We start from the raw sequence: 118,921 nt of genomic DNA on the forward strand, positions 1-118,921 counted from the left end.
TGCTTTAAATAAACACATGCACGGCACTTTTACACATTTTATATAGAAGATAGAAGGGGGAAAGACGAAATAATTGCATTATAAATCGTGGCGTGGGTCAATCAAAATAAAAGATAAAATTTATTTTAAATCTAGCTCCTGATAGATCAAAAGTTGAACATGTATAAACTTTTTGCACCTACGGATTCCTTTTTATTAGTGGTTTTGTTTTTGTGTAATATGTGTACATGCCCGTCTTATTTCTGTATAGAAAATCTGACCACAATCGATTATCGGCTGGAGGAATATGCTTTGTTATAAAAATTGATTATCATTATAGAACGAACGGGTGCAGGTTGAACCTAGTTAGAGGTAACGTCAAAGTTCATTTACATAAGAACAAAATGTAACTAAACCTAAGCTTAAGGTTGTAGGCTGATCACTACCAAATAGAATGTAAGCCTCCGCAGGTCTATCACAAGTAGTCCAAATATAAATAGTACTAATCTTTTTTCCTTTCCTAGTGCATTTTCTCGGCAGCAATGTGCTTACTTTTACCCTACCGCGTTTCAGTATGTATCACTTTGCATTCTAATGAAATCAGCATGTTCCTATCGCATGCTAGATAAAAATGGCGACGTAAGAATTTAATGTCACGAAAAGAGAAATTGAAAGAAGCGAAAAGTAGTAAATTCAGCGGGTTGTATTTAACGAACTGTAGTTTTCTTATATAAAAGTTAACAGCCCCTTTTCTTTTTGTTTTTCTAAAGTAGCGATCTAGTTCTTTATGAGAATATAAGTCTCTGAAAATCTGATATGCTAGAAAATGTCGAAACACCGTTATGAAGTGAGTGGATTTTATATGAAATAAAGAACAGCTGGATTTAGTGGTGTTCAGCCTGTAGACCCGTAATTACAATCAGTAGGTTCGTATGTTAATTCGGCATTTATCGGTACTTTACGTAGCTCATACGAGAAAATGGTGTTCCGTACCATCACAGATTTGCACAGAAATTGCCAATTATCATTAAAGGCCCATTACCTTAATATACGGCAAAATAAATCCTACTAAAATATATACTATTTGTAAGTATCTTGATATATACCATAATACGTATTTATCATCAACTACTTGATATTACAAAATATTTATGAACTATCTCTTTAGTGTGTACATTCACAAATGATGTTTTGTCCTACTGTTGAGGAAACAATTGCCTCTACTGTCTTAATATGTCTAGGTACCTATTCAAGCTGTCCTCTTTTCCACGTCTACGTTTAAAAGCTTAAATCACTTCGCTGTCTCGACTTTGCGCTGATCCTTTTCTAGACACAACTCTTAAATATCGACAGTCATTTAATTCTTTGTAGGGATCAGGTTCCGGTTCAGGGGTAAGTTTGGCTATTTCTTCCTTTTCCATTTCATGTGCAAGTCTCGCGATATAACGCAGCTTAGCAGCACCGTGGTGAGAGTCAACTAATAATTTTAATGTTGCTGTAGCCAAACTATTGCGGCGTCCACCGCGTCTTCTCGAAGAAGATTCACTGTCAGTAGTTAGTTTCGAACATAAACTGTCTGACCGATTTCTCATCTGATCTTCTTCATCTATAAAAGAAACGTGTTTGATACTGTTACTTCCATTGTCCCCAAGTTCACCCGATTTGGTTACCTCTATCCTTGGCAAGAAGCTGGATTGTTGCTTTTGTTCTGAATCGGCGGGATCTGTGTTTTCTGTATCTTTCTTTACCTTGGTGTCAAAAATTGAATTTTTATTGTCATTTGATTCTTCCTGTACAAATATTGTTGCATTTGCAACTGGTCTTGGAGTATTTCTCTGTTGCAAAGTCGTGTCCTCTGGAATGACATGTGCTCCATCTGAATCATTTATTTTGATGCATGGGACTGGTTTGGTTATTTCTTTGCGGTCGTTTGCCAAAGATAACTTAGGTACACTTTCATGGGCTATTTTCGATCCGTCAGAAACACTTTTTTTCTCATTTTTATCAATTTCCGGTACCGGTGAGGGCATATCTAGCTCTGTACGGGCATCGGCTAGTGATAGTTTTCTGCCACCCTTTCTGAGTTTTCTTTCTGAAAAAGAAAGGTTCTCGTCTGTTGGGTGTATTTTTAATATTCCAGACTCAGCTTTGATGTCTGGGTCCGACAACGAATTGTTCTTCTTTGAAAATGACCCTTTACTCTCATTTATACTGGGCAGTTTCAGTCCGATGTCCCTATTTAGTTGCCCGCCATAAAGAGCACCAAGGGCAACCGAATGCCGTCTGCCGCGCTTTTTCTGTTTCAGCTGAATTTCCACAATTTCTTCATCGATCGCATCTTCATTGAAACTGTCTTTGGTTGTTTCTATTGGTTTAAGCGTCTGTCTTCTCTGCAAGCGTCTCCCACTCTCTAGTAGACTAATATTTGTCCTGAACATTTCGTCTAAAAGCATATCCGTATCTTTATCAGAATCGTTTTCATTTTTCAAACCTTTATCATCACCAAACAATATTTCCTGTTTGTTTTCGTCTATGATGCTGTTTTCACAGTCTACCAGTCTATTCCATGTTTCTAAAGAATACGGAATGTCGTCTGTTATAGAATCTTTCGCAAATGATGTATTCGCAGTTTGACTCTGAGGACGGCTGCGCGAGCTGTATTTCGTTTCGATTTCACGCGCTAATTCAGGATCTATTGAAGCGCTTCGTCTTCTGCTATTTCCAGGAACCACATATTTTTCATATTTACGTAAAAATAAATGTTCATTATTGTTTAATTCCTTTAACCGTTTTTTTCTCTCGTGGTCTAAACCCGTCTTCTGCCTATTTAAAGAATTGTTCTCAAGCACATGAGAACTGAACAACTTTTGAAGATTTGAGACCGATTTACCCTTATCCTGATTAGCGCTATTCATTATTTAATTGTATAAAAGTTGTTTTTCTCCTGGTCTTTTGGCAATACTATTCATTTTAGCCAGGGCAAAAAGTTGATTACAAAACTCAAGTGGATAATCTTGTTTTCCGTCCTTTCAGTCGGTTTAAATACTGATCAAGTTAAAGCTAAAGGTTAAGCAAATGAGACAGGTTCTGTTTCATTGGCCGTTCGTTGTTATACGCCATCAAGGGCGGTTCCTGCAGAACAATTGAACCATTGAACTATTATTTTTTTCGATTATTTGAATCACTATCCGGCATTCTAGGCATTGATCTTCAGTAAAATTAATCTGGAGCCAATCTGGAACCAATGTCAGTTGGGTTTTAAAATGTGTCATTTAACTGGTCGTTTGTGGTTTGTTATAGAATCAACTTGGGGTTCATAGAATTTCGGAAAAATATGAAAATGACAGATCTATCCTCATTCATGGCATCAAACGCTTTTTGATACATCAAATGTCAGTGGTAAAAGATCCAGTAGCCTCGTTGTATTCCGTACTGGCTGGCAAAATTGTGATCTGAATAAACATACGATATTTCCGCTTGGGCAAACTAAAAGGACATACGTCTTTTATTGAAGACAAGGCCCCAATTTCACTAAAAAACTAAAGTATTTACTTAGTTAGGTCTGTTATTTTAAAATCGCGCTATTGCTTAAGTTATTGTTATTTAATGTTGATTTTTGTCTGGAAGAATGTATTTATGGCTTAATTATTCTATGATTAGTAGTACTTTTCTGCAGTACTTACTTCAGTCACGCAAATATGATATTTCTTTTTAAGCACAATATAACGACATTGTAACAGAAAAAAATCAATAATAAATAACAATAACTTGAGCAATAGCACGATTTTGAAATAACAGACTTAACTAAGTAACTACTTAAGTTTTTTCGTGAATTTGTGGCCAGATTCTTAATATACTAGGAAGACTGTTTTCTATGTTTTAAACTAGCACTCATGACGACCTAAAGTTAAACAATCTATCCGTACTGTGAACCACTGTGCATTTCTATGTAGAGACTACTGTATGTCCTTTTTATTACCATTAAGGTGTGATCAACCTGCATGACAGCACGAGAGCACAACAAACAATACAATACAATGTGTTAGCGCCCTATTTTGTCATATCTTCGTGCCGGATGGATATCACGCGACAACAAAAAGACTCAACAAAATAGCATTCTATCGTGTTTTCGTTCTATCGTAATAGCGGGCCGACAAAAATGGTTTATCGTGCTGTCGTGTTGTCTTTTTGATGGTTGCGCCAACACGACAGCACCGTACGTGGCGAAAGCGAGCCACCATACATACAAATTTATGTTTTCACATATATATGTCGGTACAAAATACTCATCCGTCTTAAACACATATCGCCCAATTTGAGTTGCACATAACATCATATTAAGATGTATGTACTATTATATTATGCGGAAGCAAAAGCAAGTTCAAAGGACTTTTTTTTTATATAAAACAGCAAGTAGGAACTGCCCTTTGGCGTGATGGATAATTATGTATAAATAGCTCTAGTATAATTGAGCATCTAGTATAATTGAGCATCCGCGCAGTCTGGTCAGGATCCATGTTGTTCGCTTTTAAAGCCTTCTGCAATTAAAGAAACCGTTAGCGAACAGCATGGATCCTGACCAGACTGCGCGGATGCGCAGGCTGGTCTGGATCCATGCTGGTCGCATAGCCACTATGTTGGTTTTCCCATGGCACGGCTCATATGATTAATAATTACAGTCAAACTTCGTTCGCTCGAACACGGATAACTCAAACACCACTCTTTACTCGAATTCAGGTCCCGGAAAAAATTCCTGTGTAAATATAAATTGTTCGATAACTCGAACTACCGATAACTTGAACAAATTTGGTCGGTCCCGACGGGTTCGGGTTAAAGAAGTTCGACTGTATATTCAATACATTTATATAACATTCCCCGGCATTATTCGGTTTTACATAAGTGTTTGCAACTTCATGAAACTTTATACCCTTGTTTTAGTACTTAAGGCTATTAAAATGGTAACCGCTGAAAGATCAAGTGGACTTAACTGAAAATCTGTCAATTTAAAGATCAAAAGATTAAAGGATAATTGTTAATTTGTCAGAGTTAAAGTTAACAACCTAAAGAATAATCGTTCCAAATTTGAGAGAATATAACCATTCATTAACTTAGAATTAAATTTAATATTCTTCAGCATGTCATAAAACAGTTTTCTAACAAAGAAATTACAACCGTTCGCACAATATACTGAATTAAAGGGAGAAAGTATGCAACAAAACCGCGGCAAAAACTAAATTCTTCTTCAGGGTTTAAAAGGCATTCTTTAAAATTTGATTTATTATTATATATAATAAATTGATTTTGTTTGCGGAAGGGTACACGTTCGTATCATTTCTTTTCGTACTTTCAAAATTGTTAAAATAGTTAGATCAATGCGTTGATACATTGAAAAAGCACTACTCAAAATTCACTTTATAAGGTATAATAGTACTAAATATGTAATCAAGCAGCACTTCCGGGCTAGTCGGATAATGGCGGAAAGAAAAAACTCCCCATTTTTTTCCAGTTTAAGTGGCATTTTCATGTTTTATGTAAACAAGTTCCTGTTTTTATTTCATTGTGGATCTATAGTTGACAGTTTGGTAGCATTTCATTTTCTAGGAGATTTTTAGCATTAATGTAAACAAACCTTATTGCTCATGTGTTCATACCCACATTTTAGCTGTCAGTTTGGAAGCAAAAAACTGAGATTGTAATAAGACAAATTAAAACAAATTAATTGTTGAACTCAGAAACTCCGAAACCTAGATCTGCTGTCGTTTAAAATAACGCTATGGAGGATTAAGTGTTCAATTCGCATCTATAAAATATACAAATGCTTTTAATTTTCATCGCAAAAAAGATACTTAAAGCAACTAATTCTCATGTGTTTCCGTAAAATATAGTCTGTCAGTAATTGAGTTTCAAAGCATTCTTAAGAAATATAGCGATAATTAATTTCCAGATACCTATATTACCTATATTATTTTTTGCCGCTGGTGACTTTTTTATTGCCGCGGCGGTCAGGGTCCGATCTCCAACGCGGTCAACTTTTTTTCTTCATATGGGATTTTTTTAATAATTTTGAAACAAAAAAATCATTTTCTATTATTCATAATATGACCAAACTTTAATTTGAAAGATAGCCTTGATGAACTGATAATTCTGCTTCTTTCCTAATCTACTTTGTATATATTATTCTGTATTCTTAAATTAATGCATGTTGTTGGTACATTCTTAAATCATTCGTTTAAAAATTGCGATATCTATTATTTGTTTTAGTCCCAAGATTGCACACAATCACATCAAGCATAAAATAATTTAATTGTAACAAATATCTTAAAATTACCCTTTGACTTTTATTGTGTATAACAATATTGCCTAGGGGTAAACAGTATCCGTTCATTGTTGTTTCAAGTCGGGTAATAAAAAATATGTTACCCCACTTACTACAAGTGATAGGTATTTTTATGGTTTTATGGTTTTTGCGTTTTAATATATTTATTTCACTTTCTTCTGTCTTTATATAGTCTTTTCCCTTTCTTTCAGGAACTTTGTTTTTACGATTTGTACACTTATTTCATGAATCGTATGACAGTACAAATTTAGAATTCACGTCGTTAATAGAGTTGTTCCGTAAATATTTACTGAGTAAAGATCTTGGCCCAAATTTCACGAAAAAAAAACTTATTTATTCTAAAATTATAATTTAGTAAGTCTGCTGTTCTAAAATTGAGATATTGATTAAGTTATTGTTATTTAATGTTGATTTTTTCCTGTAACGATATATTTATAGTTAAATTATACTATGGTAGTAGTATTTGTCCGCAGTACCTATTCAAGTCACGCAAATATGATATTTCTATTTAGGCACGATATAAGAAGCTTAATCCTTACCATGCTAAATTACAATAATAAACTTGTCAATCTTTCAATTTGGACAGTACTATGAAAAGGGTGCATACAAAAAAGTTACTGGCTGAATGGCAGACAGTGTAGATGATGATCAGTCTGCACATCCGTGCAGACTGATCATGATCTGCACCGATCGCAAAGGAAGAACAAATCGTGTCTAGCATGGTAAGGGTTAAGTATTTCCTTTTAAAAGTATAAGTCTTATTTCTATACTTCTTTTTCTTTAAAGCGACTGGTCCCCAAATCGTTCGACAACAAAAATACTTTTTAGATATCTTGAAAAAAAGCTATATTTCTTATGAAGGCTTCAAAACTTAATTACTGACAAACTTTATGTTACGGAAATACATGAGAACTTGTTGTTTATTTCTACCCTTTACGATAAAAATCGAAAAGCGTTAGTGATTTAGAATTTTGAAAATATTTTAGAAACAAAAGCTCATACTCCAATGTTCATAATATGTGAAAGAAAGCGCGTATAGAGGAAGTATATACGCTTTCTAAATATTTTAGATAACATATTCATATTCATGAATATTTATTTTATTTACAGACAGTTTCTTGTGCATAAATATTTCTTTTCTGTAAATAGATATATGTTAGCATGATGTTTCATGTATTAAAAAGAAAGTAAATCTATGTGTTCGATGTATAAAATGTAACGATTTCTAAATATTTCAGATAACATATTCATATTCTTAAATATTACTTTTATTTGACAATTAATAAAGTATTAAATAATGATTTTCACTTTAATAATTATTAAAACTTCATTCAGGTATATCATATAGAAAACCGCCCGCCTGTAAATGCATCAGATAATGACCAAAGCTGTTAATAATCGATTTTTGCCCCCGTGTTACTACAACAACAACAATTAGTACGGAAATCAACGAATCCGTCCGGTAGCGATGATATTGGATTATTGGTTTTATTGATTTTTATGACAGGTAGATCTGCCCCGCTTTATCGGTTTAGAGATGTTACTAAAAGTTGGTAATGATATTCCATAGAGTTGACCCGTCAGACAAGAGATACATGACCCCTACTGTTCTTTGTATTTTTGGTGGTTTAAAGGTCATTTAAGAACATAAGGGTAGTAATTCTTTTTTTAGTGGGCCTGGCTATGTGTTACAGCTCTCAGAAGATTGTTAATTTTATATAGAACATATAGCAAATTTATTTACTACTGTATAGCCTATAAAACTCATTAAAAACCCTTGAAGCTTAAGCTGTTTTGATAACTGACAAATGCAATAATCCTGGATCTGTAACGTGATCGAATAACCTTGGCCTTCGATCAATATGCTCGAAGGCTTAAGACAGCTTGTCTGCAAATAAAGGGAATGTTTTTACCCGGCTGTAACACCAAGTATAGTATAAGCAAAAAGTAGTTTCGTGATTTAGTTTTTGAAATAATACGCTTTAAAGTATTAATACGTGTTTACTAAATAATAGATAATATATATCTACATTTCTAGTGATGAGAGCGAATCTATTCTATCTTGTTCTTTATTTAGAACTCAGCCCATGTATAAATAATATATTTCTATATTTCTAGTGATGAGAACGAAACTATTTTATCTTGTTCTTTATTTAGAACAGGTTGACAGGATGACAGGTCGACAGTTCGACAGGTTGACAGGTCGACAGGTTGACAGGTCGACAGGATGACAGGATGACAGGTCGACAGGATGACAGGTTGACAGGTCGACGGGTTGACAGGTTGACAGGTCGATAGGTTTACACGTTGACAAGTTGATCATGATTAAGTCAATTGTAGATATTGAAAAATAAATGTATCAAAACGTTTATTTATAGATAATGTTTTTGGTCTGTCAACCTGTCGACCTGTCAACCTGTCATCGCAGTTATATTTATACAATAATGACCTGTCAGCCTGTCGACCTGTCAACTTGTCGACCTGTTTGAACGCCATTATATTCATAGATCAATGTCTATAGATTTTATTAATTCCTTCCGAATTACTTTTTTACTTGAAACAATAACTATTAGGAATTAGGGATACAAGATTTATTTGTATTCTGATGTATATAGCCTTATAATAAAGTTCAGTAATGTTATTTGGTTTGTCATCCTATCAACCTGTCGACCTGTCAACATGTCGACCTGTCAACCTGTCAACCAGTTGACCTGTCGACTTGTCAATCTTTGAACGCCATTATATTCACAGATTAATGTCTTTAGATTTTATTCACTACTGCCGAATTACTTTTTTACTTGAAACAATACAATAAGTATTAGGAATTAGAGCTATAAGATTTATTTGTATTCTGACGTATATAGCCTATAGCCTTATAATACAATTCAGTAACCAAATTACTCATTTATTACACCAGAATTATTTTTTGCTTATACTATACTTGATCCAAAGATCCAAACTAAGTATCTCACAAACATTATCTACCTCATTATGAGTATTGGGATGGCTCGCATTTTATATTTGCCATCCCTCTAAACCGGGGGCATTGTAAAAGTTTTACGATGTGTGATTTGAATTAAACACGATCATACATTAGGGGACAGCAGGAGCAACAGTTTGAGGACAGCTTGCAAATATCAGTTTTTACTTATTTCATGCAAGTTCTGATCAGATATTTTGACATATATCTCTTAGCCGTTGATATTCGCGAGCGTTGCAGCACTCGCGTACAATTAGGATGCCTAACATGATTAAGAAAGTTACTTCAATCGTAAGGACTCTGTTGCAGTAACAAGATGACCAACCCACGTGACAAATCGGTATCGTACAAACGGTAAAATCGCTGGACTCAGGTTACATTTCCGCTTATAATTTCCTCATTACTTTACTGATTTCAATAATGTAAAAAGCGTCGAAGACAGAAAAACGAATGTTTTTTCCTTTATAAGGTAATCAGCAACAGAAATTGGAACATATATTATTTTTTTCCTTTATAAGGTAATCAGCAACAGAAACGGGAACATATACAGGTGGTGTTTTCTGGTAATTGTTTCTTCATAACTAGAGAGAAATGTAACATTTACTAATACATCGTTAGACTCATACCATAAACATACAAGTCCTGATAATGGTGTATGGAAACTGGAAAGGGAATTCAAGTACTATATGTGTTGGAAAGAAAGAAGAAGAAAAAGAAAGAAAATTTCAAGGGAAGATTAAGATAGGTTTTCACATTATGTAGCCGTCATCTATGTGCATGTACAGCTTTTCACGTCTTCCTTCACTTCTGGAGAATGTATTATGAGAATGTTTTTATACTTTACTAGAATAAGAATCCAATCAGCAACTAGAGATTTTCATTTTTTCTTTATTTTATGCCAGCTTACGCTGTCGATTAATTCTGTTAATAAATAAAACTATACTGAACAAAACAGCTTACCCGCCATTAGTGCTTGTGCCAGCAATTTAAAAATTGCTGAACGTACAGTTTTGAAATTGAGTCTACGGTTAGAACAAATATGTTGTTGATAGGTTCCAACAGTTTCAACAAAATCAAATTTTGCTATCATGTAAATTCGCTCACTTTACGACTTTAGTCCATCTTTGAAAAGTCACAAAAAATAAACTAAACATCTAGAATTCACAAACTAATGAAAAACGTTATCAGGGAAGAAAATGACAACACAAAAGGCATGCCCTATTGTAAAAGAGCATTTAAAGTGTGTGAAATTTAAAGATTTCTTAGTAAAAAATCAAAATCTACACTTCCTTATTTCTATAAATTGCATATACTATATATTCATTTTCTAAAAACGCATCTTTCATGTGTATTTTTGTGACCTTTTTAAAAACGGGCTTTGGTAGTAAAATAAATAAAATTTATTATAGGAAGATGGAGCAAGCAGTAATTAAGTGAAAGACGGATTTGGTTTATGAACCATTGTTTCGGAATCTGGCAGCCTTTAATTGATCTTTAAGAGATTTATATAAGAAAATAGTATATAAGTAGTAAAAGCAAATTTTTACAAAATTTATATAAGCAATGCAAGCCCTAGCAAAGCAAATGAGACACGTTAACCCATATTACGCTGGACACGATCGATTCTGCCTTTGCGACCAGTGTAGATAATGATCAGCATGCAGCCTGATCATAATCTGCACTGTTCGCCATCCAGTCAAAATCTTTCTGGTAAGCACCCCTTTAAACAGTTAATGGTACTGTCCAAATTGAAATGATGGACAAGTTCATTATAGTAATTTAGCAGGGTAAGGGTTAAATCTTGTAACTGCATCTTTTTCAATTGGTTTGAGCAAAATGTATGACCCTACCGTAATATGTCATTATTACAAGTCGAATACCTTGTAACAATTAATATACAAACGAATATTTGTATATACAAACGTTACAAACGAAGATTATTTCACAAAAAAAATGTAAATGTGCAGTTCATTTTGTTTGTTGTTCGGTTTTTAAAAGCCACACCGAAAGTATATGTAATATGGCAACTTTTCCAGTTTCTGATGGTGGAGGAAGACCCCCTGTGCCCCTCCGGGCATTATTTCATAACGGGCTATCGCCTAGGTTGAACCACAGACCTTCCGTAAGTCAACTTGATGACTTCTTTAGAGGAAGAATTCTACACCCTCGGCGAAGTTTCGGACCCACATTGGTGAGGGGCAAGGGATTTAAAGACAGCGACCTTAACCACTCGGCCACTGAGCAATTCTGTCTCCAGTATCGCAGTTGGAGTAGCATGTCTATTTTGATTTGTTTCATTTATATATTTGCTTTCAGTGTAAAGAAAGTGTGGTCTAAATAAAATTATGTTATCTATGAATTTTTGTTTGTAATGGGTAAGTAAGCAGAAAAGAAAATTCATTCACAGCATTGCGATTCCATTTGGCGATGTTTGGTTAGACCTTGCGTCTGACCAAGTGTGATAAACATCCGTGAAGCAGTTCATTAAAAGTTATTCAAACGGTTTATCTTTTTACCATTGCATCTCCTAAAAAACAGCGATGCTGATGCCACATACCAAGTGTGGTGAAGACTCATTAGGTGGTTCATGAGAACATATCATTCAATATATTTTTTATTTTTACCTCTAACGACCCCTAAAAGGGTTCAAACAGAACTATTTGTGCAAAACCACAAAAAAATGCATCAAGCCTTGTTTTGTCTTGATCTGAGAAGCAGTTTATAGTTTTTTTCTCTATATTAGGGGTGGGTGGGGTGGGGGGGGGGGGGGGGGCTAAAAATGGGACCAAGCGGAACCAGTCCAACGAATTCGAGAAAGGACTATAAATATAATTCATATGGAATATCCAAGGCAAAATCTACAAAGTGTTTTTTATGGTGGCATATTTCTGCCGTAAGATAACCTGTTAACAGTTTAAAACCTAATCGAACTTGCCAATAATTTTTGAATGACCAACTGGCAACTAGAATGTATATTCGAATGTTCCACTGTCAGCTACCAACTGCCTACCAACTTTATTGTCATCAGTTTTTTAGGGTGCTAGCATCAAATCAAAGCACTCTTCGAGGTATTTGCAAACCCTGGGTACAATGATGCTACAGACCAAGTTAGGTAAAGATCTATCAATTAGGTCATGAAATGAAGTTGTTTAAGTGTGTTTTGTTCTTCTATTTTTCCTCTCGAGGCCCCTTATATAGTGGCCAAGTGGAAGCATATGAGCAAATTCGAGAGAGGCCCATACAACATGCTACAGACCAAGTTTGGTGAAGATCTATTAAGTTGCTTCAAGTTTTTTTTTAGCTCTCATGGCCCTTAAAATGGACTAAGTTGAATCATTTGGACAAACTTGAGACAGGGTCATATGTTGTTGGTGCAAACCAGGTTTTGTGAAGATCCAAGAAGTGTTTCATGGCGTTTAACGGTTTTCTTCCTATTTTTATGTCTGGCGACCCCTTCATGTACCTTAATGAACCATTGGAACAAATAAAAGAATTTTATACAGAATTTATTTTAGGTCGATTGTGAAGGAAGTTCTACAACTTATATTAATCACTCTCGACACCTCATTCCTGACGGAATCCATCACCACGAGGGTACGAGAGAAGAGGCCAGTTTCCCTTTTAATGCTGAGCACCAAGCAAGGGAGCTACTGGTACCATTTTTCACGTCTTTGGTATGACGCGGTCGAGGATCGAACCCACGACCTCCCGCACTCGAAGCGGACGCTCTACCACTAGGCTATCGAGGTTAAAAGAAAGTACCAGACAAGTATGTCACAGACCGTGTGTGGTAAAGAGCCACAAATTGGTTCATGAGAAGAAGTTGTTTAAAGTTTTTTGTTTTTTCTATTTTAGTTCCGGCAACACCTAAAATGGGCCAAGCGGAACCAACTGAACTAAACTCTTAGAGAACCATACAATGAATCTACAGACCAAGTTTTGTGAAGATCCATCAAGTGATCTATGCATATTGCTTTTTACAGTTTTTAATCAGAGTTAGGACACTTTAATTAAACATGAAAAAGAAAGCGTGTTTTAAACAAACAGTATTGACAATAAATTATGAAACTTATTCTATCTTGTGCAAAAACTATAACGTGATAAACCTTCCTTTTTTACGCAGACAGTTTATGTTCTTTTATCCATCAAAAACAGAAAAAAGAAGAATTATTCAAGTTCAGTTTTGACAAAGAGAATGCATGTTTTACAAATAAGAAAATGTGGTTGGTACATGTAGATAACTTATTTTAATCAAGCATTAAGAAGAAATTTTAATATCTAGTTATTATATTTTAGTTATAGCAAAAAAAACAAGAACACCGCCTACGAGTGCCATCGCTCGTCTGCAAGTGCTGGACAGTATGTAAGGAAAGAGTTACAGTTCAGAATTTCCAAGTACAAAAAGGCCATAATTCTTACAAAATGCATATCAGATATATGGTTCTTGGCCTAAATAGCCTCCTAATAATGATAAACAAGTGTGCAAAGTTTCAAAGCTGTAGCTCTTATAGTTTTTGAGAAAATGTGGACATAAACAAAAATTTAACAAAGAAACCCAAATTTTCTTAGTATAAAAAGGGCCATAATTCTAACAAAATGCATGTCAGAGTTATGGTTCTTTGCCTACATAGTCATCTAATGATGATTAAGAAGTGTGCAAAGTTTCAAAGCTGTAGCTTTTATAGGTTTTGAGAAAAGGTGGACCTAAACAAAAAGTTTAACCAAGAAACTCAAATTTTACAAAAGGGCCATAATTTTGACAAAATGCACATCAGCCGACACTGACGATCAAGTGACGAAAATACCTTGTAGATTTTTTTTCAAAAATCAGTTAAGCTAAAAATTAACGTTTGAGTGGACACCATAATTATTTTTTCGAAAGTAAACATATAAAAATAATGAATAAAAGTGCTTTGGCACCGAGTGCTTTGGCACCGACTTAATTAAAAACAAAAATGCTCATCGCAAATTTATATTCAACAAATATTACATAATTATAGCTCTTTTTGTCTAGATATTTACTGACGTTTTTCCCACTAGCATTTCATAGTACAAACAAGATTATCCACTGAGCCATTAATTGACACAGTTTAACGCAATTTAAATATTAGTACAGAAAGTTCGATATGAGAAGAAGTTATTTACAGCTTTTCTTACTATTTCAAGCTCTGGTTACCCCTAGGTTGAACTTTGTTCCTTATACAAAATTTCAACTTATAAACGCACACCTCCAGCTGAAGAGAAAACGTATGCCTTTCTACAGGGTATTTGCTCTTTGATACTGTTCTTCAAGTAATTCTTCATGTTATGTAATCTGGTTAAAGGACACTATGCCATTATGACTGTCAGATTATCAGATGTGGTGAACAACCTTAACACTTCAGCTTGCTGGGGGCAAGTGATTTTGCTTTTGCGACTAGTGCAGGCCCAAGATTTGTGCAGGCTGATCATGGTCTGCACTGTTCACTATTCAGTGAAGTAAATTTTCAGTGAACACCCCTTTGAACCATAACTTAAACTGGTGCTGCCCAAACTGAATGATGGAGCAGGCTATTTTAGAAATTTAGTAGAGTAAAGGTTAATGTAGAATTTCTCAAGCTGTTGCATTTTTGCAAGGGAGGTAATAAGGGAGTTTGTGCAAAACAAGGTAAAAGCACATAGATAGAAATCCATTTAATAAGAAAAAAGACAAAATAACAAAACAAAAAATACAAATCGTCAAAATGTCAACAAGAAAACATTTATTCATTATTTTCCAAATATATATAATAAAGTAGACAAAATCTCATCAAAGCATAATTACAACAGTAACAAAGATAAGGAAAAGTAACAATAATATCATTATATCGGAAAAAAGATCAGAAATTAACTTTATAACAAACATAAACTTTAATAATCTCTCATACAAATTAAATGAGCCGCGCCATGAGAAAACCAACATAGTGGCTTTGCGACAAGCATGGATCCAGACCAGCCTGCACATCTGCACAGTCTGGTCAGGATCCATGCTGTTCGCTAACAGTTTCTCTAATTGCAATAGGCTTTGAAAGTGAACAGCATGGATCCTGACCAGACTGCATGGATGCGCAGGCTGGTCTGGATCCATGCTGGTCGCAAATGCACTATGTTGGTTTTCTCATGGCGCGGCTCAAATAATAACAAAATTATCGCAGAATGTGTATTTTTCCCCAAGACTATTTACCAGCAATAACCTTGATAAATTAATGAACATACCATATCAATTATACACATACTGAATGGCTTGCCAGTTAATAGTCAAAACTATTGCCCTAGGTCTGACAGACTAAGGTCAGTTAGAATTGCCTACTGACATGCTTTTAAAAAGAATCAATATTCAACATGGGTTACTGGTTATATTTTCATTTCCTGTGTTATGTTTCGATATAAGACATCCATTTTATATCAAACTCTGAAGATTCTAAAAATTTTCACCCAATTTTATATATTAAAGCAAAATATTCACAGATTTTCAGATAAAAGAAATAGAAAGCAATCTCCAAAACAATAATATCTCAAGACATCTAATAAACTAGCATTATGCTGATATAGCCTTTGGTAAAAACTTTTCATTAAACACACAAATTGTGTCTAATAATACCTGTACTTTACAGAGAAAAATCGAGGATCTTATGATTTGTTTGCTTTGGTGTATGATCAAAATATATTTCACTCAGTAAAACACCACGCAATATTTTCACAAGTGGCACAACAAAGAGTGAAAGTGTAAAATAACATGTCCATGACTGATAGATATTTTGATCTTGCATGCAAATCATGCACATTTCCTGTAAGTTAATTTCATCCATTTTTTAGTTTCTTTCAAATATCTTTTATATTTTTCACTGAGATAACCAGATATATTGCCCTCTAAATTTCTAGTAATTCACTAAAAACATGAAATAAAAGGTCTTGTTAAGCATTTCAAAGCTTTTAAATTTTCTAAAACAATATTATCAACTAAGATTTTTAGGTAATTTTCAATCTATTACAACTTTTTTCATAATCGATTTATACCACTCAATTTTAACTCTATTGTCTGTTGCACTAGATGGTACATTAGGGTAAAGTTTCATTATATTATGCTCAAATTTAACACTGACAGATCAAAAAATAAATGTAGAATTTTAATGAATCCTGACCAAAATTAAGACAGCCTACAATATTTGGCACTATAAAATAGCTTAAATGCAACCTTAAAAGCACAAAATTTACCAGGTTTTTCATATCCAAAAATATGGCCACCCCATACAATTTGATTCACTTTTTCGTAAGATTCATACTAAAATGTGCTCTTGTATATATTATTTACATAAAATGCCAAAGAGAAAAGAAGACCGATTGTACTGATTAATTCATTTAAATCAAAGTTTCAAAACATTCCATTCACACATCATTTACAGATTAATTATCTATAAAATGTAAAGATAATTGACTGAAAGACATGTTTTAAGTGTAAGGCAAAATACATCTATATGTACCATTCATTTCAATTCGACACACATAGATTTAGCGATGGGGTTGTCATGTAATTTATTAAAGCCAGCAAACCCATAATGACACTCTCACTTTCCGTATTCTTATTAAACAACTCGGCATTCTCATAAATATAGCAGAATGTGCACATGTCATTCCGGAAGACTGCATAATGCCAATATTTTGCAAATGCAATTATTTAATTGAAGACATGCACTGTGATGTACATGTATATATAGCGTACAAGCATCACTAACATGTCATAATGCCCACTCAGTGAAGATGCATTTCTGTACCATGCTCTGTTTTTTTCCACCAAATTTGTAACAAATTTTTTTTGTGAATTGTGGCTTTATTAAGCAATATTCAGACATATATATAATTTGATGAGTCTCAAGAGATTGTATTATGATCTTTTTGAATTTTTGAGACATCAATGAAAATGTCAATTTTAAGCCCAAAAAAAAGATATTTTCCCTTGTGCCTATTCAGGCACATGAGAAATTTTCAAAAAAATATTTTTTTCAGTTTTTATTTTTTTATCTGAAATGTCGCTTTAATGCTAGCTAAGATATCCTGAAAACTTACAACAATCTGTCACAAAACCCCCCCACCTCAAAATTGAAATATCCAGACCTCATCTACACAGCTTCAAGCCTGTTTTAAAGTTTAAACTGCTGAATGCCCCTTAACTGCTACAGACCTCTTGTAAACTGCCATAACCCCCTTTAAACTGCTACAAGCCCCCTTCAAACTACTGCAAGCCTTCCCTAAACTGCCATAACCCCCTTTAAACTGCTACAAGCCCCCTTCAAACTACTGCAAGCCTTCCCTAAACTGCCATAACCCCCTTTAAACTGCTACAAGCCCCCTTCAAACTACTGCAAGCCTTACCTAAACTGCTACAAGCCCCTTTAAACTGCTAGATACCCATTTAAACTGCTGAATGCCCCTTTAAACTGCTGCAAACCTCCTCTTAACAGCTACAAGCCCCTTTAAAGGGAATTCCGATAGTTTTTTATGCGCATCTTTCTGTGCAGCCGACACTTTCTATGGAAAACTGAACTGAAGTCAACATTTGTTGAAACATGTTTCAGACAATCTTAAATATGAGGAATCTTGAATGAAATAACATTTTTGATAAGTTTTATCAGTAATCCAATGTTGATACTGGTTTATGTTGTATTGACAAGTATCATGCCTGACAGGTATCTTGCTATATTTGTGGTTGTGTTTTCACATCGCATTTTGGTACAAAGACAGTGTTGTTCATATAATGTAAGATAATTGACATAGTACTGATAAGACAATATCACCTTTCAAATTATTTAGTATTCAATTATAGAAAGAATTAAGAATTTTTAAAACTTTTTTTTAACTTCTAGCAGACATACATGTAATCAATTTGGCCAGGTTCGCTCCATTTTCCGTCCGAACAGGTGTTGTATTCTTGCGATCTTAACATAAAATGTAGCCTGGTGACCCATACATTTTTAGCCATTTTTATGCTCACAATACAATTATCTATACACAAGAAAAACAGGAAAAAATTCTATGAAAGAATTTCTTCAAAACTTAAAAAAATATTCTTCACTATGGGTATTTTTCACTGAAAAAAGTTCACAAAAGTAAATATGAAACAACATTTTTTTTTCGTTTGTACCCATTATTGTAAGGATAGAGTATTACAAATATGACTATGATATCGAATAAGTACATAATAAAATCTGTAAAAAGAAAAAAAACCTTATTGTGCTGTCTTGATGTATATTTTGGTTGGTATTTATAAAAAAGCAGAAAATTATGAAAATGTTGAAAAATCGCTAGCAGTTTTAGCAACAGTGGGTGTGTTCAAAACAATTTTTCACAAAAACAAGCCTGGTGACCTATTGTTTTTATTTGTTCATTGTTTTCAGTACAAATTTTCCTATCATATATGTGAATTTAAAAAAATTCTATGAAAGGAAAAAAACTATAGGAATTCTCTTTAAACTGCTAGAAGCCTATGTAAACTGCTGAGTGCCCCTTTGAACTGCTAGCAGGCCCTTTAAACTGCTACAAACCCCTTTAAACTGTTACATGCTAAAAATTTCTGGCGATAACATAATTCTCCATATGTGATTTCAGCATTCTTTGTCCGATTCCTTATACAAGCTAAACAGCATTAGAAATGTCATTATTGGTCCATAACCTTAATATAATGCTCCATTTGTGGAGAAAATAACATTGTCACAGCAAGTAAGATTTTCTTTGGACAATAATGTTTCAACAGTGTGAAAAAGTGAGCAAATGTTTGTAAAACAATTACATTAAGTTATTCAAATTGCACATTATAAACCATTCCTCATACAGTAAGTACATAATATCACAGAAATGGCACAAATATCAGAAAAGAAATATAAAAAAAGGTATTTGGGCCAGATTGAAAAATATTTGGATTACATATACATATGTAAGTTTGGAATTATCATTCAAACAATAAAAAAATCTTTTCGGCTTAAAACTGGCAGACTTTAATTTCAAATTTACCATGTCAGATATCTTTGTCAACTTAAAATTCAGTTTCACTGATGAACAAAATCTTTTTTTCACTATAAAACAGACTAAAAGTTTCAGAGATTTTTTAAAACGTTTCATAATATTATAAAAGATAGAATAGTGTTTGAAGATGTCTGGCAAATAAAAATCTTGTGTGGCCTCAATATACTTAATAACTGTTAATCTGAAAAAAAGTGTCTTAAACTGTCAGAAGCTACAAGTCACACTTGTCAATAGTTTCAAAAATCGGAAATCAGTAATAAAACTGGCCATTTTGTGTCTTTAACATATTTCACATGTAAAAGAATCCCACTGGTACAAGTAATACTTTTAAATCAGAAATTCTAGAAAGAAGAATATCATATGATATGTAATTTTTTTTCATTACAAAGAGAAAACAATATTTTATAACATGATACCATGATTTTCTTTATCTGTGACAACAAAAATGAGTCAAATATTTAACATCTACATATATAAACAAAACAATCAATAAATATGTATGGTACATTATACACTTAAGTAATAAACCGTATGATGTACCTCGTAACAAAATTAATAAGCGCAACAAATATGAGATTCCTACCTGGAATAAATTCTTTGTCATAATGCATATAAGTTTACACAATTAGTATTCCTTTCTGGAATACACATTTTATCATACAAAATTCACATTAACACACGAGTATTCATTCTTCCTCATAAATATGTCAGACTTAAACACAACAGTCTGCAAATTTCTGAATGCATTTCATCAGACAATGGATCACAGAATACCTAAACTTCTGGATTTGGAATCGTGTTTGATGGATCATCATCAAATCTGGTGATAGGTCGACCTCGTCTTTGCAATGATGCTACAGAAACTTCACTCTGAGAGTCGTAGTCCTTGCTACTTTCTTGACCTTTAACCTGAAATACGGAACGGAACTTTATACATATATATATACTCAACAGAGATGATTCCTAAGGCTACATATTCAACAACAACAAAAACAATCAAAAGCAAAACTGAAGCACCTGTGTAGAACCACCAATCTTCCAAAAGCCAGCTTGATGGCTTCCTTACATGAAGAATTCAACGCCCCGGTTGAGACTCGAACCAGTAGAAGCACGATAAATAATGCCTTTTAGAATGAAAAATGAAGTACTAAAATCAAATCATTATAGAACCGATATACTCTGCTATCCAATTTTCAACAGCAATAAAAGGTCAGATTAAATTTGAATTTTGAGGTACAATCTTTACATTCAAAACATCACCACTTGCATATGAAGTCTAAAAAAAATGCTCTGAGAGCTAATCAAGTGCAGAAAGTGCATCAAGTCAAAGTGCAATTCTCTCACATCTCTTAACCCTTATCATGCTAAACACGATTGATTAGATGCCTTTGTGACCAGTGTAGATCATGATCAGCCTGCACGCATGATCTGCACTGTTTGCCATTCAGTCAGTATTGTTGGTAAGAAGACCTATATCTCTGTCAAATTTCAGAAATCAACAATATGTGCAAATTGTACCAATCTTAACTTATCTTTCAAATATAAAAGCCAGTGCAATGCAACAATTCAAGCAAAGTAATAAATGAGCCGTGCCATGAGAAAACCAACATAGTGGCTTTGCGACCAGCATGGATCCAGACCAGCCTGCGCATCTGCGCAGTCTGGTCAGGATCCATGCTGTTCGCTTTTGAAGCCTATTGGAATTGGAGAAACTGTTAGCGAACAGCATAAATCCTGACCAGATTGCGCGGATGCGCAGACTGGTCTGGATCCATGCTGGTCGCAAAGCCACTATGTTGGTTTTCTCATGGCACGGCTCAAATGGTTTGTGGCTTTGCTCAGTTGGAGTGTTCCAGGGCATATGTTCTCCGTGACTATTTGATAAACGACATTGTGTCTGAAATCATTAGTCCTCCACCTCTGATAATTCATGTGGGGAAGAAATCTGAGCGTTTTTTTGGTAATTCAAGCGCCATAATTCCAAAGTGCCTGGGCCAATTTGGCTAGTTATCGAACTTGGCTGAGCATTTATTGGCAAACACATCAGTTTACCTAACTTGTGTTCCTGAATTCTCTACCAGATTAAATAATTTTTTAACAAATTAGAGCTGCTTTTGAGAAAAGCGCATGTCTCCCACAACTGCCTATTCATCTAAATAGTAAGTCAGTCTTTATATACTGTTTACTTAGAGCACATGCGCATGTGCATTTTTGACACCAAAAGTAGTAGTATAGGGGTCCTTTTGAGGTCAAAAATGCGCAAGAAATCTGAGCGTTTTTTTGGTTATTCAAGGGCCATAATTCCAAAGTGCCTGGGCCAATTTGGCTAGTTATCGAACTTGGCTGAGCATTTATTGGCAAACACATTTTGTTCAAGTTTGGTGAATATCAGATGAGAAATGTTTGACTTAAAGAGTGCGGACAAAGTTTGTGACAGACACACACACAGACTGACAGACAGACAGGAGTAAATCAATATGTCTCCCACACCATTGTATGGTGGGAGACATAATAACTGACGCCTTTCTCACATGAAGCATGCACTGAGGATGAATGAACTTTGACACCTTGCCTTCAGACTTCACTCACAGAGCTCATGTTTCACCTAGAATTTGACTAACATTTGCTACTGACTAAAACTATTTAGCTCAACCAAGAGGCTATTGACAGAGCATTCTGATTAGGGGCCTGTCTCCCTTACTTTCTGTCCAATCCAAGTACTGGTCTACCTTACAAATAATTCAGATATTTAGATCCATAGTTTGGTTCCCTAACTGGCCAATCCAAGTACCAGTCTATCAAACAAATAATTAGGACATTCAGATCCAAATCTTGGTTCCCCAACTTTCTGTCCAATCCAAGTACCAGTCGATCAAACAAATAATTAGGACATCTAGATCTAAATCTTGGTTCCCCAACTTTCTGTCCAATCCAAGTACCAATCTACCTTAAAAATAATCAGGACATTTAGAGCCAAATCTTGGTTTCCTAACTTTCTGTCCAATCCAAGTACCATTCTATATTACAAAGAAACAGGTCATTTTGATCCAACTCTTGATTCCCTATATTAATCCAATTCAAGTATCATTCCAACTTACCTGGTAAGGCAAACTAATAATTGGAGCATTTTGACTGTGATCCTGTGATCTGATTGGTCGGGACTGGAATGGTTCCCGAATATTGGTCAGATGTAAGCTCTCATCATCACCTGCACCAGGGGGACGGTAACTGTGGTTGCTATGGCGATATTCATTTCTTATAAGCCCTGCAGTGCTTCCTGCCAAACTCTGTCCCTCTGCTTCACTTGGTAAAGTTCTTGCTGTACCTACAAAAAATTATCAACAGATATTTTTGGATTTCTATTTGGAAATACTAAAACTTCAGTGTATAATTTACTAGCAGTAAGAAGTGTCAAAATTTTGAAGAACCATTTGATCACGTTACTGCTAACTACCAGCGAAACTTGCACCCGCCCGCTTAGCTCAGTAGGTAAGAGCATTGGTCTATGGATCGCGGGGTCACGAGTTCGATCCTCGGGCACGGCGTATGTTCTCCGTGACTATTTGATAAACGACATTGTGTCTGAAATCATTAGTCCTCCACCTCTGATAATTCATGTGGGGAAGTTGGCAGTTACTTGCGGAGAACAGGTTTGTACTGGTACAGAATCCAGGAACACTGGTTAGGTTAACTGCCCGCCATTACATGACTGAAATACTGTTGAAAAATGGCGTTAAACCCAAAACAAAACAAACAAACCAGCGAAACTTTCTCCAGTTAACTCATGTTGAATTTTAAGTCTTGGTGACATTATTTTGGTCATGTGGTAACTTTCCAGCTTTAATGATGGAGGAAAACCCCGGAGTCCCCCTTCCGATGTGATTTCAGGCACCTACAGACACCTGGATAGAGCCACTGCATGGGTGACTGACCTGCAACCCAACCTTTAGTCAATCACTGACCATGAATGTTATACAAACATACTTACCGATCAAGCCAAGATCTTCTGGCATTTCATCAATCTCATCATCCGCTAAATCAGACTGCAGCTTGGCAAAGTTGATAAACACCTGGAAATACAATCTGAGAGATGAAAACTAACATAGTTTGAATGTATCAAAAAATGTGTCAAAAAATATCTTTAACAAATGTACATAATTTGGATTATATATATACATTTCTTGTTTCAGGAGAAAAAAAAAGAGAAAAATTTTATTTGACCAACTACATTTCGTCCAAAAATATAAAAAAAAAATTAACTATAAAAATGTAAACAGAATTTAGATCACGTTTAAAAAAAAGAAGTCATTTCTTGCAAAGTTACTTGCGTAACTGTGTTATTATACTACAAATTTAAACATTGTTATAGCACTAATAGCAACTTGCATTCAAAACTTCAGCCAAATTTTCTAAGTAAAACAAGGGCATTAATTTGAATTAATTTCAAACAAGAGTTCACTAACTTGGGTATGTACGATTACTAACCTGGTCCAAAGTTGTCTGTGACACAGAATAATCTTCTATATTCAGTTTGTCTCTCACAGCCTCGATCTGGCCGAAAAGTACGGACAGCTGAATGTCTGACCCAAGCTGGTACTGCAACATGTTATGGTGTTTCTCTTTCAACACAGACTTTGGAAATTCCGAGTTGAAGAAATCCATGACAGGATCCATTTCTGGTTCCTCGCCTGATACACGAATAATCACCGTATATCCATCACCAAATCTGCAACAGATGATTTATGTTGATATAACGGCATTTTCAATAGTATTTTGCTAAAGAAACCTTTACTTTAACCTTTTCATCAAATCAGTGTGTGTAAGAAATATCAATCTGGAAAGGCATCTATTTCAGTATTACACAAATGAGCCACACCATGAGAAAACCAACATAGTGCATTTGCACATCCACGCAGTCTGGTCAGGATCCATGCTGTTTGGTTTCAAAGCCTACTGCAATTTGAGAAACCGTAAGAGAACAGCATGGATCCTAACCAGACTGCGCAGATGTGCAGGCTGGTCTGGATCCATGCTGGTCGCAAACGCACTATGTTGGTTTTCTCATGGCGCGGCTCAATTGCCTATTTTCTTCCTAAGAAATTGATTGTAAGATAATTTACAAAACTTTTTTTTTTTGTATTTACATTAATTGCTACATTAAACTGTTCCTATTTAAACCTACCTAGACCTAAATCATAATTAATCTATCTATAGATATAAAAAGATATATAATTCACCTGTTTTTAAGATGCTGTATACTGCCCAGACATCTAAATCTACCATTTACCATTATAGCCAGGCGACCACATAATGCCTCACACTCTTCCATACTGAAAACAAAAATTCAACAAATATTTAAATAAAATTTTTGCCAAGGCAGGATCACAGATGGTTTATTTAACTACACTGTAATATGTAAAAGGATGAACTCTTAACTGTTGGATAAACAAATATTTTAACATCACGACCCAACAAATACAACTGTTCTACAGAATGCATCTCGCAAGCAAATATGATTTATGCAAAATAAATTTGGCTTTGGCCTATATTCATCCAAGTTTAAAGTCTCAAACATACTTTAAAATGATTTTGCCTTTGCGACCAGTGCAGACCAAGATCAGCCTGCACATCTGTGCAGCTTATCTTAGTCTGCACTGGTCGCAATTCAGTCAGTAAATTTTCAGTGAACACCCTTTCAGATAATAAATGGTACTGCCCAAATTGAATGACAGACCAGTCCATTTTAGAAATTTAACAGTGTAAAGGTTAATATACTGTAAGCACAAAATTTCATGGTTTTGTCCAAAAAGGCTGTCTCATAGGAGTAAAAATCCATAGCCTTCTTATTTTATCAATGAAACAAAAGTTTTTGTGTTTACTGGAATTGGTTTGTAACTCAATCCAACCAAGAAATGCATGAACATTAGTCCCCTTTGGATATTAATGATTTAACAATACATCAAAAAAACTGTTTATTCAGAACACCACGATTACTTCAAGCAAGGGCTGGGGACTTAGCTGTTTATTTCTCACCACACTTCCATTTGGAACCAGTCACACATAGTACTACCAGCAATTCAAAAGTGTAGGCTCTGTTCTAAAGTTCCTTATACTAAATTCTATAGCAAATTTTATGTGTCTCAGAATGATCTGTACAGTACATTTACCTGTGAGAAGTTAATATAACAGATCTCCCATCCTTGACAATGTTGTTGATACAATCCCACAGAAACCTCCTGGCCCCAGGGTCCATACCAGTTGTTGGTTCATCCTATATATAGAACATCATTTATTACATGGAACTTTGATAAAAACATTATAATACAATGCCTTTATTGGTAAACAACAAGCAAAGCTAAAAGTCTTAAACCTTTTTTTTTTTCTTTCCAAAAATATATAATTGTAAGGAAGACAACGAGTGCCCTCTATACACATTTCAGCCCTAGAGATGCACCTGGACAGAAGCACCAACTTTCGACAGTTGGATGGCTTTCTTACAACATGGAATTTTTATACACCAAACTGTTGGCTTGCCAACAAACATGAGCAGCAGTGTGGTTTTGAACTCGTGTGTTCTAAGTAACACCAGCACAAATCTAGTCGGTATGGCACCTTCCCAGCTTAAATGGTGAAGGAAGACACAAGATGCCCAATTTGCACCTGGGCAGCAAGAACTTTCCATAGCTGGACGTTTTCCTCTACATCCTAGGTAGGGTTTGAACCCAAAGAAGCGAGGGAGGTGATTCAAGGCTGCTCATTCAATACCAAAGATCATAACCACTCGGCCAAGGAAGTTCCTAAATTTGAGAGTGGTGATTTAAAACCAGTGTCGAAGGTATAAAATAGACCACTGTTTATCAACGAAATAAAAAAAAAACTTACCAAGAAAATGACAGAAGGATTTCCTATAAGTGATATGGCAGTGGATAGCTTCCTCTTGTTGCCACCAGAATAGTTTGTGGAGATTTTGTTTGCATGAGGCAGAAGTCCAAGTCTTCTTATAGCCCAGTCAGCAACCTACAAGAATAATGAATACACCATACATGTACACACAGACAAAATCATATTCATATATTAGAGGCTTAATTTTGGGCAAGGACTCACCATCCTCTACATATCAGTCATGAAAACAAGAAACTACTTTTGAGAAAGTGCATTCCCCCATACTAATTTTCGTGAATTGGATTTTGCAGATGGATTAATCCACGAAATAAAATCCTTAACCATCCAGAAAAATTTCCATTCATTTTATGTTCAAGGGTTAAAATGTGTAAAAATTAGATCGATCCCAATACAATAGCCATTTTGATCAAAACTACGAAATTAATTGATTTCACTACCACAAATGAGTATTTTCATTTAACCTTTACCCTGCTAAATTTCTAAAATAGACTGGTCTATCTTTCAATTTTATTATTCGAAGGGGTGTTCACTGAAAACACTGACTGAATAGCCAACAGTGCAGACTAAGATCAGCCTGAACGGATTGGGCTGCACTGGTCGTAAAGATAGAATTACTTGCAGCCAGCTGGCTAAATGTTAAACAAAAAAGGTCACTGAAGTGCCACGGTATTACTTACCTCTCTCACATCTGATTCTGGGATACCTCTCAGTCTGGCATAGAACCTCAGATGTTCTACTCCTGTTAGCAGAGGATCAAGGGCATCAAACTGTGGGCAATAACCGATGTTCTGTCGAACCTGTACCATCTCATTCAGTATGCTAGTAAAGCAAATATCAGAATTCATAAATGTAAGAACTTCACTTTTATGATAGAATATATCATCTATATTTTGACAGTAAACTCTTTCTTTACTTAAACTACACCTATTTCAGTTTTGGAACAGAAGAGTCAATCTAAAAGTAGTCCACAATTTTTAACAGTATTCACACTAGTGCTCCACATATCAACCCTTACCGGCAGGTATCAAATCTCTACGAGTGGAGACAAAACACCTACTGATGGTGATGAAACATCTATGAGTGGATTGAGTCAAAAGATCTCGCATTCAAACTTGTCGAGTGGGGTTCCTTTTTAACTACGAAAGGAAAATCAAGAAAACTTTTTTCAAAATGCGAAAGGGATTTTGGTCCATACCTGTAGTTATTCACATAGGCATTTCCTCTTGACAATCTCTCATCCCCTGTTAACATCTTAAATGTTGTTGTTTTGCCTGCACCATTAACTCCTAGTAAACCAAAACACTGCCCCTTGGGAACTCCTACACACAGCCTGTCCACAGCAGTGAGTCGACCCCGCTGCCCTCGTGAACTGTACACCTGTAAAGAATTCATTCATGTTTTCATGTTTGTTAGAATTACCCAAAACATTCTAAGGAGTCTAAAATGGACACATGAAAATAATGTACAGCAAATTTTCATACAATGACTCTTTGTCCTTACTGATGGATCCCAGATGGATGTGCTCGCACCTGGTTAGGACCAATGGCTTCCTACAAGTAGACTGTATGACTTCCCAATATGAGAAAATCTGAGAATAGTAAAAAGCTAAAAAAATCAAAAGTAAGGGTCAACTTCAGTTATCAATGTACATTTCATATCTGAAAAAATAAAATCTTTTTGTTTTTGCTGGGTTAAACATCACAGTGGCACAATTATAGGTCATATGGTGACTTTTGAGCTTTTGATGGCGAAGGAAGACCCCAAGTGCCCCTCTATGCATTATTTCATCACAGGCGGGCACCAGGGTAGAACCACCGACCTTCTGTAAGCTAGCTGGATGACTTCATTACTTGAAGATCTCAACACCCAAAGTGAGGCTCAAACCCCTATCAGTGTGGGGCAAATGATCTGAAGTCAACAACCTTAACCATTAAGCCAAGGAGGCCCTTTCAAAACTGAAAAAAATATCTAATCTTCCTTCTTAACATTTTTAAAGTGGCAAATAGAGCTCTATGAAATTTTATTCGCTAAAATCTTCGTAAAGGGATTCCCTAGTTCGAAGGACATTTGCGAGCTTGTATAGACTATACATTGTACTGATCACCAAAGTCTGTTGAAATAGCATTATTATGAAAATACATAATCATGCTGAAATTGCTGCTTGTCACGGATGGGTCCACCACTTTAAAAACAATAGCAAAGCCATAACTAACCTTTGATAATTCTTCCAATCTGAGAACATCATCTTTAGCATTACCAGAAATGACCCGCTTCCTCTCTCTAGCTACATCATCATCCTCATCATCTACAGTCTCCTTCGATGGCTTCAATACCCTGAAATACGAATCATTTTATCATAAAAAGTGCAAAAAAATCATAAAACATAATATAATCTATTATGATCTAATTTCAAATGAAACGAAGAAAGAGTAAATGTGATGCAAACTCAACTTACCTAGATCTGATGAAGAACTTGTACTCTATCAAAAGATTAATGATAAAGAACAGGATTCCAAGCATGAACATGCTGAACAAGTTACGACCAACAATCTTCCACTCAAACGGGCTTGGCAGCATGTTTTCCCCAAACCTTGCGTAAACATCAGCAAACAGCTGGTTCTTGGCCATATCAAACAGCCCTCGTCCCAGACAGTATTGCGGTAACAGCAGGAACACTTGCTTCAAAATATTGTTGATGTCTTTCAAGCCCTTTGAAAGCAAATGGTAAAGTAGTCAGATTACTTTTAGCATCAAATTCTTTAAAAGGAAATGGTAGAGAAGTCCAGATATTTCAGCATCAAATCTTTATAAAATGAAATGTAAAGAAATTGGGCTAATTTTAGCATCAAAGCCTTTAAAAGCAAAAGGTAAAGAAGAGCATCAAGTCCTTTAAAAGTAAATGGTAAATTAGTCGGGCTATTTTTAGCATAATCTTATGCATGATTTGATAGACAAAAGCCTTCTTCATGTTCTTCAGATTTTATTTTTTCATGGCTGGATGTGTTTTTGGAGATAATGATAAGCTGATATTACGAATTATCTTAAATTTGCTAGTCACAATTTTCAAGAATAATAGCAAAAATGAACCATTGTAAATCTACAAATCGACTATATTTGAGCTGTGCCATGAGAAAACCAACATAGTGGGTTTGCGACCAGCATGGATCCAGACCAGCCTGCGCATCCGCGCAGTCTGGTCAGGATCCATGCTGTTCGCTAACAGTTTCTCCAATTCCAATAGGCTTTAAAAGCGAACAGCATGGAGCCTGACCAGACTGCGCGGATGCGCAGGCTGGTCTGGATCCATGCTGGTCGCAAACCCACTATGTTGGTTTTCTCATGGCACGGCTCATTTATCAAGTCATTTCTTACAAATCAGATTCATAAAAGAAAGCCAACTTGGGTTCCATTTCAATACATGTACTTACCTCATCATCTTCCTCTAGGAATTCTATAATGAAGGTTGCCAGTGTGGACACTGTTCCTAGGAATATGTTCACAGATTTGAGGGAAACGAGGGCTGTACTGGGTACACTAAACACTCGAGAGAAGGGGTACATCAGGGGAATCATCGCCCAACTGTAAACAAAGAAAATACTGTGTGCTGGCATTTCTTGTGCTGTTTGTTTTGTTGAACTCACACTGATACAACGCAGGTCATATGGTGACATATACAGGCAGTCATTTGTGTAGACCTAGCAACTTCACACAAGCCAGGTACATGGCTTCCTTACATGAGTGCAGGGCTCAAACGAAATAATACATAAGTGACCACAAAAAATGATTATACTAAACAATGTAACAAGAGCTTCTTAAAGACATCATGCTTGACTTTTTAAAATCCATCTTTGTAATACAATTTTACCAAAATTTACTACTGGTATGTGTTATTTGTCCTGTGAGGTCATCTCATGATGCCAAAAACATGTGTGGAGTTTGAAAGCAATGTGTCTAATAGTTTCTCTGTAACATACATGTATAATGTTTGTGACACATAAAAACAAGAGGGCCATGATGGCCCTATATGGCTCACCTGTTATCATTGCACTTGAGGACAAGAAGGTCCTCAGAAAAAATATCTAAGTCCAAAGGACAGGAACAACAAAGGGAAAAAATTAAACCAAAAAGAAAAAAAAAAGTTCTTACAAGGTACAGATATGTCAAAATACACCTAAAAATTGGAGGTACCATCCATGTTGTACCACAGAAAAGTGGTCTCGATTTTTCCCTACGGCCAATAATAAAAAAGTTACTAAAAACAAGCTATTTATAGTAACATAAAAGGGAAGTAATTAAACAAGAGCGCCGCCAAGCGGGGCAATATAGGCCCGAAGGATTACATCATAGGAAGGGAGCAAAATTTTAAGAACTTGACTGTTGTAGCCCAAAGGACCGGAACAACAAAAGGAAAACTTCAAAAAACAAATCTAAGTCCACAAAAAAAATATTCAAAGTCTACAAAAAAATCCTTATCAGGTCCGGTATGTAAAAATAGACCTAAAAATTGGAAGTACCATCCATGTTGTACCACAGAAAAGTGGTCTCGGTTTTTCCCTACGGCCAATAATAAAAAAGTTTCAAAATAAGCTATTTATAGTAACATAAAAGGGAAGTAATTAAAAAAAAATAAATATTGTAAGTACAAAAAAGAGATCTGCCAAATAAAAACAAGAGCACTGCAATGCAGAGCAATATACACTAAGCAAAGTCATATATGACCTTTGACCCTTAAGTGTGACCTTGACCTTGAAGCGAGTCATCCGGAACATGCGCTTTGCACATCGCCTCAGTGTGGTAAACATTTCTGCCAAGTTTCTTTGAAATCCTTCAAGCAGTTCAAGAGTTACAGAGCGAACACAAAACAAACTGATAAGACTTTTGACCCCTAAGTGTGACCTTGACCTTGAAGCAAGTCGTCTGGAACATGCGCTCTGCACGTTGTCTCGGTGTGGTGAACATTTGTGTCAAGTTTCTTTGAAATCCTTCAAGGGGTTCAAGAGTTACAGAGCGGACACAAAACAAACTGATATGACCTTTGACTCCTAAGTGTGACCTTGATCTTGAAGCGTGACATCCGGAACATGTGTTCTGCACATCGTCTCGGTGTGGTGAACATTTGTGTCAAGTTTCCTTGAAATTCTTTAAGGGGTTCAAGAGTTACAGAGCGGACACGAAATTGCTAACGGACAGACGGACACCAGCGTCGTAACATAATACGTCCCTTTGGGCGTATAAAAAAAAATGATTGTAAGTTAACAAAAGAAGGATCTGCCAAATAAATCTGTTGACATAAATGAAATTTCAGATCAGTATCTTCATTAGTTACGGAGATATACCCATTTTAATTTGAAATAAAGGGAGGTAATTTGACATAAAATCAGTCCATAGTTATCTACCCTGATTGGCTCAGTCCAACTAATGACAATAATGAAATTTCAAATAAGTCCTATAAGTACTTACTGATATAAATCCATTTTGATTACAATCAGGGGAGGTAATCAGATATAAAATAACTCTGGAACCTAAGAACGGATCTGATTTGTCATGGAATCCAAGATTTATTGTTGTTGAAGTTATTTTAAAAGTTTGTATCAAATAAAACCATAAATGAAGTCTCTATATGGCTGCAAAAGCCAAAATAGCCAATTTTGGACCTTTAAGGGGCCATAACTCTGGAACCCATGAAGGAATCTGGCCAGTTCAAGAAAGGAACCAAGATCTTGTGGTGATACAAGTTTTGTGCAAGTTTGGTTAAAATCAAATCATAAATGAAGCTGCTATTGTGCAGACAAGGTCAAAATAGCTAATTTTGGCCCTTTCAGGGGCCATAACTCTGGAATCCATTATGGGATCTGGCCGGTTCAAGAAAGGAACGGAGATCTTATGGTGACACAAGTTTTGTGCAAGTTTGATTTAATTCAAATCATAAATGAAGCTGCTATTGTGCAGACAAGGTCACAATAGCTAATTCTGGCCCTTTCAGGGGCCATAACTCTGGAACCCATATTGGAATCTGGCCAGTTCAAGAAAGGAACCAAGATCATATGGTGATACAAGTTGCGTGCAAGTTTGGTTTAAATAAAATCATAAATGAAGCTGCTATTGTGCAGACAAGGTCAAAATAGCTAATTTTGGCCCTTTCAGGGGCCATAACTCTGGAACCCATAATGGAATCTGACCAGTTCAAGAAAGGAACCAAGATCTTATGGTGATACAAGTTGTGTGCAAGTTTGGTAAAAATCAAATTATAAATAAAGCTGCTATTGTGCAGACAAGGTCAAAATAGCTAATTTTGGCCCTTTCAGGGGCCATAACTCCGGAACCTGTAATGGGATCTGGCCAGTTCAAGAAAGGAACTGAGATCTTATGGTGATACAAGTTGTGTGCAAGTTTGGTTAAAATAAAATCATAAATGAAACCACTATCGTGCAGACAAGAAATTGTTGACGCACGGACGCACGAGACGGACGGACGCACGCACGCACGGACTGACTACGGACGACGGACGAAGGGTGATCACAAAAGCTCACCTTGTCACTATGTGATGGGTGAGCTAAAAATCAATAAATGGTGCTAACGTTAGCCACAACTTACCCATATAAGCAGAGTAAGGCAACTAGACAGGGGGCATTTGTTGCAGATACATAGGCCTTTGTGTTGAATGCCAGAAATATAAATATACACAGCACTGTTGGTATCAGGTAATTTATCTGAAATACAAAGCAATGTAATAAAATCAAAATGATTACAACACGGAACATACCATATTTTTATATAATAATATTTGCCATCTCAAAATGACAACACACTTCTAGACATACACTATTAGGTAATAAATCTTAGTTGGGTGGATTTTTTCTTTCTAATATTGTTTTTTAATCTCTTTTTTTGTAGCACTTTTCTGTTACAAATGTAACACTTCAATGCAACTAAAGTAACACTTTACAGTGACAAAGGTTCCAAAACCCTAAGTTTTTTCCAGTCATATTTCAAGCATAGGGAGGCACTTGGTTTTAAACAAATTTTACTGAAAGGCAGGTGGGTATTTTCTAACACCTAAGAAATCCTACATCAAAAGTGAAGATTACAGACCACATTTGTAGGATACAAGTAATCTAAAGTCAGTTACATTGACCTCTCAGCAAAGGAGGCACCGAAAAAATATGCTAAAAGAAAGCTGTAATATTTCATGATGTATCTAAATTTAAAAAAAACATCTATACAGTTGACCCTGCCTTAGCAGCCACCTGTATTTAACAACTACTTGCATTAAGTAGCCAGTCAGCTTATTCCCCAAACTGACTCTGTTCTAATTTAAACTTTTCTAAAGCAGCCACCTATCTTAACCGTTATCTTGCTGGACACAATTGATTCTGCATTTGCGGCATTTGTAGATCATGATCAGCCTGCACATCCTTGCAATCTGATTATGATCTACACTGTTCGCCATTGTCTGTATCTTTTTGGTAGGAACCCCTTTTAACAGGTAATGGTACTGTCCAAAATGAAAGATGGACAAGTTCATTATAGAAATTTAGCAAGGTGAGGGTTGAGCAGCCAATCTATGTCACTCGCCTGAGTGGCTGCTTAATACATGTATGACTGTAAATCTAAAACAAACATACCATATCCCAGCAGAAATTTGACACCCAGTAGATAATGGGGTTAACTCCGCTGACAAACTGTAGATGTTTAGAGTTGGAGGTCCGTTCTTCAATCAGGTACATGGTAAAACTAGCCGGGATGAACGACATTGCAAATATCACACAGATAGCAATTACCACATCCTTAAAACTGCTGTACCTGTGAAAAAGAAATCAGCAAATATTTAACGATAATATATTGATTTTGTATCACATTTGCTTTAGTTAATTTGTCCCAATTTGCAGGTATGCAGTATAATGGAAGCTTTTCATACAAAAGCTACTCATGTTTGTAATGAAGAAATTGTTGAGTTGGAGAGGTTATTTATAATTTTATTAAAAGAAAAAGAAAATATTGGCCTTTTTGGAGAAGTATTCGCTTATCCAGTGTTGTTTTGTTTTGTTTCTGACAAGTTTGTGGCCATTATGATACAATTAAAGGTCATGTGGCAACTAACTGGCATTTGCTGGTTAAGGAAAACCACAGGACTGGTGCTCTTCCAAGCATTATTTCAAGTGTGGCCATGTGCTGGGGCTGAGGCACCCAAGTACTCATTGCCCTTCCATAAACCTGCTAGAAGATTTCATAAAATGAAAGAAATCTACGCCCTATGTGAGTTTCAAACCAACAGCAGAGAGGGGCGTGTCAGAAGTGGTGTAAAAGAGTAATAACATTGTATTGAATATTTGAATTACATTCCTTCAACAATCAGATTACAAAGAAACAAATGGGTTAAAATTACGTCAACAGTACTTCAAAAACCTAACAAAGACACTGATCTATGAATATCACAACTGCCATAAGAAAGACTGGTACTTACAAGGCTTCATCATTAAGCTGTTCTTTTGTCATCTCCATGGGATGGTTTATTGCTACTATACTGTAGTCAGCGGGGTTTGTTCCCGAGGGTAGATTACTTCTCAGTATCAAGTTGTTCATTACGTTGATGTATGAGACAGATGCAGCCCAGCCCCGATTGTTGAACCAGACCTTAAACGTTAGTTACTTATCATCAATAGATGTGTTTACAGTTTCAAGACTAAAGTTTTAGAAGCATACTGTATCATACTGTTTATATTTGCACAAGTGCAACAAAACAAGAGGGCCAAGATGGCCCTAGGTCGCTCACCTAAGAAACACACCATAACAGTGTAAAACATGTTTGACCTAGTGATTTCATGGAAAGAAATATTCTGACTAATTTTCATTAAGATTGGACCAAAAAATTGGTCTCTTGCGATAAAACAAGCATTTTCTTAGATATGACCTAGTTTTTGATCCTAGATGACCCATGTTCAAACTCGACCTAGATTTTATCAAGGCAATCATTCTGACCAAAATTCATGAAGATCAATTGAAAAATACAGCCTCTATCACATACACAAGTTTTTTTTTGATTTGACCAAGTGACCTAGTTTTTGACCTCAGATGACCCATATTCAAATTCGACCTAGATTTCATCAAGGCAATCATCCTGACCAAATTTCATAAAAATCAATTGAAAAAAACAGTCTCTATCGCATACACAAGATTTTTCTTTAATGTGACCTAGTTTTTGACCTCAGATAACCCATATTCAAACTCGACCTAGATTTCATCAAGGCAATCACTCTGACCAAATTTCATGAAGATCAATTGAAAAATACAGCCTCTATTGTATATACAATGTTTTTCTTCGATTTGACCTAGTGACCTAGTTTTTGACCCCAGATGACCCATTTTCGAACTCAGCCTAGATTTTATCAAGGTAATCATTCTGGCTAAATTTCATGAAGATCAGTTGAAAAATACAGCCTCTATTGCATACACAAGGTTTTTCTTTGATTTGACCTAGTGACCTAGTTTTTGACCCCAGATGACCCATTTTCGAATTTGGTCTAAATTTCATCAAGGTAATCATTCTGACCAAAATTCATGAAGATCAATTGAAAAATACAGCCTCTATCGCATACACAAGGTTTTTCCTTGATTTAACCTAGTGACCTAGTTTTTGACCCCAGATGACCCATTATCGAACTCGGCCTAGATTTCATCAAGGTAATCATTCTGACCAAAATTCATGAAGATCAATTGAAAAATACCGCCTCTATCACATACACAAGGTTTTTCTTTGATTTGGCCTAGTGACCTAGTTTTTGACCCGAAATGACCCATTTTCGAACTCGGCCTAGATTTCACCAAGGCAATCATTCTGACCAATATTCATGAAGATCAATTGAAAAATACTGCCTCTATCGCATACACAAGGTTTTTCCTTGATTTGACCTAGTGACCTAGTTTTTGATCCCAGATGACTCATTTTCGAACTCGGCCTAGATTTCATCAAGGTAATCATTCTGACAAAATTTCATGAAGATCAGTTGAAAAATACAGCCTCTATCGCATACACAAGCTAAATGTTGACGGACGACAGACAGACGAACATCGAGCGATCAGAAAAACTCACCTGAGCATTGCTCAGGTGAGCTAAAAACACCAAAATGATCTTTTCCATAGCTAAATTTCACAAAGAGTAGTTTCAAGCTCATTAGTTTAACTTATACAAGCTCAACACATGTATATTTAAGGTTTCGATGGAGGCCTTGAGAAACAAAAATCAAACAACACCAAATCATAGAAAGAAAGAGTTGTTTGACATGAAAATTGAACAGCATGTAAAACATGTATATTACTTTACGAAACAAGTGTCAATATACTGATATAAACATTGAATTCCGGAAAAGGGCTGCCTAAAGGGGCTCCACTTCCGGACAGTTAAACGCCTTTAAAAACTCACCATTTTCAAAGAACAGTTACACATGTTCGTTTCGATGCATATGCAATAGCGTGCGAGTGGTGAAATTTCGCATAACAAGGTGGAACACAGTTTTCAGCAATTGTTTATCTTTATTTCTTTACAAATGGCATTCATTTTCAAAGGGAGACAACTGTTCCCGATTATTTTAAGTACAAATGGCATTCATTTTCAAAGGGAAACAACTTTTTCCGATTATTTTAAGTAATCTTTGAGAAAAAGTTGTCTCCCTTTGAAAATGAATGCCATTTGTAAAGAAAAAAAGATAAACAATTGCTGAAAACTATGTTTCACATTGTTACGTCAAATTTCACCACTCGCACGCTGTTGCAAATGCATCAAAACAAACATGTGTAACAGTTCTTTGAAAATGGTGAGGTTTTAAAGGCGTTTAACTGTCCGGAAGTGGAGCCCCTTTAGGCAGCCCTTTTCCGGAATTCAATGTTTACATCAGTATACTGACACTTGTTTCGTAAAGTAATATACATCTTTTACATGCTGTTCAATTTTCATGTCAAACAACTCTTTCTTTCTATGATTTGGTGTTGTTTGATTTTTGTTTCTCAAGGCCTCCATCGAAACCTTAAAACTGCTTTTTTCCTTGGAGAGTATTGGTACATAAAAGCTACTTATTGCATTAAAGCTTTCTGTATCTATAAAACTGATACTCAGCTGGGCTTTTCAGCCAAACCAACAAAATTTGGGTCAAATACCAAATAAGCATGTGCAGACACCAGGGTAACATAACCAGTCTTCCACAAGAAACAAGAAAATTTTACCACCAATGTAGGGTTTAATACTCATAAAATATCAGTACCAACCTTTGCTACGTCTTTCACTGCCAGAGATGGAAGAACTTCTGTCAGGTCATACCAGAATTCTCGGTCCCCTAGTGACACTGTAGTACCATTGTTTGCAGCCTTCAATATTCTCTCCAGATAATCCTGGACCTGTGAAATATTGGCAGTAAAGGCGGCATAGTCTCTCTCTCCAAACGAAAGACCACCATACCTGAAAATAATCAACTTGATCCATATCCAACACGTTCTACAAACAAAATTGGTTCTTAATATTTTTCTTTGTCATTTATAACATACATCCCTGCTCTTTTTTTTCAAATATGAACAAAAGCGAGGGTTCAAATTTAAGCCAGCAAACACACAAAATGTAGGTGATAACTGAAAATTGCTAATCGAGATTTTGCATTCAAATTTTTGTGCAAAACATTTTTGGCCCAAATGATCTGCATTTTTATTAAGCCATCTCTACAACTGTTATTTCTTTGAAAAATTGCTGTCATAGTAGGTTCTTTTCATTTTTAGAATTCTAGGACCCATTAAAAGGAAGTTCACATTTAATGCATGCCTTGTGTGTATGCCTGTAAAAAGAAATGACAAGTACCTGCAGCAAAAGTGATGATGTATACCGTATGTAATTGGAAACTATGTCAGTGCAAACACAAGTTGCTAGAATCTTGGGTTCTCTAGACTATTAAAGCAATGCACTGTAGATAAAAAAAAATGCTAGCTGTTTTTATCACTTAGCAAGTAAAAAAAATAATTTTAACCAGCAAAAAATTATTGCTACATTCAAACCTTGGAATTTGATTTCACCTTAACTGCATCTCTAATACCCCAGTCACACATACGGCGCGGATGACTACGTCTAGCCACGGATAGAAATGTAGCAATCCGTATCGATCCGTATCTTAAAGTAGTAATCCGTATCAATTCGTATCAGTTCGTACCAATCCGTACGGCTCAGGTACGGATCGATACGGATTACTACATTGCTATCCGTAGCTAGACGTAGCTATCCGCGCCGTATGTGTGACTGGGGTATAATACACAATTGAACATTAAAACATTTTAATTATTTTACCTTCTCTTTGCAAACTCTTTCTGTGTTTTTATCAGATAGTCACTGATTTGCCTTCCTGTCATATTATATAGGTAGTCTGTTGTTGGGAGAAGCACCTTCGGAGGAGTCGGTCCGGCAGCATTATCCGGACACACCTGCCAACCGGTACTACAGTCACAGTTTCTGGTCTGGTTCCAAGGTGCTTGCTGCGGGAAAATCTGCTGACCTACTGGTTCACATGGATGACCCCTGCAATAATTATATTTAAAAGATCATAAATAGTTTTCTATAACCATGCGCTAAGTTTTATTGTCCTATGCTAAACCTACTTACACTCGAAGAGTATCGAGGTCAACTTCAGACCAAAGCAAGCCATTTGAGCCGCGCCATGAGAAAACCAACATAGTGCAGTTGCAACCGCGCAGTCTGCAAAGTACTCTAAGCAACATCATTATTTTATGACCACAGTTACTTATTTCTACCATAAGACATTCACACAATGTTATAAACCTTTAAACGCAAATAATATTGCTTTCTTTTCAAGAAGAAAAATGCAAAATGCTTTAAATACTACACCAACATAAATTAAAAATTTCAAAAAGAATTCAAGCTTTAGATCAATCCAGATAACATGAAAAAAAATAATCGAGGTATGAAAATAGACAGAAAACATAGCTTACGCAATAGAATGTTTATTGACACATCTGTTTCCTACACCAGGTTTGGTCTGTATAATATCTTCCATCTTCTCAGAAACAGGGTTGTTATAGGCATCATTACTATAAGAAAAGTAAACTTCGCTTTTTAAGCTTTTTAAGGGAAATCGGGACTTAACAAAGTCCATCAATGATGTTCTATAAATGACTCTCCAAACTGGCCTTTTATGCGCAATTTAAATGGGATAAACATGTAAAGGGGTTTCAAAACTTTAACAAACTTTAACAAATTTTTTTAACAACTTAAAATCACATTATTTACAGTGGTAAACATAAAATATCTTCTAAATAACACTATTTCAAACGTCTGAAAAATGTGCACAGTTATAAATTGTATAGACTCCTACTTCAAAGAAATTTCAGCTGAAACTGCATTAACCCTTATCATGCTGGACATGATTGATTCTGCCTTTGCGACCAGTGTAGATCATGATCAGCCTGCACATCTGAGCAGTCTGATCATGATCTACACTGTTTGCTATTCAGTCAGTATCTTTTTGGTATGCACCCCTTTTAACAGTTAATGGTACTGTCCAAACTGAAAGATGGACAAGTTCATTATAGAAATTTAGCAGGGTAAGGGTTAAGACTCAACAATATCACATGTATTGCTTCAACTTGTGTCAGAGTAACTTGTCTACTTTCATAATATTTTTAAAAACAAACACAAAATATATAATATACCTATAGAACATGTGGAGATGAGAGTCTCCTCTCACTGGTTCATAATGCCAGGGGTGTAGCTCCAATGGGGGCTCCTCAGAAAATGGGGGTGCTATCAGGGAGAAAGTCATCGCAAGCAGGATAAATATAACAGGTAACACAATCTGAAAATAATATTTATAAAGAAGTTTTGTAATTCTACATCAATTTATGTAAACTCTTGACAGCCTAATGGACAAAGCAGATCTACATCCCCCACCCACTCCATTATCACTACCCGCAGAAAATACGTAAAGTCGAACTTTCTTCCCTTGTATTCGGACCATTCGAACACCACCCTTTGCTCCAACTCGTCATCAGGTTCCAGAAAAAATCCTAATAGTATATAATGTATATTGTTCCAACGCTCTGATAACTATTGACAATTCAAACTAGCTTTACCTACCCTGTTGTGTTCGAGCAAATGAAGTTTGATTGTATCTGTGACACTGCGTAACTTAGTGATTAAAAAGGGAGAAACTCATATGAGCCGTGCCATGAGAAAACCAACATAGTGGGTGTGCGACCAGCATGGATCCAGACCAGCCTGCGCATCCGCGCAGTCTGGTCAGGCTCCATGCTGTTCGCTTTTAAAGCCTATTGGAATTGGAGAAACTGTTAGCGAACAGCATGGATCCTGACCAGACTGCGCGGATGCGCAGGCTGGTCTGGATCCATGCTGGTCGCAAAGCCACTATGTTGGTTTTCTCATGGCACGGCTCATATACATGTAACATGAAAGCAAATAATAGCTGTCATGGAGAAAAATCACAGCAGAGAGAATGAAAAGCAATTAAATGCCTGCTGAAAGGACAGTTCACATCTTATAATTAATTTGCTACCTGGATCAGAATTCATCCACAGTTAAAAAAAAACTGATACAGGAAATTATTTATAACTACACAGAAACAAAACAGCTGAATATCAACATGAAATCACACTGTACAAAAGGCATTTATCATCTTTACCTCAGTCAGAAATCCTTTCTTGCTTCTTCTGACATGATGGAACCGCTTGAAAAATATAGCGATAAACTGGCGCATGGTGAGTCTCCAACCCGTGACCTTCTCATGCAGGTTGTGGCTAAATCCATTCTCTCCATAGTCACTGACTGGGCCAGAAATCACAGAATCTGAAATAAATAGAGAATATTCAATTTTGTACAAGTTATAATGAAAGACCTTTCATTGAGTGAACATTTTACAAATAGCAACATAGGAAAATTTCAAACCTGGTCTCTATTTATTCATTTTTATCACTCTTTGAACACAATGTTGAATAAGGTATAATCTATTGCTATATTTCAGTAAACTCACTTCACTAAAAAGCTTGTAGTAAACATTTAGAAATTGCATAAAATATGTAAAGCAGAAGAATTTTGACGTCAGATAATGCAATTTTAATAAGGCTGTTAGTGAATATTACATCCATACTTTCCAACAAGATCGAAAGAAACATAAAAAAAAAATCTTAATAATAACCACAGCCCTCTCATAGGTATTTCCATCCAGTTTATCTCCCAGTTCAAAACTATACAATGTTACACAAATTACTTTCATATATTTTTTTCATTTATAAAAAATATTACTTGCAGTTCAAGCCATTTAGACACTATTACAAGAGGGCCACCAAGTACATGTATAATGCGAAATCATGGCCAAAATTATTTTCATAATACATAAAACTTTCTAATCTTTATTTGAGAATTTTAATTAAAGGCGTACGCTAGAATTCCCTGTGTATGATGGGCAAAATTTTTCCCAATAATAGAATTTTTTCAAACTTTGGATATTGAAGGACAATCATGTAAGAAACAAAAAAAATGCAATAAAAATCATAGGTCACCAGTACTGAAAAAGAGTTATCTTCCCTTGAAAACGACATTTTACGGAAGAATGCAAATTTCAATTTTCAATACCAGTGACCTATGATTTTTATTGCATATTTTTGTTTTTTAGATGACTGTCCTTCAATATCCAAAGTTTGAAGAAATTCTATTATTGGGAAAAATTTTGCCTCAAATTCTAGCGTACGTCCTTAAAGAAGATTTCCCTATATATTTTAAGATTAACACAATACTTCTGCACATTACACACAAAGAGACAAAGTTCATTTTTTAAATTTCTTGTCTCTGGCAAGCTGTATGCTGTTTCAAGGACTTGGCAGACCAAAAAATAAAATAAACTGACTTGAAACCTTGAACAATTAAAGTAGGCAGAATGCATTACTAACTTTTTAAAGGTTAAATATCGGGTATTAGAATTATCGAAAACCAAAGATAATGCAGTAAATGTTCCAAGGTGAGGTTAAAGATTAAAACTGCAGAAATTTAATTCGACAAAATTAACAGAATAACTTCAGATTTTCAAACAGATATAATATAATGACAGTCTGTTAAACAAATGTATTCAAGGTACAAAATGCCATGCACTTTAGAAACAAAGACAATTAAGTATGAGAAAGACATGTTTTTCTTTTTCTTTACCAACTGCAACTTGAAAATCTTTATCTCCCTGAAAAACTCACCCCGACTTTATGGAACAACAACAAACTTTTTTCATGTTCTCAAACAAAAAAGTCTTACATGTTTAGTTTAGAGTAGATACTATTCAATATAATGGCCACCTGTAATAAACAGCAGCTTGCCTTATGCAGTCAGTCACCTGACATCCAAAATTTGACTTTTCATTCTTATTTCAACTTGTCTTAACCCATATCATGCTGAACACGATTGATTCTGCCTTTGCAACCAGTGTAGATCATGATCAGCCTGCACATCTGCGCAGCCTGATCATGATCTGAACTATTCGCTACTCTGTCATTATCTTTTTGGTAAGCACCCCTTTTAACAGTTAATGGTACTATACAAATTGAAAGATGGACAAGTTCATCATAGAAATTTAGCAGTGTAAGGGTTACGCAGCCACCTGCCTTTATAAGCCAAACTGTGTTGCTGCCTTTGCTGGCTGCTAAGAACAGCTTTGACTGTACATGCTTTATCAGCTAACCTAACAAGTGTTCTAACATGCAACAGTGGGTAAATTAAACTAAAGAAATACATGTAGTACACTATGGCAAATTCATCGTCTCTAGAGCAAAGAAAAAAGTATAAATGCTTATGTAACTGAAAAAAAGAAAAAGGTATTCATGCGCAACAATCTCTTAACATAACTCAGCATCGTACACAAGGCAAAATGCATTTTACTGTTGCAATATATATACAGATCAAAATACCTCCTGCTAATAAACGCTTCAGCACTGACATATCAGAAATTTAAAACATAGTGTAAATACTTTCTATCAAACTTAAAAAGTATAATTTTCTGGTTACCACACCAAGCTGAAAAGTCAGTACAAAACAAGAAGCTGCATTCAATAAACGCTTGATGCCCCCGGTGGCATCCTTGTCGATACAAAGCAACCTAAGTCCAAAACGAGGTCAAGTTCAAGGTCAAGGTCAAACTGAGGTCAGGTGATGTCTGAAGATGAGGAATGGTCACAGGTTACACCTGCATTAGTACCAAGTCATTCTAGTAAGGGGTATTGATGCTAGACGAAACTACGGTCCCATTTGGTTAACCAAGAGATGGCCCATATAAAGCAACCTAAGTCCAAAATGAGGTCATGGTCAAGGTCAAACTGAGGTCAGGTGATGTCTGAAGATGAGAAATGGTCAAAGGTTACATCTGCATTAGTATCAAGTCATTCTAGTAAGGGGTATTGATGCTAGTCGAAAAACGGTCCCATTTGGTTAACCTCGTACAGACAGACAGACACACGAACGAACGGCTGGACAGGACAATCACTATGTGCCTCCCGCATCAGTAGATGCCAGGGCATAAAAATTAACTTGATTGATATTGATACTGATCAAAATCAGACTCCTCTGTTATAGCCAATATTGGTCAAAAGAACTTATATTTTGCATTTTGATAATTCTTTCATTCTAAACAAAATTCCCATTGCTGCTAAATTTTTCACTATTCTAACAACTCTAAAATCATTTTTCACATTAATAAATAAGTAAGAATGGCTGTTCTGTTGGCAAAATAGTTACATAACACAAGACTTGGCTTTTCTTGCAGCAGGAAGTCAGAATTTATCATATAATCTAGAATTTAAAATTTCATTAACCTTTAGCCTGCTGGCAGCAAGTGATTCTGTCATTGCAACCAATTGTGGGCTGATCATGGTCTGCACCGTTTGCTTTTCAGTCAGAAAATTTTGCAATGAACACCCCTTTGAATAATAAAATGCTACTGCCCAAATTCAATGATAAACCAGTTCATTTCAGATAAACAGCATGGTAAAGGTTAATAGTCACACCATGAGTTGTTTGTTTATGATTTGTTAACTTAGTTAATCCTTAGCCTGCTGGTGGTAAGTGATTTTGCCTTTGCAACCAGTGCAGAGCACATCTGTGCACGCTGATCATGGTCTGCACTGTTCACCATTCTGTCAGTATCTTTTTGGTAAGCTCCCCTTACAGTTAACGGTAATGTCCAAATTGAATGATGGACAAGTTCATTATAGAAATTTCACAAGCTAAGGGTTAATCAATCAGCATTTGAATTACCTGTATCTTCTTCAGCCATAAGGTCTGTTTTGCTATCAACTCTGTTTGCGGAACGTCTGCCCAACAGTGACAACTTCTTCTTACGTTTAAAACTCAGTCTTGACACACCGCGGGGAATTCTACCACCTTTTCGATATAATAATTACACTTAAGAAAGGGTTATATGTCACATCAACACATTTATAGGTCATATGATGACTTTTCAGCTTTGCATGAAGGAAGACCCCAGGTGCCCCGTTGAGCATTATTTCAAGTATGGGTGGGTACCTGGGTAGAACCACCAACCTTCCGTAAGCCAGCTTGATGGCTTCCTCACATGGAAGAATTCTACATACCAAGCAAGGTATCAAACCAACAGTAATACTGGGCATGTGATTCAAAGCCAGCAACCTTAACCACTCAGCCACCGAGGCCCCTTCATATTGTTACGAAAGTAAGGAATCCAAGAGGGACTAACATTCTGTAGAACATAATATGCTGGATAATCAGTATTAACTTCCAGAGGAAAATCATTATCCTTATCTAACAAAGTAACAAATGACATTTTGAAAGCCAAGAAATTGATATCCCCTATAAAATAGCTTTTTACGAAAAAAAAACAACGAAATTTTAAGTTGATATATGTGATTTCGATAAGTCTGTGACAGCTTTTAGATTTCAGACCCCAATCATAAGTAGTGGTTTATACCCTAATGCTAAACAGTATTTTCATTCTTAATTAAAAGTCCAAGTATGAGAATATGAACAGTATTGTAAATCACATCCTTACCATCAGCCATTTCATCAAGCTTATTTCTCTTCAGTTCTTCTTCAACTTCTACAGTGTTTTCTTCAGCAACTTTCAGGAAAACCTGTCAGAGAACAAAATCAGTTTCGATGTAATATAACAAGCCATAACAGACTGCAAAACAGTATGTATCAAAGTTTGTTATCAACTAGAGCTATCACTGGATGTGGTTAATACATCCATAATACAGTTTTGTTAGAGAAAATAAGGGCCCTGACCTCAGTAATGCCTGGAATAGCAGTGAAAAAAACTGAGTCACAAGCATCTACCTTTCATGATGATCATGTGTATTAAGTTTATTTGGAATCTTTAAAAATGCAGAAGAAGTTCTTGCAACAAATGCTGAGCCGACAGCAAGACGCACAACACAATGTAAGATGACTGCTATATACAGTCCTAAACTTAGATTACCCATCTAAACTCTATAGTGCTACCACACTCCAATATCAAGCTGCAAGACACGTGACATGAATACCTCACCCAGTTACATTATACTGACACGAAATTGACAAGTCCTAAAACTATCCTCTTATCTATAGTGCCAAGCAAGAAAGCTACTAGACTAGTGAGTACCATTTTTCACGTCTTTGGTATGACTCTGCCAGGGAGCGTACCTATAAACTTCAGCACTTAAAGTGGGCATTATCTTGCCTGAAACTGAACTGGTGGTAGAAAATACATTTTTGTGCCATTAACACAGAATTCATATAAGTACTGTTTAAAAATGCAAACAATTTTTACCTCTTCCAAACTTGTATCTGAGATTCCAAAACTGGAGACACCAAGCTCTGAGTGAGAAAACTCTAGTTGTTGGAAAAGACGTTCGAAGTCACCCCTGTGTGCGGCTTCTGTGGGCATCTGGTAACACAATTCTGTCATGTTGTCCTCCACTAGACAAGCTTCTGGTACATACTTCTTGATGAATGATGTCACTTTCTTCACTGAGAAGCCTGCAGATTTAAAACTATGTTGTCTTTTTTTGGGGTTTATCATCACAACGACATGATAAGTCATATGGCAACTTTCACTGGTGAAAGAAGACCTCAGTGGCCCTCCGGGCATAGTTCCAGACACAAGCAAGCACCTGAGTAAAACCATCAACATTCCATAGCCCAATTTGATGGTTTCCTTACATGAAAAAACTCTACACCAAAAGCAAGGTTTCGCACTTACAGACTTGTAAGCAAATGATTCTGTCAGCGATTTTCACTACTCAGCCACAAAGGCCCTAGATTTATAATGAAAAACAGTGCTAGTTACAAAGCTGATAAGTTTCCAAGATCAGACATACCTACATGACTAAACCAGAACTTTTCTAGAAATGTTTTCAATCATTCCAAATTACTACTGTCAGACACTTTAATGTTTAACTTCCACTAAATTACCTTTTTCTGACTTTTCCAGATCTCAGGATCAAATACATGACTTGTTGACATACAGTTATCACCTCTTAAATCTGCATTAATTATAACATCACTGCAGTGATTATAGTAATTACAATTTCTGACAAATTAAAACAAGAGCTGTCAGTGGATAGCGTGCTCGACTATTCTTAGTGCTTGATAGTACAATATAAGCTATGAGTAAAACTTTAACATTATAATAAGCATATTCTAAGTAGAAAAGGGGCTACAATTCAGTCAAAATGCTTGATAGAGTTGCCTCCTCCTTTTTACAGACTGGGGTCATGATGGTAAACAAGTATGCAAAATATCAAAGCAGTATCTCGATGGACTTTGAAAATATTTAGGGTGGAACGCAAACTTTAACATTTGTGTGACACTCACGCTCACGCCGACGCCGGGGTGAGTAGGATAGCTTTGCAATGCTGAGCAATATACGCCCGAAGGTATGACCTTTGACCCCCAATTGTGACCTTGACCTTGAAGCCAGCCACATGAACCATGTGCTCTGCAAGTCATCTTGATGTGGGGAACATCTGTGTCAAGTGTCTTTTAAATCCTTCAAGGGGTTCAAGAGTTACAGAGCAGACATGAAATTGTTAATGGACAGACGGACGGACACCAGTGTCAAAATAGAATTCGGGCTTTCTTTCTTTCCAAATATTCTTATCTCAATGAAATTTTCTCAGGTTTACCTAACCAGAGAAAATGTTTCTATCTCTTTATATTTTTAATAGCACAAGTTTTCATCAGTATTTATAAAGTGTTTACCTGGATATGTGGTATCATCGTTAGGTGGGGTGGGTGGATCGCTGCTGTCTGACTTTCCATCGGCATATCCCTCATCCTCAATTTCATTGGTAATGCTCGGCTAAAATTTTATCCAAAATTTAATTTAAAGAATCAAAACTTGAGAAATGATGCATGTACAAGTATTTGTTCTTCTTTTGTATGATGACTTGATGACTAACCAAACAAAATTCTTTTAGCAACCTTAATGCACTGCAAAAGACTGTGCCAAATTTGGAATTCTCAAAAACTTCTTTAACCTTTAGCCTGCTGGTGGCAAATGATTCTGCCTTTGTAACCTGTGCAGACCAAGATCAGTCTGTACGTCTGTGCAGGCTGATCATGATCTGCACTGTTCGCTATTCAGTCAGTAAATTTTCATTGAACATCCCTTCGAGTAATAAATGGTATTGCCCGAACTGAATGATGGACCAGTCCATTTTAGAAATTTAGCAGGCTAAAGGTTTAGACTGTATATACTTGTACAAGAGTATATATTAGACCGTAAAATGACCACAAATACTTCTTTCAACAATTTTAACGAGTTATAAAAGACCCTGCAATATTCAAAATTATCAAAAACTTCAATGAAGCTGTATATACAGGGAAAAAATACAATGTCAACAAACTTCATGAAGTTTTAAGCATTACAATTAATATGACATTTACCCTTAAAATGTATAAAACTAAATAGTTCCACATTTAAAACAAATTTAAGGCAAACATACAAGGACACTTGTAACAGTCCTGACACTGCCGGCAGACAATGGTCTATTGCTGTTCATCATCAACTGTTCCTTCAATATGGCTTCCTCATCTAAGTCCGTATCGCCACGTACCAACGTCAGATAGTAACCATTGCCATAGTGATTCTTTAAAAACAGACTTGAGCCAATACAGCAGAGACGACCCTGAGAGATGATTGCGATTCGGTCTCCCAGAACATCTGCTTCATCCATGTGGTGAGTTGACAGAATAATAGTACGACCTAAAATATTCGAATGTGAAATACCTGGTAAATCACGTTCAGCTCAGTAAGATTCTGATTTGTCAGCTCAATACAAATTCAATGAAATTGATTGGATTATCATAATGTAAAGTTAAAACAAGAGGACCGCCTTGCAGGTGCAGTCGCTCATCTGATTTTTTTGTCTCTGTATAATAGAAATATTGTTCTACCCATGATTTTCTATATCCAAAAGGGGTCATAACTCTTGCAAAAAGCAATGTAGAGAGAGTTAAGGTTCTTGCTGTGCAGAGTCAGCTTTTAATGGTGAATAACTGCTCTAAGTTTTAAAGCAATAGCTTTGACTGTTAAGGAGAAAAGTTGACCTAAACGCAAAACTTAACCAAGAAATCTGATATTTTCTAAGTCCAAAAGGGGTCATAATTCTTGCAAAAAGCAGGATGGAGTTATGTTTCTTGCAGCTATTGATGGTGAACAAGTATTGCAAGTTTCATAGCAATAGCTTTGATATTTATTTTCTTTTCTTTTTTTCTATTTGGGTTTTACGACGCACCAACACAGTATAGGTTATATGGCGCCAAACAGGACTACAAATTTTGGTTTCACATCTCTTTTACATCGAAATAAAAACATGAGGTATGGAATCAAAATTTGCACACCTGCTGGAATCACAGAGTTACAGCAAAACCAAGTATTAAGACCCTATTAGTCGCCTCTTACGATCATGCAAGGGTAAGGCAGTGGTTCCAATTCTTTTCATACACAGATCGTCCCAGTACCACATGGGGCTTTGATAGTTTAGGAGCAAAGCTGACCTAAACATAAAACTTAACCAGGCAACACCAACGCTGACGCCGATCAAGACTTCATCAAGTGATGACAATAACTCTTCATTTTTTTTCTCTCAAAAAATCAGATGAGCTAATAACTGATACAACAAATTAAAAGAAAGGATTATGTGAACTACCTTACTCCATCTTTATTCATATTATAGAGCCATAATTTTCCATAAAGGATTAATTATCATGAAACCAAAATTTTGGCCTTATGCCAAAGAAATAAAAGCAGTTTGCAGTACAGTACTCTTCATAAAGAGATCTTATTTTTTAATAATTAGCAAAAAAGTTGGTTTGAAGGTTCCAAAGCATAATTAATATCTCTAAGCAACAGTGATTTAATATATATTTTGCATACTTGTTGCCTATATACCACTAAATTTTCACTTGTATAACAAGAGGGCCATGAAGGCCCTGTATCGCTCACCTGACCTATTGACCTAAAGATCATCAAGATAGTTTCATTAAGATATGGTCATAAATGTGACCTCTAAAGTGTTAACTAACTTTTCCTTTGATTTGACCTAGTGACCTAGTTTTTGACCCCATATGACTCAGATTCGAACTTGACCTAAAGATCATCAAGATTAACATTCTGACTATTAAGTTTCATGAAGATACAGTCACAATGTGGCCTCTAGAGTGTTAACAAGCTTTTCCTTTGATTTGACCTGGTGACCTAGTTTTTGACTCCCCATGACCCAGATTCGAACTTGACTTAAAGATCATCAAGATTAACATTCTGACTAAGTTTCATGAAGAAACAGTCATAAATGTGGCCTCTAGAGTGTTAACAAGCTTTTCCTTTGATTTGACCCAGTGACCTAATTTTTGACCCCATCTGAACCAGATTTGAACAGGACCTATATATCATCAAGATTAACATTCTGACCAAGTTTCATTAAGATATGGTCATAAATGTGGCCTCTAGAGTGTTAACTAGTTTTTCCTTTGATTTGACCTGGTGACCTAGTTTTTGACCCTACATGATCCAGATTCAAACTGGACTTTGAGATCAACATGAGTAACATTCTGACCAAGTTTCATGAAGATATAGTCTTAACTGTGGCCTCTACAGTGTTAACAAGCTTTTCCTTTGAAATGACCTGGTGACCAAGTTTTTGACCCCAGATGACCCAATATCGAATTCGTCCAAGATATTATTGAGGGTAACATTCTGACCAAGTTTCATTAAGATTGGGTCAAAATTGTGACCTCTAGAGTGTTAACAAGCTTTTCCTTTGATTTGACCCGGTGACCTAGTTTTTGACCCCAGATGACCTGATATCGAACTCATCCAAGATTTTATTAAGGGTAACATTCTTACCAAGTTTCATTAAGATTAGACCAAAATTGTGACCTCTAAAGTGTTAACAGTCAAATTGTTGACGACGGACGGATGGATGGACGACGGACGACGGACACAGGGCAATCACAAAAGCTCACTTTGAGCACTTCGTGCTCAGGTGAGCTAAAAATCTGAACAAATCAATTTTCCTAGTAAACATGTGAAGGACAAACCTTTCTTCAACTTCAGCAGAAGTTGCCATATAGCTCTTCTGGCATAAGGATCCACTCCAGCCGTTGGCTCATCTAAGATCACTGTCTTTGAGTTTCCGACAAACGCTATGGCAACAGACAATTTCCTCTTCATTCCACCTATATAAAATCAAATTTAATGTTTCCCGTATGACTACAAATGGAGTATTTTTCGCATCTCATTTATTTCAAGATTTGTCATTTGATAGAGAACAATCACATCTGCGCCACATAGCTGGATACTCTATAGGAGATATTGCTTTAAAATACTCAAGACCATTACAACTAAAATGAAATCTATTGTAGCTGGAAAAAGTATAACATTGTCCGAGTCAACTCATAAAACATCAACCTGGCTTCCAAATCCAAATAGTGTAAAACATAATACTACTTTTATTTTATATTGGTCACAGTTCTTATAATAGTTTTAATTCAATACATAATTTAAAATACCAGATTTCAGATATGAAGTAAAGATTGCGACTTCACTGAATGTTTGTTTACAACATATAAATATATGTTCAAATTACTGGAGTTCAAATTTCTTTTTTTGGTGTTGCAACTTTTTTTTTTTTTCCCAAAACGTAACTTAATTTTCTGACAGAAAACCTGTTTTCAGCTCTTTCAGTAGTGAAACATACACTTTGTGTGCTTCTCAAAGAACACTGGAACAAATACAAAAGATAGAGGAATTTTTTTCGTCAGATAACATACCAGAAAGATTGCTAGAATGTTCGTTTCGTTTATGAGGCAGTCCTACATCTTTAATCATCTGCTCCATCTCTGCTTTCACCTCCTTTGCTGGAGAGCCCTTCAACCGAGCGTAGAACCACAGGTGCTCTTCTACTGTCAACCTGAAATTGTTCATAAACAAACCCTTTGAATAGTGCATTCATACTTATGTTTCAAAAAGCTAAAAATATGACACTTCTATTCTCTTTGGTATTTTATTGCTTTGTCAGAAAGTATCTAATCCAACCTCTCACCAATGTAATTTTGACCTCTGACCTAATCACTCTTTAAACAACTGCGGTCATTCATTGACCACAGTCAATCATCCTATAAAGTTTGACAATTAATGGCTCAAGCATGCTGAAATTGTTAATCAGAAATTGCTTTCAGTTTCAATGTAAATATAACCTTAACATTAGACATACTAAGCCACAAAATAACAGAGGTCATCTATCAAATACAGGTAACTGAAAGCCATATGCCTAAACAACTGAGCATCCCTGTAAAAACAAATGCTGGGGCTTTGTGATCAGCATGGATAAAGATCAGTGCACATCCATAATGTTCATTCACCAATTTCAGCACCTGTATGCAAGTGATATGCAAACTGTATGGATCCAGATTAGACTGTTCAAATGTGCTCACTGATCTGGATTCATACTCTTCGCAAAGAACTAATGTTCGGTTTCACATAGCAGCACTCAATTTGAAACAAAAATTAATGGTTTTCAGACATACCCGAAAAACATAAATGGTCTCCTTTGAAGCTGGGAATAAATATCACTACCTACCAGTCAAGGAGTATATTATGCTGGAAAGCAAAGAATGAGTACGTACCAGTCGAAGAGTACGTTATGTTGCGGACAAGTGCCCAGGCTATGTCTAATATGATCCATCTCTGTTCGTATATCTTTGCCGTGTATAAATGCTGTACCCGCTGTCGGTGGAAACAGACCAGTCAAAATTGACCTGAAACAAAAACAGTTTAGTTCCATACAAAACTCTTAATACTGACTGCCTGCATTAAAGCATTAAATTAAATTATAGTGCAACCTCTGTAGAGCAACACTCTTTGGGAAATACAAATATTGACTGTTATGCAGAGGTTGTTGTTCTGGAGAGGTAAATTTGATAGTATGTTTCCGCTTAGGGAAATTTCGATGAGGTTGTTATAGAGAAGTTTTTGCTTAAGAGAGGGCCGCTCTAGAGAGGTTGTACTGTATAGTTTAAGTACACAGACATAATTATCTATATCCTAAGTTTCTGCCTAATGCTTTTTAGCAACATTTTTGGTTCACATTTTTTCAAAGAGTTATGTATACAGATCCTTGTGAAAGATTTAATAAAGCACAAAATGCCAGTCCTCGAAAAACCTTGGTAATTTATGTTCTTTTTCTTCTAACAAAAAACTATTGTAATGGTACCACTCAACACCATCCCTAATTTGTATTAATAAGTTGTTTTTCTACTCTCAAAAAATATATATGCACAAAAACCTTACTCTAAATAATGAGCATTATTTAAAGATAAACAAACTTGAATGTCATAAATAAATCTGATATGAAATATTATTAACATACAATTTGCAAATTGTATTATGGAAAAGGTATTAACTCACATGGTTGTAGTTTTTCCTGCACCATTATGTCCAAGGAAAGACGTAATCTGATCCTCATAAAAGTTTAAACTGAGACCATCAACTGCCAAGCGATTACTAGACGAGTATTTCTTCTTCAGATTCCGTATTGCCACGCCGACTCTTTTATTCTTGGGTTCAGCCTCCATTTTTTCTGTGCCTGCAGTAAATATTTAATATGACGATCAACTTGTTTGTTTTTTTTGGGGTTGAACATCGCACTAACACAAATAAGTTAACAAGAGGGCCATGATGGCCCTATATCGCTCACCTGTTATCATTGCACTTGAGGACAAGAAGGTCCTCAGAAAAAATATCTAAGTCCAAAGGACAGTAACAACAAAGGGAAGAAATTTAACCAAAAAGAAAAAAAAATTCTTACAAGGTACAGGTATGTCAAAATACACCTAAAAACTGCAGGTACCATCCATGTTGTACCACAGAAAAGTGGTCTCGGCTTTTCCCTACGGCCAATAATAAAAAAGTTACTAAAAATAAGCTATTTATAATAACGTAAAAGGGAAGTAATTAAAAAAAAAAATTATTGTAAGTGAAGAAAAGAAGGATCTGCCAAATAAATCTGTTGACATAAATGAAATTTCATATCAGTATCTTCATTAGTTACGGAGATATACCCATTTTAATTTGAAATAAAGGGAGGTAATTTGACATAAAATCAGTCCATAGTTATCTACCCTGATTGGCTCAGTCCAACTAATGACAATAATGAAATTTCAAATAAGTACTATAAGTACTTACTGATATAAATCCATTCTGATTACAATCAGGGGAGGTAATCAGATATAAAATAACTCTGAACCTACGCTTGGATCTGATTTTAATGGAATCCAAAAAAATTATTGTTGTTGAAATTTTATTTGGAAGTTTGTATACAATAAAACATAAATTGAGGTCTCTATATGGCTGCAAAGCAAATAGCCAATTTTGGACCTTTAAAGGGCCATAACTCTGGAACCCATGAGAAATTGGCTAGTTCAAAAAGGAACAAGATCTTGTGGTGATACAAGTTGTGTGCAAGTTTGGTTAAATCGAATCATAAATGAAGCTGCTATTGTGCAGACAAGGTCAAAATAGCTAATTTGGCCCTTTCAGGGGCCATAACTTGGAACCCATTAGTGGATCTGGCTGGTTCAACTAAGGAATCAAGATCTTATGGTGACACAAGTTTTGTGCAAGTTTGATTAAATTCAAATCATAAATGATGCTGCTATTGTGCAGACAAGGTCAAAATAGCTAATTCTGGTCCTTTCAGGGGCCATAACTCTGGAACCCATAAGCAGATCTGGCCAGTTCAAGAAAGGAACCAAGATCTTATGGTGATACAAGTTGTATGCCAGTTTGGTTAAAATCAAATCATAAATGAAGCTGCTATTGTGCAGACAAGGTCAAAATAGCTAATTTTGGCCCTTTCAGGGGCCATTACTCTGGAACCCATAATGGAATCTGGCCAGTTCAAGAAAGGAACCAAGATCTTATGGTGATACAAGTTGTGTGCCAGTTTGGTAAAAATCAAATCATAAATAAAGCTGCTACTGTGCAGACAAGGTCAAAATAGCTAATTTTGGCCCTTTCAGGGGCCATAACTCTGGAACCCATAATGGGATCTGGCCAGTTCAAGAAAGGAACCGAGATCTTATGGTGATACAAGTTGTGTGCAAGTTTGGTTAAAATAAAATCATAAATGAAACCACTATCGTGCAGACAAGAAATTGTTGACGCACGCACGGACTGACGACGGACGACGGACGAAGGGTGATCAAAAAAGCTCACCTCGTCACTATGTGACAGGTGAGCTAAAACTTACAATTACACTGTTACAATTAGTCAGGGTTTTTTTTTTCAAGTGCACTGAATTTCCATTTAGTATAGAGCAAATTTTTCTTTATTTTTTTTAGCACAAAATCAGGTGATTTTGGCACAAATTCGCGAATTCTGACTATTAAACGTTCAATAAATGAGATTTTTTTTTTTCATTTGGATTCACTTTCATGGACAACTACACCTACTACATCAAAAGTTGTGGGCAAAAATTAGTCCCCTACAACTATAATTTATTTCACAGGTATCTGTTTCATCAAATTTCTCAGACTCTTGTGACTCAATTAAGAATTGATTAGAGTTCAACTAAATGACCATTGTTACTGAGAAACACAGAGTCCCCTAATTCAAACATACTGTAAAATCATTTAATTTCGTGGGCATGAAATTTCGTGGTTTTGGACAAAACGGCAATTTCGTGGGGATATGAATTCATGGATTTCAGCTTTATAACAATAAAGGAATGGGAATTTTACTTGTTCGTTGGGATTAAATTTCGTGGATTGACTCAACCACAAAATCCATGAAAATTAGTCCCCCACGAATATTAATGATTTCACTGTAGTTGTAAATGAAATATACTTATATCTAAATAAAGAGATCACAGAATAGCTGCCATCTTTTACCTTGCCCATTTAGTTCCATACTGGTTGATCTTAGATCGTTCCCATCTAACTGACCACCACTGCCACACCAGTATGACTTGGTAAATGGGAAATAGAACGGTTTTGGAATACCATACTGCCCTGAAAAAAAAGGTTTTTTTTTCTAATTTTAAGCAATTTCTGAGTGTAAAAATTCATTATTTGGATTTTTTCTGCATCAAAACAGTTAAAGGCAAGATAATAGCACAAAAAATGCATCAAAAAAGATTCATTAATACTACTTAGCGATATATTAACACAAAGAAAGAATTTAGTTCAACAGGTCTTCTAAGACTAAAACAAAATCCCAAAAGCCGTCATCTAAATAGACAGCACCAATTTACAACATGAACATGTTATACACAATGTATTTTTTGATATGGAAAAACATGTCAACCAATCAATGTCCGCATGTTTTTATATAAAAAAAAAATCTTTTGCAAGCGTATCTCAGGTGTCCGCTTAAGGTTAATTGTCAGTATTCATTTGCTTTCATGTCCCTGCAGACATAATGTAACATATGAACAGGGTATTCATGGCCGTTTTTTTTTTAAATAAGTATAGACTACCTCCGTGTGCCATAATATCAATGCATATGCATACAGCATTGCTTACCTGTCAAAACAAGTCTCAAAGTGCCAGTAAAAATAATGCTTTATGTTTTACATTACTCTACTGTTGATGACTGAATGAAATGGCTACTGCATAAAAACACAGATTCGTATCTAGTGTTACTGCCTCAGTATACCAGAATGGTAAGAAAACAGTTGCTTACTTTGAAAACTGCCTAAATGTATCATGTGAACAGGACATAATTATAATGTTACTCACCCTGGAAAACTGTCTTAATGCACCAAGTAAACAGGACATAAAGAGTTACTCATCTGGGAAAATACCATTATGAACAATGCAAACAGGGATTACAAAGTTACTCAACAAGGAAAACTGCCTCAATGTACTATATAAACAGGGCATGCAAAAGAAAAACTGCCTCAATGTACCGTGTAAACAGGGCTTACAAAGTTACTCGCCAGGGAAAATTGCCTTAATGTATCATGTGAACAGGGCTTACAAAGTTATTCACTTTTGAAAAAATGCCGACACATACCAAGTAAACAGTCAAAGTTACTCACCTGGGAAAACTGCTTCTATGTACCATGTGAACAGGGCATAGATGACTGCATCAATTATCATCATGGCGATAGAATGCAACATGTTGAAATCATCATCATTGATAGGACTGATGCCTATATTACTCCACTGTAGACCTATAGCCTGCTCCTCCCATAGGGCTATGAAGTTACAACCATAGCCAAAAGCTACATTTGATGATAGACCCTGGAAAGGAAATTCATGAATACATGTATAATGCTTAACACATTAACCCTTATCCTGCTGAATTTCTACAATGAACTTGTCCATCTTTCAATTTGGACAGTACCATTAACTGCTGAAAGGGGTGAATACCAAAAAGATACTGACTGAATGGCAAACAGTGCAAATCTTGATCAGACTGCACAGATGTGCAGGCTGATCATGATTTACACTTGTCGCAAAGGCAGAATTAGTTGTGTCCAGCATGATAAGAGTTAAAGCATTATAAAAATGAAAATTTCCAAACTGCATACATAATCTATGAAAAACAAATTAGTTTTCCATCAAATTCTTTATTTTTTGAAAACCTGTGGTTATAAGCCAGTACTACAATTTTCCATCTAAAGTATAACTAGCTAAGCATGTAAACACATGTAATGACATCAGAGACTGAATTTAGTATCAGTCTCAAAATCCTGCCCTGTCATTGGTCAATTTCAGATCTGAGCTAAGAATGAACCAATCAGATATTGGAAATTTTAGACTGGTCTCAAAACTCAAGCTTTGACTGGTACAGAATTTACAATGAAATATGGGTCAAAGAATTTGTTTTCAACAAAATGAAACCAGTATAAATTTGACACAAAGACATGATCTTACCACAGCCATCTTAGTTCTTCTGGTGAGGACCTCATCAAACTGCAGCATTAACATGTAAGGTAGATAACCCAGAAAATATATAAATCCAGCGCAGCAGGCGGCCATATTTGGGCGCGAGAAAAACACACTGATGAGGAAGCATTTGATGATCGTGACGATCGCAAATATTGTCATGAAGAATAACACAGCCGAGGGATCAGAATGTTCCAACACTTTTCCAGCCTGGAATAGAATAGACGATTTACTGACAACACTGAAAGTAATTCAGTAAAAACCTGTTGCTATAAACAGATGTCAAACAACTTTTTACTGGAAGTTACTGTTTTTGTGTTTTTTTAGTGAATCATGTCGTACAAAAAATTGTGGCCATTTTTTGTCCCATGTCTTTGTTTCTAAGTCATTTTGACTCTCCAGTTTCATTGACACAGGTTAACGCCCAAGATGCCAATTTATTTCTTGCATACAGACAGGAGTCTTATGCCCTTTCACCTGTTCTTTTCAACTGTCTCACATCCAGAGGTGAAAGAGATCCAATATGTTGTAAATAACTAATATCTATCAAACTATACTTATGTAGTAGATTTATGCATTTTTTTACACGAAACCAGATAAAAATTACACATAACTTGTTTTCCTTTGTTCTTTATAGTACGTTTGCTGATTTAAAAAAAGTTTGTTTTGTTCTTTTCAAAGTATTAAAGCATTACAGTGCACATAATAAAACTAAACCAGAACTCCACACTACTGTTAATCTTTGAAATGTCATGATTATATGAGCCGTGCCATGAGAAAACCAACATAGTGGCTTTGCGACCAGCATGGATCCAGACCAGCCTGCGCATCCGCGCAGTCTGGTCAGGATCCATGCTGTTCGCTAACAGTTTCTCCAATTCCAATAGGCTTTAAAAGCGAACAGCATGGAGCCTGACCAGACTGCGCGGATGCGCAGGCTGGTCTGGATCCATGCTGGTCGCAAACCCACTATGTTGATTTTCTCATGGTACGGCTCATATGTCTGTGTATGAGTTAATTTTCATTCTTTTTGTTTAACACATTACTGTGAGAAATAGTTCTATAAAACAAGAGCTGTCAGAGGACAGCAATGCTCGTCTATTCAACAGCCTTGTCAATTGAATGAATATAAAAGTAAAAAAAAGTGGCATAATTTTGTATACAAAGTAGAGTTATGGAACCTGTGTACTGCATGTCAGATCATCAAAGTGAACGAGTGTGTGAAGTTTACATGTAGCAAAGGCAATCAACAACACAAGAGTTCCTTAGTTTTGTTTTATCATCTGTTTTGAAACACTTTTTTTTTCTTGAAATAACTTTTCTGAATCAAGAAATTTTCTGTAGCAAATAAAGAGGATGTATCAATGCATTTAATTTTTATCTGGTTTTAGATAAAAAAAAATATCAATTACTGCACAAATCTACTACTAAGTTTGCTATAGCTCATTACAAAGTTTGCTATAGCTCATTACAAAGTTTGCTATAGCTCATTACAGCACAATAATCATTCCTATGGAGTTTTCCAGCACTGGTCAAAACATCGGACGCTGCAATCTGGTATGCCAGACGGGAATACACAGCATTCTGGCACAGCCTCGTAACCACCTAAACTGTCACCCTTGAGCCAGATATTTCCATCCGCACCCTACACCAGTGAAAGATTCCTACATTCAGGTATAGGTGTTTACCTGGATAGTCCCTTTTAAATTCCCCGAGCTACTTGTATAGATTTGTTTTTGTTGGGTTAAACATCACATCAAAACAAATATAGGACAAATGGTGACCTTTCTGCTTTCAACTGTGAAGGAAGACCCCGGGTGCCCCTCCAAGAATCATTTCAGGACTGGACGAGCAACTTGGTAGAACCACCGACTTTTCATATACCAGTTGGACGGCTTTACTAGAATGGAATCCTCACAGGTAGAATGCGTAAAGGAACTGTGATCAAAGGCAAACGGTCAGACATGACTCGACTTCCAAACAAGAGCTGTCCGTAAGACAGCCAAGCTCGACTATTCGAAATATTGTCACAGAAGCAGGAAATTATTACCCAAAATGTTAAATATCAAAAGAGTTTTAAGTTCGAAAGGGGACATAATTTGACCAAAATACATATCAGAGTTATGGGACTTAATGCTATCAACTAGTTTTATAACCCCGAAGAAACATGTTAGGTTTCAATTCAATATCTGCATTAGTTTTGGAGATAGTAACTTGCATGTAAACTTTAACCAGAATTTTCTAAGTCCAAAAGGGGGCATAATTTGTTCAAAATACATGTTAATAGTTATGGAATTTGACCTAGTGAGGCTGGTAATTGACCTAGAAAAGGAATAAATAAGATTCAAAGCTATATGCCTTTTGGTAATAGCTGTATGTACTTGCACGCAAAACTTTAACCAGAATTTTCTAAGTCCAAAAGGGGGCATAATTTGCCCAAAATACATGTCAGAGTTATGGGACTTGATTCTATCAACTAGTTTTATAACCCCGAAGACACATGTGAAGTTTCAATTTAATATCTGTATTAGTTTTGGAGATAGTAACTTGCATGTAAAACTTTAACCAGGATTTTCTAAGTCCAAAAGGGGGCATAATTTGCCCAAAATACAAGTCAGAGTTATGGGACTTGACCCAGTGAGGTAGGTAATTGATCTAGAAAAAGAAAAAATAAGTTTCAAATCTATATGCCTTTTAGTAATAGCTGTATATACTTGCACGCAAAACTTTAACCAGAATTTTCTAAGTCCAAAAGGGGGCATAATTTGGCCAAAATGAAGGTCAGAGTTATGGGCCTTGGTGCTATCAACTAGTTTTATAACCCCGAAGACACATGTAAAGTTTCAATTCAATATCTGCATTAGTTTTGGAGATAGTAACTTGCATGTAAAACTTTAACCAGGATTTTCAAAGTCCAAAAGGGAGCATAATTTGCCCAAAATACATGTCAGAGTTATAGGACTTGACCCAGTGAGGTATGTAATTGATCTAGAAAAAGAAAAAATAAGTTTCAAATCTATATGTCTTTTAGTAATAGCTGTATGTACTTGCACGCTAAACTTTAACCAGAATTTTCTAAGTCCAAAAGGGGGCTAATTTGGCCAAAATGAAGGTCAGAGTTATGGGACTTGGTGCTATCAACTAGTTTTATAACCCCGAAGACACATTTGAAGTTTCAATTCAATATCTGCATTAGTTTTGGAGATAGTAACTTGCATGTAAAACTTTAACCAAAATTTTCTAAGTCCAAAAGGGGGCATAATTTGCTCAAAATACATGTTAGAGTTATGGAACTTGACCCAGTGAGGTTGGTAATTGACCTAGAAAAAGAATAAATAAGTTTCAAAGCTATATGCCTTTAAATGATAGCTGTATGTACTTGCATGCAAAAACTTAACCAAGGTGTGATGCCGACGCCGACGCCAGGGTGAGTAGAATAGCTAGACTATTCTTCGAATAGTCGAGCTAAAAACAAAATGCCAAATGTCTTGGGAGTTCCTATGAAGCAATATTGCTTCTACACAATATTCATAAATAATCATTTTTACCAAATATGAAAGAACTTTGAAAGAGCTACCTTGAGGACTATGACAAGTATGAGAATTGTCGCAAACATCATTATAAAGGCGTTTATAAACCACGCCATCCAGTGCACGCCATTGCCGAGCCCCATTATCTTCATCACCTCTTTCAGCCGTCTATCCTTCTCATAAACGATACTCTTACACAACATGGCCGTCGTTAAAATCCACGCCAGAATCATAAATAATGGCAACATTCTTGATATGGCATATATAAATCTGAAATATATATTATAAATTATAGCAAGAAAAAAACAAAACTTGAAAAATGATAATACTATGAATGAATTCAAAATGACCTTTTCCATAAAGTTATACACCAGGTAGAGAGATGATTTTATTTACACAATTGAATTGCTTTAACCTTTAGCCTGCTAAATTTCTAAAATGGTCTGGTGCCAATTTGGGCAATACCATTTATTATCTGAAGGGGTGTTCACTGAAAATTTACTGATTGAATAGCAAACAGTGCAGACCATGATCAGCCTGCACGGATGTGCAAGCTGATCTTGGTCTGCACTGGTCGCAAAGGCAAAACCACTTGCGGCCAGCAGGCTAAAGGTAAATACCATATAACAGTACACTCATAGACATTTATAATCGGTCACCTATGATTTTCATATATTACATTAAGACTACGCTGAAAATAAAACGATAAAGTTTACCACGCATGGTTGATTTAAGCCATTTTAATGGAAAATTACCCTCACGAATAAATAGCATATGGAAACAAAGGTGATCGAGAAAATTTCAGTCGTGTAATTTAAATTTTATCCATGCTATCGCAATTACAACAGTGACCGATTATAAAAGTCTATGAGTGTATTTCAGTTAAAGTAATTGCAGTGAGCTGCTTTTATGTATAATTATCTGTGTCAGTTAGATAGTTAACAAAACACCAGTGCAGGAAATTAAAGCAAATATGGCAAAATATCCACTATCATTGAATAGTCACAATTTGCACCATCCAGGTGGAAATGTCTCAATTGCATTTTAACCTTTATTCATCCGATTATATGAGCCGTGTCATGAGAAAACCAACATAGTGGGTTTGCAACCAGCAAGGATCCAGACCAGCCTGCGCATCCGCGCAGTCTGGTCAGGATCCATGCTGTTCGCTTTCAAAGCCTATTGCAATTAGAGAAACCGTAAGCGAACAGCATAGATCCTGACCAGACTGCGCTGGTCTGGATCCATGCTGGTCGCAAAGCCACTATGTTGGTTTTCCCATGGTGCGGCTCATATGTTGATAATATAAAATGAACATGTTAGGATATGATATATGTCCTATTGTTGGTTTTTGCACAACGGCGCTCATTTATTATTACAAGAGTATCGTGAAACCATGGCTTTCTTTTTTAACTTTAGAAAACTGTGAATATATATGTGGTTTACTTACCTTAATATAGCAAATAAGAATGAAGATGAATTGTTATTGTGCAGTAGTTAGGCAATGTGAATTTTGAAATAAAAGCTTTTGTTTTCGTAAATCACTCACTTATCTTGCAGCCAGCAAGGATATGGGAACTGCTGGGTAACTATTCCTACTGGGATATTACTTTCCCCTGTTTGTACACGTATCACTGCATGTTCTAGCATATCTTGTATATACACAAAACCGTACAGGAAATATTTCAAGTCTGGCCACGGGCTTCTTCTGGGACCCGGTCGAGGATACCTAAATGATATGACAAGGTATGATAAAATACAGATGCTGTAGATGATAAAGAATGTAGGAGCACACTGTTTTAGAAGTCTGTGCACTTATAGGATGCACATGCGCTACTTTTTACTCACTTATCTTCAGTGTAACACGGGTACGGAAACTGCTGCGCTACAATTCCCACATCTGAAGTTATGCTGATTCCTGTCTGAATTTTAATAACTGCATGTTCTAACATATCCTGTATATATGCAAATCCATACATGAAATATTTAAGATGCCATGGTTGTCGTCTAGGGCCTGGCTTTGGGTATCTGCAAAGCATTAAATACAAATTAGTGTAAGTTACAATAAAGATAATATTTATTACCCCTACATACCAGCAAACCCCAATTTTTTTCACAAACACTACAATGCTTCTATCCTTAACATTGATTGTCATACTTCTTAAAGATACTTTTTCAGCTTTTTATACAAAGAGTTATCTCCCACAAAACCCTTCTGGTATCAGCATTAAGGGCTCAAGCATCCAGGCATGCCCGAGCAATCCAAGTGGTCCGAGGCCATCTCCCTTATATTTTCTAAATTTGGATCACTCAAAACTGTGGAAAACTTCAAGCATTTTTGCTCATCCCCTTATGTCCTCAGGCAAACAGATTAGTTTGTTTTGTTTTTGTCGGGTTCAACATGGCACCGACACAGCTTCCAGCCACTTTCCAGCTTCGATGGTGGAGGAAGACCCCTTGTGCCCCTCCAAGCATTATTTCATCAAGGGCTGATACCTGGGTAGAATCCCAGACCTTCCCTAAGCAAGCTGAATGGCTTCCTCACATGAAGAATTCAATGCCCAGAGTTAGGCTCGAACCCACATCGGTGATGGGCAAGTGATTCCATGTCAGCGACCTTAACCACTCAGCCATGGAGACCCCCTCAGGCAAACAGTGTATAAAATGTAGATTGGATAATGAGACATAACAAAAGAAAAGAAAAACTTGCATGAAAACACTGACATTTCCTTTTGAAATGACCAACATCTCCCCCAAATGAACTGATGGTGGAAGACAAGACCTTAGATGACTGTCTTCAACCAATCATCATGGACAACATAAGCATCATTCTTGACTTCTTGACTAAAAGTCTTGTGCTCTACCTATTTAGCTTAAAGTCTGGCAAGTTTCATTTTCAATACATTGGAAATACTGGTCAAGAGGGCTAAGATGCTTTCCTATGGAGTTCCAAGCCCAGCCATGCTCATTACAGTGTGTCCATAAGCAAGGTGCTTCATCACAATTGCCACAGCTGACCCAGATGTAAATGGGTACTTGCAAATTGCTGGTAGTAAGTAATAATTGGTTTTAACTGTTCTTTATGGTTGCTCAAAAGCTACATGTATACAGAGTTTAAGTTCACTGTTGCACAAAGTGACCATTGATAAAATTTACCTCTACCTTATGCCTTACATGGGCGGATGCCATTCAGTTCAACAAAATGTATATTCTTAGAAACTTCCAATTTTGTGAATGATCAATCTTAAGCTACCAATACATGACTTCAAATATTAGAAATAACATTATTCTGCAAGTATATCCGGCACATTTGAGAAAGTGAAGCCTGTGAACACATTCGTATCTGCATAAGATAGGGATTACCTTATAACCACCTGTAAACTGAACTTCATCATGTATGAAATACATTTTTATAAATTTTCCAGTTTTTATTCACCGACAGAATTATAAACAAGGTGAAACTAAACAAATGAGCCGTGCCATGAGAAAATCAACATAGTGGGTTTGCGACCAGCATGGATCCAGACCAGCCTGCGCATCCGCGCAGTCTGGTCAGGCTCCATGCTGTTCGCTTTTAAAGCCTATTGGAATCGAAGAAACTGTTAGCGAACAGCATGGAACCTGACCAGACTGCGCGGATGCGCAGGCTGGTCTGGATCCATGCTGGTCGCACACCCACTATGTTGGTTTTCTCATGACACGGCTCAAATATGGTTAAGGTACTTCTGTTAATCACCAAAAGTGCTTCAATTTATAAATTCAAAATATTCGTAAATATTTTGCATGTCTACAAGTTACATACCACGTTAAATATACAGATATGGAGAGATGCTCAACATAATTTTCCTCAAAAGCACTGTGAAATCATTATTATTTCCGAGGGACTTACCGGTACTTTGAAATTCATGGATTTCGAAGTTGTGTCAATCCACCAAAGTAAATCCAAACAAACCAGTAAGACTCGTTCATTTTATGTTATAATTCTGTAAAGCACCTTTGAACGTGTTAATCATCAAAAGGGCGCTATATACATGTATATCTGGTATAATATATATTCTGTGCTAAAAGGTTGAAACCAACAAATTCATATTCCTATGAATAAGCTGTGTTTTGCCTAAACCTAGTTAAATTTTGTGCCCATGAAATTAAATGATTTCACAATTTAAAAAAAAAAACGTCTTTGAAATATGACCTATAAAATATACTAAATGTCCCTCAATACAGAAAATCTTTATAACTAGACCATCGACCGTAAAGGAAATTACAGTCATTTTACCTGTCTCTAATCCTTTTAGTACTGTCAACCTTATCAACGTCCATTCGAATTTTGTATTCAATATTTGTCGGCATTTTTGACGTTGACGTGTCCATCCCTGTAAATTCGACTGCTGCCCAAAATAAATCGTTCTCTATCATCGCGATTCCGTCATCCATCATCTGCTGTCTGTTTGTATAGCCGACAAACTTGTCAAAGTTGAAACACTGAATGCAAAACAGTAGTACTGCAGGTAATTTATACAAGAAAAAGAGAGAAAGGGATTTCATTAGTTTAGGCATACAAGTGAAGGTACAATAATTTGTCTTCGACGTAATTTCATACGCAATGTCAAAATACAGATTACAATAATACCATCACTTCAGATATCTGAATACAAAGAAAATGCATATTCAGCAGAAATCATGTGGTCTAACCAGGGTTTTTTCTAGCTAATTTGGGAACATAGCCTATACCCCCAAAATTGGGAATTTTGACGCGTAAATGTTCCAAATTGGGAAATATTTTGTCCCATAGGATATAGTAAGGATGTGTTTAAGCAGTTTCTCATACACTTGTTTCACATTGTACAACCTCTTAAACATACTTCCATTACAAAATTGTCCATAATTTGGTCAATGTTTGTGCAATTTTGATGAAATTTTTTTCAGAATGTAGATTGGGAATTTTTGCACTCATTTTGGGAAAAATACATACTTTTTGGCATTGGGAATATAGCCAAATAACGACTATAAAAATGGCCAAAAAAAACCCCTGCTAACATTAACAAATCTACCATTTTACAATTTTTAACTGAGGTCTACAAAAGAACAGTAAATTTCTTCAACTACATTCACACACATCGAAAGATCAACTTCAGTTCTTAATTCAGGCTTTTCACTTAAGGTATTAGATCACTAATAGTAATGTTTACAAAATGGCCTTTGCTTGGTATATTCTGAAAGGTAACCGAGTTTTGCACTATTTTGCAATTTTTAAACAACTTTTACCATGCCATTTTTTTATAAATTTTGTATAACTTATGGTATCTCCTCAAGCTCAAGCAGAGACAAATTTCAAAGTGATAGCCACTATCCAAAACGTTTGCAGAGAACTCATTTTACCATTAATATTTAATAAAAGAAACATCAAACTATTGGTAAAAAAATTATAAAACACAAAATAAAAATGTCAATATCATTTTTTCTATGGTGCCTCAAGTAAACGGATTTAATGAGACAGAATTCATACTTCAACATTGAAAAAATAAGGTCGAATGCTGTGTTTCTGTTTTGAATTTTGCTTACTCCATTTAAAAATAACCTTAGGGCAGACGTAAAACCTACCTAAATTTCTTCCACAATATATAATCTAAGAGTGAAAGCAAAATAGAGAACTTTCACCGCATGTAACTCAATATTTTTAAAGATGTGTAACTCTACCCCTTCTGTTTAAGTAGTAAATTCACTTTGAACACCAAGAAATCGCTTATATGATTAATTTTTTTTCCATTTTTGTACAAGAAATCAATAATAAGTCTTGAAAGAAGTAAAAACTTACTCGAAAAAAAGGAAAATAAGGGAAAAAAATTGGTCCCAGTAGGGCTTGAACCTCACCCCCTAAGAATTGCAGTAAAAGTAGGTTTATGGTAGGAATTGAATGCTCTTCAAAAAGGAGGTTCTCTATTAGTGATCTAATACCTTAAAGCAAGTTCAATTAAGGCATTTGTTCAAAGGAAAGTATCTCAATTAACAAAAAAATATTATATCTACATGCAGCTACACATTAATGTGCTTTACCTGGCAAATAACAGAATTTCAATAAAATAAATTAAACAAGAGGGTCATGATGACCCTGGATCGCTCACCTGAGTAATATGAGCTACATGTTTCAAATGTCCAACTGATGATTTTTAGAATTTTTTTGGAAGATTTTCCGATGTACAATCAAGTAACCCCTGGGGCAGGGCCAATTTTACCCCGGGGGTCATGATTTGAACAAAGTTTGTAGAAGTCTACTAGGCAATGTTACATATCAAATATCTAAGATCTAGGCCTTCTGGTTTATTTTTAGCAAATTTATGAAGATTTCCCTATGTACAATCAAGTAACCCCTGGGGCTGGGTCAATTTGCCCTGGGGGGTCAAGATTTGAAAAAAATTTGTAGAGGTCCACTAGGTAATGCTACATGTCAAATATCTAAGCTCTAGGCCTTCTGGTTTATTTTTAGAAAATTTTGAAGATTTTTCTATGTAAAATCAAGTAACCCCATGGGGCGGGGTCAATTTGACACCGGGGGTCATGATTTGAACAAATTTTGTAGAAGTCTACTAGGCAATGCTACATGTCAAATATCTAAGATCTAGGCCTTCTGGTTTATTTTTAGAAATTTTTTGAAGATTTTCCTATGTAAAATCAAGTGACCCCTGTGGCGGGGTCAATTTTGACCCCAGGGGTCATGATTTGAACAAATTTTGTAGAGGTCCACTAGGCAATGCAACATGTTAAATATCTAAGCTCTAGGCCTTCTGGTTTATGTTTTAATTTTTTTTTGAAGATTTTCCTATGTAAAATCAAGTTACCCCTGGGGCAGGGTCAATTTTGATCCCGGGGGTCATGATTTGAACAAATTTTGTAGAGGTCCATTAGGCAATGCTTCATGTCAAATATCTAAGCTCTAGGCCTTCTGGTTTATTTTTTTTAATTTTTTTAAGATTTTCCTATAGAAATCTATGGGGCGGGGTCAATTTTGATCCCGGGGTCATGATTTAAACTTTAGTAGGGGTCCACTAGTCAATGCTACATGTCAAATATCTAAGCTCTAGGGCTTCTGGTTTTTGAGAAGAAGATTTTTTACGCTTCTCCTATGTAAAATCAAGTGACCCCTGGGGCGGGGTCAATTTTGACCCCGGGGTCATGATTTGAACAAATTTGGTAGAGGTCCACTAGGCAATGCTTCACCCTAAATATCTAAGCTCTAGGGCTTCTGGTTTTTGAGAAGAAGATTTTTAAAGTTTTTCCTTTCGGTTGCCATGGCAACCAGAGTTCTGCATGGAATTCAATTCTTTGAACAATTTTGAAAGGGGGCCATCCAAGGATCATTCCTGTGAAGTTTGGTGTAATTCTGCCCAGTGGTTTTCAAGAAGAAGACTTTTTTAGAAATTGTTGACGGACGACGCACGACGGACATCAAGCGGTCACAATAGCTCACCTTGTCACTTCGTGACAGGTGAGCTAATAAAAATATATCAGTTCTTTTCCAATACTATAGACAAGGTGCATTTTTTGCTATTATTACGGAATCATATGACTCTCAAATTTAAGACAGTTGCGAATACGGAATATCAGTATCACTTCAAATATAGCCAGCTACAGACTACATATCCTAACAATGAATTATGATGACTGACCTATATATTGTGAGATAAAAGTGATGCCAAAATTATTCATTCTACAATATTAACAATCAAATTTTAGTTTGTTGGGTTTAAGATCATACTGCAACACTTATAGATCATATAGTGACTTTCAAGCTTTTCATGGTGGGGAACCCCATGTACTCATCCAAACATTATTTCTGGCACAGGTGGGCACCTGGATAGATCCACTGACTTTCTGTAAGCCAGCATGGCTTCCTCACAACAAAGAATTCAATACCCCAAAGTGAGGTTTTGAACCAACAGCATGAAAAAATACATATCTAAGATATTACCTTAATGTATTCTCCAATGTAGCTGAACAGCTGGTCGGTATATCTCAAAGAATCTCTCCAGTCATATTGTGTGGTGTTGGGTCCGTTGCTAAGATATTGTTTAAGGAAGGAGCATACCGCCGATGTATTGAATGTACTATTTGGACTGAGCTGAGATTCGGCATAAGTTGAACCCAAGGAGCAAAGACTGCTGTCCACAACCAGCTGTGAAACAAAGTACAACTTCTATGCAATGCTGTGAAAATTAGCTCAAATAAAATATAAATACCAAATAATCTCTCACAAAAGACATGTGGGCGCATCAAACAGTGGTCCTTTTTTATTCATTACTAACAGACAAAACTTATCTAAGGCCTCACCAAATTAACAAGAGCTCGTAGAACACGAAATACTCCCCCACCCCCCCCCTTGATGGATTCAGTAATTGCACAAGGAACAGAATTTATTTGGTCACTGTACAGTTCTACTATTCTGGGTCAATGTGTCCTTGACCTTTGACCTACTGACCTCAAAATCAATAGAGGTCATCTGCTGGTCATGATCAACCTCCCTATTATGTTTCTTGATCCTAAGCCCAAGCATTCTCAAGTTCTTGTCCTTTAACAGTTTAACTAATCTGGGTCACTTTGACCTTGACCTTTGACCTTCTGACCCCAAAATCAATAGGGGTCATCTGCTGGTCCTCCCTATCAAGTTTCAAGATCCTAGGCCCAAGCATTCTCAAGTTATTGTCCGGAAACGGTTTAACTTTTCCAGGTCATTTTGACCTTGAGCTTTGACCTACAGACCTCAAAATCAATAGGGGTCATCTGCTAGTCATGACCAATCTCCCTATCAACTTTCATGATCCTAGACCCAAGCATTCTTGAGATATCATCAGGAAATCGTTTAACTTTTCCAGGTCATTTTGACCTTGACCTTTGATCTACTGACCTCAAAATCAATAGGGGTCATCTGCTGGTCGTGATCAACCGCCCTATTAACTTTCATGATCCTAGGCTCAAGCATTCTTGAGTTATCATCTGGAAACCGTTTAACTGTTCCATGTCACTGTGACCTTAACCTTTGACCGACTGACCTAAAAATCAATAGGGGTCATCTGCTGGTCATGACCAACCTCCCTATCAACTTTCATGATCCTAGGCTTAAGCGTTCTTGAGTTATCATCCGGAAACCAATTGGTCTACATACCTAGAGACTGACCGACCGACCTACCAGCAGACCGACATCTGCAAAACAATATACCCCTCCTTCTTCAAAGGGGGGCATAAAAAGTTGTTCATCAGATTTGCCGCTCGTATATTTTCAGAAACATAAAAAAATTATTTATTTTTTTTGTTTTTGGCTTGCGCTCGCACCATTGAAAAAAATCAAACCAAAATTTGTTGTTTTTGCGGACGTAACAGTGTACAAATGCTTATAATTCCAGTCACAGATTGTTCTAAAATGGACTTTAATCACAATAAATACATTATATGCACACATCGTCTATAATATATCATAATACTTATATTTAGTTGCATACAGGCTATTTCCCCTTTATGCAATTACGCCATTTTCTTCAAATGTTTACCAAATTGAGTTGCTATAAAAATCGAAAAACTGGATCAAAAAACATATGAATTTATTTGATATTTAAACATCAATCTGCATTATTTTGGTAAGGGTAAATACATATTGATGCATGCCATTTTTCTGTTTTCTGTTTTTCTTGTCCAAATGATCAGCATTTGTATATACGAAAGTGGGTGGTGTAAGGAATTTACATTACGAGTTGTGTTCAGACCAGTTTAGATTTTCAAATTTTCCAGTCCTTGAGTAGAATAATGTTAATGCCTGTTAATCTCCATTTCAGACCTTAACTGAGACTTTGTTTGAACAAATTTAATCTGTTAAGAAAGTTTGAAGTTAGAACAAGAGCTGCCAGTAAGACAGCACGCTCGACTTTTCAAAGCACTTGACTCTGAATTAGAGCTTTGCCAGTAAAAGGGGCATAATATTCAAAAGCTCTGAAAGTAACAGAGCTATTGGACGTTACATAAAACTTAAACAAAAATATTCTAAGTTAACAAGGGGCATAACTCTGTCAAAATTCAATCGAAAGTTATGGGGATTGTTTCTCCTGGTGTAGACTTTGATAGTAAATAACTATTTTAAGTTTCAGGTCAAATTAAAGCTTTAAAAGTAACAGAGATATCTGACTTTATCAAAAACTTCTAAAGTCGAGCAAAAAATGCTACATTTTCATAGCAGTAAATATTCAAGAAACATATCTATGTCATGATTATGGTTTAAATTTATGCACTGATGTATATTACATATTTTCTGACAACATTTTCAAAACCATACATTATTTGATTACACTGTACTGTATGTCAATGTCATTACCTTTTTTCATGAGTTTGCTTCGTTGTGCATCTGCAGAACAAATTTTCTCAATCCCTGGTGAATTATTTTTAAAATAAAAGAGCTGTACATTCTATTTTAAGGTTTTTATTAGTCAATCGAGAGCCAAATCAAGACATATATTTCTTTGCTCATCGCTCATTCCTGATTTTCTTAAAGACCAATCTGGCTTCTTAAGGCAGGTGACTGCTTAACTCAATATGTAACTTGATAAAAATTCAATTTTGGATCTTAGCTACTTGGCTACTTAGGGAAAATTGCTGCTAAAAACCGATGTTGAACTGTATATTGGTATAAGAAATCAATCGAGGAAACTGGAAAATCACCTTACTTCCAACCTTGGTAAGTAAATACTATAACACTTTATGAGATTTTCAAAGCTACTGAAAAAGTATTTTGATGTATTTCTGTATAAAATGTGTTGCTGTTACTTCAGTAGCAAAAAACTTCAAAATCATACTGACTACTGACTACTTGCAACAGATGGTTCTTATTTTTGGAAGGAAACACAAAAGCCTCTAAAAGGTTGATAAAATTGTGTTAAGTAAAAGTGAGCTTTGCTTTAAACTTTATTACTGACACGAGACTCTTTTTGCAGAATACCCCTGTGAAGTGCAAAAGCAGTTCTGTTGGAGATACTTTTTAAAATGTTAACAAAGTCTACATGGGTTTTTAGGCAAGATTTCAGTCATTATCTAGCTTCTTTGCTATTTTTCAATGCTAAACCATTTTATATATCAGACATGTGTTCATAAAAAAACAAGAGGACCATGATGGTCCTGAATCGCTCACCTGTTCCCACATGACCCAGTTTTGAGTATGACGTCGTTTTTTCTATTATTTGACATAGTGACCTAGTTTTTGAGCCCATGTGACCCAGTTTTGAATTTGAACTAGATATCATCAAAATAAAAATTCTGACCAATTTTCATGAAGATCCATTGAAAAATATGGCCTCTAGAGAGGTCACAAGGTTTTACTATTATTTGACATAGTGACCTAGTTTTCGAAGGTACGTGACCCTGTTTTGAACTTGACCTAGATATCATCAAGGTGAACATTCTCACTAATTTTCATGAAGATCTCATGAAAAATATGGCCTCTAGAGAGGTCACAAGGTTTTTCTATTTTTATACCTACTGGCCTAGTTTTTGACCGCACGTGACCCAGTTTCAAAACTGACCTAGACATCATCAAGGTGAACATTCAGACCAATTTTCATGAAGATCCATTGAAAAATATGGCCTCTAGAGAGGTCAAAAGATTTTTCTAATTTTAGACCTACTGACCTAGTTTTTGACCTAGATGTCATCAAGATGAACATTTAGACTAACTTTCATACAGATCCCATGAAAAGTATGGCCTCTAGAGAGGTCACAAGGTTTTTTTATTATTTGACCTACTGATCTAGTTTTTGATGGCATGTGACCCAGTTTCAAACTTGACCTAGATATCATCAAGATGAACATTCTGACCAATTTTCATGAAGATCCATTCAAGGGTATGGCCTCTAGAGAGGTCACAAGGTTTTTCTATTTTAAGACCTACTGACCTAGTTTTTGATCGTAGTTTACCCAGTTTCAAACTTGACCTAGATATCATCAAGATGAACATTCACACCAACTTTCATACAGATCCCATGAAAAATATGGCCTCTAGAGAGGTCACAAGGTTTTTTTTATTATTTGACCTACTGACCTACTTTTTGATGGCACGTGACCCACTTTCGAGTTTGACCTAGATATCATCAAGATGAACATTCTGACCAATTTTTATGAAGATCCATTCACAAGTATGGCCTCTAGAGAGGTCACAAGGTTTTTCTATTTTTAGACCTACTGACCTAGCTTTTAATGGCATGTGATCCAGTTTCGAACTTGATCTAGATATCATCAAGATGAACATTCTGACCAACTTTTATACAGATCCCATGAAAAATATGGCCTTTAGAGAGGTCACAAGGTTTTTCTATTATTTGACCTACTGACCTAGTTTTTGAAGGCACGTGACCCAGTTTCGAACTTGACCTAGATATCATCAAGATGAACATTCTGACCAACTTTCATACAGATCCCATGAAAAATATGGCCTCTAGAGAGGTCATAAGGTTTTTCTATTATTTGACCTTCTGACCTAGTTTCTGAAAGCAAGTGACCCAGTTTCGAATTTAACCTAGATATCATCAAGATGAACACTCTGACCAATTTTTATGAAGATCCATTCACAAGTATGGCCTCTAGAGAGGTCACAAGGTTTTTCTATTTTTAGACCTACTGACCTAGTTTTTGACTGCACGTGACCCAGTTTCAAACTTGACCTAGACATCATCAAGATGAACATTCTGACCAATTTTCATACAGATCCCATGGAAAATATGGCCTTTAGAGAGGTCACAAGGTTTTTCTATTATTTGACCTACTGACCTAGTTTTTGTAGGCACATGACCCAGTTTCGAACTTGACCTAGATATCATCAAGGTGAACATTCTGACCAATTTTCATGAAGATCTTATGAAATATATGGCCTCTAGAGAGGTCACAAGGTTTTTCTATTTTTAGACCTACTGACCTAGTTTTTGACCGCACGTGACCCAGTTTCGAACTTGACCTAGATATCATCAAGGTGAACATTCTGACCAATTTTCATGAAGATCTTGTGAAATATATGGCCTCTAGAGAGGTCACAAGGTTTTTCTATTTTTAGACCTACTGACCTAGTTTTTGACCGCACGTGACCCAGTTTCGAACTTGAGCTAGATATCATCAAGGTGAACATTCTTACCAATTTTCATAAAGACCCCATGAAAAATGTGACCTCTAGAGTGGTCACAAGCAAAAGTTTACGCACGGACGCACGGACGGACGGACGACGGACGCTGCGCGATCACAAAAGCTCACCTTGTCACTTTGTGACAGGTGAGCTAAAAACAGTTTCAATCCTATTAAATAAATAACAATTTTACCCTGAGAGCATTGATGGTACGGCTGTTATTTAGGTAGTCAAATAACTGCGGGGAATAATCGGCCCAAGCATCAGCCAGGTTTCCTATGTTCTCAAGATCTCGGAAAAACTGCTGAGTCTGAAAGACAAACAATAAATATTGAGATTTTATATTTGTACCTGTCTACATTTCAATAAACATCTATAGTTCAAAATTCCGGATTTTTAAAAGAACTTGTAAGACAGTTTTGTTAAGTTTTAAATGCAATGTATATTCTCTTAAAAGGAACTACTTAAGCAGATGTTTGAAGTCTGGACCTCTCTAAATATACAGAAACAAAGATGTAATAATTAACATGAATGAACAATAAATTTTTCATTAACTAAGACTCCTCTTGACAGTTAAAGCAAAGGTTGGGCAAGATCTAAAAAGGAACTTTAATCTGAATTTCAGAGTGTAGTCTCCCTTTAATATAAAATTTATACTTCCTGAATTTAACTAGCATTTGCAGGTTGTGAAAAGTATAGCTCTTTATTGTTTGAGAGAAAATGTAATCTCTTCCTTCCATTTGTTAAACTTGTTTGATGTTTGTAGAGCTTATAAATATACAATTTTTCTTTAAAGCATGTTCTACTGAAAATGACCTATGTTTTCACCACCTGAGTCTCTAACTCAAGTGGGGAAGTTGTTGGACTACTTGGTGACTGGTAAGCTAGGAAAACCAAGGAGGTTACTGTCTTATTACTGCTGGAAAAAATTAAACCTACTTAACATAAATTTGTTGCTACTGCACAGTCCTATAACCCATCTAACCCAAACACCCTAAGGACCGAAGAAATAGTTCAGGTTTAACAGAATTTAAATTCAAAGGGGTAAATTTTCGACAGAACAAACTTATTTTGGACAAAAAGATGTGTTATGTTGAAAAGAGATCCAGTCTTCACAGGTTTGGATTTAATGCGGTTCCACTGTACTCACATTGTTTATGATCTCATCTGTGACGGGATTCTGCGGGTAATACAATACACAACCTCTGACAAATGGTTTCAGCTGTCGCCATAGAAACCTTGTCTCTGAACCACTATTTGATAATGACTTGAACAGAGCCTGACATTGTGGTGCTGAAATACAGATATAGATATTGGCAATCTTTCTTTTTGAGAACATATAGAGGATATTACACGAGTGTCTTTTCATAATGAATTTATTAAAAGAGTTGAATAAAATGATAAAATGCCAGGATTTGGAAATACGGAAAGTCACAAATGTAATATTCTTTTTATCACATGTCAGCTTTTCCTGTCGAAACATCAAAAATTCTACATTCTTTTACTATTATAAACAAGCCAATTTGACCAACGTCTCCTATACTATAAACCACCTCGACGTCAAAGCTTTATTACTCTACTGTATTATCATTTTTATGTAATGGCTTTATTACACTCTCACGACGTCAAACATGTGATAAATCTATATATAAAACAATCGAATGTGAAAAACTGAAATATGGGACAAGGTATTCCAGCTTTCCTTATGTCATATTTTCAGTTACCCTGATAAATGGATCAATTTCATACAAGATCAGTGAAGTTAAGTTTTTGAAATTTACAATTGAGCCGTGCCATGGGAAAACCAACATAGTGGGTTTGCGACCAGCATGGATCCAGACCAGCCTGCGCATCCGCGCAGTCTGGTCAGGCTCCATGCTGTTCGCTTTTAAAGCCTATTGGAATTGGAGAAACTGTTAGCGAACAGCATGGATCCTGACCAGACTGTGCGGATGCGCAGGCTGGTCTGGATCCATGCTGGTCGCAAAGCCACAGTGCACTATGTTGGTTTTCTCATGGCACGGCTCAATTGATCTTATCATTATATACAGTATGTGAAAATTAAAGTTTAAGGGAAACTTTGTTTGTGAAATACACAATTTAAGAAGGCCAGCAAAAATATCCAAGAGTATGGTCTTCACAACAGTTCAGTATGTAAACATTTACAATATCTCTTAAGCTTTTTATATCCGACAGATAAATAACTCCATGTTTAGTACATACTGTAAACATGCAAATTATACCTCTGCTGTAGCAGTATAAAAATGTTTCAATGGTTGAAGGTGGAGATGGAAATATCTGGCCCTCAGGTAACTGTCTAGAAGGTTAAGAGGCTCTGCCGAGTTACTGTGAAACAGTTACCCGAGAGCCAGGTATTTCCATCTGCACCTTCAAATAGTGATAGATTCTTTTTCTTGCATGCAGTATTCTTTAATTAATTGAAGAAATGAGGTAAAAAGTATGCTTTTCTTTTGGGCACTATTTTATTATAGTAGCGTATGAATTTACGCATTCATTCATGAATTGCAGCACATGAGTCATCTTACATCCTGGGGTGTAAGACGAGTTTTTCTAGCAACGGCAAAAACACAAGAAAATCCTGACTGGCATTCAAGAATATACTCATAAATATCAGCAGACAAGTGAATTTATTTTTGCTACAGGTATATTCATCTCATTGTTTACTTGTAATTGATGTAGACTGCTTCAAACTAGAGCTATCACTAAAGGTGATAAATGTACCCCCCACATGCACTGACACAGTTCATTGCAATTTGGCGCACACAAGACTGCATAATTATGTGGACTGTATGTATATAGACTGTATGTATACAGTATAGTAACAAAAAACAAAGTCCCATAACTATGCAGAATATTTATCTAAAAGAACGTAACATGCACCATGCACAACTAGGGTTGGTACTGATCACTTGTGTGAAGTTTTATTAAATTGTGTGCAAGGGTTCGGAAGATTAGGTGCGCACAAGATTGCATATGCAGACTGTATGTACATAGTATGTTAACAAGAAACAAAGTCCCATAACTCTGCAATTTTTGTTGTTGAAAGAACCTAACATGCCCCATGCACAACTACTGTTGTTACTGATCACTTGTGTGAAGTTTCATTAAATTGTGTCAAGGGGATGAGGAGAGATGGTGCGCACAAGATTGTGTCTATGTATATAGTATAGTAACAAAAAACAAAGTCCCGTAACTCTGCAAATTTTTTTTCTGAAAGAACCTAACATGCCCCATGCACAACTACTGTTGTTACTGATCACTTGTGTGAAGTTTCATTAAATTGTGTCAAGGGGATGAGGAGAGATGGTGCGCACAAGATTGTGTCTATGTATATAGTATAGTAACAAAAAACAAAGTCCCGTAACTCTGCAATTTTTTTTTCTGAAAGAACCTAACATGCCCCAAGCACAACAACTATTGTTACTGATCACTTGTGTGAAGTTTCATTAAATTGTGTCAAGGGGATGAGGAGAGATGGTGTGCACAAGATTGTGTCTACGGACAGACGGAAGGATGAACGGACAGACAGACAGACAACCTGAAACCAGTATACCCCTCCTTACAACTTTGTCGGGGGTACAATAAACCATTATAAACCAATGACAATATAGTGTGGTTTTCAACCGATGATGCAGCATAACGTTTTTTCATACCAGATATTAATATACAAAATGGTAAGTTAACTGTTTCTTTTGGAAATATTGCATCAATTTAACTACCATTGAAAAACTATCTACCACCGAAAAACTATTTACCACAGAAAAACTGTTTACCAGTCTAACTACCATGTATCACAGAAAACCTGTTTACCAAAGTAAAACTGTTAACCAATCCGATTATTATAGAAAACCAATATACTTACTTGTTTCCCTAACACATGACCTGTCTTTGAGACGATCAAACACTGGGTCTTTGGTTGCCTGGTCTTGTTGGCCAGTCTGATTGGCAGAGTCTCCACTAAACGGCGCTGGAGTTGGCGAGTGTTGGGACGGTAAATCTGAGTTAACTGGTTCCCGGTCTGCCTCTGTCAGACTCTCTGCCTGGTCCTCATCAATGGAAAGCAAGGCACCAGATCGTCCACAAATAAACTGACCAGCAATGCGGGAGAAAGATGCTGTTGATACATCAGTTGGTAGATTTCCTTCCGACTGAAAGCTCTGTACGGCATTCATCAAGTCACGGAACGGTTTCTGCCAAGAAGTGTTGCTCTGTAACTGTTAATAAAAGATTCAGACATTTTTATCAGGCAAAAGTACAACAAAACTGGTAAAAAAGATTTAAATAAATTTGATTCAACTAAATAATAACAGCATTAGCTAAAATTAACAGCACTTACTTCACTGCATTATAATATATACCGGTAATAACAATGATGAATAATGATCTACTGAGAATAAGTAAACAAGAGGGCCATGATGGCCCTATATCGCTCACCTGTTATCATTGCACTTGAGGACAAAAAGGTCCTCAGAAAAAATATCTAAGTCCAAAGGACAGGAACAACAAAGGGAAGGAATTTAACCAAAAAGAAAAAAAAATCTTACAAGGTATAGATATGTTAAAATACACCTAAAAATTGGAGGTACCATCCATGTTGTACCACAGAAAACTGGTCTCGTGTTTTCCCTACGGCCAATAATAAAAAAGTTACTAAAATAAGCTATTTATAGTAACGTAAAAGGGAAGTAATTAAAAAAAAATATATTGTAAGTGGACAAAAGAAGGATCTGCCAAATAAATCTGTTGACATAAATGAAATTTCAGATCAGTATCTTCATTAGTTATGGAGATATAACAATTTTAATTTGAAATAAAGGGAGGTAATTTGACATAAAATCAGTCCATAGTTATCTACCCTGATTGTCTCAGTCCAACTAATAACAATAATGAAATTTTAAATAAGTCCTGTAAGTACTTACTGATATAAATCCATTTTGATTACAAGCAGGAGAGGTAATCAGATATAAAATAACTCTGGAACATATGATTGGATCTGATTTGTCATGGAATCCAAGATTTATTGTTGTTGAAGATATTTTGGAAGTTTGTATCAAATAAAACCATAAATGAAGTCTTTATAGGGCTGCAAAAGCCAAACTAGCCAATTTTGGACCTTTCAGGGGCCATAACTCTGGAACCCATTAAGGGATCTGGCCGGTTCAAGAAAGGAACCAAGATCTTATGGTGACACAAGTTTTGTGCAAGTTTGATTAAATTCAAATCATAAATGAAGCTTCTATTGTGCAGACAAGGTCAAAATAGCTAATTTTGGCCCTTTCAGGGACCATAACTCTGGAACCCATAATGGGATCTAGCCAGTTCAAGAAAGGAACCAAGATCTTATGGTGATACAAGTTGTGTGCAAGTTTGGTTAAAATAAAATCATAAACGAAACCACTATCGTGCAGACACGAAATTGTTGACGCACGGATGGATGCACGGACGCACAGACGATGGACGAAGGGTGATCACAAAAGCTCACCTTGTCACTATGTGACAGGTGAGCTAAAAAACAACTGTTTTTGCTCCAATTATTATGAAAAAGCTTAAACTTATTCTTTTTTTCTTTTTTTTCTGGTGATGGTTCACTGATTCTTAAAATAAATCATCACAGACGAGATTTTAAAACATGAAATAAAAAACATTTTCACAATGTAAAACTAACTGTCTGCAATAGTTCCCATTGTTCGAGCAATGTAAGTGCCAGCTGCTGTCCATCTGTATTCTGCATAACAAATTGTTGGATCTGAAATAGTAACAATCAACATCAATACATATCCTTTAGTGGGTGTTTAGGATAAGCATCTTTTTCAATAATTTTTCAGTCATATAAACGTTAGTGTCTACTTGTAGCAGTGAGCGAAATGGCAACTTATATAGTGTTGCCTCACTGGTGTATCACATCAAAGACATGTAACATGATACTCCATTCAGTCATATACTGACATCTGGCTGGTGACCTGGTCAGTGTGAGTATTATCCTTTTCATGCTTTGCACCAAGCTAGGAAATTACTAGGACCATCTCTCACGTCTTTGGTATGACGCAACCAGAGAGGAAACCCACAACATCCCCCACTCGAATTGGGTGTTCTAACACAAGGCTACACAAGCCTATCCTTCAAACATTCTGCTGACTTTAACAGAAATAAAATGTTCGTTATATTTACACTGCTTTTGCAATACATATATGAATCTTATTTTATTTCTTACTCAGCTTTATTCTCAGACAACTTACAATGGAGCCGAAAACATCAGTTTTTTCATATTGACATCAGAATTTCATATTGGGTGCGTGACATGATTTTAATGTGTGCTGTTGCATTACATTATTTTTTTTAACCCTTACCATGCTGGACACAATTGATTCTGCCATTGCGACCAGTGTAGATCATGATCAGCCTGCACATTTGTGCAGTCTGATCATGATCTGCACTGTTCTCCATTCAGTCAGTATCTTTTTGGTAAGCACCCCTTTTAACATTTATGGTGCTGTCCAAATTGGAAGATAGACAAGTTCATTATATAAATTTAGCAGGGTAAGGGTGAAATGAAAGAGCAATGAAAACCATGTATACCTCTTGTTCAAAAGCAACTGGGTCAAAATCCTGAACAAAGTCATCAACTAGCGTATAAAACTGGTCTGGAGACAGGCCACACAGTTCATCGTGGACTCTATCAGACATGGTCTGGTTGGGAAAATAGAAAATCTCCTTCAGTCTTGTCTCATTGCACACTTCTTGTCGTATGTAAGATATGGTATCATTCTCCGATACAAATGTTGGTGGCACTAAAGAGGCTACGATGTTGATCAACGATGTTTCATTTAGTCCATTGACAAACAGCTGTAATGTACAATATTTGTGATAAATTATTATTCAAAACTAGCGTCACATAAGAAGTATTATATAAATCTAACTATTTGTTTAGTTTGGTTTCAAAGCATTTAACGGGAAAACAGAGAGTAAATGAAAAGTTTCAATGCTTGGAACAAGTGAGATTTAAATGTAAATAACTTTTCAAAAAAACTTTGTTGTGAAATTTACAGTATCGTAATCACCTGTCTATTGAGAGTAGCATTTAAAAGCCAATCCACAACATCAGAGGTCAGGTTCAAGTTCTGGTCTATAATCTGCTGTCGAATTTTTGCAGGATCAATCACAGAGTTGCCAAGAGTGAAATTTCCTAGAGAAATATACACATGTACATAACCATCGAACAATTTTTTATACAAAGACACAATCATTTTTCAAATTTTGGAATTTATATGCCAAAGAGTTCTTTTATTAATCAGAAACTGCTTACAGCCTCAAGGTCACTACAACCTCAAATAGAAATTCTGTCAAACTACTTGGGAAACATTTAATTTTGTGGATTTGGCCAAAACCATTCTTTTCTGGCCATTTGGTGAATTTCAAATCTTGAAGATCAAACGAATAGAAATTTTTCATATTCGATGGGATGTAACCTTTAGCCATCCTGGCAGCAAGTGGTTTTGCCTTTGCGACCAGTGCAGACCAAGATCATGGTCTGCACTGTTTGCTATTCAGTCAGTAAATTTTCAGTGACATCCCTTCGAATAATAAATGGTACTGCCCAAATTGAATGATGGACCAGTCCATTTTACAAATTTAGCAGCCTAAAGGTTAATATGAATATTCAAGATTTTACAGTATGCATTCCACACTCACCTACTGCTGTACCATCTACTATTTTCTGATAGAGATCTGCCAGTATATTTAGATCTGTAAGAGAATCTGCTATAATCTCAGAATCAACATTGTTGTTTAGTATCTCTTCTAGGGCTGTCACAGCTTCTGCTAACCTGCAGTGGAAAAAACACTACAAAATAATCCCCGACCAAGCCTTCATTGATACACATAATACTGCACTTATGAGAGGAAAAAGGAAGCTGTTATTAGTAAATCTATTACAATATACTACATTTGTATTTGTAAAACCAGATTTTTATATAAATACGCATGTACATTTTGTTCTCAAATCAAAAAATTCAATCATATTTTAATAAGCATTTTTGTCATTATCAAAAATTCTGTCCATGTTTAATAGCTGATAAATAAGAGATGTATCCCTCCAGTCATTATTTCATGCACTAGAAGGCAGATGGGTATTACCACAAATTTCAAAGAAACAGCTCAAGTGACATTTCTTTACAGAGAAATTCAAACCTAGCAAATGGGACATGCACTGTAACTTCTGGCCCTAAACCTGCACAGAGTTCCCGTGCAAAGTCATAAAAGCATCAGAAATCATGTACATGTGTCAAGTCTTAACAGAAATTACATAATATTTTTGCCCAACTTTAAGTAAAACTTGTATTCACTCTCAATACTTATTCAGCTGAGCTGATCTACATAAAAGAAGAATGGAACGCCCTTCAGTCATCATCAGCAGCTGGGGGCAAGTGATTTTGCTTTTGCGACCAGTGCAGACCAAGATCAGCCTGCACGGATGTGATCAGGTCTGCACTGTTCGCTATTCAGTCAGTAAATTTTCAGTGAACACACCTTTGAATAATATGTGCTTACTGCCCAGATTGACTGATGGACCAGTCCATTTTAGAAATTTAGCAGGGTTTAGGTTAATGAACTTAACGCAAGCCAAAATGACTGACCCTGTTTGTGTAAATGTTCCGGCCACACCGGGCATCTCATCTGCATTTTCTGTTTTGTGACAAGTGTTGTTGAACGTACACATGAAAGATTGAAGAAAAGGCAGAACTCCTGCGGATGGCATGGCCTTCCCATCAAAATGACCTGCAAGTTATAATCACAAAATGCATTTATCTGCACAAGAAAATGTTCATAAACAAATCTCTTGTTTTTGCTAAAATAAAGTTATGTATTATGCCATAAAAACAACTACTCTCAGTATCAGGATGACAGATTTTTCTTCTTCACTTTTTGTCTTGTTAAATGTCAAACTCAATGGTAGTGGACGACCTAGAAGAAAGTGCGTGTGTAATTGGGTGGAACCACATACTTTCCCACAAGCCACCTGATTAGCTTCCAACATCCTTATTGTATATCATATATCAATGAAATGATGCAATTTAATTCTTCTGATGAAGTTTTGGAAAGCCAGCACAGCTTACTAAAATAAGAACAATTTTAGAGTTTTCTTGTAAATGCTTAAAAGTGCTTGTTCAATTTTTTTTTTCTTTTCAGCACACAACAGTTGCCTGAAGAAGCCAATCAAAAACATAACTAGCCTGAATATTATAACAACGCAATGTACATTTCATGTGATTTCTTTCACACATTATTTTAAAAACTACCTGTAAACATTAGAAATACACTTACACTCCCCATGTTTAACTTTGAGGTCTGGCTTTGTGATCCTCACTATCAGTAATATAAGAAACAATGCCAGTGGAAATACAACTTCTGCGACAAGACGGAGCTGAAAAACAGAACATTGCAGTTAATTAAATGTACATTAACCACAGTAACATACAGTCAAACGTGTCCTAAAGAACACCAGGTGCTATTAACAATTGTCACATGTTAAAACAGACCACATGTGGACAACAATGACACTTGGACAACAATGACACGTGAACAATGACCACATGTGGACAGTAACCACCTGTGAACAATGACCGCAAGTGGACAACCACAACCTCTGAGCAATGACTACAAATGGACAACCACAACCTGTGGACAGCGACCACCTGTGGACAATGTCAACATGTGGATAACAACAAATCATGTAAATAGACCACCTGAGACAAACCAGAACCTGTGAACAAAAGCCACATTTGAACATTGATCACCTGTGAACAATTATGAATGACCACCTGTGAAAATAATCCACTTGTACAAATGTAGACAAGCACCTGTGAACAACAATGACTACCAGAGGACAAAAGTCTGATTCTAAAAAGACTATATAAAGTCTTATTTTCTTAATTTCTGCTTCCTAACTGTAATATCTGCATATATTTGAACCGTGAATTAAGACCACCTGCAAAAGAAAACCACTGTTTGGCTCTCCCAAGGGCAGTCTTATATAGATTCTCAGATACAATACTAGCATTGAAAGGGAATAACTCAATCATAGACTGTCATGAACTTTTAAATTAGTAAAGTAAAAGTCTTAAATGTTCCTTAAAGTTTTTCCTGTTTGGTGGGGTATTAATTAACAAGTTTATCAATAATTACTACCTGCTTCGTGATGGCAAGCTTAAATGGTATCAACAAGAGACCCAAATGGGCCTCAGTCGCTCATCTGAGGAGGAGTATGATTTTTACCTTGCTTCTGAGCAACTTATGTCAACACCCATAATGCAGTTCATTGAAAGTTATTTAAAGTTGTTTCTTTTTCTATTTTTAGCTACATGTACAGCAACCCTAAAATGGGGCCAAGTGCCCAAACAAAAAAATTGGGAGCAGGCCTTACATTAATGCTACAGATCATCTGCAAAAGATTCATCATGAAGTTCATGACAAAAAGTTGTTCAAATGTTTTTTTCAATTTTCAATTCTGGTGGGTCCTTAATGGTGCAAAGTGTCTCCATTCCAACAGAATTGGGAAAGGACATTATAATGATGCTACAGACACAGAGTAAAGAGGATCCATCTAGCAGTTCAGAACAGGAAACAATTTAATGTTTTTTTTTCTATTTTTATCTTTAACTGCCCCTAAAAGGAGCCAAGTGCCTTCATTTGAGCACAATTATGAGAAGACCTTACAATAATGCTACAGAGTAACCAAGATTGCTGAAGATCCATCAAACCATTCATAACAAGGTGTTAACGACTTTTCTATTTTTAGCTCTTAAAGCCCCTTAAAGTGGCTGAGAGCCCCAATTTGAACAAATTTGGAAAAATACCTTACAACAATGGTACAAACAAAGTTTGATGAAGCCGCCTATTCTACCATTTACAATAAAGTTCAGATGAGCTAAAATTGGCCATTCAGAATAAAGTTCAGGTGAGCTAAATTGGCCATTCAGAATAAAGTTCAGGTGAGCTAAAAGTGGCCATTCAGAATAAAGTTCAGATGAGCTAAAAGTGGGTATTATTCAGTGAGTGCATTATTTAGTAGGGTTTACACAGGCACAAAAGCCCGGAAAAAAGTACCGGTAATTCATTCCTAAGTATTTACCATTATAACCAAATACACAACAAATGGATGTTTAAAACAAGAGCATAAGGGTATAAAGAAATACAGGAGCATAGATTGTAATATATTAAATGGATATTCCGCATGTGTTTTTTCAAGAAGCTAAGATATCAAGGCCTTGAAGGGAACATAGATGGTCCATTAATATATGGGAAAATTGAGACAGGAAACAAGAGAGAAAAAGGCTGTTTCATCCAATGAAATTTTCATATGATAATCATTCTCTATATATGAAATTCCTTTCACTGAAAATTACTGTAGCATGTCCCCACCGCAACTACTGAAGCAAAAACTATTGATTTTTGTATGTATGTCTATGAAACGTGACCACAGTGTTATATAAATACAATTAACTTCTTTTATAATCTACAACTTTTTTATACTTTAATATTACTTGAAGGTCACAATCTGTCAATACATATATTTTTAGGTTTTATTATACTCTATTTCAAATCTGGGTCTGGTTTAAATAATGTGTGTACTTCAAGTTCAAAAAGACCATAAAATCTACAGTGAGACCTAAAGGTAGATCTACCTCGGGGGTAAACAAGCTGATTCTATCTGTCAGGTGTATGCTGGTATTTCTGGTTGTTTAACAAGGGGTGAAATATTTGTCATCTACAGTATGCCATAAAGGTAGATCTACCTCAGGGTAAACAAGCTGATTTAATCCATCACGTGTATGCTGGTATTTGTTATTTTTTAACAAGGGGTGAAATATTTTTCTCTTCATAATCTTTTTATTATGCCCAAAAATTGCCTTTTATAATACTGTCTAGCATTTTTATATCATAATGGGTAAATTCTTTACTTACAAAATAATGAACAGCTTTTAGCTAAAATATTACCTAACATTTCTTCTTTCTATCAATTCAAGACTTTAATTCTAAAACAACTGTACATTTGTACAGCTTTCTTAGTGCATATATAATATTTTACAATTATGCAATTACATGTTATCTATTATGCATCTAAAACTTACCTCATATATTATCACAAAAATTCAAACAAGGTACAAAATTACCAAAAACTAATATTAATATCTCACCTTTTGTCTTTTCCGTAATGTGAAATTCTTCCACAGTAAAAGTAACAATTGGTTAAAGAACCCCATCCTTCTTTTTGATGAAGTCTGTTAAAAATTTCTAATTAAACGAGCCTGTGCACCACTGGTTCCATTATTAATAATCCATAAATCTGTAAATATATTATATAAAATTTTAATGCCTGTTAAATCACCAACCATAAAAAACGTCACAAAATGCACCAAGATCACTCCACAGACTATGCCAACTAAATATTATAAAATATTACGAAGTCTGCATGTCACGATAGTGTCTATGAAACCATATGGCTCTGGCCTTACCCTGCTTTTTAACTCTACATGTTGTGCAATCTATAAATAGTAACACTCTGACATGCACGATCATCTACCCATATAATAGCAACAGATTATTGTCACATGCTCCATACAATGTACCTTTAATACTGTAAAAATATTATCTATTCATCAGCTTGCTAAACTGCACTGTTCAACTATTGTAAATCAAGTACAAATGTAGTCCCAGTTTGTATTTTATGGCAATATGAGTACATCAACAAATACTATAATGAAATGGAGATGTTCTATATCTTTACCTCAAACGATTAAGTAGAACTTGGCAGGTTTATTCATATACAAAATGAAAAATGAACATTGATTTTTCATTGCTCAATGGAGTTATTGACCATTTTGCAAAATATCAATATTGCTGTTCAACATAAAAAATTCATGATTCCAAAAATATAACTATGAAACAATAGGTACTTGATAATTGCTAAGCAGTTAACAGTAGAGTATGCATGCACTAGCTAAAACTTTAATCTCACAAGTAATATGCGTAGAACTCTGTGACCTCAGTATTTACATAAAAGAATAAATTTAACAAATGTAGGTACTTCTTAAATACAAGAGGGCCATGATGCACAAAGCTGTTCACCTCAGACTTGAACCTTTTTACCTTGCATTTTACCAAGTTCGGAGAAAATCTTTTAAGCATTGATGTGAAGAAGCCTTTCAAAGCTTTTTTTCCCATTATTTCAGCTTCTACCCAGTGCATGATCCTTAATAATTTGAAATGACAGTTATGACACATAGTAATACATGTAGACCTGGCAAAGTTTTAAGATACAAAAAATTCTATGAACACAACAGAATGGACAGAATAGCTAGTGGCCTGTTGCAGCTTTGTTCCATGTATCACTAGGATCTTAATGCTGGCTTCTTTACCTACTGGACTGTGTAATTCTCTATCACTGCAGACTCTTGCCTTGATATTATTAGCTTGGAACACGGACATTTCAACTAGCTGACTTACATGTAAACAAGTATAAATTTTTCACTGAACAGGAGATAGTACTGAACTTGAACATCACTTTTAGCCTGCTAAATTTCTAAAATGGACTGGTCTATCATTCAATTTGGGCAATACCATTTATTATTATAAGGGGTGTTCACTGAAAATTGACTGAATAGTGAACAGTGCAGACCGAAATCAGACTGCATGGATGTGCAGGCTGATCTTGGTCTGCACTGGCTGCAAAGGCAGAATCGTTAGCCGCCAGCAGGCTAAAGGTGAAAATGATTGTTATGGTCATATCATAATGAGTAGACCTTGTTTATCAATATGAGCCGTGCCATGGGAAAACCAACATAGTGGGTATGCGACCAGCATGGATCCAGACCAGCCTGCGCATCCGCGCAGTCTGGTCAGGATCCATGCTGTTCGCTAATCGTTTCTCCAATTCCAATAGGCTTTAAAAGCGAACAGCATGGAGCCTGACCAGACTGCGCGGATGCGCAGGCTGGTCTGGATCTATGCTGGTCGCATACCCACTATGTTGGTTTTCTCATGGCACGGCTCAATATATGAATGTACAGTTATTTTTATTCATTACATTGTAATATTTTTATTTGAGCTTTACAGATCATCAAAACAGTACAAATAATACAACGCCAAAACAGAACTAAACTTTTTGGTTTCACACACAATTTACACCAAAGTAAAAGTTTCAGGTATGGAATCAAAACTTCTATTAGTGCTGGAAACACAGAGATACAGCAAAATCAAGTGTCCAGACCCTAGAAGTCAATTCTGTCAATCATGCAAGGGCAAAGCTAGTTACAATTCCTTTCATACAGAAGTTGACATCACAGAACATGCGACTGTTACATTTCAAAAATAATTGTAAAATGGTATTTATGTTTTCACTGTCTATCTACAAACTTCAAAGAGCATAAAATAAGAAGGAATCAGTTGTTTTTTTTTTGATACCAGATTTTCCAAAGAAATTTATTTACAACACATTCCTCATTATTCCTAATTATGAATAACTGGAACAGCTTTTAGGCAAGTAATGAATTTACAATTGATGCAACCAGCTGTTGAAAAAGTGATGTCATATTAATTACATATTCATACAGGATTTTGAGACTAGTAAGTGATGTCATATCAATAACATAACCAAACTGATGTTGATTAGGCGATGTCATATTAACAACATCACCATACTGATGTTGATCAAGTGATGTCATATTAACAACATCACCACACTGATATTGATTAGGTGATGTCATATTAACAACATCACCACACTGATGTTGATCAAGTGATGTCATATTAACAACATCACCAGACTGATGTTGATCAGGTGATGTCATATTAACAACATCACCACACTGATGTTGATCAGGCGATGTCATATTAACAACATCACCACACTGATGTTGATCAGGTGATGTCATATTAACAACATCACCACACTGATGTTGATTAGGCGATGTCATATTAACAACATCACCACACTGATGTTGATCAGGCGATGTCATATTAACAACATCACCACACTGATGTTGATTAGGTGATGTCATATTAACAACATCACCACACTGATGTTGATCAAGTGATGTCATATTAACAACATCACCACACTGATGTTGATTAGGTGATGTCATATTAACAACATCACCACACTGATGTTGATTAGGTGATGTCATATTAACAACATCACCATACTGATATTGATCAAGTGATGTCATATTAACAACATCACCATACTGATGTTGATCAAGTGATGTCATATTAACAACATCACCACACTGATGTTGATTAGGCGATGTCATATTAACAACATCACCATACTGATGTTGATCAGGTGATGTCATATTAACAACATCACCATACTGATGTTGATCAGGTGATGTCATATTAACAACATCACCACACTGATGTTGATTAGGCGATGTCATATTACCAACATCACCATACTGATGTTGATCAAGTGATGTCATATTAACAACATCACCACACTCATGATGAGTGAGTGATGTCATAATATTAATAACAATACCACACTCATGATGAGCGAGTGATGTCATATTAACATTTAATAACATCACCACACTTATAATGAGTAAGTGATGTCATATTAATAACAACAACACACACATGTTGAGTAAGAGATGTCATATTAATAACAGCACCACACTGATCTTGAATAAGTGATGTCATATTAATAACATCACCACTAAATAACATCACAACACTGATGATGAGTAAGAGATGTCATATCAATAACATCAAGACACATAATGTTGAGTAAGCGATGTCATATAAACAACATCAACACACTCATGTTGAGTAAGTGATGTAATATTAATAACATCATCACACTTATGTTTAGTAAGTGATGTCATATTAATATTTAATAACATCACCATACTGATGTTGAGCAAGTGATGCAACAATAATAACATCACCATACTGCTGAAAATGAATTCAATCTAATAATCCATTTAAGAGTTATCAAACACTGTCAAATGGACAACCAAATTTTAAGTTGAAAAGGGGCCATAACTCTACCAGAAACTGGTGGTTTGTAACTGAAACCAAACTTTATATTTTCCACTCAAAAGTTATTGAATTAAATAAGGGCTAGAACTCAAACAAGAGCTGTCACAGGAGACAGCGCACTTGACTATTTAGTTGCTGGATAGTGAAACTGGGCACATCTGAGGAAGCTGGAGCTGTCACTGGAGTGTTTAATGACTCCAATGGTGAATGAAGATATTGCACAATAGTTTGAGTATGTGTCAAAAATATTAAGTAATAAGAGAGATAAAGTGTATCAAAACACTAAACAAGTGAATGAAGTATTGCCATGCAATACAAAGTCCCCTACTGGAAAGCACCTAATTTTCTCTACTGCAGTATAACATAATGAACTGATATCTGTCAATGATGTATAAACAATATTGTACTACATACAATATAATATAACAAAGCACTTGGATTATATTTGCATATATAAAAACATACAGTTGTTTTCATTTGGAATTTTTTTTGGCTGATTAAACAAAAAGTTATCATAAAAGTTATTTATAGTAACAACAAAGTGAAATAAACCCTAAAAAAAAAAAAAAAAAAAAAAAAAAAAAATCTATAAAATATAAGTCCCCAAGAAACTATTTACCAGGTTACAATATAATCTATTTATAGTATCAACAAAGGGACAAAGTCCTTCTTGAATTTGACCTTTGACCTCTAAGTATGACCTTGACCTTAGACCTATGGCCGGGGCTTTGCGCACAACATGTTGTCTCATCCAGGGAAATGTTTGTGCCAACTGATATTTAAATCCTGTTTTGCATGACAAAGTTATAGACCGGATAGGAAAAAATCTTATTGACCTTAGATCTCAAAGTGTGACCTTGACCTTTAAGCTAGGGTTCTGGGTGTTGCGCAGGACACGTCGTCTCATCATGGGGAACATTTATGCCAAGTAATATTGTAATCCCTCGATGGATGACAAAGTTCTGGACCGGACAGGAAAAAACCCTACTGACCTTTGGCCTCCAATTGTGACTTTGATCTTTGCGCTAGGGGTCTGGGTTTTGCGCATGACCTGTTGCCTCATCATGGGGAACATTTGTGCCAAGTAAAATCAAAATCCCTTCATGGATGGCAGAGTTATGGACCGGACAGGAAAAAAGCCCTATTGACATTTGACCCCCAATGATGACCTTGACCTTTGAGCAAGGGCTCCGGGATTTGCGCATGACATGTCTCATCATGGGGAACATCTGTGCTAAGTAATATTGAAATCCCTTAATGAATGACAGAGTTATAGACCGGACAGGAAACAGACCCTGTTCATGCCATGTTAACATTTGACTGCTAAGTGTGACCTTAAGGCTTGACCTTTGAGCTAGGGGTCTGAAAGTTGTGCACAACACATCATCTTATTATGAGGTACAATTATGCCAACTGATATTAAAATCCCTTCATAGATGGGAGAGTTATGGACCAGACAGGAACAAGAGTGCAAGAATGTCACAATATACGCCCGTCACAGCAAATTTCTTTACTCTAGCACCTGTATTTGCAAATGGAATTTTAATTTTGTGGTTGTATAGTAATAACTGTAAGTGTTTTGTTTTTCTAAGTCCACAAAAAAACTCCTTACCAGGTAGAGATACCTTAAAATACACCTAAAATTGGAAAGTAACATCTATGTTGTACCACAGAAAAGTGGTCTTGGTTTTTCCCTACGGTCAATTATAAAAAAGTTACAATATAAGTTATTTATAGTAACAACTAAGGGAAGTTAATCTAAAAAAAAAAAAAAAAAAAAAAAAAAAATAAAAAAAAAAATTGTAAGTCCTCATAAAAATCTTTACCAGGTAGAGACTGGTCAAAATACACCTCAAAATTGGATGTAGCATGCATGTTGTACTACAGAAAAGTGGTCTTGATTTTTCCCTAGGACTAGTAATGAAAAAGTTACAATATAAGCTATTTATAGTAACAACAAAGGGAAGTAATTCTAAAGAAGGGAACTGCGCATGACACTTCGTCTCATGATGGTGTATAATTGTGTCAAGTTACATCAAAATCCCTCCATGCATGAAGAAATGCTTCAGACAAAGTCATTCTTGTATCTGACCTTTGGCCTCTAAGTGTGACCTTGACCTTAGACCTAGGGACCTGGTTCTTGCGCATGACACTACGTCTCGTGGTGGTGAACATTTGTCCAAGTTATATCAAAATCCCTCTATGCATGAAGAAGAAATGCTCCGGACAAGGTTTTCATTCTTGTATCCTTTGACCTCTAAGTGTGACCTTGACCTTAGACCTAGAGACCTGGTTCTTGCGCAAGACACTCCGCCTCATGGTGGTGAACATTTGTGCCAAGTTATATCAAAATCCCTCTATGCATGAAGAAGAAATGCTCCAGACAAAGTTTTCATTCTTGTATCCTTTGACCTCTAAGTGTGACCTTGACCTTAGACCTAGGGACCTGGTTCTTGCGCATGACACTCCTTCTCATGATGATGAACAATTGTGCCAACTTTCATCAAAATCCCTCTATGCATGAAGAAGATATGCTCCGGACAAAGACATTCTTGAATTTGACCTTTGACCTCTAAGTGTGACCTTGACCTTAGACCTAGGGACCTGGTTCTTGCGCATGACACTCCGCCTCATGGTGGTGAACATTTGTGCCAAGTTATATCAAAATCCCTCTATGCATGAAGAAGAAATGCTCCGGACAAAGTTTTCATTCTTGTATCCTTTGACCTCTAAGTGTGACCTTGACCTTAGACCTAGGGACCTGGTTCTTGCGCATGACACTCCTTCTCATGATGATGAACAATTGTGCCAACTTTCATCAAAATCCCTCTATGCATGAAGAAGATATGCTCCGGACAAAGACATTCTTGAATTTGACCTTTGACCTCTAAGTGTGACCTTGACCTTAGACCTAGGGACCTGGTTCTTGCGCATGACACTCCGTCTCATGATGGTGAACAACTGTGCCAAGTTTCATCAAAATCCCTTCATGCATGTAGAAGATATGCTCCGGACAAAGTCTGTGGACGCCGCCCGCCCGCCCGCCAGGGGCGTTCCCATAATACGTCCCGTTTTTCAAACGGGCGTATAAAAAAGCCCTGTTGACCTTTGACCTCAAATTGTGACCTTGATCTTTGAGCTAGGGGTGCGGGTTTTGCGCATGACACATTGTCTCATCATGGGGAACATTTTTGCAAAGTAATATTAAAATCCCTTCATGGATGAAAGAGTTATGGACATTTAACATTTGACTGCTAAGTGTGACCTTGACCTTTGAGCTAGGGGTCTCAAAGTTGTGCACGACACATCACCTTATTATGAGGTACAACTGTGCCAAGTGATATTAAAATCCCTTCATGGATGGGAGAGTTATGGACCGGACAGGAAAAAAGCCCTGTTGACCTTTGACCTCCAATTGTGACCTTGACCTTTAAGCTAGGGGTCCAGGTTTTGCGCATCATGGGGAACATTTGTGCCAAGTAATATTAAAATCCCTTCATGGATAAAAGAGTTATGGACCGGACACAAAATTGCGGACGGACGGAATGACAGAATGACCGAAAAGCGCATTCCTATAGTCCCCGAAACTGGTTTTCAACCAGTAGGGGACTAATAAAGTATCATTCTAAGCAAAAAGGGGGCATAATTCATAAAATATTGGTGCAAGAGTTATGCACATTGTGTCATATGACATGGGTGATGATGTGGAACAACTACTTCAAGTTTGAATCAAATCCATTTAGTAATAACTACATGTAAGATATAGTGAAAATGCATCAAAATTAACCTAAAATTCTAATTCTAAGTTAAAGGGGGCATAATTCATGAAAAATTGGTACCAGAGTTATGCACCTTGTGTCATATGATGTGGGTGATACGGTGGAACAACTATTTTAAGTTTGAATCAAATCCATTTAGTAATAACTGAGATAGAGTGGAAGTGCATCAAAACTTTAACCTGAAATTCTAAGTGAAAAGGGGAGATAACTCATGAAATACTGGTGCAAGAGTTATGGCTCTTGGGTAATATGATGTGACTGATGATGTTGAAAAACTATTTTAAGTTTGAATCAAGTCCATCTAGTAATAACTGAGATAGAGTGAAAGTGCATCAAAACTTTAAAACCTGAAATTCTAAGTAAAAATGGGGGATAATTCATTAAATATTGGTACCAGAGTTATGGACCTTGTGTCACATGATAAGGAACAACTACTTTCAGTTTGAATCAAATCCATTTAGTAATAACTGAGATAGAGTGAAAATGTATCAAAACTTTAACCTGAAATTCCAAGTAAAAAGGGGGATAATTCATGAAATATTGGTGTGAGAGTTATGGCCCTTAATCAAGTAATTACAGAGATAAGGAGAAAAAAGAGAAAGTGTAAAAAAAACTTTAACCAAGGTGGGGACGCGGAAAGATGCAGACGCTGACGCGAGCAGGATCGCTCTCCATACACTTTGTATACATGTAGTTGAGCTAAAAATAATAAACAACATTAACTGAAATAAGTTTGATTTTTGGCATTTCCAGAAAAATAAAAGTCAACAGAACTGACTCAAATTTACCAATAATCCTTGATTAACGCATACAGTACCATAAGTAAATCAATTATTCTAACACGACCAGTTTCATTTTCCTATTAAACAAAGAAGGCAGAAAACTGTGTGTTATTACACAATAATTCATTTTTCTGATGTCACAATTATTACGTCATAGCGTTAAATGGCATGGCGGTGCACTGGAAAAGAAACCATACATCATAGGGAAAAGAAACCATATATCATAGTGTTAAATCATGGCATGGTGGTGCGCTGAAAAAGAAACCATACATCATAGTGTTAAATGGCATGGCGGTGCGCTGGAAAAGAAACCAACAGAAAACATATTATTTTGATTACACGTTACCAAGGATTTTAAAGGACATCCTTGACGATATCCATCTTTATGATAAACCAAGGCCAGTATGTGGCATAAAAAACTAAAACAAAAATTCACCCCGAGGGGTGGTTTCAATGTTGAATATTTACAGATCATCTGTAAATTTACAGATAATCCATGAATTTACAGATCATATTTCAGTCTACAAAATAACAGATCTTGAAATTTAACAAGAGCTGTCAGTGGACAGCGCGCTCAACTATTCTCAGTGCTTGCTAGTATAATATAAGCTTTGAGTAAAACATTAACATTACAATAAGCAGGGACTGCGTTTTAGGCGAAGTTGAGCGATAACTTCGCTTTAAAATATTTCACTTCGCCCTTCCCGCCCAGAAAAGCGATGTTCAAGTCGCCCTAAAATTGGATGAAAGGAAAACATAATCGGCAATAAAGTGCGCCGAGATTGTAAAGTCTGTAAATACGCAATACACAGGATGTCACCGGGAGGCACGCGCGGCGAAACGTGTCCATGACAACAAAAGATGATCCCTCGATTTCAGATTGACGCCGCAGGATAAGCTGCTAATTATTTGCATTTAATGTGATTGCAGTAAACGATAATTAAAGAATGAACGAGTAATAATTAAAGTTGACCGAAATCGGAGATCAGAGAGCCCGAAAACTTCGTAAAACAGCGATAATTAACTTCCGAATTACAAACCTAATTATGTGTCAGTCGGCGCGTGGCGTGACTGACATCTGTCAGTAGCTAATTTACATACGACGCTCCGCCTGTCTTACTTCCGTTTGTGGCGGCAAACAACATTGAAATTGAAATTCACCCAGATTTTGATTGACAAAGCAGAACTCGAGACGCATATTGCGGATCGAGCCGACGCACAGGACATTTTTTTTGTGTGGGTCAAATTCGAGTTTTTCTTGATTTTCGCGGGTCAAAACACGGAACCTCGGGTCAACCGAACGCCCTCGGTACTTTATAAGCGGATGTCTTATCCAGTAATTCATGGTTTCGGATAAAAGTTGTTTCGAAATTTTATTGCCATCGCTATTAAATTTGTTGTTTGATAAAATAGCAGACAACTCTTTTAGTACATTCTGAAATGTGTTAAAGGGAGGTAATATATCTAACCAATTTTTAGATTTTTTATGTCAAAATACGTAGTTTTAAAAAATATTGCCCCTGATTTTTAAGTCCTTTATCTACTGATCAATACAAATAACATTTCATTGTAAGTTTGAGAGTTTTTTAAACTCTGTAGTTTGTCAAATTGAAGGAACTACAATATAAAATTTTTAAACTCAAAATGCTCACATAAGCGAAAAAGCTGCTCTAGAAAGGAAGAAATCCAAGAAATATTAAGTACTGATTACACATGTTACATGTGGAAAGATTTGTTGTGTCAAGTTGTCAAACATTTTTCAGTAAAACAGTGCAAATAATTGTACTGTATTGTTGAAACATTGCACCATTTTTATTTATGTCATAAAAAGATAATACTACAAATGGAAATGAATAAACATTATTATTGCTATTTAATGCATGTAAGCAATGTCCTGTCTCACGTTTGCCAAACTTCTCCCAAAATTTCAAAACTTCTCCCTATTTCCCCAGGAGGGAGAAGTCACTTCTCCCTAATTTTCCAGGCTAAGGTAGTCCCTGACAATAAGCATATTCTAAGTCGAAAAGGGGCCATAATTCAGTCAAAATGCTTGAAAGAGTTGCCTCCTCCTTTTTACAGACTGGGATCATGATGGTAAACAAGTATGCAAAATAGAAGAGATTGGTAAGCACGTCATCAATATCAGCTGTGTGTACCACGTGATACACATTTCTAGGAAGGTCGTACAAGGTCACAATAAGCTAAATAGTTTTCCCTATATATTCTATATAAACAGGGTTAGACACTCACTTATTTGAACAAGGTTCCCAAAGGAATCTCTACTTTTTAAATCTGGGGGTCCTCCTCAGGCTTTGGGATCCCTCATAATATGATATATAAAAACAATCACAACAGGTGTCTTATGAGAAGTTACGGTCGTGACCCCAGTGGGATTCGAACCCGCAACCTCTGTATTGAGTGGCTGACACCTTAACTCCTACAGAAGAATGTATCCAAACTGATATCAATTTACATGTTTGCCAATGTCAAGACAAGGTCTCGACTTTGGAGACACTTGTATCTTATAGATATAATCATTGTCAAGTCTATTGTGACAACCACTAAAAATTATAATATAAAAAAAAAAAATTCTTGAAATTCTTGACTTCTCTTCATATATTTTAAAATATAAAATCTTAATATTACCTGGCATTTATATTTCCGATGATACAGAATTTATTGTATTTTCTCTTTGAGGTTTGAAGATATAAAGTGTTAAGTAAGGGAATTATATTTTTAGGCATAAAATTCTGTTTTGGATTACTTTCACATTGAAATTCATATACAATTTCATTTTGATGTTTGAAAGTTTGATTTATAGTTAATAGACTTACCTTCCGAATCGGAATCGGGAAGTATTTATATAAACAAGAGGACCATGATGGTCCTGAATCGCTCACCTCTTCCCACATGACCCAGTTTTGAGTATGACGTCGTTTTTTCTATTATTTGACATAGTGACCTAGTTTTTCCGCTCATGTGACCCAGTTTTGAACTTGACCTAGATATTATCAAGATAAAAATTCTGACCAATTTTCATGAAGATCCATTGAAAAATATGGTCTCTAGAGAGGTCACAAGGTTTTTTTATTATTTGACCTACTGACCTAGTTTTTTAAGGCACGTGACCCAGTTTCAAACTTGACCTATATATCATCAAGAAAAACATTCAGACCAACTTTCATACAGATCCCATGAAAAATATGGCCTCTAGAGAGGTCACAACGTTTTTTCATTATTTGACCTACTGACCTACTTTTTGAAGGCACATGACCCACTTTCAAACTTGACCTAGATATCATCAAGATGAACACTCAGACCAACTTTCATACAGATCCCATGCAAAATATGGCCTCTAGAGAGGTCACAAGGTTTTTCTATTATTTGACCTACTGACCTAGTTTTTGAAGGCACGTGATCCACTTTCGAACTTGACCTAGATATCATCAAGGTGAACATTCTGACCAATTTTCATGAAGATCTCATGAAATATATGGCCTCTAGAGAGGTCACAAGGTTTTTCTATTTTTAGACCTACTGACCTTGTTTTTGACCATACGTGACCCAGTTTCGAACTTTATCTAGATATCATCAAGATGAACATTCAGACCAACTTTCATACAGATCCCATGGAAAATATGGCCTTTAGAGAGGTCACAAGGTTTTTCTATTATTTGACCTACTGACCTAGTTTTTGAAGGCACGTGACCCAGTTTCGAACTTGACCTAGATATCATCAAGGTGAACGTTCTGACCAACTTTCATGAAGATCTTATGAAATATATGGCCTCTAGAGAGGTCACAAGGTTATTCTATTTTTAGACCTACTGACCTAGTTTTTGATGGCACGTGACCCAGTTTCGAACTTGACCTAGATATCATCAAGGTGAACATTCCGACCAATTTTCATGAAGATCTTGTGAAATATATGGCCTCTAGAGAGGTCACAAGGTTTTTCTATTTTTAGACCTACTGACCTAGTTTTTGATGGCACGTGACCCAGTTTTGAACTTGACCTAGATATCATCAAGATGAACATTCTGACCAACTTTCATAAAGATCCCATGAAAAATGTGACCTCTAGAGTGGTCACAAGCAAAAAGTTTACGGACGGACGCACGCACGGACGGACACACGGACGGACGACGGACGCCGCATGATCACAAAAGCTCACCTTGTCACTTTGTGACAGGTGAGCTAAAAAAGACAACCATCAAACTGAATAACACTACAAAAATAACGGATCTAAAATTTCTGAAAGTGCAAAAAGATCGCTGAATCGAGACTCATAACCGACTACAGAAATTTTTTGAACTAAAATTAATAAATATTTTTAGATAATATTAAGTAATATTTTGATGATCAAACGTCCTACATCACGGGTGACTTCCGCTGCAATTAACTCTTGGGGTGTCATAAAATATTTGGAAGCCGCGGTCCTTCTGTTTTGATTAACACTTCCCGTTATGTAAGGCAAAGAGCTATAAAAATAAATATATTTTATACTTCTTTGTGTAAGGCCATAAATTCCAAGCCATGTTGTTCAGGGGAAATCTGCATGTATCACCCCGTGACCTTCATGACCTAACACATTTAAAAATACTTGGGATGTTAAAGGGTTGTTATTTTTAGAACGAGGAAAGTCCCGCGAACCGGCCAGTTGCAAGCAGTTTTCTCAGTAATTTTCCATGACTTAGCGTCGTGCACATGAAAGGAAAAAAACCCCGGGTTATTTCTTTGAAAAGTAACCCGATATATTTAAATAGTAACCAAAACGATCTGTACGTAAATAATGATGTCGAAATCCCATATTTTGAGTTAGTAAACATCCGGAATTTGTTTTTTTTAGGAAAAGAACGAAAATAAAGCGATTGATTATGAGACAGGGGATAAACGATTCTGTTTAAATGGCCGTTAATCGGTATTATATTTCTATGGGGTAACCGATAGACACGGGTCAATACGTTTCTTTTTGGTAATCGTAGATACGGTGATAAACGTATCGATGGGGGAAAAGGGGTTTTTAAAATATTTTTCAAACAGGTATTTATCTTTTACTTTTTGGATATCATTGACCAAAAAAATGGGTATCCAGCCGGAATCCCAGCTTTTAGAAGTTGGTGTTCCTCCTCAAAATTTGGGATCCTCGGGCCCCCGGGACACCGTTAGTGTCGAACCCTGATAAAACTGACCTTTTTTAAAGAGCTACCAAACATAGCTAGACCCATTTCAGAGAACAAATCCTTACCTCATTTTAAAGAGTTATGATAAAACTGATATAAAATGAAAAGAAAAGTAGGGGTTATGTATCTTCTAAGAGAGATTTCTCTGGTCACATTTGCTTACTGTAAACTGACATCAAAATCACACTGCTGTGACCTGGAAGTACTACTCATACTAAAATTGAGCTTGATTTCACCAAATACAACCTGCTCTCCCATTTTTCCTACCAAAATGTCAACAATACATCCACAATGAAATTTAAACAGAAACTAGCCTCAATTTAGACCTCTGTTGCCATGCCAAGTGAAAAATTAGTGTTCAAATACCTGGCAGCCATTATGCGACTAGACCAGATGGCTCCCACGCTGGTTCCTTTAGTTTAGTTAGGCCACAATCACTGATAATACATCTGTACTACCATATCAAACAATGGCAGCAACAGAAAAAAAAATCTCAGTAAAATTAACAGAAAATGATGTCCCAGGTGCAAAGTTTCATTGCAGTGATATTTCAGATCATTCTGTATGTGAACTACCGTAAAACTTCAAGGCTTGTTAGAATGTAGAGGTTAACCGTTTAAATATATATCTTGAAAAAAGACAGATTTGACTGAAAGGTATACTGAGTATACTAATTACCGTGAGTCTTATATTCAGTGGACTCTATTTATAACAAGAGCTGTCCGTAAGACAGCCAAGCTCGACTATTCGAAATATTGTCACAGAAGCAGGAAATTATTACCCAAAATGTTAAATATCAAAAGAGTTTTAAGTTCGAAAGGGGACATAATTTGACCAAAATGCACATCAAGTTATGGGACTTGATGCTATCAACTAGTTTTATAACCCCGAAAAACATGTTAAGTTTCAATTCCATTATCTGCATTAGTTTGGAGATAGTAACTTGCAGTAAAACTTTAACCAAATTTTCTAAGTCCAAAAGGGGCATAATTTGCCCCAAAATACACGTCAGATTTTAGGGGCTTGATTCTGTCAACTATTTTTAAATAACCCCGAAGACACATGTGAAGTTTCAATTCAAAAACAGCATTAGTTTTGGAGATAGTAACTTGCATGAAAAACCTTTAACCAAATTTTCAGAAGTCCAAAAGGGGGCATAATTTGCCCAAAATACATGTCAAGTTATGGGACTTGACCCAGTGAGGTGGGTAATTGATCTAGAAAAAAAAAAAGTAATTTTTTAAAATCCATATGCCTTTTAGTAATAGCTGTATGTACTTGCATGCAAAACTTTAACCAGAACTTCTAAGTCCAAAAGGGGCATAATTTGCCCAAAATACATGTCAGAGTTATTGGACTTGACCAAAGGATGTGGGAATTGATCTAAAAAAGAAAAAATAAGTTTCAAATCTATATCCCTTTTTTGGTAATAGCTAAATGTATTTGCACGCAAAACTTTAACCAAATTTTCAACCCAAAAAGGGGGGCATAATTTGGCCAAAATGAAGGTCAAGTTATGGGACTTGCTGCTATCAACTAGTTTTATAACCCCGAAGACACATGTGAAGTTTCAATTCAATATCTACATTAGTTTTGGAGATAGTAACTTGCATGTAAAACTTTAACCAGAATTTTCTAAGTCCAAAAGGGGCATAATTTGCTCAAAATACATTTTTAGAGTTATGGAACTTGACCCAGTGAGGTTGGTAATTGACCTAGAAAAAGAATAAATAAGTTTCAAAGCTATATCCTTTAAAATGATAGCTGTATGTACTTGCATGCAAAAACTTAACCAAGGTGTGACGCCGACACCAACGCCGACGCCGATGCCAGGGTGAGTAGAATAGCTAGACTATTCTTCGAATAGTCGAGCTAACAAAATGATTGTATGAAAGGGTAAATCTTATTCTGTTTAATTAATTTATACTTTAGCTTTAGACTTTGTCAAAACACTAGGTAAAAGTTCGACTTTTGTTGTTCAAAAAACCGAGGTGGGGAATTTTAGCTTTTTTCTGGCCTATACCTATTACCGTGAATTTCAACTTTCAATCTATAGTAGTTGTTAAATTGATCAAAGACAAAGAAAGCATTTCTATTTTACAATGGGTCAAGCTAAATATGAAACAGATATGGCAGAAATAAGCAACTTCATGAAAAATTGCAAAGATTAACCATAACGACCAGTCACTATAAGCTAAATTCTTTGATTTCTGGGGTCAGTGTGAAATAAAAAGAAAGACACACCAATTTTCAAAAAATAGTTTTTCTAAAACTCTTAAGATTATTGAGCACAATGAAAGAAACAAGAGCTGTCGGAGGACAGCAACGCTCGACTATTCAACAGCCTTGTCGATTGAATGAATACGAAAGTCGAAAAAGGGGCATAATTTAAAAAAAGCAAAATAGGGTTATGGAACCTGCATAGTGCTTATCAGCTCATGACAATGGACAAGTGTGTGAAGTTTCATTCCATTCCCATTAGTGGGTACTGAGATACAAGCTTACATATAAGAATTTAACCCAAAACTCCTAAATTTAACAAGAGCTGTCGGAGGACAACAACGCTCGACTATTCAACAGCCTTGTCCATTGAATGAATACAAAAGCTGAAAAAGGGGCATAATTTTGTAAAATGCAAAGTAGAGGTATTGAACCTCTGTACAGTACTGCATGTCATATCATGACAGTGAACAAGTGTGTGAAGTTTCAACCCTTTTCCCAAATTTGGGGATATTGAAAATACCAGCTTACATACAAAAACTAACCAAAAACTTGCAAAGTCAAAGGGGCATAAATTTTGTAAAAATGCCAAGTAGAGTTATGGGACCTTCACAGTGCATGTTAGATCATGACAGTGAACAAGTGTGTGAAGTTTCAATCCATTCCAATTAGTGGATACTGAGATATCAGATTACATACAAAAATTTAACCAAAAACTGCTAAGTTGAAAAAGGGGCATAATTTTGAAGAAAAAAAAGAGTAGAGTTATGGGACTTGCTTAGTGCATGTCAGATCATGACAGTGAACAAGTATGTGAAGTTTTAATCCATTCCCATTAGTAAGTTACTGAGATACCAGCTTACATACAAAACCTTAACCAAAAATTTTTAAGTCGAAAAAGGGCATAATTTTGTAAAAAGCAAAATAGTTAATGGAACCTTGCAATGTAGCTCAGTTCATCACAGTGAATAAGTGTGTGAAGTTTCCATCAATTCCCACAAGGTTACGAGTTACCAGCTTACATACAAAACCTTAACCAAAAATTTCTAAGTTGAAATAGGGCATAATTTTGTAAAAAAGCAAAATAGAGTTATGGAACCTGTGCAGTGTAAGTCATTTGTCACAGTGAATAAGTGTGTGAAGTTCAATCCATTCCACAAGTGGTTACTGAGATACCAGCTTACATAAAAAACCCTTTAAACCCAAAAAAGGGGACGCGGACGCAGGGGCCCGAGTCCAATAGCTCTACTATTCTATAAAATAGTAAAAGCTAAAAAGGGGCATAATTTTGTAAAATGCAAAGTTGAATTATTGACCCTTTGCACTGCATGTCATATCATGACAGTGAACAAGTGTGTAAAGTTTCAATCCTTTCCCATTAGTGGATACTGAGATACCACTTACATACAAAAACTTAACCAAAAATTTCTATGTTGAAAAGGGGCAAAAATTTCGTTAAAAAGCAAAATAAAGTTATGGGACCTGCTTTGTGCATGCCCAGATCATGACAGTGAACAAGTGTGTGAATTTTCAATCCATTCCAAATTTAGATTACTGAAAATACCAGCTTACATACAAAACCTTAACCAAAAAATTCTAAGTCGAAAAAGGGCATAATTTTGTAAAAAAGCAAAATGGGAGTTATGGAACCTGTGCAATGTAAGTCAGTTTATCACAGTGAATAAGTGTGTGAAGTTTCAATCCATTCCCACAAGTGGTTACTGAGATACCAGCTTACATACAAAACCTTAACCAAAAATTTCTAAGCCAAAAAAGGGGCATAATTTTGTAAAAAAGCAAAATAGAGTTATGGAACCTGTGCAATGTAAGTCAGTTTATCACAGTGAATAAGTGTGTGAAGTTTCAATCCATTCCCACAAGTGGTTACTGAGATACCAGCTTACATACAAAAATTTAACCAAATCAGGACGCGGACGCCGATGCGGACGCAGACGCCGACGCCGACGTATGGGCGAGTCCAATAGCTCTACTATTCTATGAATAGTTGAGCTAAAAATGTAAAGTCCTTTTCATGTTAAGTGTCAAAACAGAACATTCGCGGTAATACAGTGCTATAAATAGGGTATAGAGGATTTAAGGGTATAGAGGATAGGTTGATAAATTTTGTATTTAGACAGACAGACATTGTGACATACATTTTAAATGATGGCGTGTTGTGTTACTTTTCATATGCCATAAAATGAAAATCAGGACTATTCCTTTACTGACTAAATCAGAGTGTATGTAAGAAAACATCAGTGAATGAGAACTGTTTGATAGAAATTTAAAAAGCTGAATTTTTTTGAAAAGAGAATACATTATTATTCTGATTTATAGTAAAAAAAATCTTGGGAAGTTTGTTCAGATGTGGATTTTATACTAATAATGGAAAAAATGACTAAATCTATCTTGTACACCCTAAATCAGCGCATATGTAAACAATGGCATGGAGACAAAAAATACATGAATTTCTATTAAAAGCTGAAGGTTTTGAGAAGAATAGCTGTTTTCTGTCTGATCTACAGAAAAATTAACTACTAAATTTCATTTCTTTAAACTGAAATGCAGGAAAAATTTGTTAGCTATACCCTAAAGCACTGTATGTATATCCCGGTAACTGGTATACAAGGTATAAGTCTACCTGAGTATTTTTTTTTACTGTGGTATTGTTTATGCCGAAAATGTAAATATTTGCTCAAAAGATTTCCTTCGCTTTTTTTTTTTAATTACAATTTATCTTTTAAAAGACACTTTCTTTTAAAAGGTGAAAATGCAATAAAAATGATATTAAGTTCAATATCAGAAAATGGTGTGATTTACCAGAAAATGAGATAAAATCAATTTTTAAAGATTACGAATGAAAATAAATAAATAAATAATAAGAGCAGTCAGTGGACAGCGCGCTCCACTATTCTCAGTGCTTGATAGTATAATACAGTGTCTGACAAATTTATAATCTTACTGGTAGCCCAGCATTTTTTGTGGTTGCGGAAAAATTTAAACCCCGAAAGTTACAAGTATAAACTTGCTCTATCTGAACCCGACTTACTGAGATGTGAGAACAAAGGGGTCTGAAACAATGTTTGGTTAAAAATTTAAAAACATCAAAATAAACCACTGTGTTTGTTTCCAGTTCCGCAGACACATTCCTGTCATATATATTTGTCTGGGTTTTTTGGAAAACTCTGAGGCCCTGGTCAAATTTGGAATTTTTTCACATGGTGAATTGTCAAAATTAATCATATTAGTTTAAAACTTAATTTCAAGTTTTATGGTAAGCATTCAGATGCATTAAAAAATCTTAAGTATCCCCAAGTGAAATTTAGAGAATTTTTTTTCCAAGTTGTTGGTTCTAGACAGACATTGCAAAAAATAACTACTACTTTGTCATGTTCAGACTTTTGTTTACACTCAGTAAGTTTCCATGCCAATAACAACTGCATTTTCCAAACAGTTGCGTGTGTGTTCATTCGAAGGGAAAAACTCGGGTCGCGAAAATATGTGACATTTGATTTTAATGGTGTAAAACTATCTGTCAACACATTTCGTTGCTTTATTCAATAAATGGTAATGTATTTATGTTTTTGAGATGTTTTTACGTACAAAACGTACAATTTTCTGCAGAATCATGTATTTAATTTTTGCCCGGGTGCAAAACGGTCATATCGCTAAAAACAGAAACAAATTGGTTTTTCCAGTATTTTTTTGGATTCATTAGCGAACAAAACAATCAAAATTGGATATAAGTTGGGATTTTTTTTCTTTGGATTGGGGAAATGTTTGCTTCAAAAATTTGGGGAAAAGGATAGGAAATTTTTATTGGGCAAAAATTTTGGCCCCATGAACAGGGGGGAAAAGCCCGGGCTTACATATTTGATACGCATAGGCGGAGACTGTTTCTGCAGCTAGATAAAGGGCGGGAAATTTAAAACCCGTTTGAACCGGGTTACACCAGATAATCATTACACATGGTCAGTTGTTTTTTTATTGCCCAAACTATAATCGAGGAAACAACCAGATGTTGATTTTGTAAAACATACAATGACCGGGCTACTAAAGCTTTGAATTTATGGTTGCCGGACGGGCTTACGTCAGGATTTTTTGGTAGCCCGATGAAAATTTCTGGTAGCCCGCGGGCTCCGGGCAATGGATTTGTTGGACACTGTAATATTACTAATATAAGCAATGAGTAAAACTTTAACATTACAATAAGCATATTCTAAGTCGAAAAGGGGCCACAATTCAGTCAAAATGCTTGATAGGGTTGCCTCCTCCTTTTTACAGACTGGGGTCATGATGGTAAACAAGTATGCAAAATATGAAAGCAATATCTCAATGGACTTTGAAAATATTTGGGGTATGTGGTACGCAAACTTTAACATTTGTTTGACGCTCACGCTAATGCTCACGCCGACGCGAGTAGGATAACTCCCCTATTCTTCGAATAGTCGAGCTAAAAATAATATATCTCTTTTAGTGATTTGCCGCTGAATAAAATCATTGTTTGGAGTTCAGATTCGAAGGAATTATATAATAACACCCATCTGAATGACAAACAAAGATTTTATTCAAGATCAAATCACTAAATTAAATATATTATTTCGATTCTATGTGTATTTTGACCCCATTAAAATATTTAATTAACGACGATCGCGCTTCTTGCTTAGTTGTTTCTTATTTTAGCATACCTTCAGTATTCTGGTTTTTGATTGGTTAATCTTTCATACTTTTTTATTGGATTACCTGTTTATTTAACGACGCTCCGATTGATTCGCGCCACTTGTTCTTTGTTAGTACGTGTCACGGCAGTATCGTGCAGAAAATTTTAGTAGTAAATTGGTAGTAGTAAATTGGAAAAGGATAAAGGAGAACTTTTTGTTTAAAGAATAATAAACGGAATATTTTATTCATGTAGAGAGGAAAGTGAGCAAAGACACGAAGGTATAGGCCCTTTGGGCTATACATTACATAAACTCTTAATTGAACAATTTATAGCTAATTTGTTGTTATTACAAACATTTGATTTATAAATTGAAAAGTGGATATGCCAAAGTCAAATCTACGAAAAGGCGCAAAAATTGACTATAAGAAGATGAATGAAGGGGGCGCAGAGTATGACACTGAACACGTTACCAAGGATTTTAAAGTACATCCATTAAATATTTGCCTATCTAATTTAGTGATTTGACCTTGAATAAAATCATTGTTTGTCATGATGCTGTTTGCTGATGGTTTATTTAATTGCAATAGGCTTTGAAAGCGAACAGCAAGGATCCTGACCAGACTGTGAGGATGCGCAGGCTGGGATCCATGCTGGTCGCAAATGCACTATGTTGGTTTTCTCATGGTGCAGCTCTTTTCTTCTTCTTCTGAACAACTCTGTATTATATATGTTATGAATATTACAGGTCCGTCAGGTATAATTTCCGAAATGAAAATTTACCAGAGGGGTGGTCTCAAACGCTTTACATTCATGAACCTTAACCATGTTGAGCAACAGCAGTTCAAATGAGCAAATACATTTTCAACTTGTTTTAAGAATAAGTCCTTGCTGTTTCTTTTTCATACGTCTAACTGAAATGCAATACTGTTAGCATGACTTTAGCGAGACATACCAGGGATCACTTTTGGCCGCGATTTCGCGATATTCTCGCATTATTTTGGTGAAAATCGCATAAATTTTGCTCAAATGCGCTTAAAAATCGCATCCGCGTGGCCGTAGATCTTTTGCCGAAATTGCAACTTTTGCTGCAATGCGGTCTTTCCGTTTCTTAATTTTCGTAAAGACGTTCATTTAGGCGCTTGAATTTCGCTTTTATCTCCATAGAGCGTCCGATGATTATGACTACCAGACAAAAATAATCTGTTTTCGCGATGTTTCGAAATACAATTAAGCATTTGGGGAAAGGGCCCAAAATTTCTGCCTCCATTCGCGTGGATGAATAGCGATGAGAATAAAAAAGATGGGAGAAACCCCCAGTGAAGTCCCCCTTTATAAAAAACGCTGAACGCCCGAATTTCCAAACGAAATGGTTGAGGGTAGGGGTTTTAAATAAGTTTGACTTTAAAATTGTTTTTTACCTAATGGAAGTGTATCAAGTCCAGAAAGATTTAAAAAATAACTGAACTTCAACTTTGACAAAGCACTTTGAAGTAAAATCATTAGGGGAAAAATGCATGTGGGCCCAAGACTTGGTTGCAACTTTCATCAACTATTCAGCAATTCCTGGCACTGAATTGTAGAGTTGTAAAAGGTGTCTCTGAAAGGAACAGTTTCTGTTTTGTTTATAAAACTTTATTTACAAGATAATTGGGCCGATAATTGTTTTTTACAAATAAAACAGATTTTGCTTTTCAGTGTAAAAAAAAGCTTTTCCGCCGATGTAAAATCTCATTATAAAAAGAAAAAAATCCCATTCATTTGGTCAAAATCTCATGATTCAAGGCAAATGGGAATTAATCTCATAATACATCTGCCCCAAAATGATCCCTGCATACAAAATCAATGGAAATGATTATGCAACTGCAAAAAGTCCCAGATTTTGAACTTGGTTGTTTTTTTACCAATAAGTATCAATCCCTATCTAAAACAAGTACTGCTTGTCAGTTTAAAGTTAACAAGTAGATTCAACAAACGTAATAAGTTCAAGCAGAATTCAATGTGCCGAATACCTGACAAACTGTTACTGTTTGTGCAATCTCTTCTTCTGATTCCTTGCAAATCCTCAAGCGGTTTCAAAGCAGGGTACCATCCGGTGTTTGTGTAACTTATTTAGGTCTTAGGCTACTAAATTAAAGTACATAGGCTGAACACCACTAAATCCGGCTGTTCTTTATTTTATATAAAATCCACTCACTTAACGGTTTTTCGACATTTTCTAGCATATCAGATTTTCAGAGACTTATATTCCCATAAAGAACTATATCGCTACTTTAGAAAAACAAAAAGAAAAGGGGGTGTTAACTTTTATATAAGAAAACTACAGTTCGTTAAATACAACCCGCTAAATTTAGTCCTTTTCGCTTCTTTCAATTTCTCATTTCAAAACATTAGATTCGTACGCCGCCATTTTTACATAGCATGCGATAGGAACATGCCGATTTCGATAGAATGCTAAGTGATACAGACTGAATTGCCGTAGAATAAAAGTACGGAATCCTGTTGGGGCCATTTATAATGTCGCCGTCGGGTTTGTGGGGTCGACACATGACAGCGCGAAGTGACATAGCGACATTATGAAGTGACACCCGACAATCACAAACAACGGCGACAATCCCAAATGACAATGTCGCGATATCCACTTTGAAATGTCGCCTTTTAAAAGCACGATATATCGCGATGTCACTTCGTGTTGTCGAGCATCATATTGCATTGTCGCTATGTCACTTTGTAATGTCATGATATCACTTCGTGTTGTCATGTGTCGACCCTGCAAACATGATGGCGACATTATCAAATGACATGCGATAATCACAAATGATGCTCGACAACTCGAAGCGACATTTTCCAAATGTCATATCGTATGTTGCGTGTCGTGGGTTTGGGTGAGGGTTGATGCACGACAATTCCAAACGATACACGACACGCGAAGTGACACTTGACAATACAAAGCGACATTTTCATAATGTCATATCACATTGTCGTGTGTCGATCGGTGTTCACTTGAATAAATACCAGCTAATCTTGGTCGCATTTTTTTTGAAAAATTCATCAATTTCATTTAATTATTAAAAGCGTTAAAAGTAAAGGGATCAAAGTGAAATTCTTTTAATAATAGTAGTATTGCCTAATCGAAAATTAAAAACGATTTCTTCCCCGACGGCACGCCGTCGGAACATTGCTGAACTTTATCATTTTTGGCTTAAAAAAAATTAGCATAAAATAAGGAAAAAGTGCTTATAATTAAAATATTCATTTTGTGTAAATAAAATGCAAATAAAAACTTGTTTTTTATAGAAAATGACAAAAACTGAATGTTTTTTGACAAAAAAGACAACATATGTTCCCTCCGTCTGTACGTAATTAAAGATAAAAGCTGTATTTCCGTACTTTTCCGTACGGAAAATGTCCGTGTTTTTCATTTACTTCAAATAATTGTAGAATGTTCCAGACACAAGATATTTTAATGAAATAACTTTTATATATTAAATTCAAACATTGTCTAAACGGATATGTAATTTGTATAATTTTACCGCCGACGGTTTCGTCGGAGGACCGTCTCAAAATGTATCCGTTTTCGTGAAAATATGCATAGTTTACTATCTACATATATTAAATAGAGGGGTGGTCCTTGTTGAAACCATATCTTCATAACCTGATGTCCGATTTTTAAAAAATGATACCTTGTTGCAAAGGACAAGTCATACCTAAGAAAAGAGGCCACGTCAGGTTCGAACCCGGTCGGGTAGGGGCAAGGTCATAGGTCAAATTCCGGTAATATTCTCAAAATATGAACTTGTCAGAGCAGTCAAGACGGTCCTGAAAACCCAAGCACTACCTTCACTGAGTCCAATGACACCTTGGAGCAATTCTAACGGCTCCCTGGGCCGGGTCAACTCAGTCTTAGTCTTTTGATATAAAAGTTATTACATTAAAATATCTTGTGTTTTGAACATTCTACATTTATTTGAAGTTAATGAAAAACACGGACATTTTCCGTATGGAAAAGTAAGGAAATATTTTACCTTTTCACCGGTAGACGGGCGGCATGCGATACGACATTATGAAAATATCACTTCGTATTGTCGAGTGTCACTTCCCGTGTCATGTATCGTTTGGAATTGTCACACGTCGACCCTCACCCAAACCCGCGACATGCTATACACGATACAACATTAGGAAAATGTCGCTTCGTGTTGTCGAGTGTCATTTGAGATTATCGCATGTCATTTGATAATGTCACCGTCGCATTTGCAGGATCGACACACGACAACGCGAAGTGACATCGCGACATTACAAAGTGACATAGCGACAATGCGATATTACGCTCAACAACGCGAAGTGACATCGTGATATATCTTGCTTTTGAAAGGCGACATTTCAAAGTGGATATCGCGACATTGTCATTTGGGATTGTTGCGGTCATTTGCGATTGTCGGGTGTCACTTCGTAATGTCGCTATGTCACTTCGCGTTGTCATGTGTTGACATTATAAATGGCCCCAACAGGATTCCATATAAAAGAAAACACGATGCTATTAAGAAAGGGCGCGAGGAAGGGGAGAAAGATTAGCACTATTTATATTTGGACTACTTGTGATAGACCAGCGGAGGCTTACATTTGATTTGGTAGTGATCTGCCTATAATAGGCCTAACCATAGTAAAGGAACCAGCGTGGGAGCCATCTACGCGTAATGGCTGCCAGGTATTTGAACACTAATTTTTCACTTGGCATGGCAAGAGAGGTCTAATTTAAGGCTTGTTTCTGTTTAAATTTCATTGTGGGTGTATTTTTGACATTCTGGTAGAAAAATTGGGAGAGAAGGTTGCATTTGGTGAAGTGAAACTCAATTTTAGTATGAGTAGTACTTCCAGGTCACAGCAGTGTGATTTTGATGTGATTTTACAGTAATCAAATGTGACAAGAGAAATCTCTCTTAGAAGATGCATGACCCCTACTTTTTTCTTTATTTTATGTCCAGTTTTGTCATAACTCTTTAAAATGAAGTAAGGATTTTTTTCTCTAAATGGTCTACTAATGTGATAGCTCATTAAAAATGTCAGTTTTATATAGAATATATAGGGAATACTATTTATGCTATTGTGACCTATTAGGTTAGAAAGTGTTAAATGCATCTTGTAAAAATAACAATTTATAACATGTTCTTTTTTTATCAGCATTTCTAGCCTTTCACTTCTTGAACTCAGCTGCTATCAATAGGGCTATCACTACAAGATTCATGGTCCCTTTCTACTAATCAGATTCATACCGGCACTCCTTCTTTCAATGCATTATACGGTTATGGAACACTCTGCCAGCTCACCTAACAGGAGCCACTACCATAAGGCTTTCAAGGCGGGCATCATCTGTAATCCAATGTAAATACACCAGCGATTTTACCATTTTAACCTGCACTTGTTTGCGCCTCACATCCAGCTTGTAAAGTTTCATTTGTACGACGATGCTCCAGAGTGGGCTATGTACAGTATACTGGAAGAAGATTAAGAAGAGAGACTGCCCTTGTTTTGAAGGTCTGTCTTTAGGCAATCCAAAATTACCAAAAATATGGGATTGACCATAATGCAATAAAATCATGGTCACGCAATAGTTCTTTCTTTATTTCTTATAGTAAAGGCCTTTTATGAAAATAGGGGAAAAAACTCGCAAAGAATTGATTTTTGGTGTAAGCATTCTAAAAGACGTATGTAACAACATACTAAAAGTAAAAAGAAAAGTATCATGGGCAAAATGCATTTTTTAAGGTAAAACGTTAAAAAATATAATTGAAACTATGAATTTCTGGAATCGACCCATAATAATTTCATTGTTTTCATTAAGAAAGCGAAATTTTGCATGTTAGTAGAGAAATTAACACAAAAAAATTAAGCTCAAGATTATTTAAAAAAACCAAGATGGCCGCCAAAATCCAAGATGGCCGCCATTAAATTTTCATTATACAGGAAAACCGTTTAAGTATTTCAAAAACTTCAAATAGTGTGAAAGATGACCAGCATCATAGAACTATACATAATTTTATTTCAAAACGCACAAACTTCAGTCTTAAACAAATTCAAGATGGCTTCCCGATTCCAAAATGGCCGCCACAAGATCATTTAGGAGTACATACACTGAATAGGAAATGGCTCTAAAATGGTTGACTGAAAATATTTTTCTTGCATCAAACATGATCCCCGGTTTTCTTCTGATTTTTATTCAGGACTGAGGATATTCTTCAAGAAAATGTAAGTTACAGACACTTAAAGTAGGTCCAGATGTGTGTGTTCGGCAGCCATTGGAAATATGACAATTTTATCTAGAATAAAGAAGAACAGCTATTTAGTGTGCTGTAACATACAAGGGAAATATGGTAAAAAATGAAATCTGGCCACATGGGAAAGGTTTCTTTGACTAGAATGATAGAAAATGACAAAATTATTGCAATTTTGCGTTAAATATTGATACAACACAAAAAATCACATTTTTAATGTTTGGTTGTACAGTATTGTTTCTCAAAAACTGCACATTGGTATCCTAAATATTACTGATTTCTAGTAGTCAGAGATACAACCAACATATTTAACAGTTACTGCTTAAATGTGTAATTTGTATACAGATCCGAGTAGAAAATTACAGAACAGGCAAAAGTAGGCTACAGTTATGAAAACTGATTGAAAATTATGTTGTGACAGCTATTTTTGCCAAAATTGACGAGTTGTCATACGTTACTGAAATTACCATAAAACCTTAGACCCTGTTGGTATCAGACTATAACCTTGTGTTTTTTACATGCATCTGGGTTGTTTGTACATTTCAAATGAAACTTGCACAATGTTAGAGAAACAAGTTTATCTTATAGGCATAAAGACACTAAATAGGCAAATGGCGCGAAAAATGGTAGTCGCATAATGGCGATTCATATAGTCCTCGATTTTATTTTTTGCTCTGTAGAAACTATTTTCCTTTATTTTCTTTTCAATTCTTGCTGGTATCACATGACAAATCTATGCTTGACATGTTGGTACATTTTCATAATGAATGATAACACTACAGTACTTGTCATGTATACTAGACCATACACCACCCTCTACAATTTAAGGGTCTCAATCTTTAGCTGATTTAAAAATTTGCAGTTTAAAAAATGTGTGTTTGACTGAAAATATTTTTCTGCATCAAACATGACTCATGCTTTTTTCTTTTTCTTTATATTTAGTATTTGACAATATTCTGCAAAACAATGTGAGTTATAAAAATTTAAAATAGGTCCTGATGTGTGCCACAGTCATTGGAAATATATGTATTTTGTAAAGAATAAAGAAGAACGGCTATGAAGTGCGTTATAACCTTTACCAAGAACATAAATTGATAACATTTTACAAAAAATATTGCTTTGCAAAAGCAAAGAAACCTATATCATAACAACACTTCCACGTAGCATATATATATCAATACTATGCATGTCAAATTAGAGTCATATGACCAGGAGAGTGCCTATGCCTTTAGTATCTTAAACATTGTAATGGTCCAGTCACTAAGGTGACAATGTCTCAGACTAACTGACAAACTATGTAGAATGTCTTTTGTTAAAACACGTAGAGCTAGTGAAACCATATACCTCATATATATTTTTTTCTCTGACTATCTCGCCTAAATGATTTGTGTTCCAATATTTCATAAATAATTGCAGTTATCAGTTATCGGGGATATAAACTAGCTTTTTTTATTTAGGGACCCAACTGTCAAAAATAAATATTTAACATTAGGTATATAGGCATTTTCTCAAACAATTTAGGGGCCCAGCCCAAAATCTATATAGCCATGGCTACTGGGCCCCTGCTAATTTGTATCCCTGGTTATGACTAGATAATTTCAGGGGTCAGGCAAAAATCACTCAATGTTTCAAACTAACAACCTTCAACTAATGATAATCAGCTCAAACTTCTATAGGCTGGGATGCTATATTTGACAGGTCTTTTTGTTGAAGTTCCCGTCAGACAATGTCTTTGAATGGACAACATACAAAAATAGAAAAAAAGGAAACTCCACAGGTTGCTCAACACAACAAACACGAAAATGTTGCAGGCTCGGTTTGATTGAGCCTGTTCATGGACGGTATGGAAATGCATGCTACCGTCCACGCCCTCTAGCCCCGGTTGAGCAGAACTCAACATATACACATGCTAAAAGTACAAAAAATAATTCAGAGACATCCACAGATGTGTTTTCACATAGATGTTCAGCCGATGTTCTCTTACTTGAAGTTGCAACTCAGTATGATTGCCCTGACTCTTCGATGCTCAGTGTTTATATGCTATAACATATAGCATTAAACCACCATATTGGTATGAATGTTGAACCCCGTCTGTGAGCTGGAACTCTCTTACTGACTCAGAAGATTACCAAACCAAACGTCTCTGTCTCAAATTTCCAATGCTCAGCCTGTATTTGCTATCGTCTATCCTGTAAAAGTTTAATTTCTATGTGCTGGCCCTAAAGCTTGACACCTAGTTACAATACTGCAACTCTTTTTTTAGTCTCAAATCTTCTTTTATGTAATTTATCTGCCATTTCAGTGTAGCTGCAATAGCTCATTTAAGGTACTTGGATAAATTATAAGTTGAATCCTCAATCGCTGGATAGAAAATGACTTCATTGTAATCTGTCTTATTAACTTACCTAGCAGATGTGTATTTTAATTGCAGCTATAACTTGTTTCTGATAGGTCCAAATTCTAACATATTTTACAACAAGAACATGAGTACTTGCTCTAATAAGTAGCTGTTCTTCTTTATTCTATATAAAATTCACGTATTTGCAATGTAAAATGTCTGTAACTTACATTTTCTTAAAGAATATTGTCAGTTCTGAATAAAAATATATAAAAAGTTGGGGTCATGTTTGATGCGGGAAAATATTTTCAGTCAAACACTCAAACTACAAAATTAGCTAACAATGATCGAGACTCCAGATTGTAGAGGTGGTGTATGATCTAAGTATACAAATTCTGTAATGTTATTATTTCATTATGAAAAGGCTACCTACAGATCAAGCATAGATCTGTCATGTGATTTCAGCAAGAATTGAAAAGAAAATATTGAAACAAAACCTGAGGACTATTTGAATCCGCCATTATGCAACTATCATCTATTTCGCGCCATTTTTCTATTTAGTGAAAACAGAACTGTAAACAATTTCAATGTAATTTTTCCCAAAAACATGATTATCAGATAGGAAATGATCCTACTAAGAAAAGATGGGAAATTATCCTACTAAGAAAACAAATACTTGTACTCATATATGTTTTGTTAATAAATAAGGAAGTTATTGCTGCTTAACGACAATTTCTACTGCTGAATGACTCAAAAATTTTGTATGTATACTTCACTATTGCCCCGTATTGAATCTTCTGGCAGTATGTTTTCCATCTTAAGCTGCATATAACAATTATCAACTTATTGTATGTAAAAGCAATGATATGAGACAATTTGACATAAAATCAATGATAATTCTGGTTTAAATGTCGTTTTTTATGGCGGCCATATTGGATTTAGGACGCCATCTTGCTTTTTTCAAAATTTCTAATTAATCTACGTTTTGTACAATATAGTAATCTAATGTTGTGCCAAATTTGGATCTCTTAAAATGCATAATTCTGTTGCTATGGGTCGATTCCAGAAATCCACAGTTTCATTTATTTTTTTAACATTTTTACCCCAAAATAGACATTTTGCATCATGATACTTTCCTATACTTTTAATATGTTGTTACATACATCCTGTAAAATACTTACACAAAAAATCAATTCTTTGCGAGTTTTTTCTTTTATTTGGCATTTCGGCCATAAATGGCCTTTACTATAAATAAGTAAAAAAAAAAAACAAGGAAAAATATCCAACAGGGAAAGCCACGTTCTAAAAACGCAGCCTCCCCAAACGCGCACACGATCAACACACGCACACACGCACACCAAATACACACACACGCATACAAAGCAAACACACAAGGACAAAACAAACAAATAGAGGAACACAGTGGGGCACCGCCTTGGAACGGTCAGTGACAAAACCACCACTGGGGAGCTTAAACCGGTTTATGGTGCACCTAACCTCACTCTTACCCCCACAATGTTCCAAAGTCACAGGACAGTGTAAATAAAAGTTATCCCCGCCAGGCCAGGTGAAACCCTAACATACGCAAAAAAACAACAAAGAAAAATATCAAACAGGGAATGCCACGCACCAAAAGCGCAGGCAACAGAAGGCATGTAATGTAAAACACAAAAATGCTCTTGTATTATATATAAATGCAATCCTTAAGAACCTAAAACGCATGCACTCAGTGCCTTTGCAGAAGACAGAGCAACAAGGGAAACACCTTTAAGGGTCCGACGAAACAGGCCAGAAGACGGAAATCAAAATAGCTCAGTCCTGGTGGGATTTAAGAACTACATTTGTACTTATCATAGAGTCCTCCACCTGTTCCGTCAGACACAATCAAAGAGGAAAGCGTAGCGTCCAACTGTAAAAGGGCTGAACTACAAACATGCGGTGTGTCTCAAAACAGTTAGGTCATAATCTCTTTTAATAAAACGTCTTGAAACTTCATATTCTGTACTTCAGAGCATTTCAATGATATGAAAATCAGATATAGCCAGTCAGTATACCACATCTTCTTGCCCAATCTTTAACTCGTGTATATTACATATATTACTCAAATTACAGATTTTAAAAGAAAAATCTGCAAATTAAAAAAAAATATGTATAACATATGTGTATGTTTTAGAAGCTTGCACTGACAGGGCCACAAACATATTTTGGCCAAATTCTTTCACAGAATTATTGGCCATTATTTTAGGTATCGGTTCAAAATTAAGGTTTTCCTTTCATGTACTGTTTAGTGTTTTATTTACGCAGATACGTTTTCTTTTATTAAAAAAAAAATTGCATTACAATTTGATAATACCGTAGTACTGGATTCTAGAAAGCTGAGCTGGGAATTTACTCCATTAGAGAATTTCAGTTTTATGCCATTTTGAGGCAAAGGCAAACCATCTTCCCGTTAATAAAATGTGTAAGAAGATCCTTTGGACGCATAGAAGGTAACCAAGTAAAATAATATCAGACTCGGTTGAGTCTGAGAAATAATGGAAAATGATGCACCCTTTCCGCACCCCCCCCCCCCCCCCCCCACTAGAATCGGCTTAAACATATATCGGATGTACTCCATGATCCAAAAGGAGCAGAAAATATAACAACACTAAATCCAAGTACGTATCGTCTTGCTAGCACTTTAAAGACTTTATCACTAAAACAACCTCTTTAAGTTTCTGTTACAACCTGCTCGTTCGTGTAAAAGTTCTTACAATCTTTGTTAAAATAAAGTCTTATATTAAAGAAGACAAAAGTATGTAGCAGGAGTGAATGAAAAGTTACTTTCAATTTATCCTGTGGTTACAGAGCGTGATATCATTGTCACGTGAGCGAAGACGAACGATGGAGGTCTATGCATAATGGTAGATTATTTTAAAGCTGAAAGTAAAATGTATATTTCTGTACATTCATCCATATCCTTCAACGTGAAAAGTTACTACTATACACTTATTGAATAACTTGCCGGTCCATAGTTAAAACTATTGCCAGAGATTGGAAGGACGGAGGTTCAATAGTTTTGACAATTTTCTGGCAAGCCCTTCAATAAGCACTTCATCATATATGACGAGGGCTAAATTTTCAAAGTTTCATATCTTTTTCTTTAATTTTTTGCTTTAGCTCAGCAAAATAAAGTTTAGAATCATACACTGGTCAATAGTAAACGATATGAACCTGCGCTTTATATAAAGAGTCATATGATTCTGGTAGATTTTGTTTAAAAATAACTAAAAAGAC

The 118,921-nt window shown here is 35.8% G+C and overlaps 1 protein-coding gene across 6 annotated transcripts; it reads right to left on the reverse strand.

The window, feature by feature from the left end:
* Window positions 1-14,954: 14,954 nt before the first annotated feature.
* LOC123524209 (phospholipid-transporting ATPase ABCA1-like) lies at window positions 14,955-109,140 on the reverse strand. Of its 6 annotated transcripts, none has more exons than XR_008370326.1 (48): window positions 86,571-86,719; window positions 83,698-83,797; window positions 83,010-83,151; window positions 82,066-82,199; window positions 81,435-81,559; window positions 80,953-81,219; window positions 80,042-80,122; window positions 78,239-78,590; window positions 75,506-75,648; window positions 74,549-74,665; window positions 69,181-69,384; window positions 65,491-65,696; window positions 63,063-63,242; window positions 61,262-61,484; window positions 57,673-57,894; window positions 56,832-57,036; window positions 55,681-55,800; window positions 53,198-53,375; window positions 52,417-52,548; window positions 51,562-51,701; window positions 50,830-50,967; window positions 48,234-48,493; window positions 47,488-47,587; window positions 46,055-46,263; window positions 45,296-45,377; window positions 44,527-44,652; window positions 43,185-43,208; window positions 40,919-41,082; window positions 39,933-40,075; window positions 39,213-39,311; window positions 38,554-38,781; window positions 37,494-37,683; window positions 34,699-34,868; window positions 33,860-34,037; window positions 32,829-32,944; window positions 29,663-29,813; window positions 28,690-28,943; window positions 28,448-28,568; window positions 27,430-27,611; window positions 26,912-27,053; window positions 26,214-26,348; window positions 25,499-25,602; window positions 24,569-24,661; window positions 23,817-24,057; window positions 23,320-23,401; window positions 22,430-22,656; window positions 17,685-20,240; window positions 14,955-17,560 (listed from the first exon to the last, which is right to left on the reverse strand). XR_008370326.1 is itself a non-coding variant. In XM_045302251.2 (48 exons), the coding sequence occupies exons 2-48, from the start codon at window positions 86,634-86,636 to the stop codon at window positions 20,106-20,108; spliced, it is 7,431 nt and encodes a 2,476-aa protein (XP_045158186.2). In that variant the 5' UTR covers window positions 86,637-86,719; window positions 109,051-109,140; the 3' UTR covers window positions 14,955-20,105. The 6 variants fall into 6 exon arrangements, 4 of the variants coding, with proteins under 4 accessions (XP_045158186.2, XP_045158187.2, XP_045158185.2 ...); XR_008370325.1 differs by having other exon boundaries at window positions 14,955-17,622; XM_045302251.2 differs by adding an exon at window positions 109,051-109,140 and having other exon boundaries at window positions 14,955-20,240.
* Window positions 109,141-118,921: the final 9,781 nt, after the last annotated feature.

The sequence above is a fragment of the Mercenaria mercenaria genome, chromosome 3 (assembly GCF_021730395.1).
Source record: "Mercenaria mercenaria strain notata chromosome 3, MADL_Memer_1, whole genome shotgun sequence".
NCBI classification, from domain to species: domain Eukaryota; kingdom Metazoa; phylum Mollusca; class Bivalvia; order Venerida; family Veneridae; genus Mercenaria; species Mercenaria mercenaria.

What these genes read in the sequence shown, in the direction of transcription:
- LOC123524209 (XM_045302251.2), bottom strand. Translation starts at nt 86,636, where the DNA reads ATGGGGTTCTTTAACCAATTGTTACTTTTACTGTGGAAGAATTTCACA. An exon ending in CGATGATACCACATATCCAG is followed by an intron (nt 46,264 to 47,487) that starts GTAAACACTTTA and finishes TTAAATCTGCAG; the next exon opens with GCTTCTCAGTGAAGAAAGTG. An exon ending in AGAAGATCTTGGCTTGATCG is followed by an intron (nt 22,657 to 23,319) that starts GTAAGTATGTTT and finishes AATTTTTTGTAG; the next exon opens with GTACAGCAAGAACTTTACCA.